Source organism: Petromyzon marinus, chromosome 10 (genome assembly GCF_048934315.1).
Source record: "Petromyzon marinus isolate PM22_M1 ecotype Great Lakes invasive population chromosome 10, UKy_Petmar_22M1.pri1.0, whole genome shotgun sequence".
In the NCBI taxonomy this organism is placed as follows: domain Eukaryota; kingdom Metazoa; phylum Chordata; class Hyperoartia; order Petromyzontiformes; family Petromyzontidae; genus Petromyzon; species Petromyzon marinus.
Window position 1 is genome coordinate 1605608 of NC_133676.1, and position 144179 is coordinate 1749786.

The 144179-nt window shown below is 45.4% G+C and overlaps 2 protein-coding genes and 1 non-coding gene across 7 annotated transcripts; 2 read left to right on the plus strand and 1 right to left on the minus strand.

The window, feature by feature from the left end:
* Positions 1-62088: 62088 nt before the first annotated feature.
* LOC116941136 (uncharacterized) lies at positions 62089-76424 on the minus strand. 4 transcript variants are annotated; one of them, XM_076066015.1, is made up of 5 exons: positions 76147-76424; positions 71817-71927; positions 69542-69617; positions 67301-67424; positions 62089-66631 (listed from the first exon to the last, which is right to left on the minus strand). In XM_076066015.1, exons 4-5 carry the CDS (start codon positions 67306-67308, stop codon positions 65785-65787), a joined length of 855 nt encoding a protein of 284 aa, XP_075922130.1. In that variant the 5' UTR covers positions 67309-67424; positions 69542-69617; positions 71817-71927; positions 76147-76424; the 3' UTR covers positions 62089-65784. The 4 variants fall into 4 exon arrangements, with proteins under 4 accessions (XP_075922130.1, XP_075922131.1, XP_075922128.1 ...); XM_076066016.1 differs by lacking the exon at positions 71817-71927; XM_076066013.1 differs by lacking the exon at positions 69542-69617.
* Positions 76425-76441: 17 nt separating this feature from the next.
* On the plus strand, positions 76442-98162 carry LOC116941135 (uncharacterized). 2 transcript variants are annotated; one of them, XR_012941372.1, is made up of 4 exons: positions 76442-76549; positions 84569-85784; positions 86992-87105; positions 87568-98162. XR_012941372.1 is itself a non-coding variant. In XM_032951860.2 (3 exons), exons 2-3 carry the CDS (start codon positions 84579-84581, stop codon positions 87610-87612), a joined length of 1251 nt encoding a protein of 416 aa, XP_032807751.2. In that variant the 5' UTR covers positions 76442-76549; positions 84569-84578; the 3' UTR covers positions 87613-98162. The 2 variants fall into 2 exon arrangements, 1 of the variants encoding a protein (XP_032807751.2); XM_032951860.2 differs by lacking the exon at positions 86992-87105.
* Positions 98163-132556: 34394 nt separating this feature from the next.
* Positions 132557-132713, plus strand: LOC116941157 (5.8S ribosomal RNA). Its single transcript, XR_004402645.1, has one exon. It is a non-coding gene; the product is annotated as a 5.8S ribosomal RNA (ribosomal RNA).
* The last annotated feature ends 11466 nt before the right edge of the window (positions 132714-144179 follow it).

Consider the following 144179-nt stretch of genomic DNA (forward strand, 5'->3'; position numbering starts at 1 on the left):
CCCCGCATAGTGGATTAAAGCGTCACGTGTAGTGGATTAAAGAGCCCCGCATGTTGGATTAAAGTGTCACGTGTAGTGGATTAAAGAGCCCGCATGGTGGATTAAAGCATCACGTGTAGTGGATTAAAGAGCCCTGCATGTTGGATTAAAGTGTCACGTGTAGTGGATTAAAGAACCCCACCTGGTGGATTAAAGCGTCACGTGTAGTGGATTAGAGAGCCCCGCATGGTAGATTTAAGCGTCACGTGTAGTAGATTAAAGAGCCCGCATGGTGGATTAAACTGTCACGTGTAGTGGATTAACGAGCCCCGCATGGTAGATTAAAGCGTCACGTGTAGTGGATTAAAGAGCCCCGCATGGTAGATTAAAGCGTCAAGTGTAGTGGATTAAAGAGCAAGCAAGTTGGATTAAAGCGTCACGTGTAGTAGATTAAAGAGCCCGCATGGTGGATTAAAGCATCTCGTGAAGTGGATTAAAGAGCCCGCATGGTGGATTAAAGCGTCACGTGTAGTAGATTAAAGAGCCCGCATGGTGGATTAAAGCATCACGTGTAGTAGATTGAAGAGCCCGCATGGTGGATTAAATCGTCACGTGCAGTGGATTAAAGAGCCCCGCATGGTAGTTTAAAGCGTCAACTGTAGTGGATTAAAGAGCCCCGCATGGTAAATTAAAGCGTCACGTGAAGTGGATTAAAGAGCCACGCATGGTAGATTAAAGCGTCACATGTAGAAGATTGAAGAGCCCGCATGGTGGATTAAATCGTCACGTGCAGTGGATTAAAGAGCCCCGCATGGTAAAATTAAAGCGTCACGTGTAGTGGATTAAAGAGCCCCGCATTGTAGATTAAAACGTCACGTGTAGTAGATTAAAGAGCCCGCATGGTGGATTAAAGCGTCACGTGTAGTGGATTAAAGAGCCCCGCGTGTTGGATTAAAGTGTCATGTGTAGTGGATTAAAGAGCCCCGCATAGTGGATTAAAGCGTTACGTGTAGTGGATTAAAGAGCCCCGCATGTTGGATTAAAGTGTCACGTGTAGTGGATTAAAGAGCCCGCATGGTGGATTAAAGCATCACGTGTAGTGGATTAAAGAGCCCCGCATGTTGGATTAAAGTGTCACGTGTAGTGGATTAAAGAACCCCACCTGGTGGATTAAAGCGTCACGTGTAGTGGATTAACGAGCCCCGCATGGTAGATTAAAGCGTCACGTGTAGTGGATTAAAGAGCCCCGCATGGTAGATTAAAGCGTCAAGTGTAGTGGATTAAAGAGCAAGCATGTTGGATTAAAGCGTCACGTGTAGTAGATTAAAGAGCCCGCATGGTGGATTAAAGCATCTCGTGAAGTGGATTAAAGAGAACGCATGGTGGATTAAAGCGTCACGTGTAGTAGATTAAAGAGCCCGCATGGTGGATTAAAGCGTCACGTGAAGTGGATTAAAGAGCCCCGCATGGTAGTTTAAAGCGTCAAGTGTAGTGGATTAAAGAGCCCCGCATGGTAAAATTAAAGTGTCACGTGTAGTGGATTAAAGAGCCCCGCATGGTAGATTAAAGCGTCACGTCTAGTAGATTAAAGAGCCCGCATGGTAGATTAACGTGTCACGTGTAGTGGATTAATGAGCCCCGCTTGGTAGATTAAAGCGTCACATCTAGTAGATTAAAGAGCCCGCATGGTGGATTAAACTGTCACGTGTAGTGGATTAATGAGCCCCGCTTGGTAGATTAAAGCGTCACGTGTAGTGGATTAAAGAGCCCCGCATGGTAGATTAAAGCGTCACGTCTAGTAGATTAAAGAGCCCGCATGGCGGATTAAACTGTCACGTGTAGTGGATTAATGAGCCCCGCTTGGTAGATTAAAGCGTCAAGTGTAGTGGATTAAAGAGCCCCGCATGGTAGATTAAAGCGTCAAGTGTAGTGGATTAAAGAGCAAGCATGTTGGATTAAAGTGTCACGTGTAGTAGATTAAAGAGCCCCACCTGTTGGATTAAAGCGTCACATCTATTGGATTAAAGAGCCCGCATGGTGGATTAAAGCGTCACGTGTAGTGGATTAAAGAGCCCCGCATGTTGGATTAAAGTGTCACGTGTAGTAGATTAAAGAGCCCCACCTGGTGGATCAAAGCGTCACGTGTAGTGGATTAAAGAGCCCCGCATGTTGGATTAAAGTGTCACATGTAGTGGATTAAAGAGCCCCGCTTAGTGGATTAAAGAGTCACGTGTAGTGGATTAAAGAGCCACGCATGGTGGATTAAAGTGTCACGTGTAGTGGATTAAAAAGCCCCGAATGGTGGATTAAAGCATCACGTGTAGTGGATTAAAGAGTCCTGCATGGTGGATTAAAGCGTCAATGTGTAGTGGATTAAAGAGCCCCGAATTGTAGATTAAAGCGTCACGTGTAGTAGATTAAAGAGCCCGCATGGTGGATTAAAGCGTCTCGTGAAGTGGATTAAAGAGCCCGCATGGTGGATTAAAGCACCACGTGTAGTAGATTAAAGAGCCCGCATGGTGGATTAAAGCGTCACGTGAAGTGGATTAAAGAGCCATGCATGGTAGATTAAAGCGTCACATGTAGTAGATTGAAGAGCCCGCATGGTGGATTAAAGCGTCACGTGTAGTGGATTAAAGAGCCCCACCTGGTGGATTAAAGTGTCACGTGTAGTAGATTAAAGAGCCCGCATGGTGGATTAAACCAGCACGTGTAGTGGATTAACGAGCCCCGCATGGTAGATTAAAGCGTCACGTGGAGTGAATTAAAGAGCCCCGCATGGTAGATAAAAGCGTCACGTGTAGTGGATTAAGGAGCCCCGCATGGTGGATTAAAGCGTCACGTGTAGTGGATTAAAGAGCCCGCATGGTGGATTAAAGCATCATGTGTAGTGGATTAAAGAGCCCCGCATGTTGGATTAAAGTGTCACGTGTAGTGGATTAAATAGCCCCAACTGGTGGATTAAAGCGTCACATGTAGTGGATAAAAGAGCCCTGCATGTTGGATTAAAGCGTCACGTGTAATGGATTAAAGAGCCCCACATGGTGGATTAAAGCGTCACGTGTAGTGGATTAAAGAGCCTGCATGGTGGATTGAAGCGTCAAGTGTAGTGGATTAAAGAGCCCCGCATGGTGGATTAAAAGCGTCACGTGTAGTGGATTAAAGAGCCCCACATGGTAGATTAAAGCATCACGTGTAGTGGATTAAAGGGCACCGCATGGTAAAATTAAAGCGTCACGTGTAGTGGATTAAAGAGCCCCGCATTGTAGATTAAAGCGTCACGTGTAGTAGATTAAAGAGCCCGCATGGTGGATTAAAGCGTCACGTGTAGTGGATTAAAGAGCCCCGCGTGTTGGATTAAAGTGTCATGTGTAGTGGATTAAAGAGCCCCGCATAGTGGATTAAAGCGTTACGTGTAGTGGATTAAAGAGCCCCGCATGTTGGATTAAAGTGTCACGTGTAGTGGATTAAAGAGCCCGCATGGTGGATCAAAGCATCCCGTGTAGTGGCTTAAAGAGCCCCGCATGTTGGATTAAAGTGTCACGTGTTGTGGATTAAAGAACCCCACCTGGTGGATTAAAGCGTCACGTGTAGTGGATTAGAGAGCCCCGCATGGTAGATTTAAGCGTCACGTGTAGTAGATTAAAGAGCCCGCATGGTGGATTAAACTGTCACGTGTAGTGGATTAACGAGCCCAGCATGGTAGATTAAAGCGTCACGTGTAGTGGATTAAAGAGCCCCGCATGGTAGATTAAAGCGTCAAGTGTAGTGGATTAAAGAGCAAGCATGTTGGATTAAAGCGTCACGTGTAGTAGATTAAAGAGCCCGCATGGTGGATTAAAGCATCTCGTGAAGTGGATTAAAGAGCCCGCATGGTGGATTAAAGCGTCACGTGTAGTAGATTAAAGAGCCCGCATGGTGGATTAAAGCATCACGTGTAGTAGATTGAAGAGCCCGCATGGTGGATTAAATCGTCACGTGCAGTGGATTAAAGAGCGCCGCATGGTAGTTTAAAGCGTCAGGTGTAGTGGATTAAAGAGCCCCGCATGGTAAAATTAAAGCGTCACGTGAAGTGGATTAAAGAGCCACGCATGGTAGATTAAAGCGTCACATGTAGAAGATTGAAGAGCCCGCATGGTGGATTAAATCGTCACGTGCAGTGGATTAAAGAGCCCCGCATGGTAGTTTAAAGCGTCAAGTGTAGTGGATTAAAGAGCCCCGCATGGTAAAATTAAAGTGTCACGTGTAGTGGATTAAAGAGCCCCGCATGGTAGATCAAAGCGTCACGTGCAGTAGATTAAAGAGTCCGCATGGTGGATTAAAGCGTCACGTGTAGTGGATTAAAGATGCCCGCATGGTAGATTAAAGCGTCACGTCTAGTGGATTAAAGAGCCTGCATGGTGGATTAAAGCGTCACGTGTAGTGGATTAAAGAGCCCCGCATGTTGGATTAAAGTGTCACGTGTAGTGGATTAAAGAGCCCCACCTGGTGGATTAAAGCGTCACGTGTAGTGGATTAAAGAGCCCCGCATGGTAGATTAAAGCGTCACGTCTAGTAGATTAAAGAGCCCGCATGGTGGATTAAACCAGCACGTGTAGTGGATTATCGAGCCCCGCATAGTAGATTAAAGCGTCACGTGGAGTGGATTAAAGAGCCCCGCATGATATATAAAAGCGTCACGTGTAGTGGATTAAAGAGCCCCGCATGGTAAAATTAAAGCGTCATGTATAGTGGATTAAAGAGCCCCGCATGGTGGATTAAAGCGTCACGTGTAGTGGATTAAAGAGCCCGCATGGTGGATTAAAGCATCATGTGTAGTGGATTAAAGAGGTCCGCATGTTGGATTAAAGTGTCACGTGTAGTGGATTAAATAGCCCCAACTGGTGGATTAAAGCGTCACATGTAGTGGATAAAAGAGCCCTGCATGTTGGATTAAAGCGACACGTGTAATGGATTAAAGAGCCCCACATGGTGGATTAAAGCGTCACGTGTAGTGGATTAAAGAGCCCGCATGTTGGATTGAAGCGTCAAGTGTAGTGGATTAAAGAGCCCCGCATGGTGGATTAAAAGCGTCACGTGTAGTGGATTAAAGGGCCCCACATGGTAGATTAAAGCATCACGTGTAGTGGATTAAAGGGCCCCGCATGGTAAAATTAAAGCGTCACGTGTAGTGGATTAAAGAGCCCCGCATTGTAGATTAAAGCGTCACGTGTAGTAGATTAAAGAGCCCGCATGGTGGATTCAAGCGGCACGTGTAGTGGATTAAAGAGCCCCGCGTGTTGGATTAAAGTGTCATGTGTAGTGGATTAAAGAGCCCCGCATAGTGGATTAAAGCGTTACGTGTAGTGGATTAAAGAGCCCCGCATGTTGGATTAAAGTGTCACATGTAGTGGATTAAAGAGCCCGCATGGTGGATTAAAGCATCACGTGTAGTGGATTAAAGAGCCCCGCATGTTGGATTAAAGTGTCACGTGTAGTGGATTAAAGAACCCCACCTGGTGGATTAAAGCGTCACGTGTAGTGGATTAAAGAGCCCCGCATGGTAGATTTAAGCGTCACGTGCAGTGGATTAAAGAGCGCCGCATGGTAGTTTAAAGCGTCAAGTGTAGTGGATTAAAGAGCCCCGCATGGTAAAATTAAAGCGTCACGTGAAGTGGATTAAAGAGCCACGCATGGTAGATTAAAGCGTCACATGTAGAAGATTGAAGAGCCCGCATGGTGGATTAAATCGTCACGTGCAGTGGATTAAAGAGCCCCGCATGGTAGTTTAAAGCGTCAAGTGTAGTGGATTAAAGAGCCCCGCATGGTAAAATTAAAGTGTCACGTGTAGTGGATTAAAGAGCCCCGCATGGTAGATCAAAGCGTCACGTGCAGTAGATTAAAGAGTCCGCATGGTGGATTAAAGCGTCACGTGTAGTGGATTAAAGATGCCCGCATGGTAGATTAAAGCGTCACGTCTAGTGGATTAAAGAGCCTGCATGGTGGATTAAAGCGTCACGTGTAGTGGATTAAAGAGCCCCGCATGTTGGATTAAAGTGTCACGTGTAGTGGATTAAAGAGCCCCACCTGGTGGATTAAAGCGTCACGTGTAGTGGATTAAAGAGCCCGCATGGTAGATTAAAGCGTCACGTCTAGTAGATTAAAGAGCCCGCATGGTGGATTAAACCAGCACGTGTAGTGGATTATCGAGCCCCGCATAGTAGATTAAAGCGTCACGTGGAGTGGATTAAAGAGCCCCGCATGATATATAAAAGCGTCACGTGTAGTGGATTAAAGAGCCCCGCATGGTAAAATTAAAGCGTCATGTATAGTGGATTAAAGAGCCCCGCATGGTGGATTAAAGCGTCACGTGTAGTGGATTAAAGAGCCCGCATGGTGGATTAAAGCATCATGTGTAGTGGATTAAAGAGGTCCGCATGTTGGATTAAAGTGTCACGTGTAGTGGATTAAATAGCCCCAACTGGTGGATTAAAGCGTCACATGTAGTGGATAAAAGAGCCCTGCATGTTGGATTAAAGCGACACGTGTAATGGATTAAAGAGCCCCACATGGTGGATTAAAGCGTCACGTGTAGTGGATTAAAGAGCCCGCATGGTGGATTGAAGCGTCAAGTGTAGTGGATTAAAGAGCCCCGCATGGTGGATTAAAAGCGTCACGTGTAGTGGATTAAAGGGCCCCACATGGTAGATTAAAGCATCACGTGTAGTGGATTAAAGGGCCCCGCATGGTAAAATTAAAGCGTCACGTGTAGTGGATTAAAGAGCCCCGCATTGTAGATTAAAGCGTCACGTGTAGTAGATTAAAGAGCCCGCATGGTGGATTCAAGCGTCACGTGTAGTGGATTAAAGAGCCCCGCGTGTTGGATTAAAGTGTCATGTGTAGTGGATTAAAGAGCCCCGCATAGTGGATTAAAGCGTTACGTGTAGTGGATTAAAGAGCCCCGCATGTTGGATTAAAGTGTCACATGTAGTGGATTAAAGAGCCCGCATGGTGGATTAAAGCATCACGTGTAGTGGATTAAAGAGCCCCGCATGTTGGATTAAAGTGTCACGTGTAGTGGATTAAAGAACCCCACCTGGTGGATTAAAGCGTCACGTGTAGTGGATTAAAGAGCCCCGCATGGTAGATTTAAGCGTCACGTGTAGTAGATTAAAGAGCCCGCATGGTGGATTAAACTGTCACGTGTAGTGGATTAACGAGCCCCGCATGGTAGATTAAAGCGTAAAGTGTAGTGGATTAAAGAGCAAGCATGTTGGATTAAAGCGTCACGTGTAGTAGATTAAAGAGCCCGCATGGTGGATTAAAGCGTTTCGTGAAGTGGATTAAAGAGCCCGCATGGTGGATTAAAGCATCACGTGTAGTAGATTAAAGAGCCCGCATGGTGGATTAAAGCGTCACGTGAAGTGGATTAAAGAGCCCGCATGGTGGATTAAAGCGTCACGTGAAGTGGATTAATGAGCACCACATGGTAGATTAAAGCATCACGTGTAGTAGATTAAAGAGCCCGCATGGTGGATCAAAGTGTCACGTGTAGTGGATTAACGAACCCCACTTGGTGGATTAAAGCGTCACGTGTAGTGGATTAAAGAGCCCAGCATGGTAGATTAAATCGTCACGTGTAGTAGATTAAAGAGCCCGCATGGTGGATTAAACTGTCACGTGTAGTGGATTAAAGAGCACCGCATGGTAGATTAAAGCGTCACGTGTAGTGCATTAAAGAGCCCCGCATGGTAGATTAAAGCGTCACGTGTAGTTGATTAAAGAGCCCGCATGGTGGATTAAACTGTCACGTGTAGTGGATTAATGAGCCCCGCTTGGTAGATTAAAGCGTCAAGTGTAGTGGATTAAAGAGCCCCGCATGGTAGATTAAAGCGTCAAGTGTAGTGGATTAAAGAGCAAGCATGTTGGATTAAAGTGTCAAGTGTAGTAGATTAAAGAGCCCCACCTGTTGGATTAAAGCGTCACGTCTAGTGGATTAAAGAGCCCGCATGGTGGATTAAAGCGTCACGTGTAGTGGATTAAAGAGCCCCGCATGTTGGATTAAAGTGTCACGTGTAGTAGATTAAAGAGCCCCACCTGGTGGATCAAAGCGTCACGTGTAGTGGATTAAAGAGCCCCGCATGTTGGATTAAAGTGTCACATGTAGTGGATTAAAGAGCCCCACATGGTGGATTAAAGCGTCACGTGTAGTGGATTAAAGAGCCCCACTTAGTGGATTAAAGAGTCACGTGTAGTGGATTAAAGAGCCACGCATGGTGGATTAAAGTGTCACGTGTAGTGGATTAAAGAGCCCCGCATGGTAGATTAAAGCGTCACGTCTAGTAGATTAAAGAGCCCGCATGGTGGATTAAACCAGCACGTGTAGTGGATTAACGAGCCCCGCATAGTAGATTAAAGCGTCACGTGGAGTGGATTAAAGAGCCCCGCATGATATATAAAAGCGTCACGTGTAGTGGATTAAAGAGCCCCGAATGGTAAAATTAAAGCGTCATGTATAGTGGATTAAAGAGCCCCGCATGGTGGATTAAAGCGTCACGTGTAGTGGATTAAAGAGCCCGCATGGTGGATTAAAGCATCATGTGTAGTGGATTAAAGAGCTCCGCATGTTGGATTAAAGTGTCACGTGTAGTGGATTAAATAGCCCCAACTGGTGGATTAAAGCGTCAAGTGTAGTGGATTAAAGAGCCCCGCATGGTGGATTAAAAGCGTCACGTGTAGTGGATTAAAGGGCCCCACATGGTAGATTAAAGCATCACGTGTAGTGGATTAAAGGGCCCCGCATGGTAAAATTAAAGCGTCACGTGTAGTGGATTAAAGAGCCCCGCATTGTAGATTAAAGCGTCACGTGTAGTAGATTAAAGAGCCCGCATGGTGGATTCAAGCGTCACGTGTAGTGGATTAAAGAGCCCCGCGTGTTGGATTAAAGTGTCATGTGTAGTGGATTAAAGAGCCCCGCATAGTGGATTAAAGCGTTACGTGTAGTGGATTAAAGAGCCCCGCATGTTGGATTAAAGTGTCACATGTAGTGGATTAAAGAGCCCGCATGGTGGATTAAAGCATCACGTGTAGTGGATTAAAGAGCCCCGCATGTTGGATTAAAGTGTCACGTGTAGTGGATTAAAGAACCCCACCTGGTGGATTAAAGCGTCACGTGTAGTGGATTAAAGAGCCCCGCATGGTAGATTTAAGCGTCACGTGTAGTAGATTAAAGAGCCCGCATGGTGGATTAAACTGTCACGTGTAGTGGATTAACGAGCCCCGCATGGTAGATTAAAGCGTAAAGTGTAGTGGATTAAAGAGCAAGCATGTTGGATTAAAGCGTCACGTGTAGTAGATTAAAGAGCCCGCATGGTGGATTAAAGCGTTTCGTGAAGTGGATTAAAGAGCCCGCATGGTGGATTAAAGCATCACGTGTAGTAGATTAAAGAGCCCGCATGGTGGATTAAAGCGTCACGTGAAGTGGATTAAAGAGCCCGCATGGTGGATTAAAGCGTCACGTGAAGTGGATTAATGAGCACCACCTGGTAGATTAAAGCATCACGTGTAGTAGATTAAAGAGCCCGCATGGTGGATCAAAGTGTCACGTGTAGTGGATTAACGAACCCCACTTGGTGGATTAAAGCGTCACGTGTAGTGGATTAAAGAGCCCAGCATGGTAGATTAAATCGTCACGTGTAGTAGATTAAAGAGCCCGCATGGTGGATTAAACTGTCACGTGTAGTGGATTAAAGAGCACCGCATGGTAGATTAAAGCGTCACGTGTAGTGCATTAAAGAGCCCCGCATGGTAGATTAAAGCGTCACGTGTAGTTGATTAAAGAGCCCGCATGGTGGATTAAACTGTCACGTGTAGTGGATTAATGAGCCCCGCTTGGTAGATTAAAGCGTCAAGTGTAGTGGATTAAAGAGCCCCGCATGGTAGATTAAAGCGTCAAGTGTAGTGGATTAAAGAGCAAGCATGTTGGATTAAAGTGTCACGTGTAGTAGATTAAAGAGCCCCACCTGTTGGATTAAAGCGTCACGTCTAGTGGATTAAAGAGCCCGCATGGTGGATTAAAGCGTCACGTGTAGTGGATTAAAGAGCCCCGCATGTTGGATTAAAGTGTCACGTGTAGTAGATTAAAGAGCCCCACCTGGTGGATCAAAGCGTCACGTGTAGTGGATTAAAGAGCCCCGCATGTTGGATTAAAGTGTCACATGTAGTGGATTAAAGAGCCCCACATGGTGGATTAAAGCGTCACGTGTAGTGGATTAAAGAGCCCCACTTAGTGGATTAAAGAGTCACGTGTAGTGGATTAAAGAGCCACGCATGGTGGATTAAAGTGTCACGTGTAGTGGATTAAAGAGCCCCGCATGGTAGATTAAAGCGTCACGTCTAGTAGATTAAAGAGCCCGCATGGTGGATTAAACCAGCACGTGTAGTGGATTAACGAGCCCCGCATAGTAGATTAAAGCGTCACGTGGAGTGGATTAAAGAGCCCCGCATGATATATAAAAGCGTCACGTGTAGTGGATTAAAGAGCCCCGAATGGTAAAATTAAAGCGTCATGTATAGTGGATTAAAGAGCCCCGCATGGTGGATTAAAGCGTCACGTCTAGTGGATTAAAGAGCCCGCATGGTGGATTAAAGCGTCACGTGTAGTGGATTAAAGAGCCCCGCATGTTGGATTAAAGTGTCACGTGTAGTAGATTAAAGAGCCCCACCTGGTGGATCAAAGCGTCACGTGTAGTGGATTAAAGAGCCCCGCATGTTGGATTAAAGTGTCACATGTAGTGGATTAAAGAGCCCCACATGGTGGATTAAAGCGTCACGTGTAGTGGATTAAAGAGCCCCACTTAGTGGATTAAAGAGTCACGTGTAGTGGATTAAAGAGCCACGCATGGTGGATTAAAGTGTCACGTGTAGTGGATTAAAGAGCCCCGCATGGTAGATTAAAGCGTCACGTCTAGTAGATTAAAGAGCCCGCATGGTGGATTAAACCAGCACGTGTAGTGGATTAACGAGCCCCGCATAGTAGATTAAAGCGTCACGTGGAGTGGATTAAAGAGCCCCGCATGATATATAAAAGCGTCACGTGTAGTGGATTAAAGAGCCCCGAATGGTAAAATTAAAGCGTCATGTATAGTGGATTAAAGAGCCCCGCATGGTGGATTAAAGCGTCACGTGTAGTGGATTAAAGAGCCCGCATGGTGGATTAAAGCATCATGTGTAGTGGATTAAAGAGCTCCGCATGTTGGATTAAAGTGTCACGTGTAGTGGATTAAATAGCCCCAACTGGTGGATTAAAGCGTCAAGTGTAGTGGATTAAAGAGCCCCGCATGGTGGATTAAAAGCGTCACGTGTAGTGGATTAAAGGGCCCCACATGGTAGATTAAAGCATCACGTGTAGTGGATTAAAGGGCCCCGCATGGTAAAATTAAAGCGTCACGTGTAGTGGATTAAAGAGCCCCGCATTGTAGATTAAAGCGTCACGTGTAGTAGATTAAAGAGCCCGCATGGTGGATTCAAGCGTCACGTGTAGTGGATTAAAGAGCCCCGCGTGTTGGATTAAAGTGTCATGTGTAGTGGATTAAAGAGCCCCGCATAGTGGATTAAAGCGTTACGTGTAGTGGATTAAAGAGCCCCGCATGTTGGATTAAAGTGTCACATGTAGTGGATTAAAGAGCCCGCATGGTGGATTAAAGCATCACGTGTAGTGGATTAAAGAGCCCCGCATGTTGGATTAAAGTGTCACGTGTAGTGGATTAAAGAACCCCACCTGGTGGATTAAAGCGTCACGTGTAGTGGATTAAAGAGCCCCGCATGGTAGATCAAAGCGTCACGTGCAGTAGATTAAAGAGTCCGCATGGTGGATTAAAGCGTCACGTGTAGTGGATTAAAGATGCCCGCATGGTAGATTAAAGCGTCACGTCTAGTGGATTAAAGAGCCTGCATGGTGGATTAAAGCGTCACGTGTAGTGGATTAAAGAGCCCCGCATGTTGGATTAAAGTGTCACGTGTAGTGGATTAAAGAGCCCCACCTGGTGGATTAAAGCGTCACGTGTAGTGGATTAAAGAGCCCGCATGGTAGATTAAAGCGTCACGTCTAGTAGATTAAAGAGCCCGCATGGTGGATTAAACCAGCACGTGTAGTGGATTATCGAGCCCCGCATAGTAGATTAAAGCGTCACGTGGAGTGGATTAAAGAGCCCCGCATGATATATAAAAGCGTCACGTGTAGTGGATTAAAGAGCCCCGCATGGTAAAATTAAAGCGTCATGTATAGTGGATTAAAGAGCCCCGCATGGTGGATTAAAGCGTCACGTGTAGTGGATTAAAGAGCCCGCATGGTGGATTAAAGCATCATGTGTAGTGGATTAAAGAGGTCCGCATGTTGGATTAAAGTGTCACGTGTAGTGGATTAAATAGCCCCAACTGGTGGATTAAAGCGTCACATGTAGTGGATAAAAGAGCCCTGCATGTTGGATTAAAGCGACACGTGTAATGGATTAAAGAGCCCCACATGGTGGATTAAAGCGTCACGTGTAGTGGATTAAAGAGCCCGCATGTTGGATTGAAGCGTCAAGTGTAGTGGATTAAAGAGCCCCGCATGGTGGATTAAAAGCGTCACGTGTAGTGGATTAAAGGGCCCCACATGGTAGATTAAAGCATCACGTGTAGTGGATTAAAGGGCCCCGCATGGTAAAATTAAAGCGTCACGTGTAGTGGATTAAAGAGCCCCGCATTGTAGATTAAAGCGTCACGTGTAGTAGATTAAAGAGCCCGCATGGTGGATTCAAGCGTCACGTGTAGTGGATTAAAGAGCCCCGCGTGTTGGATTAAAGTGTCATGTGTAGTGGATTAAAGAGCCCCGCATAGTGGATTAAAGCGTTACGTGTAGTGGATTAAAGAGCCCCGCATGTTGGATTAAAGTGTCACATGTAGTGGATTAAAGAGCCCGCATGGTGGATTAAAGCATCACGTGTAGTGGATTAAAGAGCCCCGCATGTTGGATTAAAGTGTCACGTGTAGTGGATTAAAGAACCCCACCTGGTGGATTAAAGCGTCACGTGTAGTGGATTAAAGAGCCCCGCATGGTAGATTTAAGCGTCACGTGTAGTAGATTAAAGAGCCCGCATGGTGGATTAAACTGTCACGTGTAGTGGATTAACGAGCCCCGCATGGTAGATTAAAGCGTAAAGTGTAGTGGATTAAAGAGCAAGCATGTTGGATTAAAGCGTCACGTGTAGTAGATTAAAGAGCCCGCATGGTGGATTAAAGCGTTTCGTGAAGTGGATTAAAGAGCCCGCATGGTGGATTAAAGCATCACGTGTAGTAGATTAAAGAGCCCGCATGGTGGATTAAAGCGTCACGTGAAGTGGATTAAAGAGCCCGCATGGTGGATTAAAGCGTTTCGTGAAGTGGATTAAAGAGCCCGCATGGTGGATTAAAGCATCACGTGTAGTAGATTAAAGAGCCCGCATGGTGGATTAAAGCGTCACGTGAAGTGGATTAAAGAGCACGCATGGTGGATTAAAGCGTCACGTGAAGTGGATTAATGAGCACCACATGGTAGATTAAAGCATCACGTGTAGTAGATTAAAGAGCCCGCATGGTGGATCAAAGTGTCACGTGTAGTGGATTAACGAACCCCACTTGGTGGATTAAAGCGTCACGTGTAGTGGATTAAAGAGCCCAGCATGGTAGATTAAATCGTCACGTGTAGTAGATTAAAGAGCCCGCATGGTGGATTAAACTGTCACGTGTAGTGGATTAAAGAGCACCGCATGGTAGATTAAAGCGTCACGTGTAGTGCATTAAAGAGCCCCGCATGGTAGATTAAAGCGTCACGTGTAGTTGATTAAAGAGCCCGCATGGTGGATTAAACTGTCACGTGTAGTGGATTAATGAGCCCCGCTTGGTAGATTAAAGCGTCAAGTGTAGTGGATTAAAGAGCCCCGCATGGTAGATTAAAGCGTCAAGTGTAGTGGATTAAAGAGCAAGCATGTTGGATTAAAGTGTCACGTGTAGTAGATTAAAGAGCCCCACCTGTTGGATTAAAGCGTCACGTCTAGTGGATTAAAGAGCCCGCATGGTGGATTAAAGCGTCACGTGTAGTGGATTAAAGAGCCCCGCATGTTGGATTAAAGTGTCACGTGTAGTAGATTAAAGAGCCCCACCTGGTGGATCAAAGCGTCACGTGTAGTGGATTAAAGAGCCCCGCATGTTGGATTAAAGTGTCACATGTAGTGGATTAAAGAGCCCCACATGGTGGATTAAAGCGTCACGTGTAGTGGATTAAAGAGCCCCACTTAGTGGATTAAAGAGTCACGTGTAGTGGATTAAAGAGCCACGCATGGTGGATTAAAGTGTCACGTGTAGTGGATTAAAGAGCCCCGCATGGTAGATTAAAGCGTCACGTCTAGTAGATTAAAGAGCCCGCATGGTGGATTAAACCAGCACGTGTAGTGGATTAACGAGCCCCGCATAGTAGATTAAAGCGTCACGTGGAGTGGATTAAAGAGCCCCGCATGATATATAAAAGCGTCACGTGTAGTGGATTAAAGAGCCCCGAATGGTAAAATTAAAGCGTCATGTATAGTGGATTAAAGAGCCCCGCATGGTGGATTAAAGCGTCACGTGTAGTGGATTAAAGAGCCCGCATGGTGGATTAAAGCATCATGTGTAGTGGATTAAAGAGCTCCGCATGTTGGATTAAAGTGTCACGTGTAGTGGATTAAATAGCCCCAACTGGTGGATTAAAGCGTCAAGTGTAGTGGATTAAAGAGCCCCGCATGGTGGATTAAAAGCGTCACGTGTAGTGGATTAAAGGGCCCCACATGGTAGATTAAAGCATCACGTGTAGTGGATTAAAGGGCCCCGCATGGTAAAATTAAAGCGTCACGTGTAGTGGATTAAAGAGCCCCGCATTGTAGATTAAAGCGTCACGTGTAGTAGATTAAAGAGCCCGCATGGTGGATTCAAGCGTCACGTGTAGTGGATTAAAGAGCCCCGCGTGTTGGATTAAAGTGTCATGTGTAGTGGATTAAAGAGCCCCGCATAGTGGATTAAAGCGTTACGTGTAGTGGATTAAAGAGCCCCGCATGTTGGATTAAAGTGTCACATGTAGTGGATTAAAGAGCCCGCATGGTGGATTAAAGCATCACGTGTAGTGGATTAAAGAGCCCCGCATGTTGGATTAAAGTGTCACGTGTAGTGGATTAAAGAACCCCACCTGGTGGATTAAAGCGTCACGTGTAGTGGATTAAAGAGCCCCGCATGGTAGATTTAAGCGTCACGTGTAGTAGATTAAAGAGCCCGCATGGTGGATTAAACTGTCACGTGTAGTGGATTAACGAGCCCCGCATGGTAGATTAAAGCGTAAAGTGTAGTGGATTAAAGAGCAAGCATGTTGGATTAAAGCGTCACGTGTAGTAGATTAAAGAGCCCGCATGGTGGATTAAAGCGTTTCGTGAAGTGGATTAAAGAGCCCGCATGGTGGATTAAAGCATCACGTGTAGTAGATTAAAGAGCCCGCATGGTGGATTAAAGCGTCACGTGAAGTGGATTAAAGAGCCCGCATGGTGGATTAAAGCGTCACGTGAAGTGGATTAATGAGCACCACCTGGTAGATTAAAGCATCACGTGTAGTAGATTAAAGAGCCCGCATGGTGGATCAAAGTGTCACGTGTAGTGGATTAACGAACCCCACTTGGTGGATTAAAGCGTCACGTGTAGTGGATTAAAGAGCCCAGCATGGTAGATTAAATCGTCACGTGTAGTAGATTAAAGAGCCCGCATGGTGGATTAAACTGTCACGTGTAGTGGATTAAAGAGCACCGCATGGTAGATTAAAGCGTCACGTGTAGTGCATTAAAGAGCCCCGCATGGTAGATTAAAGCGTCACGTGTAGTTGATTAAAGAGCCCGCATGGTGGATTAAACTGTCACGTGTAGTGGATTAATGAGCCCCGCTTGGTAGATTAAAGCGTCAAGTGTAGTGGATTAAAGAGCCCCGCATGGTAGATTAAAGCGTCAAGTGTAGTGGATTAAAGAGCAAGCATGTTGGATTAAAGTGTCACGTGTAGTAGATTAAAGAGCCCCACCTGTTGGATTAAAGCGTCACGTCTAGTGGATTAAAGAGCCCGCATGGTGGATTAAAGCGTCACGTGTAGTGGATTAAAGAGCCCCGCATGTTGGATTAAAGTGTCACGTGTAGTAGATTAAAGAGCCCCACCTGGTGGATCAAAGCGTCACGTGTAGTGGATTAAAGAGCCCCGCATGTTGGATTAAAGTGTCACATGTAGTGGATTAAAGAGCCCCACATGGTGGATTAAAGCGTCACGTGTAGTGGATTAAAGAGCCCCACTTAGTGGATTAAAGAGTCACGTGTAGTGGATTAAAGAGCCACGCATGGTGGATTAAAGTGTCACGTGTAGTGGATTAAAGAGCCCCGCATGGTAGATTAAAGCGTCACGTCTAGTAGATTAAAGAGCCCGCATGGTGGATTAAACCAGCACGTGTAGTGGATTAACGAGCCCCGCATAGTAGATTAAAGCGTCACGTGGAGTGGATTAAAGAGCCCCGCATGATATATAAAAGCGTCACGTGTAGTGGATTAAAGAGCCCCGAATGGTAAAATTAAAGCGTCATGTATAGTGGATTAAAGAGCCCCGCATGGTGGATTAAAGCGTCACGTGTAGTGGATTAAAGAGCCCGCATGGTGGATTAAAGCATCATGTGTAGTGATTAAAGAGCTCCGCATGTTGGATTAAAGTGTCACGTGTAGTGGATTAAATAGCCCCAACTGGTGGATTAAAGCGTCAAGTGTAGTGGATTAAAGAGCCCCGCATGGTGGATTAAAAGCGTCACGTGTAGTGGATTAAAGGGCCCCACATGGTAGATTAAAGCATCACGTGTAGTGGATTAAAGGGCCCCGCATGGTAAAATTAAAGCGTCACGTGTAGTGGATTAAAGAGCCCCGCATTGTAGATTAAAGCGTCACGTGTAGTAGATTAAAGAGCCCGCATGGTGGATTCAAGCGTCACGTGTAGTGGATTAAAGAGCCCCGCGTGTTGGATTAAAGTGTCATGTGTAGTGGATTAAAGAGCCCCGCATAGTGGATTAAAGCGTTACGTGTAGTGGATTAAAGAGCCCCGCATGTTGGATTAAAGTGTCACATGTAGTGGATTAAAGAGCCCGCATGGTGGATTAAAGCATCACGTGTAGTGGATTAAAGAGCCCCGCATGTTGGATTAAAGTGTCACGTGTAGTGGATTAAAGAACCCCACCTGGTGGATTAAAGCGTCACGTGTAGTGGATTAAAGAGCCCCGCATGGTAGATTTAAGCGTCACATGTAGTAGATTAAAGAGCCCGCATGGTGGATTAAACTGTCACGTGTAGTGGATTAACGAGCCCCGCATGGTAGATTAAAGCGTAAAGTGTAGTGGATTAAAGAGCAAGCATGTTGGATTAAAGCGTCACGTGTAGTAGATTAAAGAGCCCGCATGGTGGATTAAAGCGTTTCGTGAAGTGGATTAAAGAGCCCGCATGGTGGATTAAAGCATCACGTGTAGTAGATTAAAGAGCCCGCATGGTGGATTAAAGCGTCACGTGAAGTGGATTAAAGAGCCCGCATGGTGGATTAAAGCGTCACGTGAAGTGGATTAATGAGCACCGCATGGTAGATTAAAGCATCACGTGTAGTAGATTAAAGAGCCCGCATGGTGGATCAAAGCGTCACGTGTAGTGGATTAAAGAACCCCACTTGGTGGATTAAAGCGTCACGTGTAGTGGATTAAAGAGCCCAGCATGGTAGATTAAAGCGTCACGTGTAGTAGATTAAATAGCCCGCATGGTGGATTAAACTGTCACGTGTAGTGGATTAAAGAGCACCGCATGGTAGATTAAAGCGTCACGTGTAGTGCATTAAAGAGCCCCGCATGGTAGATTAAAGCGTCACGTGTAGTAGATTCAAGAGCCCGCATGGTGGATTAAACTGTCACGTGTAGTGGATTAATGAGCCCCGCTTGGTAGATTAAAGCGTCAAGTGTAGTGGATTAAAGAGCCCCGCATGGTAGATTAAAGCGTCAATTGTAGTGGATTAAAGAGCAAGCATGTTGGATTAAAGTGTCACGTGTAGTAGATTAAAGAGCCCCACCTGTTGGATTAAAGCGTCACGTCTAGTGGATTAAAGAGCCCGCATGGTGGATTAAAGCGTCACGTGTAGTGGATTAAAGAGCCCCGCATGTTGGATTAAAGTGTCACGTGTAGTAGATTAAAGAGCCCCACCTGGTGGATCAAAGCGTCACGTGTAGTGGATTAAAGAGCCCCGCATGTTGGATTAAAGTGTCACATGTAGTGGATTAAAGAGCCCCACATGGTGGATTAAAGCGTCACGTGTAGTGGATTAAAGAGCCCCGCTTAGTGGATTAAAGAGTCACGTGTAGTGGATTAAAGAGCCACGCATGGTGGATTAAAGTGTCACGTGTAGTGGATTAAAAAGCCCCGAATGGTGGATTAAAGCATCACGTGTAGTGGATTAAAGAGTCCTGCATGGTGGATTAAAGCGTCAATGTGTAGTGGATTAAAGAGCCCGCATGGTGGATTAAAGCTTCACGTGTAGTGGATTAAATAGCCCCGGAATAATAGATTATAGCGTCACGTGTAGTGGATTAAAGAGCCCCGCGAGTTGGATTAAAGTGTCATGTGTAGTGGATTAAAGAGCCCCGCATAGTGGATTAAAGCGTTACGTGTAGTGGATTAAAGAGCCCCGCATGTTGGATTAAAGTGTCACGTGTAGTGGATTAAAGAGCCTGCATGGTGGATTAAAGCATCACGTGTAGTGGATTAAAGAGCCCCGCATGGTGGATTAAAGTGTCACGTGTAGTGGATTAAAGAACCCCACCTGGTGGATTAAAGTGTCACGTGTAGTGGATTAAAGAGCCCCGCATGGTAGATTTAAGCGTCACGTGTAGTAGATTAAAGAGCCCCGCGTGTTGGATTAAAGTGTCATGTGTAGTGGATTAAAGAGCCCTGCATAGTGGATTAAAGCGTTACGTGTAGTGGATTAAAGAGCCCCGCATGTTGGATTAAAGTGTCACGTGTAGTGGATTAAAGAGCCTGCATGGTGGATTAAAGCATCACGTGTAGTGGATTAAAGAGCCCCGCATGGTGGATTAAAGTGTCACGTGTAGTTGATTAAAGAACCCCACCTGGTGGATTAAAGCGTCACGTGTAGTGGATTAAAGAGCCCCGCATGGTAGATTTAAGCGTCACGTGTAGTAGAATAAAGAGCCCGCATGGTGGATTAAAGCGTCTCGTGAAGTGGATTAAAGAGCCCGCATGGTGGATTAAAGCGCCACGTGTAGTAGATTAAAGAGCCCGCATGGTGGATTAAAGCGTCACGTGAAGTGGATTAAAGAGCCACGCATGGTAGATTAAAGCGTCACATGTAGTAGATTGAAGAGCCCGCATGGTGGATTAAAGCGTCACGTGTAGTGGATTAAAGAGCCCCACCTGGTGGATTAAAGCGTCACGTGTAGTGGATTAAAGAGCCCCGCATGGTAGATTAAAGCGTCACGTGTAGTAGATTAAAGAGCCCCGCATGGTCGATAAAAGCGTCACGTGTAGTGGATTAAAGAGCCCGCATGGTGGATTAAACCAGCACGTGTAGTGGATTAACGAGCCCCGCATGGTAGATTAAAGCGTCACGTGGAGTGGATTAAAGAGCCCCGCATGGTAGATAAAAGCGTCACGTGTAGTGGATTAAAGAGCCCCGCATGGTGGATTAAAGCGTCACGTGTAGTGGATTAAAGAGCCCGCATGGTGGATTAAAGCATCATGTGAAGTGGATTAAAGAGCCCCGCATGTTGGATTAAAGTGTCACGTGTAGTGGATTAAATAGCCCCAACTGGTGGATTAAAGCGTCACATGTAGTGGATAAAAGAGCCCTGCATGTTGGATTAAAGCGACACGTGTAAAGGATTAAAGAGCCCCACATGGTGGATTAAAGCGTCACGTGTAGTGGATTAAAGAGCCCGCATGGTGGATTGAAGCGTCAAGTGTAGTGGATTAAAGAGCCCCGCATGGTGGATTAAAAGCGTCACGTGTAGTGGATTAAAGGGCCCCACATGGTAGATTAAAGCATCACGTGTAGTGGATTAAAGGGCCCCGCATGGTAAAATTAAAGCGTCACGTGTAGTGGATTAAAGAGCCCCGCATTGTAGATTAAAGCGTCACGTGTAGTAGATTAAAGAGCCCGCATGGTGGATTCAAGCGTCACGTGTAGTGGATTAAAGAGCCCCGCGTGTTGGATTAAAGTGTCATGTGTAGTGGATTAAAGAGCCCCGCATAGTGGATTAAAGCGTTACGTGTAGCGGATTAAAGAGCCCCGCATGTTGGATTAAAGAGTCACGTGTAGTGGATTAAAGAGCCCGCATGGTGGATTAAAGCATCACGTGTAGTGGATTAAAGAGCCCCGCATGTTGGATTAAAGTGTCACGTGTAGTGGATTAAAGAGCCCCGCATGGTAGATTTAAGCGTCACGTGTAGTAGATTAAAGAGCCCGCATGGTGGATTAAACTGTCACGTGTAGTGGATTAACGAGCCCCGCATGGTAGATTAAAGCGTAAAGTGTAGTGGATTAAAGAGCAAGCATGTTGGATTAAAGCATCACGTGTAGTAGATTAAAGAGCCCGCATGGTGGATTAAAGCGTTTCGTGAAGTGGATTAAAGAGCCCGCATGGTGGATTAAAGCATCACGTGTAGTAGATTAAAGAGCCCGCATGGTGGATTAAAGCGTCATGTGAAGTGGATTAAAGAGCCACGCATGGTAGATTAAAGCATCACGTGTAGTAGATTAAAGAGCCCGCATGGTGGATTAAATCGTCACGTGCAGTGGATTAAAGAGCCCCGCATGGTAGTTTAAAGCGTCAAGTGTAGTGGATTAAAGAGCCCCGCATGGTAAAATTAAAGTGTCACGTGTAGTGGATTAAAGATGCCCGCATGGTAGATTAAAGCGTCACATGTAGTAGATTAAAGAGCCCGCATGGTGGATTAAACTGTCACGTGTAGTGGATTAACGAGCCCCGCTTGGTTGATTAAAGCGTCAAGTGCAGTGGATTAAAGAGCCCCGCATGGAAGATTAAAGCGTCAAGTGTAGTGGATTAAAGAGCAAGCATGTTGGATTAAAGCGTTACGTGTAGTAGATTAAAGAGCCCGCATGGTGGATTAAAGCGTCACGTGAAGTGGATTAAAGAGCCCCGCGAGTTGGATTAAAGTGTCATGTGTAGTGGATTAAAGAGCCCCGCATAGTGGATTAAAGCGTTACGTGTAGTGGATTAAAGAGCCCCGCATGTTGGATTAAAGTGTCACGTGTAGTGGATTAAAGAGCCTGCATGGTGGATTAAAGCATCACGTGTAGTGGATTAAAGAGCCCCGCATGGTGGATTAAAGTGTCACGTGTAGTGGATTAAAGAACCCCACCTGGTGGATTAAAGTGTCACGTGTAGTGGATTAAAGAGCCCCGCATGGTAGATTTAAGCGTCACGTGTAGTAGATTAAAGAGCCCCGCGTGTTGGATTAAAGTGTCATGTGTAGTGGATTAAAGAGCCCTGCATAGTGGATTAAAGCGTTACGTGTAGTGGATTAAAGAGCCCCGCATGTTGGATTAAAGTGTCACGTGTAGTGGATTAAAGAGCCTGCATGGTGGATTAAAGCATCACGTGTAGTGGATTAAAGAGCCCCGCATGGTGGATTAAAGTGTCACGTGTAGTTGATTAAAGAACCCCACCTGGTGGATTAAAGCGTCACGTGTAGTGGATTAAAGAGCCCCGCATGGTAGATTTAAGCGTCACGTGTAGTAGAATAAAGAGCCCGCATGGTGGATTAAAGCGTCTCGTGAAGTGGATTAAAGAGCCCGCATGGTGGATTAAAGCGCCACGTGTAGTAGATTAAAGAGCCCGCATGGTGGATTAAAGCGTCACGTGAAGTGGATTAAAGAGCCACGCATGGTAGATTAAAGCGTCACATGTAGTAGATTGAAGAGCCCGCATGGTGGATTAAAGCGTCACGTGTAGTGGATTAAAGAGCCCCACCTGGTGGATTAAAGCGTCACGTGTAGTGGATTAAAGAGCCCCGCATGGTAGATTAAAGCGTCACGTGTAGTAGATTAAAGAGCCCCGCATGGTCGATAAAAGCGTCACGTGTAGTGGATTAAAGAGCCCGCATGGTGGATTAAACCAGCACGTGTAGTGGATTAACGAGCCCCGCATGGTAGATTAAAGCGTCACGTGGAGTGGATTAAAGAGCCCCGCATGGTAGATAAAAGCGTCACGTGTAGTGGATTAAAGAGCCCCGCATGGTGGATTAAAGCGTCACGTGTAGTGGATTAAAGAGCCCGCATGGTGGATTAAAGCATCATGTGAAGTGGATTAAAGAGCCCCGCATGTTGGATTAAAGTGTCACGTGTAGTGGATTAAATAGCCCCAACTGGTGGATTAAAGCGTCACATGTAGTGGATAAAAGAGCCCTGCATGTTGGATTAAAGCGACACGTGTAAAGGATTAAAGAGCCCCACATGGTGGATTAAAGCGTCACGTGTAGTGGATTAAAGAGCCCGCATGGTGGATTGAAGCGTCAAGTGTAGTGGATTAAAGAGCCCCGCATGGTGGATTAAAAGCGTCACGTGTAGTGGATTAAAGGGCCCCACATGGTAGATTAAAGCATCACGTGTAGTGGATTAAAGGGCCCCGCATGGTAAAATTAAAGCGTCACGTGTAGTGGATTAAAGAGCCCCGCATTGTAGATTAAAGCGTCACGTGTAGTAGATTAAAGAGCCCGCATGGTGGATTCAAGCGTCACGTGTAGTGGATTAAAGAGCCCCGCGTGTTGGATTAAAGTGTCATGTGTAGTGGATTAAAGAGCCCCGCATAGTGGATTAAAGCGTTACGTGTAGCGGATTAAAGAGCCCCGCATGTTGGATTAAAGAGTCACGTGTAGTGGATTAAAGAGCCCGCATGGTGGATTAAAGCATCACGTGTAGTGGATTAAAGAGCCCCGCATGTTGGATTAAAGTGTCACGTGTAGTGGATTAAAGAGCCCCGCATGGTAGATTTAAGCGTCACGTGTAGTAGATTAAAGAGCCCGCATGGTGGATTAAACTGTCACGTGTAGTGGATTAACGAGCCCCGCATGGTAGATTAAAGCGTAAAGTGTAGTGGATTAAAGAGCAAGCATGTTGGATTAAAGCATCACGTGTAGTAGATTAAAGAGCCCGCATGGTGGATTAAAGCGTTTCGTGAAGTGGATTAAAGAGCCCGCATGGTGGATTAAAGCATCACGTGTAGTAGATTAAAGAGCCCGCATGGTGGATTAAAGCGTCATGTGAAGTGGATTAAAGAGCCACGCATGGTAGATTAAAGCATCACGTGTAGTAGATTAAAGAGCCCGCATGGTGGATTAAATCGTCACGTGCAGTGGATTAAAGAGCCCCGCATGGTAGTTTAAAGCGTCAAGTGTAGTGGATTAAAGAGCCCCGCATGGTAAAATTAAAGTGTCACGTGTAGTGGATTAAAGATGCCCGCATGGTAGATTAAAGCGTCACATGTAGTAGATTAAAGAGCCCGCATGGTGGATTAAACTGTCACGTGTAGTGGATTAACGAGCCCCGCTTGGTTGATTAAAGCGTCAAGTGCAGTGGATTAAAGAGCCCCGCATGGAAGATTAAAGCGTCAAGTGTAGTGGATTAAAGAGCAAGCATGTTGGATTAAAGCGTTACGTGTAGTAGATTAAAGAGCCCGCATGGTGGATTAAAGCGTCACGTGAAGTGGATTAAAGAGCCCGCATGGTGGATTAAAGCGTCACGTTAAGTGGATTAATGAGCACCGCATGGTAGATTAAAGCATCACGTGTAGTAGATTAAAGAGCCCGCATGGTGGATCAAAGTGTCACGTGTAGTGGATTAAAGAGCCCCGCATGTTGGATTAAAGTGTCACATGTAGTGGATTAAAGAGCCCCACATGGTGGATTAAAGCGTCATGTGTAGTGGATTAAAGAGCCCCGCTTAGTGGATTAAAGAGTCACGTGTAGTGGATTAAAGAGCCACGCATGGTGGATTAAAGCCTCACGTGTAGAGGATTAAATAGCCCCGGATGGTAGATTAAAGCGTCACGTGTAGTGGATTAAATAGCCCGCATGGTGGATTAAAGCGTCACGTGCAGTGGATTAAAGAGCCCGCATGGTGGATTAAAGCGTCACGTTAAGTGGATTAAAGAGCCCCGCGTGTTGGATTAAAGTGTCATGTGTAGTGTATTAAAGAGCCCCGCATAGTGTTTTAAAGCGTTACGTGTAGTGGATTAAAGAGCCCCGCATGTTGGATTAAAGTGTCACGTGTAGTGGATTAAAGAGCCCGCATGGTGGATTAAAGCATCACGTGTAGTGGATTAAAGAGCCCCGCATGTTGGATTAAAGTGTCACGTGTAGTGGATTAAAGAACCCCACTTGGTGGATTAAAGCGTCACGTGTAGTGGATTAAAGAGCCCAGCATGGTAGATTAAAGCGTCACGTGTAGTAGATTAAAGAGCCCGCATGGTGGATTAAACTGTCACGTGTAGTGGATTAAAGAGCACCGCATGGTAGATTAAAGCGTCACGTGTAGTAGATTAAAGAGCCCCGCATGGTGGATTAAACTGTCAAGTGTAGTGCATTAAAGAGCCCCGCAAGGTAGATTAAAGCGTCACGTGTAGTAGATTAAAGAGCCCGCATGGTGGATTAAACTGTCACGTGTAGTGGATTAATGAGCCCCGCTTGGTAGATTAAAGCGTCAAGTGTAGTGGATTAAAGAGCCCCGCATGGTAGATTAAAGCGTCAAGTGTAGTGGATTAAAGAGCAAGCATGTTGGATTAAAGTGTCACGTGCAGTAGATTAAAGAGCCCCACCTGTTGGATTAAAGCGTCACGTCTAGTGGATTAAAGAGCCCGCATGGTGGATTAAAGCGTCACGTGTAGTGGATTAAAGAGCCCCGCATGTTGGATTAAAGTGTCACGTATAGTAGATTAAAGAGCCCCACCTGGTGGATCAAAGCGTCACGTGTAGTGGATTAAAGAGCCCTGCATGTTGGATTAAAGTGTCACATGTAGTGGATTAAAGAGCCCCGCTTAGTGGATTAAAGAGTCACGTGTAGTGGATTAAAGAGCCACGCATGGTGGATTAAAGTGTCACGTGTAGTGGATTAAAAAGCCCCGAATGGTGGATTAAAGCATCACGTGTAGTGGATTAAAGAGTCCTGCATGGTGGATTAAACCGTCAATGTGTAGTGGATTAAAGAGCCCGCATGGTGGATTAAAGCTTCACGTGTAGTGGATTAAATAGCCCCGGAATAATAGATTATAGCGTCACGTGTAGTGGATTAAAGAGCCCCGCGTGTTGGATTAAAGTGTCATGTGTAGTGGATTAAAGAGCCCCGCATAGTGGATTAAAGCGTTACGTGTAGTGGATTAAAGAGCCCCGCATGTTGGATTAAAGTGTCACGTGTAGTGGATTAAAGAGCCTGCATGGTGGATTAAAGCATCACGTGTAGTGGATTAAAGAGCCCCGCATGGTGGATTAAAGTGTCACGTGTAGTGGATTAAAGAACCCCACCTGGTGGATTAAAGTGTCACGTGTAGTGGATTAAAGAGCCCCGCATGGTAGATTTAAGCGTCACGTGTAGTAGATTAAAGAGCCCCGCGTGTTGGATTAAAGTGTCATGTGTAGTGGATTAAAGAGCCCTGCATAGTGGATTAAAGCGTTACGTGTAGTGGATTAAAGAGCCCCGCATGTTGGATTAAAGTGTCACGTGTAGTGGATTAAAGAGCCTGCATGGTGGATTAAAGCATCACGTGTAGTGGATTAAAGAGCCCCGCATGGTGGATTAAAGTGTCACGTGTAGTTGATTAAAGAACCCCACCTGGTGGATTAAAGCGTCACGTGTAGTGGATTAAAGAGCCCCGCATGGTAGATTTAAGCGTCACGTGTAGTAGAATAAAGAGCCCGCATGGTGGATTAAAGCGTCTCGTGAAGTGGATTAAAGAGCCCGCATGGTGGATTAAAGCGCCACGTGTAGTAGATTAAAGAGCCCGCATGGTGGATTAAAGCGTCACGTGAAGTGGATTAAAGAGCCACGCATGGTAGATTAAAGCGTCACATGTAGTAGATTGAAGAGCCCGCATGGTGGATTAAAGCGTCACGTGTAGTGGATTAAAGAGCCCCACCTGGTGGATTAAAGCGTCACGTGTAGTGGATTAAAGAGCCCCGCATGGTAGATTAAAGCGTCACGTGTAGTAGATTAAAGAGCCCCGCATGGTACATAAAAGCGTCACGTGTAGTGGATTAAAGAGCCCGCATGGTGGATTAAACCAGCACGTGTAGTGGATTAACGAGCCCCGCATGGTAGATTAAAGCGTCACGTGGAGTGGATTAAAGAGCCCCGCATGGTAGATAAAAGCGTCACGTGTAGTGGATTAAAGAGCCCCGCATGGTGGATTAAAGCGTCACGTGTAGTGGATTAAAGAGCCCGCATGGTGGATTAAAGCATCATGTGAAGTGGATTAAAGAGCCCCGCATGTTGGATTAAAGTGTCACGTGTAGTGGATTAAATAGCCCCAACTGGTGGATTAAAGCGTCACATGTAGTGGATAAAAGAGCCCTGCATGTTGGATTAAAGCGACACGTGTAATGGATTAAAGAGCCCCACATGGTGGATTAAAGCGTCACGTGTAGTGGATTAAAGAGCCCGCATGGTGGATTGAAGCGTCAAGTGTAGTGGATTAAAGAGCCCCGCATGGTGGATTAAAAGCGTCACGTGTAGTGGATTAAAGGGCCCCACATGGTAGATTAAAGCATCACGTGTAGTGGATTAAAGGGCCCCGCATGGTAAAATTAAAGCGTCACGTGTAGTGGATTAAAGAGCCCCGCATTGTAGATTAAAGCGTCACGTGTAGTAGATTAAAGAGCCCGCATGGTGGATTCAAGCGTCACGTGTAGTGGATTAAAGAGCCCCGCGTGTTGGATTAAAGTGTCATGTGTAGTGGATTAAAGAGCCCCGCATAGTGGATTAAAGCGTTACCTGTAGCGGATTAAAGAGCCCCGCATGTTGGATTAAAGTGTCACGTGTAGTGGATTAAAGAGCCCGCATGGTGGATTAAAGCATCACGTGTAGTGGATTAAAGAGCCCCGCATGTTGGATTAAAGTGTCACGTGTAGTGGATTAAAGAACCCCACCTGGTGGATTAAAGCGTCACGTGTAGTGGATTAAAGAGCCCCGCATGGTAGATTTAAGCGTCACGTGTAGTAGATTAAAGAGCCCGCATGGTGGATTAAACTGTCACGTGTAGTGGATTAACGAGCCCCGCATGGTAGATTAAAGCGTAAAGTGTAGTGGATTAAAGAGCAAGCATGTTGGATTAAAGCATCACGTGTAGTAGATTAAAGAGCCCGCATGGTGGATTAAAGCGTTTCGTGAAGTGGATTAAAGAGCCCGCATGGTGGATTAAAGCATCACGTGTAGTAGATTAAAGAGCCCGCATGGTGGATTAAAGCGTCATGTGAAGTGGATTAAAGAGCCACGCATGGTAGATTAAAGCATCACGTGTAGTAGATTAAAGAGCCCGCATGGTGGATTAAATCGTCACGTGCAGTGGATTAAAGAGCCCCGCATGGTAGTTTAAAGCGTCAAGTGTAGTGGATTAAAGAGCCCCGCATGGTAAAATTAAAGTGTCACGTGTAGTGGATTAAAGATGCCCGCATGGTAGATTAAAGCGTCACATGTAGTAGATTAAAGACCCCGCATGGTGGATTAAACTGTCACGTGTAGTGGATTAACGAGCCCCGCTTGGTAGATTAAAGCGTCAAGTGCAGTGGATTAAAGAGCCCCGCATGGAAGATTAAAGCGTCAAGTGTAGTGGATTAAAGAGCAAGCATGTTGGATTAAAGCGTTACGTGTAGTAGATTAAAGAGCCCGCATGGTGGATTAAAGCGTCACGTGAAGTGGATTAAAGAGCCCGCATGGTGGATTAAAGCGTCACGTTAAGTGGATTAATGAGCACCGCATGGTAGATTAAAGCATCACGTGTAGTAGATTAAAGAGCCCGCATGGTGGATCAAAGTGTCACGTGTAGTGGATTAAAGAGCCCCGCATGTTGGATTAAAGTGTCACATGTAGTGGATTAAAGAGCCCCACATGGTGGATTAAAGCGTCACGTGTAGTGGATTAAAGAGCCCCGCTTAGTGGATTAAAGAGTCACGTGTAGTGGATTAAAGAGCCACGCATGGTGGATTAAAGCCTCACGTGTAGTGGATTAAATAGCCCCGGATGGTAGATTAAAGCGTCACGTGTAGTGGATTAAATAGCCCGCATGGTGGATTAAAGCGTCACGTGCAGTGGATTAAAGAGCCCGCATGGTGGATTAAAGCATCACGTTAAGTGGATTAAAGAGCCCCGCGTGTTGGATTAAAGTGTCATGTGTAGTGGATTAAAGAGCCCCGCATAGTGTTTTAAAGCGTTACGTGTAGTGGATTAAAGAGCCCCGCATGTTGGATTAAAGTGTCACGTGTAGTGGATTAAAGAGCCCGCATGGTGGATTAAAGCATCACGTGTAGTGGATTAAAGAGCCCCGCATGTTGGATTAAAGTGTCACGTGTAGTGGATTAAAGAACCCCACTTGGTGGATTAAAGCGTCACGTGTAGTGGATTAAAGAGCCCAGCATGGTAGATTAAAGCGTCACGTGTAGTAGATTAAAGAGCCCGCATGGTGGATTAAACTGTCACGTGTAGTGGATTAAAGAGCACCGCATGGTAGATTAAAGCGTCACGTGTAGTAGATTAAAGAGTCCCGCATGGTGGATTAAACTGTCAAGTGTAGTGCATTAAAGAGCCCCGCAAGGTAGATTAAAGCGTCACGTGTAGTAGATTAAAGAGCCCGCATGGTGGATTAAACTGTCACGTGTAGTGGATTAATGAGCCCCGCTTGGTAGATTAAAGCGTCAAGTGTAGTGGATTAAAGAGCCCCGCATGGTAGATTAAAGCGTCAAGTGTAGTGGATTAAAGAGCAAGCATGTTGGATTAAAGTGTCACGTGCAGTAGATTAAAGAGCCCCACCTGTTGGATTAAAGCGTCACGTCTAGTGGATTAAAGAGCCCGCATGGTGGATTAAAGCGTCACGTGTAGTGGATTAAAGAGCCCCGCATGTTGGATTAAAGTGTCACGTATAGTAGATTAAAGAGCCCCACCTGGTGGATCAAAGCGTCACGTGTAGTGGATTAAAGAGCCCTGCATGTTGGATTAAAGTGTCACATGTAGTGGATTAAAGAGCCCCGCTTAGTGGATTAAAGAGTCACGTGTAGTGGATTAAAGAGCCACGCATGGTGGATTAAAGTGTCACGTGTAGTGGATTAAAAAGCCCCGAATGGTGGATTAAAGCATCACGTGTAGTGGATTAAAGAGTCCTGCATGGTGGATTAAAGCGTCAATGTGTAGTGGATTAAAGAGCCCCGAATTGTAGATTAAAGCGTCACGTGTAGTAGATTAAAGAGCCCGCATGGTGGATTAAAGCGTCTCGTGAAGTGGATTAAAGAGCCCGCATGGTGGATTAAAGCGCCACGTGTAGTAGATTAAAGAGCCCGCATGGTGGATTAAAGCGTCACGTGAAGTGGATTAAAGAGCCACGCATGGTAGATTAAAGCGTCACATGTAGTAGATTGAAGAGCCCGCATGGTGGATTAAAGCGTCACGTGTAGTGGATTAAAGAGCCACACCTGGTGGATTAAAGTGTCACGTGTAGTGGATTAAAGAGCCCCGCATGGTAGATTAAAGCGTCACATGTAGTAGATTGAAGAGCCCGCATGGTAGATTAAAGCGTCACGTGTAGTGGATTAAAGAGCCCCACCTGGTGGATTAAAGTGTCACGTGTAGTGGATTAACGAGCCCCGCATGGTAGATTAAAGCGTCACGTGTAGTCGATTAAAGAGCCCCGCATGGTGGATTAAAGCGTCACGTGTAGTGGATTAAAGAGCCCGCATGGTGGATTAAAGCATCATGTGTAGTGGATTAAAGAGCCCCGCACGTTGGATTAAAGTTTCACGTGTAGTGGATTAAATAGCCCCAACTGGTGGATTAAAGCGTCAAATGTAGTGGATATAAGAGCCCTGCATGTTGGATTAAAGCGTCACGTGTAATGGATTAAAGAGCCCCACATGGTGGATTAAAGCGTCACGTGTAGTGGATTAAAGAGCCCGCATGGTGGATTGGAGCGTCAAGTGTAGTGGATTAAAGAGCCCCGCATGGTGGATTAAAATCGTCACGTGTAGTGGATTAAAGGGCCCCACATGGTAGATTAAAGCATCACGTGTAGTGGATTAAAGGGCCCCGCATGGTAACATTAAAGCGTCACGTGTAGTGGATTAAAGAGCCCCGCATTGTAGATTAAAACGTCACGTGTAGTAGATTAAAGAGCCCGCATGGTGGATTAAAGCGTCACGTGTAGTGGATTAAAGAGCCCCGCGTGTTGGATTAAAGTGTCATGTGTAGTGGATTAAAGAGCCCCGCATAGTGGATTAAAGCGTTACGTGTAGTGGATTAAAGAGCCCCGCATGTTGGATTAAAGTGTCACGTGTAGTGGATCAAAGAGCCCGCATGGTGGATTAAAGCATCACGTGTAGTGGATTAAAGAGCCCCGCATGTTGGATTAAAGTGTCACGTGTAGTGGATTAAAGAACCCCACCTGGTGGATTAAAGCGTCACGTGTAGTGGATTAACGAGCCCCGCATGGTAGATTAAAGCGTCACGTGTAGTGGATTAAAGAGCCCCGCATGGTAGATTAAAGCGTCAAGTGTAGTGGATTAAAGAGCAAGCATGTTGGATTAAAGCGTCACGTGTAGTAGATTAAAGAGCCCGCATGGTGGATTAAAGCATCTCGTGAAGTGGATTAAAGAGCCCGCATGGTGGATTAAAGCATCACGTGTAGTAGATTAAAGAGCCCGCATGGTGGATTAAAGCGTCACGTGAAGTGGATTAAAGAGCCCCGCATGGTAGTTTAAAGCGTCAAGTGTAGTGGATTAAAGAGCCCCGCATGGTAAAATTAAAGTGTCACGTGTAGTGGATTAAAGAGCCCCGCATGGTAGATTAAAGCATCACGTCTAGTAGATTAAAGAGCCCGCATGGTGGATTAAACTGTCACGTGTAGTGGATTAATGAGCCCCGCTTGGTAGATTAAAGCGTCACGTGTAGTGGATTAAAGAGCCCCGCATGGTAGATTAAAGCGTCACGTCTAGTAGATTAAAGAGCCCGCATGGTGGATTAAACTGTCACGTGTAGGGATTAATGAGCCCCGCTTGGTAGATTAAAGCATCACGTCTAGTGGATTAAAGAGCCCGCATGGTGGATTAAAGCGTCACGTGTAGTGGATTAAAGAGCCCCGCATGTTGGATTAAAGTGTCACGTGTAGTAGATTAAAGAGCCCCACCTGGTGGATCAAAGCGTCACGTGTAGTGGATTAAAGAGCCCCGCATGTTGGATTAAAGTGTCACATGTAGTGGATTAAAGAGCCCCGCTTAGTGGATTAAAGAGTCACATGTAGTGGATTAAAGAGCCACGCATGGTGGATTAAAGTGTCACGTGTAGTGGATTAAAAAGCCCCGAATGGTGGATTAAAGCATCACGTGTAGTGGATTAAAGAGTCCTGCATGGTGGATTAAAGCGTCAATGTGTAGTGGATTAAAGAGCCCCGAATTGTAGATTAAAGCGTCACGTGTAGTAGATTAAAGAGCCCGCATGGTGGATTAAAGCGTCTCGTGAAGTGGATTAAAGAGCCCGCATGGTGGATTAAAGCGCCACGTGTAGTAGATTAAAGAGCCCGCATGGTGGATTAAAGCGTCACGTGAAGTGGATTAAAGAGCCACGCATGGTAGATTAAAGCGTCACATGTAGTAGATTGAAGAGCCCGCATGGTGGATTAAAGCGTCACGTGTAGTGGATTAAAGAGCCACACCTGGTGGATTAAAGTGTCACGTGTAGTGGATTAAAGAGCCCCGCATGGTAGATTAAAGCGTCACATGTAGTAGATTGAAGAGCCCGCATGGTAGATTAAAGCGTCACGTGTAGTGGATTAAAGAGCCCCACCTGGTGGATTAAAGTGTCACGTGTAGTGGATTAACGAGCCCCGCATGGTAGATTAAAGCGTCACGTGTAGTCGATTAAAGAGCCCCGCATGGTGGATTAAAGCGTCACGTGTAGTGGATTAAAGAGCCCGCATGGTGGATTAAAGCATCATGTGTAGTGGATTAAAGAGCCCCGCATGTTGGATTAAAGTTTCACGTGTAGTGGATTAAATAGCCCCAACTGGTGGATTAAAGCGTCAAATGTAGTGGATATAAGAGCCCTGCATGTTGGATTAAAGCGTCACGTGTAATGGATTAAAGAGCCCCACATGGTGGATTAAAGCGTCACGTGTAGTGGATTAAAGAGCCCGCATGGTGGATTGAAGCGTCACGTGTAGTGGATTAAAGAGCCCCGCATGGTAGATTAAAGCGTCAAGTGTAGTGGATTAAAGAGCAAGCATGTTGGATTAAAGCGTCACGTGTAGTAGATTAAAGAGCCCGCATGGTGGATTAAAGCATCTCGTGAAGTGGATTAAAGAGCCCGCATGGTGGATTAAAGTGTCACGTGTAGTAGATTAAAGAGCCCGCATGGTGGATTAAAGCGTCACGTGAAGTGGATTAAAGAGCCCCGCATGGTAGTTTAAAGCGTCAAGTGTAGTGGATTAAAGAGCCCCGCATGGTAAAATTAAAGTGTCACGTGTAGTGGATTAAAGAGCCCCGCATGGTAGATTAAAGCATCACGTCTAGTAGATTAAAGAGCCCGCATGGTGGATTAAACTGTCACGTGTAGTGGATTAATGAGCCCCGCTTGGTAGATTAAAGCGTCACGTGTAGTGGATTAAAGAGCCCCGCATGGTAGATTAAAGCGTCACGTCTAGTAGATTAAAGAGCCCGCATGGTGGATTAAACTGTCACGTGTAGTGGATTAATGAGCCCCGCTTGGTAGATTAAAGCGTCACGTCTAGTGGATTAAAGAGCCCGCATGGTGGATTAAAGCGTCACGTGTAGTGGATTAAAGAGCCCCGCATGTTGGATTAAAGTGTCACGTGTAGTAGATTAAAGAGCCCCACCTGGTGGATCAAAGCGTCACGTGTAGTGGATTAAAGAGCCCCGCATGTTGGATTAAAGTGTCACATGTAGTGGATTAAAGAGCCCCGCTTAGTGGATTAAAGAGTCACATGTAGTGGATTAAAGAGCCACGCATGGTGGATTAAAGTGTCACGTGTAGTGGATTAAAAAGCCCCGAATGGTGGATTAAAGCATCACGTGTAGTGGATTAAAGAGTCCTGCATGGTGGATTAAAGCGTCAATGTGTAGTGGATTAAAGAGCCCCGAATTGTAGATTAAAGCGTCACGTGTAGTAGATTAAAGAGCCCGCATGGTGGATTAAAGCGTCTCGTGAAGTGGATTAAAGAGCCCGCATGGTGGATTAAAGCGCCACGTGTAGTAGATTAAAGAGCCCGCATGGTGGATTAAAGCGTCACGTGAAGTGGATTAAAGAGCCACGCATGGTAGATTAAAGCGTCACATGTAGTAGATTGAAGAGCCCGCATGGTGGATTAAAGCGTCACGTGTAGTGGATTAAAGAGCCACACCTGGTGGATTAAAGTGTCACGTGTAGTGGATTAAAGAGCCCCGCATGGTAGATTAAAGCGTCACATGTAGTAGATTGAAGAGCCCGCATGGTAGATTAAAGCGTCACGTGTAGTGGATTAAAGAGCCCCACCTGGTGGATTAAAGTGTCACGTGTAGTGGATTAACGAGCCCCGCATGGTAGATTAAAGCGTCACGTGTAGTCGATTAAAGAGCCCCGCATGGTGGATTAAAGCGTCACGTGTAGTGGATTAAAGAGCCCGCATGGTGGATTAAAGCATCATGTGTAGTGGATTAAAGAGCCCCGCATGTTGGATTAAAGTTTCACGTGTAGTGGATTAAATAGCCCCAACTGGTGGATTAAAGCGTCAAATGTAGTGGATATAAGAGCCCTGCATGTTGGATTAAAGCGTCACGTGTAATGGATTAAAGAGCCCCACATGGTGGATTAAAGCGTCACGTGTAGTGGATTAAAGAGCCCGCATGGTGGATTGAAGCGTCAAGTGTAGTGGATTAAAGAGCCCCGCATGGTGGATTAAAATCGTCACGTGTAGTGGATTAAAGGGCCCCACATGGTAGATTAAAGCATCACGTGTAGTGGATTAAAGGGCCCCGCATGGTAACATTAAAGCGTCACGTGTAGTGGATTAAAGAGCCCCGCATTGTAGATTAAAACGTCACGTGTAGTAGATTAAAGAGCCCGCATGGTGGATTAAAGCGTCACGTGTAGTGGATTAAAGAGCCCCGCGTGTTGGATTAAAGTGTCATGTGTAGTGGATTAAAGAGCCCCGCATAGTGGATTAAAGCGTTACGTGTAGTGGATTAAAGAGCCCCGCATGTTGGATTAAAGTGTCACGTGTAGTGGATCAAAGAGCCCGCATGGTGGATTAAAGCATCACGTGTAGTGGATTAAAGAGCCCCGCATGTTGGATTAAAGTGTCACGTGTAGTGGATTAAAGAACCCCACCTGGTGGATTAAAGCGTCACGTGTAGTGGATTAACGAGCCCCGCATGGTAGATTAAAGCGTCACGTGTAGTGGATTAAAGAGCCCCGCATGGTAGATTAAAGCGTCAAGTGTAGTGGATTAAAGAGCAAGCATGTTGGATTAAAGCGTCACGTGTAGTAGATTAAAGAGCCCGCATGGTGGATTAAAGCATCTCGTGAAGTGGATTAAAGAGCCCGCATGGTGGATTAAAGCGTCACGTGTAGTAGATTAAAGAGCCCGCATGGTGGATTAAAGCGTCACGTGAAGTCGATTAAAGAGCCCCGCATGGTAGTTTAAAGCGTCAAGTGTAGTGGATTAAAGAGCCCCGCATGGTAAAATTAAAGTGTCACGTGTAGTGGATTAAAGAGCCCCGCATGGTAGATTAAAGCATCACGTCTAGTAGATTAAAGAGCCCGCATGGTGGATTAAACTGTCACGTGTAGTGGATTAATGAGCCCCGCTTGGTAGATTAAAGTGTCACGTGTAGTGGATTAAAGAGCCCCGCATGGTAGATTAAAGCGTCACGTCTAGTAGATTAAAGAGCCCGCATGGTGGATTAAACTGTCACGTGTAGTGGATTAATGAGCCCCGCTTGGTAGATTAAAGCGTCACGTCTAGTGGATTAAAGAGCCCGCATGGTGGATTAAAGCGTCACGTGTAGTGGATTAAAGAGCCCCGCATGTTGGATTAAAGTGTCACGTGTAGTAGATTAAAGAGCCCCACCTGGTGGATCAAAGCGTCACGTGTAGTGGATTAAAGAGCCCCGCATGTTGGATTAAAGTGTCACATGTAGTGGATTAAAGAGCCTCGCTTAGTGGATTAAAGAGTCACGTGTAGTGGATTAAAGAGCCACGCATGGTGGATTAAAGTGTCACGTGTAGTGGATTAAAAAGCCCCGAATGGTGGATTAAAGCATCACGTGTAGTGGATTAAAGAGTCCTGCATGGTGGATTAAAGCGTCAATGTGTAGTGGATTAAAGAGCCCCGAATTGTAGATTAAAGCGTCACGTGTAGTAGATTAAAGAGCCCGCATGGTGGATTAAAGCGTCTCGTGAAGTGGATTAAAGAGCCCGCATGGTGGATTAAAGCGCCACGTGTAGTAGATTAAAGAGAACGCATGGTGGATTAAAGCGTCACGTGAAGTGGATTAAAGAGCCACGCATGGTAGATTAAAGCGTCACATGTAGTAGATTGAAGAGCCCGCATGGTGGATTAAAGCGTCACGTGTAGTGGATTAAAGAGCCCCACCTGGTGGATTAAAGTGTCACGTGTAGTGGATTAAAGAGCCCGCATGGTGGATTAAACCAGCACGTGTAGTGGATTAACGAGCCCCGCATGGTAGATTAAAGCGTCACGTGGAGTGGATTAAAGAGCCCCGCAAGGTAGATAAAAGCGTCACGTGTAGTGGATTAAAGTGCCCCGCATGGTGGATTAAAGCGTCACGTGTAGTGGATTAAAGAGCCCGCATGGTGGATTAAAGCATCATGTGTAGTGGATTAAAGAGCCCCGCATGTTGGATTAAAGTGTCACGTGTAGTGGATTAAATAGCCCCAACTGGTGGATTAAAGCGTCACATGTAGTGGATAAAAGAGCCCTGCATGTTGGATTAAAGCGTCACGTGTAATGGATTAAAGAGCCCCACATGGTGGATTAAAGCGTCACGTGTAGTGGATTAAAGAGCCTGCATGGTGGATTGAAGCGTCAAGTGTAGTGGATTAAAGAGCCCCGCATGGTGGATTAAAAGCGTCACGTGTAGTGGATTAAAGGGCCCCACATGGTAGATTAAAGCATTACGTGTAGTGGATTAAAGGGCCCCGCATGGTAAAATTAAAGCGTCACGTGTAGTGGATTAAAGAGCCCCGCATTGTAGATTAAAGCGTCACGTGTAGTAGATTAAAGAGCCCGCATGGTGGATTAAAGTGTCACGTGTAGTGGATTAAAGAGCCCGCATGGTGGATTAAAGCATCACGTGTAGTGGATTAAAGAGCCCTGCATGTTGGATTAAAGTGTCACGTGTAGTGGATTAAAGAACCCCACCTGGTGGATTAAAGCGTCATGTGTAGTGGATTAGAGAGCCCCGCATGGTAGATTTAAGCGTCACGTGTAGTAGATTAAAGAGCCCGCATGGTGGATTAAACTGTCACGTGTAGTGGATTAACGAGCCCCGCATGGTAGATTAAAGCGTCACGTGTAGTGGATTAAAGAGCCCCGCATGGTAGATTAAAGCGTCAAGTGTAGTGGATTAAAGAGCAAGCATGTTGGATTAAAGCGTCACGTGTAGTAGATTAAAGAGCCCGCATGGTGGATTAAAGCATCTCGTGAAGTGGATTAAAGAGCCCGCATGGTGGATTAAAGCGTCACGTGTAGTAGATTAAAGAGCCCGCATGGTGGATTAAAGCATCACGTGTAGTAGATTGAAGAGCCCGCATGGTGGATTAAATCGTCACGTGCAGTGGATTAAAGAGCCCCGCATGGTAGTTTAAAGCGTCAAGTGTAGTGGATTAAAGAGCCCCGCATGGTAAAATTAAAGCGTCACGTGAAGTGGATTAAAGAGCCACGCATGGTAGATTAAAGCGTCACATGTAGAAGATTGAAGAGCCCGCATGGTGGATTAAATCGTCACGTGCAGTGGATTAAAGAGCCCCGCATGGTAAAATTAAAGCGTCACGTGTAGTGGATTAAAGAGCCCCGCATTGTAGATTAAAACGTCACGTGTAGTAGATTAAAGAGCCCGCATGGTGGATTAAAGCGTCACGTGTAGTGGATTAAAGAGCCCCGCGTGTTGGATTAAAGTGTCATGTGTAGTGGATTAAAGAGCCCCGCATAGTGGATTAAAGCGTTACGTGTAGTGGATTAAAGAGCCCCGCATGTTGGATTAAAGTGTCACGTGTAGTGGATTAAAGAGCCCGCATGGTGGATTAAAGCATCACGTGTAGTGGATTAAAGAGCCCCGCATGTTGGATTAAAGTGTCACGTGTAGTGGATTAAAGAACCCCACCTGGTGGACTAAAGCGTCACGTGTAGTGGATTAACGAGCCCCGCATGGTAGATTAAAGCGTCACGTGTAGTGGATTAAAGAGCCCCGCATGGTAGATTAAAGCGTCAAGTGTAGTGGATTAAAGAGCAAGCATGTTGGATTAAAGCGTCACGTGTAGTAGATTAAAGAGCCCGCATGGTGGATTAAAGCATCTCGTGAAGTGGATTAAAGAGCCCGCATGGTGGATTAAAGCGTCACGTGTAGTAGATTAAAGAGCCCGCATGGTGGATTAAAGCGTCACGTGAAGTGGATTAAAGAGCCCCGCATGGTAGTTTAAAGCGTTAAGTGTAGTGGATTAAAGAGCCCCGCATGGTAAAATTAAAGTGTCACGTGTAGTGGATTAAAGAGCCCCGCATGGTAGATTAAAGCGTCACGTCTAGTAGATTAAAGAGCCCGCATGGTGGATTAACGTGTCACGTGTAGTGGATTAATGAGCCCCGCTTGGTAGATTAAAGCGTCACGTCTAGTAGATTAAAGAGCACGCATGGTGGATTAAACTGTCACGTGTAGTGGATTAATGAGCCCCGCTTGGTAGATTAAAGCGTCACGTGTAGTGGATTAAAGAGCCCCGCATGGTAGATTAAAGCGTCACGTCTAGTAGATTAAAGAGCCCGCATGGTGGATTAACGTGTCACGTGTAGTGGATTAATGAGCCCCGCTTGGTAGATTAAAGCGTCACGTCTAGTAGATCAAAGAGCCCGCATGGTGGATTAAACTGTCACGTGTAGTGGATTAATGAGCCCCGCTTGGTAGATTAAAGCGTCACGTGTAGTGGATTAAAGAGCCCCGCATGGTAGATTAAAGCGTCACGTCTAGTAGATTAAAGAGCCCGCATGGTGGATTAAACTGTCACGTGTAGTGGATTAATGAGCCCCGCTTGGTAGATTAAAGCGTCAAGTGTAGTGGATTAAAGAGCCCCGCATGGTAGATTAAAGCGTCAAGTGTAGTAGATTAAAGAGCAAGCATGTTGGATTAAAGTGTCACGTGTAGTAGATTAAAGAGCCCCACCTGTTGGATTAAAGCGTCACGTCTATTGGATTAAAGAGCCCGCATGGTGGATTAAAGCGTCACGTGTAGTGGATTAAAGAGCCCCGCATGTTGGATTAAAGTGTCACGTGTAGTAGATTAAAGAACCCCACCTGGTGGATCAAAGCGTCACGTGTAGTGGATTAAAGAGCCCCGCATGTTGGATTAAAGTGTCACATGTAGTGGATTAAAGAGCCCCGCTTAGTGGATTAAAGAGTCACGTGTAGTGGATTAAAGAGCCACGCATGGTGGATTAAAGTGTCACGTGTAGTGGATTAAAAAGCCCCGAATGGTGGATTAAAGCATCACGTGTAGTGGATTAAAGAGTCCTGCATGGTGGATTAAAGCGTCAATGTGTAGTGGATTAAAGAGCCCCGAATTGTAGATTAAAGTGTCACGTGTAGTAGATTAAAGAGCCCGCATGGTGGATTAAAGCGTCTCGTGAAGTGGATTAAAGAGCCCGCATGGTGGATTAAAGCGCCACGTGTAGTAGATTAAAGAGCCCGCATGGTGGATTAAAGCGTCACGTGAAGTGGATTAAAGAGCCATGCATGGTAGATTAAAGCGTCACATGTAGTAGATTGAAGAGCCCGCATGGTGGATTAAAGCGTCACGTGTAGTGGATTAAAGAGCCCCACCTGGTGGATTAAAGTGTCACGTGTAGTGGATTAAAGAGCCCGCATGGTGGATTAAACCAGCACGTGTAGTGGATTAACGAGCCCCGCATGGTAGATTAAAGCGTCACGTGGAGTGAATTAAAGAGCCCCGCATGGTAGATAAAAGCGTCACGTGTAGTGGATTAAGGAGCCCCGCATGGTGGATTAAAGCGTCACGTGTAGTGGATTAAAGAGCCCGCATGGTGGATTAAAGCATCATGTGTAGTGGATTAAAGAGCCCCGCATGTTGGATTAAAGTGTCACGTGTAGTGGATTAAATAGCCCCAACTGGTGGATTAAAGCGTCACATGTAGTGGATAAAAGAGCCCTGCATGTTGGATTAAAGCGTCACGTGTAATGGATTAAAGAGCCCCACATGGTGGATTAAAACGTCACGTGTAGTGGATTAAAGAGCCTGCATGGTGGATTGAAGCGTCAAGTGTAGTGGATTAAAGAGCCCCGCATGGTGGATTAAAAGCGTCACGTGTAGTGGATTAAAGGGCCCCACATGGTAGATTAAAGCATCACGTGTAGTGGATTAAAGGGCCCCGCATGGTAAAATTAAAGCGTCACGTGTAGTGGATTAAAGAGCCCCGCATTGTAGATTAAAGCGTCACGTGTAGTAGATTAAAGAGCCCGCATGGTGGATTAAAGCGTCACGTGTAGTGGATTAAAGAGCCCTGCGTGTTGGATTAAAGTGTCATGTGTAGTGGATTAAAGAGCCCCGCATAGTGGATTAAAGCGTTACGTGTAGTGGATTAAAGAGCCCCGCATGTTGGATTAAAGTGTCACGTGTAGTGGATTAAAGAGCCCGCATGGTGGATTAAAGCATCACGTGTAGTGGCTTAAAGAGCCCCGCATGTTGGATTAAAGTGTCACGTGTAGTGGATTAAAGAACCCCACCTGGTGGATTAAAGCGTCACGTGTAGTGGATTAGAGAGCCCCGCATGGTAGATTTAAGCGTCACGTGTAGTAGATTAAAGAGCCCGCATGGTGGATTAAACTGTCACGTGTAGTGGATTAACGAGCCCCGCATGGTAGATTAAAGCGTCACGTGTAGTGGATTAAAGAGCCCCACATGGTAGATTAAAGCGTCAAGTGTAGTGGATTAAAGAGCAAGCATGTTGGATTAAAGCGTCACGTGTAGTAGATTAAAGAGCCCGCATGGTGGATTAAAGCATCTCGTGAAGTGGATTAAAGAGCCCGCATGGTGGATTAAAGCGTCACGTGTAGTAGATTAAAGAGCCCGCATGGTGGATTAAAGCATCACGTGTAGTAGATTGAAGAGCCCGCATGGTGGATTAAATCGTCACGTGCAGTGGATTAAAGAGCCCCGCATGGTAGTTTAAAGCGTCAAGTGTAGTGGATTAAAGAGCCCCGCATGGTAAAATTAAAGCGTCACGTGAAGTGGATTAAAGAGCCACGCATGGTAGATTAAAGCGTCACATGTAGAAGATTGAAGAGCCCGCATGGTGGATTAAATCGTCACGTGCAGTGGATTAAAGAGCCCCGCATGGTAGTTTAAAGCGTCAAGTGTAGTGGATTAAAGAGCCCCGCATGGTAAAATTAAAGTGTCACGTGTAGTGGATTAAAGAGCCTCGCATGGTAGATCAAAGCGTCACGTGCAGTAGATTAAAGAGTCCGCATGGTGGATTAAAGCGTCACGTGTAGTGGATTAAAGATGCCCGCATGGTAGATTAAAGCGTCACGTCTAGTGGATTAAAGAGCCCGCATGGTGGATTAAAGCGTCACGTGTAGTGGATTAAAGAGCCCCGCATGTTGGATTAAAGTGTCACGTGTAGTGGATTAAAGAGCCCCACCTGGTGGATTAAAGCGTCACGTGTAGTGGATTAAAGAGCCCCGCATGGTAGATTAAAGCGTCACGTCTAGTAGATTAAAGAGCCCGCATGGTGGATTAAACCAGCACGTGTAGTGGATTAACGAGCCCCGCATAGTAGATTAAAGCGTCACGTGGAGTGGATTAAAGAGCCCCGCATGGTATATAAAAGCGTCACGTGTAGTGGATTAAAGAGCCCCGCATGGTAAAATTAAAGCGTCATGTATAGTGGATTAAAGAGCCCCGCATTGTGGATTAAAGCGTCACGTGTAGTGGATTAAAGAGCCCGCATGGTGGATTAAAGCATCATGTGTAGTGGATTAAAGAGCTCCGCATGTTGGATTAAAGTGTCACGTGTAGTGGATTAAATAGCCCCACCTGGTGGATTAACGTGTCACGTGTAGTGGATGAAAGAGCCCCGCATTGTAGATTAAAGCGTCACGTGTAGTAGATTAAAGAGCCCGCATGGTGGATTAAAGCGTCACGTGAAGTGGATTAAAGAGCCCGCATAGTGGATCAAAGCATCACGTGTAGTGGATTAAAGAGCCCCGCATGTTGGATTAAAGTTTCACATGTAGTGGATTAAAGAGCCCCACATGGTGGATTAAAGCGTCACGTGTAGTGGATTAAAGAGCCCTGCATGTTGGATTAAAGCGTCACGTGTAGTGGAATAAAGAGCCCCACATGGTCGATTAAAGCGTCACGTGTAGTGGATTAAAGAGCCCCGCTTAGTGGATTAAATCGTCACGTGTAGTGGATTAAAGAGCCCCGCATGGTGGATTAAAGTGTCACGTGTAGTGGATTAAAAAGCCCCGAATGGTGGATTAAAGTGTCACGTGTAGTGGTTTAAAGAGCCCTGCATGGTGGATTAAAGCGTCAATGTGTAGTGGATTAAAGGGCCCCGCATGCTAAAATTAAAGCGTCACGTGTAGTGGATTAAAGAGCCCCGCATTGTAGATTAAAGCGTCACGTGTAGTAGATTAAAGAGCCCGCATGGTGGATTAAAGCGTCACGTGAAGTGGATTAAAGAGCCCGCATAGTGGATCAAAGCATCACGTGTAGTGGATTAAAGAGCCCTGCATGTTGGATTAAAGTTTCACATGTAGTGGATTAAAGAGCCCCACATGGTGGATTAAAGCGTCACGTGTAGTGGATTAAAGAGCCCTGCGTGTTGGATTAAAGTGTCACGTGTAGTGGATTAAAGAGCCCCGCATGGTGGATTAAAGCGTCACTCAAGTATCTGCAAGGCCATGCCAGCGGGACATAGCTCATGGCGAATAGTGTTAACATTAACGCTGTATGAAATTATACGTGGTTTCTTTAACTGAAACTCCCTGTCCCACTCTCTCGCTGTTTGTCTCAGTCTCTACCACACACTCTCTGCCCCATTATCGTGCAACTGCTATCTTTAGCACAGACACCCGATGGGGTCTCTCCCGCCCTCGCTTCAGGGCTGCGCCTTGAGCTGCTTCTCGGTCTACACACGCCTTTCATCTCAAGGTCTCCTCTCCAGTCCTCATTAATTTCGTCATTTCGTCTGGCTGCGGTAGAGGAGTGTTATCTATCGGTTCTCAGCCTTGTGTGAGCAGGTGGCTGTAATAATTAGTTGACTCTGGTCTTTGGCATGCCGAGGTCAGCTTTACACGGGTACCCGCAGGCGCCTCTCCTACCCCCACTTCAAGCTGCTCTGACTTACGTGTGTTTTTTTTTCTCTAACCTTAAATTAACACTGCATTCGTATTTGCTTATGTCCAGAGGTTAGAGAATTCGTTTTGACTTAGGAAAAATTCTGTGTTTGTCATACGCTTCGGTCAGGATGGGCAGAAACCACTAAAGCTGAATTAAGATGCAGTATTGGATTAGCAAATAGGCAATAATCTTAGCTCTTTCGGTAAAGTTACGTTGAAGGGAAACAATAAAATAATAATATATATAAAACAATAAAAATTCTCACGACGTTTCGACCATAACACAAACGGTCGTCATCAGGTGTGTCGGTTGTATTAATTTATTTATTTTGGAACGGTGTATTTATTTATTTAAAAACCGTCAGCGCCACGCGCAGCAATTTGGCAGTTTATTTAGAAGGACTAGTCCATCTATGTTCTGAAAAGAGGAGGGGGGAGACGAAAAAATAATGTATGCTGTCTGAAAGCCACTGTAAGCGTGAACAATCAATTAAGACCTGAAATGGTTTATCAAATCTTTCCAATGATTGCTAAGCCAGAACCCATCTTCTCGGTTGAAATTGTCTCTGTGCTTGTATATGTGGATAGCCTCATGAACGAATCTCTCATGGTAGCCAGACGGCTTACAAAGAACCTCTGTCTTAGAAAAGTCAATGTAATGTGAGCCTACTTAATTATAACAATGATCTGCCACGGCCGAGGTGTTGGTCCTACCGTGTTTAAGGTCTGCTTTGTGTTCACGAATGCGGTCCGAGACATGGCGTTTGGTTTCTCCAATGTAACTACTACCACAGAGGCAACTTAGTTTGTAGACACCAGGGTACTGTATGTCCGGAATCGCATGTTTTGCAGACGGAACCAGATCACGGATTTTATGTAATGTGTTGAAACGGACCTGGATCTTGTGTTTATTCAAGATTTTGGAGATCTTTTTTGTGATCCCCGCAATGTAGGGTAAAGTGATGGTTTTGAAAGGCTCCTCAAGACGGTCCTTCTTCATGGTTTGAGTGATAGCTTTGCGGATTGTATAGTCGGAGTAACCATTAGCTTTAAGAGCTTGGTGTACGTGCTTGAGTTCACTGCCTATGTGTTCCTGGTCGGATATGCATTGGGCTCTATGATACAGAGTCTTGATGAGAGAATTCTTCTGTGATGGATGGTGGCGGGAATCCGGTTTCAGATAAGCATCCGTATGGGTAGCTTTCCTGTAGACAGAGTGGCTCATTGAACCATCAGGTCCCTTTTTAATTAGGACATCCAAAAAAAGGTAGCTTGCCATCTTTTTCGACTTCCATGGTAAATCTGATGGCTGGGTGTATGGAATTGATGTGGTCGAAGAATTGGTCTAGAGCAAGCCGGCCATGTGGCCAGATGACAAAAGTGTCATCCACGTACCTCTTCCATAAGGTTGGGTGCAGAGTGGCAGTCTGGATGGCGTCAGTCTCAAATTTATCCATGAAAATGTTAGCTATAACCGGAGATAGGGGGAAGCCCATTGGGGTGCCCTCAGTTTGTTAGTAGAAAGTCCCATTCCGAGTGAAGTATGTATTAGTTAAACAGTGTCTCACCAGGGGGGGGGTACCTCAGTGTTTAGTCCTTGATGAACCAAGTCTTCAATGATTGCGATGGTGTCAGGTACAGGAACCTTGGGGAATAAGGAAACTACATCAAAACTGACAAGCAGGTCGTCTGGGGACAGGGAAATACCCATGATTGTCGATACTTGGGGAGTAGAATTTTGTACCGCAGAGGTGGTTTTTCCAGTGAAAGGACGCAGGATTTCAGACAAAAAACGTGCCAGTTTGTAGGTGGGGGAGTTGATAGTAGAGACGATGGGACGAAGGGGTGTATCTACTTTATGTGTTTTTGGTAAGCCGTATAATCTTGGTGGCCTGGCAGCAAAAGGTTTAAACGAAAACTGTTTAATTGATCAATTAATGCGGTTGAATCAGAAATTATTTTGTTGGTTTGTGTGACGAGGCTGTTGGTGGGATCTCTTTTTATGTTTGTATAACTACCATCGTCGAGTAATTCCTTAATTTTGTTGTTGTATTCTATTTTATCCATGATGAGAGTAGCATTGCCCTTGTCAGCTGAGAGGACTACAATATCATCCCTCTTTTTTAATTTATATAATTCAAAACGCTCATCTTTGCTGACTTTGCTAGCTGGCATCGTAGCGTTTTTGAGGGTTGCAGCGATTTCAGATCTTGCTACGTCTGCAGCGATGTGACCCAGGCCCCTGAGAGCAACGTCTACTTGGGCAATTATATCATTAACTGGTATATGTTTAGGTGTGACTGCAAAGTTTAGACCTTTAGCTAAAACGGATTTCAGACCATCGGAAATAGAACTGTTACTGCGATTAATTACGACTTTGTTAACGTCTAACTTTTTGGTGTGTGGGTCCGGTCTTTTGTTGAAGAGGAGGTTACATTTAGAAATCAGGTTGTCCTTACATTTGGTCGACAGTAGCAGCTGAAGAGGCAGTCATATTGTCTACATGTTCCCAATCCGATGTGGACATTGTTGCCGTCAATGATAAGTGTGATTTGTAGAGTGTCTTGTCTAACTGATCTAGTTCGGTGCGTATAAGTCTGATTTTTTCTGAGATAAGAGCTAAGCTAGTTTTGAAAAAAATTCGTTTGGCATTATAAGAAGTTACAGCAGCAGAGGTCACTGTAAATGCGATTGGTATTACCCCAGAGTCGCGGCATCTCTTCAGAAAGGTGAGAGACTCGATCAGTTGAGCCTTCTTATCCCGGAGTTTGTTGAAGGATCTTAAAGTTATTTGGAAACCCTCCCCGTAGAGGCGGTTAAATTTTGATTTAAAGCTTTCATGACTGCAGTAATTCATATTCTTAGCTCTTTCGGTGAAGTCACGTTGAAGGGAAACAATAAAATAAAAATATATACAAAACAATAAAAATTCTCACGACGTTACGACCATAACACATACGGTCGTCATCAGGTGTGTCGGTTTGCATTAATTTATTTATTTTGAAACGGTGTATTTATTTATTAAAAAAACGTCAGCGCCACGCGCAGCGATTTGGCAGTTTATTTAGAAGGACTAGTCCATCTATGTTCTGAAAAGAGGAGGGGGGAGACGAAAAAATAATGTATGCTGTCTGAAAGCCACTGTAAGCGTGAACAATCAATTAAGACCTGAAATGGTTTATAAAATCTTTCCAATGATTGCTAAGCCAGAATCCATCTTCTCGGTTGAGATTATCTCTGTGCTTATATATGTGGATAGCCTCATGAACGAATCTCTCATGGTAGCCAGAAGGCTTATAATGAACCTCTGTCTTGGAAAAGTCAATGTCATGTGAGCCTACTGAATTATAACAATGATCTGCCATGGCCGAGGTGTTGGTCCTACCGTGTCTAAGGTCTGCTTTGTGTTCACGAATGCGGTCCGAGACATGGCGTTTGGTTTCTCCAATGTAACTACTACCACAGAGGCAACTTAGTTTGTAGACACCAGGGTACTGTATGTCCGGATTCACATCTTTTACAGACGGAACCAGATCACGGATTTTATGTAATGTGTTGAAACGGACCTGGATCTTGTGTTTATTCAAGATTTTGGAGATCTTTTTTGTGATCCTCGCAATGTAGGGTAAAGTGATGGTTTTGAAAGGCTCCTCAAGAGGGTCCTTCTTCATGGTTTGAGTGATAGCTTTGCGGATTGTATAGTCGGAGTAACCATTAGCCTTAAGAGCTTGGTGTACGTGCTTGAGTTCACTGCCTATGTGTTCCTTGTCAGATATGCATAGGGCTCTATGATACAGAGTCTTGATGAGAGAATTCTTCTGTGATGGATGGTGGTGGGAATCCGGTTTCAGATAAGCATCCGTATGGGTAGCTTTCCTGTAGACAGAGTGGCTCATTGAACAATCCGGTCTCTTTTTAATTAGGACATCCAAAAAAGGTAGCTTGCCATCTTTTTCGACTTCCATGGTAAATCTGATGGCAGGTGTATGGAATTGATGTGGTCGAAGAATTGGTCTAGAGCAGGCCGGCCATGTGGCCAGATGACAAAAGTGTCATCCACGCACCTCTTCCATAAGGTTGGGCGCAGAGTGGCAGTCTGGATGGCGTCAGTCTCAAATTTCTCCATGAAAATGTTAGCTATAACCGGAGATAGGGGGGAGCCCATTGGGGTTCCCTCAGTTTGTTAGTAGAAAGTTCCATTCCAAGTGAAGTATGTATTGGTTAAACAGTGTCTCACCAGGGGGGGTACCTCAGTGTTTAGTCCTTGATGAACCAAGTCTTCAATGATTGCGATGGTGTCAGGTACAGGAACCTTGGTAAATAAGGAAACTACATCAAAACTGACAAGCAGGTCATCTGGGGACAGGGAAATACCCTTGATTGTCGATACCAGGGGAGTAGAATTTTGTACCGCAGAGGTGGTTTTTCCAGTGAAAGGGCGCAGGATTTCAGACAAAAAACGAGCCAGTTTGTAGGTGGGGGAGTTGATAGTAGAGACGATGGGACGAAGGGGTGTATCTACTTTATGTGTTTTTGGTAAGCCGTATAATCTTGGTGGCCTGGCAGCAGAAGGTTTAAACGAAAACTGTTTTGATTGATCAATGAATGTGGTTGAATCAGAAATTATTTTGTTGGTTTGTGTGACGAGGCTGTTGGTGGGATCTCTTTTATTTTTGTATAACTACCATCGTCGAGTAATTCCATAATTTTGGTGTTGTATTCTATTTGATCCATGATGACAGTAGCATTGCCCTTGTCAGCTGAGAGGACTACAATATCATCCCTCTTTTTTAATTTATATAATTCAAAACGCTCATCTTTGCTGAGGTTGCTAGCTGGCATCTTAGCGTTTTTGAGGGTTGCAGCGATTTCAGATCTTGGTACGTCTGCAGCGATGTGACCCAGGCCCCTGAGAGCAACGTCTACTTGGGCAATTATATCATTAGCTGGTATATGTTTAGGTGTGACTGCAAAGTTTAGACCTTTAGCTAAAACGGATTTCAGACCATCGGAAATAGAACTGTTACTGCGATTAATTACGACTTTGTTAACGTCTAACTTTTTGGTGTGTGGGTCCGGTCTTTTGTTGAAGAGGAGGTTAAATTTGGAAATCAGGTTGTCCTTACATTTGGTTGACATAGTAGCAGCTGAAGAGGCAGTCATATTGTCTACATGTTCCCAATCCGATGTGGACATTGTTGCCGTCAATGATAAGTGTGATTTGTAGAGTGTCTTGTCTAACTGATCTAGTTCGGTGCGTATAAGTCTGATTTTTTCTGAGATAAGAGCTAAGCTAGTTTTGAAAAGAATTCGTTTCGCATTAGAAGACGTTACAGCAGCAGAGGTCAGTGTAAATGCGATTGGTATTACCCCAGAGTCGCGGCATTTCTTTAGAAAGGTGAGAGACTCGATCAGCTGAGCCTTCTTATCCCGGAGTTTGTTGAAGGATCTTAAAGTTATGTGGAAACCCTCCCCGTAGAGGCGGTTAAATTTTGATTTAAAGCTTTCGTGACTGCAGTAATTCATATTCTTAGCTCTTTCGGTGAAGTCACGTTGAAGGGAAACAATAAAATAAAAATACATATAAGAACAATAAAAATTCTCACGACATTTCGACCATAACACATACGGTCGTCATCAGGTGTGTCGGTTCGCATTAATTTATTTATTTTGAAACGGTGTATTTATTTATTAAAAAAACGTCAGCGCCACGCGCAGCGATTTGGCAGTTTATTTAGAAGGACTAGTTCTATGTTCTGAAAAGAGGAGGGGGGAGACGAAAAAATAATGTATGCTGTCTGAAAGCCACTGTAAGCGTGAACAATCAAATAAGACCTGAAATGGTTTATAAAATCTTTCCAATGATTGCTAAGCCAGAATCCATCTTCTCGGTTGAGATTGTCTCTGTGCTTGTATATGTGGATAGCCTCATGAACGAATCTTTCATGGTAGCCAGATGGCTTACAAAGAACCTCTGTCTTGGAAAAGTCAATGTCATGTGAGCCTACTGAATTATAACAATGATCTGCCATGGCCGAGGTGTTGGTCCTACCGTGTTTAAGGTCTGCTTTGTGTTCAGGAATGCGGTCCGAGACATGGCGTTTGGTTTCTCCAATGTAACTACTACCACAGAGGCAAGTTAGTTTGTAGACACCAGGGTACTGTATGTCCGGATTCACATCTTTTACAGACGGAACCAGATCACGGATTTTATGTAATGTGTTGAAACGGACCTGGATCTTGTGTTTATTCAAGATTTTGGAGATCTTTTTTGTGATCCCCACAATGTAGGGTAAAGTGATGGTTTTGAAAGGCTCCTCAAGAGGGTCCTTCTTCATGGTTTGAGTGATAGCTTTGCGGATTGTATAGTCGGAGTAACTATTAACCTTAAGAGCTTGGTGTACGTGCTTGAGTTCACTGCCTATGTGTTCATGGTCGGATATGCATTGGGCTCTATGATACAGAGTCTTGATGAGAGAATTCTTCTGTGATGGATGGTGGTGGGAATCTGGTTTCAGATAAGCATCCGTATGGGTACCTTTCCTGTAGACAGAGTGGCTCATTGAACCATCAGGTCTCTTTTTAATTAGGACATCCAAAAAATGTATCTTGCCATCTTTTTCGACTTCCATGGTAAATCTGATGGCTGGGTGTATGGAATTGATGTGGTCGAAGAATTGGTCTAGAGCAGGCCAGCCATGTGGCCAGATGACAAAAGTGTCATCCACGTACCTCTTCCATAAGGTTGGGCGCAGAGTGGCAGTCTGGATGGCGTCAGTCTCAAATTTCTCCATGAAAATGTTAGCTATAACCGGAGATAGGGGGGAGCCCATTGGGGTGCCCTCAGTTTGTTTGTAGAAAGTTCCATTCCAAGTGAAGTATGTATTGGTTAAACAGTGTCTCACCAGGGGGGGTACCTCAGTGTTTAGTCCTTGATGAACCAAGTCTTCAATGATTGCGATGGTGTCAGGTACAGGAACCTTGGTAAATAAGGAAACTACATCAAAACTGACAAGCAGGTCATCTGGGGACAGGGAAATACCCTTGATTGTCGATACCAGGGGAGTAGAATTTTGTACCGCAGAGGTGGTTTTTCCAGTGAAAGGGCGCAGGATTTCAGACAAAAAACGAGCCAGTTTGTAGGTGGGGGAGTTGATAGTAGAGACGATGGGACGAAGGGGTGTATCTACTTTATGTGTTTTTGGTAAGCCGTATAATCTTGGTGGCCTGGCAGCAGAAGGTTTAAACGAAAACTGTTTTGATTGATCAATGAATGTGGTTGAATCAGAAATTATTTTGTTGGTTTGTGTGACGAGGCTGTTGGTGGGATCTCTTTTATTTTTGTATAACTACCATCGTCGAGTAATTCCATAATTTTGGTGTTGTATTCTATTTGATCCATGATGACAGTAGCATTGCCCTTGTCAGCTGAGAGGACTACAATATCATCCCTCTTTTTTAATTTATATAATTCAAAACGCTCATCTTTGCTGAGGTTGCTAGCTGGCATCTTAGCGTTTTTGAGGGTTGCAGCGATTTCAGATCTTGGTACGTCTGCAGCGATGTGACCCAGGCCCCTGAGAGCAACGTCTACTTGGGCAATTATATCATTAGCTGGTATATGTTTAGGTGTGACTGCAAAGTTTAGACCTTTAGCTAAAACGGATTTCAGACCATCGGAAATAGAACTGTTACTGCGATTAATTACGACTTTGTTAACGTCTAACTTTTTGGTGTGTGGGTCCGGTCTTTTGTTGAAGAGGAGGTTAAATTTGGAAATCAGGTTGTCCTTACATTTGGTTGACATAGTAGCAGCTGAAGAGGCAGTCATATTGTCTACATGTTCCCAATCCGATGTGGACATTGTTGCCGTCAATGATAAGTGTGATTTGTAGAGTGTCTTGTCTAACTGATCTAGTTCGGTGCGTATAAGTCTGATTTTTTCTGAGATAAGAGCTAAGCTAGTTTTGAAAAGAATTCGTTTCGCATTAGAAGACGTTACAGCAGCAGAGGTCAGTGTAAATGCGATTGGTATTACCCCAGAGTCGCGGCATCTCTTTAGAAAGGTGAGAGACTCGATCAGCTGAGCCTTCTTATCCCGGAGTTTGTTGAAGGATCTTAAAGTTATGTGGAAACCCTCCCCGTAGAGGCGGTTAAATTTTGATTTAAAGCTTTCGTGACTGCAGTAATTCATATTCTTAGCTCTTTCGGTGAAGTCACGTTGAAGGGAAACAATAAAATAAAAATACATATAAAAACAATAAAAATTCTCACGACATTTCGACCATAACGCATACGGTCGTCATCAGGTGTGTCGGTTCGCATTAATTTATTTATTTTGAAACGGTGTATTTATTTATTAAAAAAACGTCAGCGCCACGCGCAGCGATTTGGCAGTTTATTTAGAAGGACTAGTTCTATGTTCTGAAAAGAGGAGGGGGGAGACGAAAAAATAATGTATGCTGTCTGAAAGCCACTGTAAGCGTGAACAATCAAATAAGACCTGAAATGGTTTATAAAATCTTTCCAATGATTGCTAAGCCAGAATCCATCTTCTCGGTTGAGATTGTCTCTGTGCTTGTATATGTGGATAGCCTCATGAACGAATCTTTCATGGTAGCCAGATGGCTTACAAAGAACCTCTGTCTTGGAAAAGTCAATGTCATGTGAGCCTACTGAATTATAACAATGATCTGCCATGCCCGAGGTGTTGGTCCTACCGTGTTTAAGGTCTGCTTTGTGTTCAGGAATGCGGTCCGAGACATGGCGTTTGGTTTCTCCAATGTAACTACTACCACAGAGGCAAGTTAGTTTGTAGACACCAGGGTACTGTATGTCCGGATTCACATCTTTTACAGACGGAACCAGATCACGGATTTTATGTAATGTGTTGAAACGGACCTGGATCTTGTGTTTATTCAAGATTTTGGAGATCTTTTTTGTGATCCCCACAATGTAGGGTAAAGTGATGGTTTTGAAAGGCTCCTCAAGAGGGTCCTTCTTCATGGTTTGAGTGATAGCTTTGCGGATTGTATAGTCGGAGTAACTATTAACCTTAAGAGCTTGGTGTACGTGCTTGAGTTCACTGCCTATGTGTTCATGGTCGGATATGCATTGGGCTCTATGATACAGAGTCTTGATGAGAGAATTCTTCTGTGATGGATGGTGGTGGGAATCTGGTTTCAGATAAGCATCCGTATGGGTACCTTTCCTGTAGACAGAGTGGCTCATTGAACCATCAGGTCTCTTTTTAATTAGGACATCCAAAAAAGGTAGCTTGCCATCTTTTTCGACTTCCATGGTAAATCTGATGGCTGGGTGTATGGAATTGATGTGGTCGAAGAATTGGTCTAGAGCAGGCCAGCCATGTGGCCAGATGACAAAAGTGTCATCCACGTACCTCTTCCATAAGGTTGGGCGCAGAGTGGCAGTCTGGATGGCGTCAGTCTCAAATTTCTCCATGAAAATGTTAGCTATAACCGGAGATAGGGGGGAGCCCATTGGGGTGCCCTCAGTTTGTTTGTAGAAAGTTCCATTCCAAGTGAAGTATGTATTGGTTAAACAGTGTCTCACCAGGGGGGGTACCTCAGTGTTTAGTCCTTGATGAACCAAGTCTTCAATGATTGCGATGGTGTCAGGTACAGGAACCTTGGTAAATAAGGAAACTACATCAAAACTGACAAGCAGGTCATCTGGGGACAGGGAAATACCCTTGATTGTCGATACCAGGGGAGTAGAATTTTGTACCGCAGAGGTGGTTTTTCCAGTGAAAGGGCGCAGGATTTCAGACAAAAAACGAGCCAGTTTGTAGGTGGGGGAGTTGATAGTAGAGACGATGGGACGAAGGGGTGTATCTACTTTATGTGTTTTTGGTAAGCCGTATAATCTTGGTGGCCTGGCAGCAGAAGGTTTAAACGAAAACTGTTTTGATTGATCAATGAATGTGGTTGAATCAGAAATTATTTTGTTGGTTTGTGTGACGAGGCTGTTGGTGGGATCTCTTTTATTTTTGTATAACTACCATCGTCGAGTAATTCCATAATTTTGGTGTTGTATTCTATTTGATCCATGATGACAGTAGCATTGCCCTTGTCAGCTGAGAGGACTACAATATCATCCCTCTTTTTTAATTTATATAATTCAAAACGCTCATCTTTGCTGAGGTTGCTAGCTGGCATCTTAGCGTTTTTGAGGGTTGCAGCAATTTCAGATCTTGGTACGTCTGCAGCGATGTGACCCAGGCCCCTGAGAGCAACGTCTACTTGGGCAATTATATCATTAGCTGGTATATGTTTAGGTGTGACTGCAAAGTTTAGACCTTTAGCTAAAACGGATTTCAGACCATCGGAAATAGAACTGTTACTGCGATTAATTACGACTTTGTTAACGTCTAACTTTTTGGTGTGTGGGTCCGGTCTTTTGTTGAAGAGGAGGTTAAATTTGGAAATCAGGTTGTCCTTACATTTGGTTGACATAGAAGCAGCTGAAGACGCAGTCATATTGTCTACATGTTCCCAATCCGATGTGGACATTGTTGCCGTCAATGATAAGTGTGATTTGTAGAGTGTCTTGTCTAACTGATCTAGTTCGGTGCGTATAAGTCTGATTTTTTCTGAGATAAGAGCTAAGCTAGTTTTGAAAAGAATTCGTTTCGCATTAGAAGACGTTACAGCAGCAGAGGTCAGTGTAAATGCGATTGGTATTACCCCAGAGTCGCGGCATCTCTTTAGAAAGGTGAGAGACTCGATCAGCTGAGCCTTCTTATCCCGGAGTTTGTTGAAGGATCTTAAAGTTATGTGGAAACCCTCCCCGTAGAGGCGGTTAAATTTTGATTTAAAGCTTTCGTGACTGCAGTAATTCATATTCTTAGCTCTTTCGGTGAAGTCACGTTGAAGGGAAACAATAAAATAAAAATACATATAAAAACAATAAAAATTCTCACGACATTTCGACCATAACACATACGGTCGTCATCAGGTGTGTCGGTTCGCATTAATTTATTTATTTTGAAACGGTGTATTTATTAATTAAAAAAACGTCAGCGCCACGCGCAGCGATTTGGCAGTTTATTTAGAAGGACTAGTTCTATGTTCTGAAAAGAGGAGGGGGGAGACGAAAAAATAATGTATGCTGTCTGAAAGCCACTGTAAGCGTGAACAATCAAATAAGACCTGAAATGGTTTATAAAATCTTTCCAATGATTGCTAAGCCAGAATCCATCTTCTCGGTTGAGATTGTCTCTGTGCTTGTATATGTGGATAGCCTCATGAACGAATCTTTCATGGTAGCCAGATGGCTTACAAAGAACCTCTGTCTTGGAAAAGTCAATGTCATGTGAGCCTACTGAATTATAACAATGATCTGCCATGGCCAAGGTGTTGGTCCTACCGTGTTTAAGGTCTGCTTTGTGTTCAGGAATGCGGTCCGAGACATGGCGTTTGGTTTCTCCAATGTAACTACTAGCACAGAGGCAACTTAGTTTGTAGACACCAGGGTACTGTATGTCCGGATTCACATCTTTTACAGACGGAACCAGATCACGGATTTTATGTAATGTGTTGAAACGGACCTGGATCTTGTGTTTATTCAAGATTTTGGAGATCTTTTTTGTGATCCCCACAATGTAGGGTAAAGTGATGGTTTTGAAAGGCTCCTCAAGAGGGTCCTTCTTCATGGTTTGAGTGATAGCTTTGCGGATTGTATAGTCGGAGTAACTATTAACCTTAAGAGCTTGGTGTACGTGCTTGAGTTCACTGCCTATGTGTTCATGGTCGGATATGCATTGGGCTCTATGATACAGAGTCTTGATGAGAGAATTCTTCTGTGATGGATGGTGGTGGGAATCTGGTTTCAGATAAGCATCCGTATGGGTACCTTTCCTGTAGACAGAGTGGCTCATTGAACCATCAGGTCTCTTTTTAATTAGGACATCCAAAAAATGTATCTTGCCATCTTTTTCGACTTCCATGGTAAATCTGATGGCTGGGTGTATGGAATTGATGTGGTCGAAGAATTGGTCTAGAGCAGGCCAGCCATGTGGCCAGATGACAAAAGTGTCATCCACGTACCTCTTCCATAAGGTTGGGCGCAGAGTGGCAGTCTGGATGGCGTCAGTCTCAAATTTCTCCATGAAAATGTTAGCTATAACCGGAGATAGGGGGGAGCCCATTGGGGTGCCCTCAGTTTGTTTGTAGAAAGTTCCATTCCAAGTGAAGTATGTATTGGTTAAACAGTGTCTCACCAGGGGGGGTACCTCAGTGTTTAGTCCTTGATGAACCAAGTCTTCAATGATTGCGATGGTGTCAGGTACAGGAACCTTGGGGAATAAGGCAACTACATCAAAACTGACAAGCAGGTCGTCTGGGGACAGGGAAATACCCTTGATTGTCAATACCAGGTGAGTGGAATTTTGTACCGCAGAGGTGGTTTTTCCAGTGAAAGGGCGCAGGATTTCAGACAAAAAACTAGCCAGTTTGTAGGTGGGGGAGTTGATAGTAGAGACGATGGGACGAAGGGGTGTATCTACTTTATGTGTTTTTGGTAAGCCGTATAATCTTGGTGGCCTGGCAGCAGAAGGTTTCAACGAAAACTGTTTAGATTGATCAATGAATGCGGTTGAATCAGAAATTATTTTGTTGGTTTGTGTGACGACGCTGTTGGTGGGATCTCTTTTTATTTTTGTATAACTACCATCGTCGAGTAATTCCTTAATTTTGTTGTTGTATTCTATTTGATCCATGATGACAGTAGTATTGCCCTTGTCAGCTGAGAGGACTACAATATCATCCCCCTTTTTAAATTTATATAATTCAAAACGCTCATCTTTGCTGAGGTTGCTAGGGGGCATCTTAGCGTTTTTGAGGGTTGCAGCGATTTCAGATCTTGCTACGTCTGCAGCGATGTGACCCAGGCCCCTGAGAGCAACGTCTACTTGGGCAATTATATCATTAACTGGTATATGTTTAGGTGTGACTGCAAAGTTTAGACCTTTAGCTAAAACGGATTTCAGACCATCGGAAATAGAACTGTTACTGTGATTAATTACGACTTTGTTAACGTCTAACTTTTTGGTGTGTGGGTCCGGTCTTTTGTTGAAGAGGAGGTTACATTTAGAAATCAGGTTGTCCTTACATTTGGTCGACATAGTAGCAGTTGAAGAGGCAGTCATATTGTCTACATGTTCCCAATCCGATGTGGACATTGTTGCCGTCAATGATAAGTGTGATTTGTAGAGTGTCCTGTCTAACTGATCTAGTTCGGTGCGTATAAGTCTGATTTTTTCTGAGATAAGAGCTAAGCTAGTTTTGAAAAGAATTCGTTTCGCATTAGAAGAAGTTACAGCAGCAAAGGTCAGTGTAAATGCGATTGGTATTACCCCAGAGTCGCAGCATCTCTTCAGAAAGGTGAGAGACTCGATCAGCTGAGCCTTCTTATCCCGGAGTTTGTTGAAGGATCTTAAAGTGATGTGGAAACCCTCCCCGTAGAGGCGGTTAAATTTTGATTTAAAGCTTTCGTGACTGCAGTAATTCATATTCTTAGCTCTTTCGGTGAAGTCACGTTGAAGGGAAACAATAAAATAAAAAATATATATAAGAATAAAAATTCTCACGACGTTTCGACCATAACACATACGGTCGTCATCAGGTGTGTCGGTTTGCATTAATTATTTTGAAAAGGTGTATTTATTTATAAAAAAAACGTCAGCGCCACGTGCAGCGATTTGGCAGTTTATTTAGAAGGACTAGTCCATCTATGTTCTGAAAAGAGGAGAGGGGAGACGAAAAATTAATGCATGCTGTCTGAAAGCCACCGTAAGCGTGAACAATCAATTAAGACCTGAAATGGTTGGTCAAATCCTTCCATGATTGCTAAGGCAGAATCCATCTTCTCGGTTGAAATTGTCTCTGTGCTTGTATATGTGGATAGCCTCATGAACGAATCTCTCATGGTAGCCAGATAGCTTACAAAGAACCTCTGTCTTGGAAAAGTAAATGTCATGTGAGCCTACTGAATTATAACAATGATCTGCCACGGCCGAGGTGTTGGTCCTACCGTGTTTAAGGTCTGCTTTGAGTTCACGAATGCGGTCCGAGACATGGCGTTTGGTTTCTCCAATGTAACTACTACCACAGAGGCAACTTAGTTTGTAGACACCAGACAATATGACTGCCTCTTCAGCTGCTACTATGTCGACCAAATGTAAGGACAACCTGATTTCCAAATTTAACCTCCTCTTCAACAAAAGACCGGACCCACACACCAAAAAGTTAGACGTTAACAAAGTCGTAATTACTCGCAGTAACAGTTCTATTTCCGATAGTCTGAAATCCGTTTTAGCTAAAGGTCTAAACTTTGCAGTCACACCTAAACACATACCAGTTAATGATATAATTGCCCATGTAGACGTTGCTCTCAGGGGCCTGGGTCACATCGTTGCAGACGTAGCAAGATCTGAAATCGCTGCAACCCTCAAAAACGCTAAGATGCCAGCTAGCAACCTCAGCAAAGATGAGCGTTTTGAATTATATAAATTAAAAAAGAGGGATGATATTGTAGTCCTCTCAGCTGACAAGGGCAATGCTACTGTCATCATGGATAAAACAGAATACAACAACAAAATTAAAGAATTACTCGACGATGGTAGCTATACAAAAATAAAGAGATCCCACCAACAGCCTCGTCACACAAACCAACAAAATAATTTCTGATTCAACCGCATTAATTGATCAATCTAAACAGTTTTCGTTGAAACCTTCTGCTGCCAGGCCACCAAGATTATACGGCTTACCAAAAATACATAAAGTAGATACACCCCTTCGTCCCATCGTCTCTACTATCAACTCCCCCACCTACAAACTGGCTCGTTTTTTGTCTGAAATCCTGCGTCCTTTCACTGGAAAAACCACCTCTGCGGTACAAAATTCTACACACCTGGTATCGACAATCAAGGGTATTTCCCTGTCCCCAGACGACCTGCTTGTCAGTTTTGATGTAGTTTCCTTATTCCCTAAGGTTCCTGTACCTGACACCATCGCAATCATTGAAGACTTGGTTCATCAAGGACTAAACACTGAGGTACCCCCCCTGGTGAGACACTGTTTAACCAATACATACTTCACTTGGAATGGAACTTTCTACAAACAAACTGAGGGCACCCCAATGGGCTCCCCCCTCTCTCCGGTTATAGCTAACATTTTCATGGAGAAATTTGAGACTGACGGCATCCAGACTGCCACTCTGCGCCCAACCTTATGGAAGAGGTACGTGCATGCCACTTTTGTCATCTGGCCACATGGCCGGCCTGCTCTAGACCAATTCTTCGACCATATCAATTCCATACACCCAGCCATCAGATTTACCATGGGAGTCGAAAAAGATGGCAAGCTACCTTTTTTGGATGTCCTAATTAAAAAGATACCTGATGGTTCAATGAGCCACTCTGTCTACAGAAAAGCTACCCATACGGATGCTTATCTGAAACCGGATTCCCACCACCATCCATCACAGAAGAATTCTCTCATCAAGACTCTGTATCATAGAGCCCAATGCATATCCGACCAGGAACACATAGGCAGTGAACTCAAGCACGTACACCAAGCTCTTAAGGCTAATGGTTACTCCGACTATACAATCCGCAAAGCTATCACTCAAACCATGAAGAAGGACCCTCTTGAGGAGCCTTTCAAAACCATCACTTTACCTTACATTGCGGGGATCACAAAAAAGATTTCCAAAATCTTTAATAAACACAAGATCCAGGTCCGTTTCAACACATTACATAAAAACCGTGATCTGGTTCCCTCTGTAAAAGATGTGATTCCGGACATACAGTACCCTGGTGTCTACAAACTATGTTGCCTCTGTGGTAGTAGTTACATTGGAGAAACCAAACGCCATGTCTCTGACCACATTCGTGAACACAAAGCAGACCTTAAACACGGTAGGACCAACACCTCGGCCATGGCAGATCATTGGTATAATTCAGTAGGCTCACATGACATTGACTTTTCCAAGACAGAGGTTCTTTGTAAGCCATCTGGCTACCATGAGAGATTCGTTCATGAGGCTATCCACATATACAAACAGAGAGACAATTTCAACCGAGAAGATGGATTCTGGCTTAGCAATCATTGGAAAGATTTGATCAACCATTTCAGGTCTTAATTGATTGTTCACGCTTACAGTGGCTTTCAGACAGCATACATTAATTTTTGTCTCCCCCTCCTCTTTTCAGAACATAGATGGATTAGTCCTTCTAAATAAACTGCCAAATCGCTGCACGTGGCGCATGACGGTTTTTTTTCATAAATACACCGTTTCAAAATAAATTAATGCAAACCGACACACCTGATGACGACCGTTTGTGTTATGGTCGAAACGTCGTGAGAATTTTTATTGTTTTATATATATTATTTTATTGTTTCCCTTCAACGTGACTTTACCGAAAAGCTAAGAATATGAATTACTGCAGTCACGAAAGCTTTAAATCAAAATAGGCAATAGTTCATTGATGTAGCTCATAACCTGGTCTCTAATTGGAGCGAGTGCGAGGATCGATAATTTTAGTCTACTCCTGTTGTTGAATTTCGAACTTTAACGCTAGAAGATGCAGAATAAATGGTTGAGCTTTTTGACTCAGCTATGTTTTGGCTAACGCGAACTCTCCGCGACCCTAGGCTTTGCTTAAGCCAACCTTGCAGCTTGCTCTCAGCTGTTTTTTTTTTAAAGCGGCACGTGCGGAGGTTGGGGAGGTTGTCCTTGGAGCCTATTATTTATTTAATTTGTTTATTTAATTATAAGGTGGATAGTGTTAGTATCAACGCTGTGTGATCATGCCTTGCAATTTCCCCAACCCAATTATTGCCAAGGTCTGCTTCATTATTTTAATTTCAAAACAACGGCCCTGTCATGGCCTCCACGTGCGGTTTGTTTAGGTTAGCTCTACCTTGCACACAGATTGCCTGTGATAATTGCCTTGCCTTCGGCTTATCTCAGCTCTCTCACGCTACCGGAGGACAAGGCGTCTTTTTGGCTTACGTGTTGTTTTCAGTTTACTATGCTCTTATGTGTTTTATTCACATGTATCGGTTAATTTCTTGTTAATATTTTTTTTGGGAAAAGGCGCATATCCAACATTCTCAACGAGGCGAGCAGTACGAGTACCATCTTTATGGGTCTGCGACGTTTCTTTCCAGAGTTATTGCCAACAAACCATAAACATCCCAGAATCCTTTTGGTTTGGGGTCCAAATGTCGCTTATTATATCCTATAAGAAAGGTCGCATCGCATAAATGTGATTGAATTCGACTCGCCTGGACGAGCGGAATTGAATGGTGCAACTGGTTTTGCTGTGCTGTGTTAAATTCCATATTTTCATAATACCTGCTTGAATACTGTACAATTAGATGTAAGGGCTTAGTACAGTGCATACGGCGGTTTTGCATGGAATGTGTTCGTGTCGCCAGTGGCAATTTTTCGACGAGAGCGGTAAAATTAGGCCTTTTTGAGCACTCGGATCAGATGAAGACCCCCAAATTACACGCAATAAAAATAAATTTCGTCGAGTTATGGCCAAATGTATGACGTATTTGGTCAAACCGTTGATGCCAATTTTGACCAGTAATAAACATTAAAAAAAACTTTTGGACAGTTGTTCAAGCAGTCGTTCCGGGATGTGAAATATGGCAGCATTTGATTGGTATTTTCTTTAAAAAATTTCATACATTTTTGGGGGAACCGACTGTCAGAGTTTGATGAAACTTGCTTGTCCAGGTCGGAATGAGGTCTCCAAAAAGAGGCAATAGAAAACGTTGGCATGACTGCATTTAATAATAGGGTTTTTCCCCTTTTTCTGGCAACAAAACTGAAACCTTTTTACAAGGATTCATGCCTGCATTAATCACAGGTATTGTGGTTAATGCTGTGCTGTGTTAAATTCCATATTTTCATAATTCCTGCTCGGATACTGTACATTTAGATGTAAGGGCTTAGTACAGTGCATACGACGTTTTGCATGGAATGTGTTCGTGTCGCCAGCGGCAAAAAAGGGGAAAAACCCTATTATTACATTTTGGTACTAACAAAGGTGTAATGATGACTGCATTTGTTTTATTTTGTGAAGAGCAAAAAAAACATTCATCCCCTTAATACAGTGTTAAGTGGTCGCTCGTCCATTTCACTTGGCACAGCTTAACCACTCATATATTTGGATGCCTCTCGACGAGGCGAGCAGTACGAGTACCACCTTGATGGGTCTGCGGCGTTTCCTTCCAGAATTATTGCCAAAAGTCCATAAACATCCAGGAATCCTCTCGGTTTGGGGTCCAAATGTTGTCGCTTATTATATCCCCTAAGAAACGTCGCATTGAATAAATGTGATTGAATTCTACTCGCCTGGACGAGCAGAATTGAATGGTTAAACTGGTTTTGCTCTGTTGTGTTAAATTCGATATTTTTATAATTCCTGCTCGGATACTGTACAATTAGATGTAAGGGCTTAGTATAGTGCATACGGCGGTTTTGCATGGAATGTGTTTGTGTCGCCAGTGGCAATCTTTCGACGAGAGCGGTAAAATTAGGCCTTTTTGAGCACTCGGATCAGGTGAAGACCCCCGAATTACATGCAATAAAAAATTTATTTCGTCGAGTTATGGCCAAATGTATGACGTATTTGGTCATACCGTTGGTGACAATTTTGACCAGTAATAAACATTAAAAAAAAAAACTTTTGGACAGTTGTTCAAGCAGTCGTTCCGGGATGTGAAATATGGCAGCATTTGATTGGTATTTTCTTTAAAAAATTTCATACATTTTTGGGGGAACCGACTGTCAGAGTTTGATGAAGCTTGCTTGTCCAGGTCGGAATGAGGTCTCCAAAAAGAGGCAATAGAAAAAGTTGGCATGACTGCATTTAATAATAGGGTTTTTCTCCTTTTTTCTGGCAACAAAACTGAAACCTTTTTACAAGGATTCATGCCTGCATTAATCACAGGTATTGTGGTTAATGCTGTGCTGTGTTAAATTCCATATTTTCATAATTCCTGCTCGGATACTGTACATTTAGATGTAAGGGCTTAGTACAGTGCATACGGCGTTTTGCATGGAATGTGTTCGTGTCGCCAGCGGCAAAAAAGGGGAAAAACCCTATTATTACATTTTGGTACTAACAAAGGTGTAATGATGACTGCATTTGTTTTATTTTGTGAAGAGCAAAAAACATTCATCCCCGTAATACACAGTGTTAAGTGGTCGCTCGTCCATTTCAGTTCGCACAGCTTAACCACTCATATTTGGATGCCTCTCGACGAGGTGAGCAGTACGAGTAGCATCTTTATGGGTCTACGACGTTTCTTTCCAGAGTTATTGCCAATAACCATAAACATCCAGGAATCCTCTCGGTTTGGGGTCCAAATGTCGCTTATTATATCCCATAAAAAACGTCGCATCGAATAAATGTAATTGAATTCTACTCGCCTGGACGAGCGGAATTGAATGGTGCAACTGGTTTTGCTGTGCTGTGTTAAATTCCATATTTTCATAATTCCTGCTCGGATATTGTACATTTAGATGTAAGGGCTTAGTACAGTGCATACGGCGTTTTGCATGGAATGTGTTAGTGTCGCCAGCGGCAATCTTTCGACGAGAGAAGTAAAATTAGGAGACCTTTTTGGGTACTCAGATCAGATGAAGACCCCCAATTACGGTAGCAGTCGTTAGACAGTCGTAGATATAAGCTTTGGTCCTGACTTTGGGGGGTCTCACTATGAGAAAGTTCGTAAACGCAGGGAGTTGCAAGTCTAGCCGTCGTAATTCGGGGGTTCACTGTAAGTTAAAATTGCACAAGTACACCAAATCACAGGCTGCAAGGAAGCAAAACATCAAGAACAGTTCCAGACCACACCAAGATAAGAGTCCCTCAATAAAATTGTACATTAAAATTGAACTATGGATACATGGGCAAGAATGAAAGTTACAAACCACATTTGCAAACGGTGTTATATCCAGCACTAATCTTCTGCTTCAGAATATATTTTAAAGGAAGATGTACAATGTTAATGGGTGAAACAAGGTTGTTCCAAAATGTTAGTGCTGCCAAAGCAAAGGCTGTGTCACCAATTCCAATTCTTATTTTTGGTAGAGTCAAGACAATTAGATAGACGTCTTAGGTTTGACAATAGGGATAATGTATTATACAAGTATAGCGTAAATTTGCCAATAAGAATGTTATGCATGAACAGGGCCCAATTTAGATGTCATCTTGCATAAAGTGACATGCTATTGGATTTAGTGTTTAATTAGCAGCTGATCTATAAAGCAGTGTCACAGTAGTTAAAATATGGTAGAATTATATAGCTTTAACAATTTTCAGGCGCAATCAAATAGGAAAACAATGTTTATTTCTGATTAGTATGGTTGGCTATATACAGTGTGAAAGATATTCAACAAACATACATAAAGAAACCCATTATTATTTCCTTTTCTTGGAGATCAATATAGTTTGAATAAAAAAGGAAACCAAAGTATTTGAAGCACATTCAGCATCGGGCTGTTGTTGAATAAACATTAATTTAGTAATTACATTTAAAGCGATTGAACAGACCAAACGGTTTTCCTTAAAACCTTCTGCTGCTAGACCAACCAGATTATATGGCTTACAAAAAATCCATAAAGGTGCAGCCCTTCGTCCCATCGCCTCCACCATTGGCTCACCCACCTACAAACTGATCCGATTTCTGAGACCTTGCAGCCATTCACTGGTAAGACCACCTCAACTGTACTTAACTCAGCTCACCTGTTATCGTCAATTAAATACATCTCACTGTCCCCAGATGATTTGCTCGTTAGTTTCGATGTAGTTTCTTTGTTTACCAAAGTTCCTGTGCCAGATACCATTGCAATCATTGAAGATTTGGTCCAACAAGGATTGAATGCTGATGTACTGGCCTTGGTGAGACACTGCCTCACCAATACATACTTGATCTGGAATGGAACATTCTACAAACAAACTGAAGGCACCCCAATGGGTTCCCCCTTATCTCCGGTTGAAACCAATGTTTTCATGGAAAATTTTGAGATGGATGCTATCTAGGCATCCACTCTATGCCGTCCTTGTGGAAGAGGTACGTGGATGACACGTTCGTCATCTGGCCACATGGCCGACCGGCTCTGAACCAATTCCTCAACCACATCAATTCCATACACCCAGCCATCAAATTCACCATGGAGGTAGAAAAGGATGGCATGCTACCTTTCTTGGATGTCCTAATCAAAAAGAGACCAGATGGCTCAATGAGCCATTCTGTCTACAGGAAAGTAACCCATACTGACACCTACCTAAAACCTGATTCCCACCACCATCCATCCCAGAAGAATTCCCTCATCAAAACGCTAGACCATAGAGCTCAATGTATCTCCGACCATGAACACCTAACCAGTCAACTCAAACATGTACACCAAGCTCTCAAGGCGAATGGATATTCTGACTCCACAATACGCAAAGCCATTACCCCATCCGTGAGGAAGGAGCCATCTGAGGATCCAATCAAAACCATCACCTTGCCATACATAGCAGGGGTAACCAAAAAGATTTCCAAAATAATGAACACAAGGTCCAAGTCAAATTTAACATATTACATAAAATTCGTGATCTGATCCCATCTGTGAAGGACAAGATTCCTGACATGCAATATCCCGGCATCTACAAACTAAGCTGTATCTGCGGTAGCAGTTACATTGGGGAAACTAAGCGACATGTCTCGGACCGTGTTCGTGAGCATAAGTCAGATTTGAAACACGGTAGGACCAATACTTTTGCCGTGGCTGATCATTATTTTAATGCGGCTGGCTCACACGAAATTGATTTCTCTAAGGCGATGGTACTTTGCAAGCCCACTGGCTATCAACAAAGATTCGTTCTTGAAGCCATCCATATATACAGACACAATTTCAACCGAGAGGATGGTTATAAACTCAGCAATCATTGGAACGATGTCATCAACCACTTTGGGTCATGACTTGATTTGTTTTCTTGTCAACCTCCACCATCAGCAGTGTGAGCAGCGAGGTGCAATGATTGCCTGGCGGCCCTTCGATTGGTGTAGACCCACTGTGTTGGCGTTGCTTTCTCCTACATTTAAATTATCTGCCCCGCCCATGCTGCTGACACACTTGGGCAATGCCCATCTCTAAGCCTTTATAAACAGTTTGCCTTTAGAGGCTAACCCCCCTTTTCCTAATGGCCGCTTGTGTTGCGATCGAAACTTTGTGGTTTGTTTTTATTTATATTTTTATTATATTTAAATTACTGAAAGAACCAAGAATAAGTCTACATTATAGACTGCCAGAATGCTCACTCAGGTTAAGAACCAGGCTATAGTCTACATTATAGACTGCCAGTACACTCACCCAGCTTAATAACCATTGCTACAGTCTACATTATAGACTGCCAGTACACTCACTCCGATTAAGAACCAGGCTACAGTCTACATTAGTGTTTTTTTGTTTCTTATTTTTATTATTTTCAATTCACTTTATTATTTCTTATTTTTCTATCTACGTGACATTACCGAAAGAACCAAAGAATAACAATGTCCAATAGTTAATCTATACTAAGCATTACCTCATACATAACCAACACATAATGCTAAATTATGTTTAAACGTCACCCCTATTACTTGCGGATCGACAATACATCACCAATCCACTGCTATTACATATTTACAGAAAGTGCATCTCTTAACTAGTTGTTACCTACACTCACATGCACTCTTGTAATGAGGAGTGTGTTAATAAGGTGGATACCCGAGATTATTTGTCTCAAGCTCTTGGTTGCACATATTCCAAGACCCCATTTCACATGTGCTGGACCCTCCTACTCTCCTTTGTCCAAAAAGTCCACCCACACCTCCACATCCACAAACTGCTGGGGGTAGTCTCGCTCTCCCGCAGAGTCCGAATTCTCCTCCTGCTTCACGCTGCCTCGATCAACCTGGTGGGCGTGTCTGGGAGTAGAATCTTCATATTCACATTTCACCTTCAATTCTTCACATTTAACTTCTTCACATTTCACTTTCACTCCTGACCACGTTGCAAAGTTGTTTTTCTCTGCTTCTTGTTTCATGCAAGATGGAATGATTGCAGGAGTTTGACTTTCACATGGGGATTTCACTTTCCTCTCACAGTGGCTCTTCTCATGCCTCGTTCGCACTTCTGAAAATGAAAATGCTTTCCCACACACAGTGCACTTGAATGGCTTCTCAACCGTGTGTGTTCTCTTATGTTTCTGAAGATGTGTTGACTGTAAAAATGCCTTCTCACAGACGGTGCACTTAAATGGCTTTTCACCTGTATGTGTTTTCTGATGATTCTTAAGAGTTTTTGAATGAGCAAATGCCCTCCCGCACACAGTGCACTTGAAGGGCTTCTCACCCGTGTGTGTTCGCTGATGAATATGAAGAGTTTCTGGACGAGCAAATGATTTCCCACAAACAGTGCACATGAAGGGCTTCTCTCCTGAGTGTGTTCTCTGATGATTTTGAAGGTGTATTGACTGTAAAAATGTCTTTCTGCACACAATACACTTGAACGGCTTCTCGCCTGTGTGCGTTCTCTGATGTTGCTTTAAGTGTCCACTGCTATCCGTGCTGTATGAACAATGGCCACATTGGTGCCTTTTAGCACCGGGCTGTGTCGAGGCTCTCTCCTTCATGTGCTTCATTCTGCAGATATACATAACATTACACAAACATTACCAAGACAAGAATCTCCTTTACAGCCATAAAATACAGTTGGGCCAAGTCGTATTAGTGAGCACCTTTGAAGGCCTGGACGAGGCACAAGGGGGTGGGTGACTAGCATCATGCCCGGCTGCCTTTGTCTCCCAATTGGCGATGCTTAAACATTTTAGAATATGTAGACCTAGGAGAGACCCAGGAACAGTTCAGTTCATCGTCACTGGTGTAGATCCTGAGTAGGAGTTGAACTTGGGTCTTCGGGTTCAGAGCGCAGCACACAAACCACTCCACTACCGCTCCCCACATTACACACACATACAGTACACTCACACAAATATATGTACTTATTATACATTTGAACACAAAGTATACCGACACAAAATATACTGTGTGTGCAAGTGTTGAAAGCACCAATTAATGCTGGCATGGCACACAGAGATGTGGTGTTGCCAAAACCACGCCCGGCTATCTTTGTCTCCCAATTATGATGTTTACAAACTGCACGAAGTAATGTTGCAGAGATGGGATGATTGCACCACTGACTTTCAAATGGTGATTCCATTTTCCTCTTTTTGTGGATCTCGTAATGCCTAGCTCGCACTTCTAATCTTGTAAATGCCTTCTCACACGCATTGCACCTGAAGGGCTTCTCACCTGTGCATGTTCTCTGGTGCCGCTTAAAGTGTTGTCAGTGCGATCCGTGCTGTATGAACACTGGCCACATTGGTGCCTTTTAGAACTGGACTGTGTCGAGGCTCTCTTCTCCATGTGATTTATTCTGCAGATATAAATACAAATTACACACAATATACACATTCCAAATAACTCCCATATAGCCTTACTTTTAAGCGAGCACCTAAGAAGGCCAGCACATCCTTATGTGCTGGCCTTCTTATGTGCTAGACAAAGGTGTGGTGCTGATCATTCTTCCCCTTGGATGAATGGTCAGCACCACACCTTTGTCTACCCAGTGGCATAATGCATTAGGTACTCATTTGAGACTGAGTCGACTCAGGAACGCCCAGGACTGATTCATATAATCGTCACTTGTGTTGGCCGTGAGCGGGAATCGAAATCAGGTTTTTGGGATCATAGCGCAGCGCGCTAGCCGCTGCACTACTGCTCCCCACTATACACACCTCCACACAGACAATGAGTTAATGTAGCCGAATTAACTACTACAGACACTACATATACACCAATACCCGCCATTCGCCACTAACTGATAGTAACATCATCACAGCGCCTGTGCCAGGCCAGGTGCCATGTGAAGTATCGAAGGCTCACTGACAGGAGGTCATGGGTCAGACTGAGGTGCCATTGGTTGACTGAGATGACTGGCAGATGCATTAGCTGTGCCCCCTACTGTGTCAACATATACACACAACACTACACACACACAATACTCAATCACAATGAGTTAATGTAGCCAAATTTGCTAGATACTACATACGACACTACATTCATAATACTCTTTTACACAATATTCACCCACACATAAAACACTACACACTGGGGAGACAAAGGCGGCCGGGCGTGGTGTTGCCACCTACCCTCATGTGCTTTGCTGGCCTTCATAAGTGCTCGCTAACAGCATTTGTCCGAACAGTCTGTTAAGGCTATACGGGGGATGTGTTTTTTTGTTTGTCCATGAAATGCTTACACGGCAAAGGCGCAACTGACTGCCTCGCATCCCTCGCCCGCCCCGCATCACGGTTTCAGCAACACAACACTATCACTTGAGAAGCTTCGAGTGATACTTCCGTGTATATCATCGAAAGGCCAAAACTTACCCCGTGATAACTAAATTGAAAAACAGAATGCTTGCCCGCGACAGGTCGAAACCGTGAACGATAAACCCATGAAAGCCAAGGAGTTTCTGTACTCACCCGCTATGAGTTAATTTAGCCAGATAAACTACGACAGATAGTACATACACACAACACTACACACTCACAAAACTCACAGATACTACATACAATACTCACTCATACAATACAATCAATATAAACCCCTTCTCGTTCTGAGGAGTCTGCAAGTAGCAAAGTAGGTCTCGTTCACTGCTGAATCTCGGAACGTGCAAGTGGTAAGCGTTAATTTAATTTAGAGGCGTAGCGCTGCTGTTTTTAAATACATTGTACTGTACTCACCACAGAGAACCATAGCGACTTGACTGTACTCTGATAGCCAGTGCCAAACTGTACCATGCACCCTCCTGCATGGCCATTTACTCGCGATTCGATTCCGTTTGTGATCAATTATGTTCTGATGACATACACGTACGGAATCAAAAGAAAAAACTTAAAAAGGTACACATAGTACTCGGAACGGGAAATGGTTTTAATAGGCTATATGGGGAGTCTGTCTTTGTCCGCAAGATGCTTGCACGGCAAAGGTTGAGGTGCCACTGACTGCCTCGCGTCCCTCGCCTGCCCCGCCCATGATATGAGCCAATGATACAGTACTTCTTGATACACTACTTCTTGGTACTGTATCCCCGTGAATGGCCAAAACTAACCCTCGTGATATAAAAATTGGTATACAAAGAGTTTGCCCGCAATAAGTCAAAACCACGAACAATAATCCTGTGATATTCAAGCATCTCCTGTACTGTGTGTGCATTGTACATGTATGTTGAGTGTGTGATTTGTGAGTGCGATTTGTAGTGTGCAAGTGTACTGTGAAGTAAACAAAATAAAAAAATACATTGGGGAGAACTGCAGAAAGGCAAAGCCACACATGGCAGCTACTTTAATGTCAATGTTAAAAATTTACCGTATAGAGTCAACATCACTTCATGTATAACCATCAAATTTTTCGTGTAGATTATGAATAAACTCCTTTTAAAAAGTTATTTAAAAACAACGGTTTTATTAACAACTTCGTTTAACTTACGCTCGAGAAGTACGTCAATGGCCCCTGAGACATGCGGTGCCTGCTTTGTGTGCGAGCCGATTCCACAGTTTTTGACCTACACAAATATATATAAATAATGTGTCCATACAAAATGTACATTGCTTTAAAGTAGCGAATTAATTAATTGATGCCGATTTTGATACAGGCATGCATTGTCACCGGATCTGAGTATATGTGCAAAATGTGGAATTGATTGAACAGGAAGTGGACGAAATTTTGATTACAAGATTTGACCAAGACAAACAGAGGAATCAAGTTAAGTAAAACCGTTTAAAAAAGGCACTCGTTTGCAATGACATTTTACTATGACATAGATTGCATCAGATTTACTGAAAGCTCATGTCTGTGCTTTTCACGAACATGATGCCTGTTACACGTTGACTTATGAAAAGAAAAGAGGGGAACTGTGCAGACATCTCTTGGCAACTTTTTCAAGAGAGTAAGGAGGAAACACGAGCACCAAAGGGAGTTAGCATCTACATCTGCAGAAAATAAAGAACCAGTGGCATCTACATCTACAAGAGATTATACGATTTTTAAAGTCATTCCCCATGCTTAATGTATATGCCGTACAACATGTGTAGAGGAGTATTGTGAGCAACCACGAGGTGCGAGCGAGTTGACAGCGGAGGATGACGTAATGTCACGGGTGCTGTAAGGGGGTACCTTCGGGAACAAAGGCGGGTCTGAGCTCGGGGGAGGAGCGGCCAAAGGGGAACTTAAGGGGGACCCCCCGTGATGAAGGCGGGTCGTTGTGGGGAGCCAGGACAAGGATCGGCTGGAAGAGGTCTCTCCCTCCTCGTCGCCGGGCGGTGTTGGATGAACCCCCGTCCCGTGCAGACGAGTGAGAGAGCAAAGGGATAGCCGAGAGCAGGGCTCCGAGTATTGAGTAAGAACCAGCTGAGAGAGAGTTCTCTCTCCTCATCGCCGGGCGGTGTTAGATGAACCCCCGTCCCGTGCAGATGAGCGAGAGAGCCCCAAGGGATAGCCGAGGGTAAGATAATAGAGTTCGGGGGTCCAAGGTAAAGACCAAGAATAGAGAGCACCTACCTCTGGTGTGAGTTAGTGTCGTGTGAACAGTGTTAATAAATAGCATCAGCCCTTACAGTGAATTCCGTCTCCACGTGGTTGTTCTGCACAACACATTTGGAACCGACAGGAGTAAAGTTGGACTTATGAACAAATAGACTTATGAAGAGACCTCTGGAACCTAACTTGTTCTTCAGAAGACGAGGTCCTCTACAGTAATAATCGATTATCCGGCAGCTTCGGGGAGGGAGGGGGCACCAGATTTTTAAAAAAATGTCAAATAATCACGACATTATTTAAAATAGCTTATTTTCTCACGTTCTTTTATAACATTATTTTAAGGTGTTGTGTATATGTTTTGTGTTTTAGAATGTTTTACTATCAAATTGGCATAAACATACAAAGACAAAAATAAATATCCTACTGTAAAAAGCTACCGTTTTTACTGTGCCGTACTTAGCATTCCAATCTCAAAATTATTGTTTCAACAACACGTGTTTGATGATGGCCGAAGTGATGCAGCATTTAGATCGGTGCTCCGCCGAATGCTGAATTACACGCACTTTTTGCCGGATCATTGTTTAAGTTGCTGTATGTAGGTATATTGAACTGTATATAATATTTGACACTAAAATCAAGCATAGCTACTTTTTGTCACGCACATAGTGCAGATGGCTGGACTGGTATAGCCTTTGAAGTGGTTTTGACGGTTTTGTCAGATCTATATGACCACCACAGGGAGAAAATGTAGACTCCATTCACTCACTCAATTAATCTTACTCACACAGACGAACACACTCACTCACACACTCTTACTCACACAGACTAAAACACTTACAGACTAACACACTCAATGTCCCTCATATAGACTAGCACGCTCAATCTCCCTCATATAGACTAACACACTCTCAGACAAACACTCAAACTAGCCCATTCACTCACTGCCACACTCACACACTCTCACACAGACTAAGAAACTCTCGCTCACACACACAGACTAACACATTCACTGTCACACTCACACAACTCACACAGACAAACAACAACCGTCGCCATTCTCCACAAAGTGCCAGTTATGTCACCACGGCACTTGTGCCATGCTAGGTACACTTTGAGGCCATGTGACATGCCAAAGGCCCACTAGCAGGTGGTCATGGAACAGACCCAGGTTTATTGACTGAGATGAATGGCCGATGCACTGATTGTAACCACTGTGCCAACTCACTGCGTTTTTTTAGCTGCCCGGCGTTCTGCTTGTTGTTGTGAGCGAAGCCCCTCTGCCCTCCATTGTTGCTAGTGGGCGAATGCTTTCAACTCCCCAGCAGCGTCCTCCAACCTGTCATCGGCAAGTTCAATCAGTTAGTGAGCGAGTGAGTGGGTGGATGGGTGAGTGGGTGGGCGGGTGAGTAAGTGGGCGGGTGGGTGAGTGAGCAGGTAGGTGAGTGAGTGGGTAGGTGAGTAGGTGAATGGGCTGGTGAGTGAGTGGCTTGGTGAGTGAGTGGGTTGGTGAGTGAGTGGGTTGGTGAATGGGTTGGTGAGTGGGTTGGTGAGTGGGTTGGTGAGTGGGTTTGTGAGTGGGTTGGTGAGTGGGTTGGTGAGTGGTTTGGTGAATAGGTGGGTGAGTGGGTTGGTGATTGGGTGGGTAAATGGGTGAGTGGTTGAATGGATGAGTGGGTGGATAGGTGAGTGGGTAAGTGGATGGGTGAGTAGGTGGGTGAGTGGGTTGATGAGTGGATTGGTGAGTGGGTTGGTGAGCGGGTAGGTGAGTGAGCGGGTGAGTGGGTTGGTGAGTGAGTGGGTTAGTGAGTGAGTGGGTGGGTGAGTGAAAGGGTGGAAGGGTGGGTGGAAGGGTGGGTGGTTGGTCTATGGGTTGGTGAGTGGGTGGGTAAATGGGTGGGTGAATTTGGGTGCGTGCATGGATGAGTAGGTGGGTGGGTGAGTAGTTTGGTGGGTGAGCAGGCGGGTGGGTGAGCGGGTGAGTTGGTGAGCGGGTGAGTTGGTGGGCGGGTGAGTGGGTGGGCGGGTGAGTGGGTGGGCAGGTGAGTGGGTGGGCGGGTGAGTGAGTGGGTGAGTGAGTGAGTGGGTGGGTGAGTGAGTGAGTGGGTGAGTGAATGGGTGAATGCGTGAGTGGGTGAATGGGTGGGTGGGTGAATGGGTGGGTGAATAGGTGGGTGGGTGAACGGGTTGGTGGGTGAATGGGTGGGTGGGTGAATGGGTGGGTGAATGAGTGGGTGGGTGAATGGGTGGGTGGGTGAATGGGTGGGTGAATGGGTGGGTGGGTGAATGGGTGGGCGAATGGGTGGGTGGGTGAATGGGTGGGTGAATGAGTGGGTGGGTGAATGGGTGGGTGAATGGGTGGGTGGGTGAATGGGTGGGTGGGTGAAAGGGTGGGTGGGTGGAAGGGTGGGTGAATGGGTGGGTGAATGGGTGAGTGGGTGAATGGGTGGGTGGGTGAATGGATGGGTGGGTGAATGGGTGGGTGAATGGGTGGGTGAGTGAATGGGTGGGCGAGTGAATGGGTGGACGAGCGAATGGGTGGGTGGACGAATGGGTGGGTGGTCGAATGGGTGAATGGGCGGGTGGGTGAATGGGGGGGTGGGTGAATGGGTGGGTGAATGGGTGGGGGGGTGGGAGAATGGGTGGGGGGGTGGGAGAATGGGTGGGGGGGGTGAATGGGTGGGGGGGTGAATGGGTGGGTGGGTGAATGGGTGGGTGAATGGGTGGGTGGGTGAATGGGTGGGTGATGGGTGGGTGGGTGAATGGGTGGGTGGATGAATGGGTGGGTGGGTGAATGGGTAGGTGAATGGGTTGGTGGGTGGATGGGTGGATGGGTGGGTGGATGGGTGAGTGGATGGGTGGGTGGGTACATGGGTGGGTGGGTAAATGGGTGGGTGGGTAAATGGGGAGGTGGGTAAATGGGTGGGTGGGTAAATGGGTAGGTGGGTGGGTAAAATGGGTGGGTGGGTAAAATGGGTGGGTGGGTAAATGGGTGGATGGGTAAATGGGTGAGTGAATGGGTGGGTGGGTGAATGGGTGGGTGGGTGAGTGAGTGGGTGGGTGAGTGGGTGAATGGGTGGGTGAGTGAATGGGTGGGTGAATGGGTGGGTGAATGGGTGGGTGAATGGGTGGGTGAATGGGTGGGTGGGTGAATGGGTGGGTGGGTGAATGGGTGGGTGGATGGGTGAATGGGTGGGTGGGTGGATGGGTGGGTGAATGGGTGAGTGGGTGAATGGTTGGGTGGGTGGGTGAATGGTTGGGTGGGTGAATGCGTGGGTGGGTGGGTGAGTGGGTGAAAGGGTGGAAGGGTGGGTGGGTGGTTGGTCTATGGGTTGGTGAGTGGGTTTGTGAGTGGGTTTGTGAGTGGGTTGGTGAGTGGGTTGGTGAGTGGGTGGGTGAGTGGGTGGGTGAGTAGGTTGGTGAGTGGGTGGGTAAATAGGTGGGTGAATGGGTGGGTGACTGGGTGGATGAATGTGTGATTGGGTGCGTGAATGGATGAGTAGGTGGGTGAATGGGTGAGTGGGTGAATGGGTGGGTGGGTGAATGGGTAGGTGGGTGGGTAAAATGGGTGGGTGGGTAAAATGGGTGGGTGGGTAAATGGGTGGATGGGTAAATGGGTGAGTGAATGGGTGGGTGGGTGAATGGGTGGGTGGGTGAGTGAGTGGGTGGGTGAGTGGGTGAATGGGTGGGTGAGTGAATGGGTGGGTGAATGGGTGGGTGAATGGGTGGGTGAATGGGTGGGTGAATGGGTGGGTGAATGGGTGGGTGGGTGAATGGGTGGATGGGTGGGTGGGTGAATGGGTGGGTGGATGGGTGAATGGGTGGGTGGGTGGATGGGTGGGTGAATGGGTGAGTGGGTGAATGGTTGGGTGGGTGGGTGAATGGTTGGGTGGGTGAATGCGTGGGTGGGTGGGTGAGTGGGTGAAAGGGTGGAAGGGTGGGTGGGTGGTTGGTCTATGGGTTGGTGAGTGGGTTGGTGAGTGGGTTTGTGAGTGGGTTGGTGAGTGGGTTGGTGAGTGGGTGGGTGAGTGGGTGGGTGAGTAGGTTGGTGAGTGGGTGGGTAAATAGGTGGGTGAATGGGTGGGTGACTGGGTGGATGAATGTGTGATTGGGTGCGTGAATGGATGAGTAGGTGGGTGAATGGGTGAGTGGGTGAATGGGTGGGTGGGTGAATGGATGGGTGGGTGAATGGGTGGGTGAATGGGTGGGTGGGTGAATGGGTGGGTGGGTGAATGGGTGGGTGGGTGAATGGGTGGGTGGTTGGGTGAATGGGTGGGTGGTTGGGTGAATGGGTGGGTGGTTGGGTGAATGGGTGGGTGGGTGGGTGAATGGTTGGGTGAATGGGTGGGTGGGTGGGTGAATGGGTGGGTGGGTGGGTGAATGGGTGGGTGGGTGAATGGGTGAGTGGGTGAATGGTTGGGTGGGTGGGTGAATGGTTGGGTGGGTGAATGCGTGGGTGGGTGGGTGAGTGGGTGAGTGGGTGAAAGGGTGGAAGGGTGGGTGGGTGGTTGGTCAATGGGTTTGTGAGTGGGTTGGTGAGTGGGTTTGTGAGTGGGTTGGTGAGTGGGTTGGTGAGTGGGTGGGTGAGTGAGTGGGTGGGTGAGTGGGTTGGTGAGTGGGTTGGTGAGTGGGTGGGTAAATAGGTGGGTGAATGGGTGGGTGACTGGGTGGATGAATGTGTGATTGGGTGCGTGAATGGATGAGTAGGTGGGTGAATGGGTGAGTGGGTGAATGGGTGGGTGAATGGATGGGTGGGTGAATGGGTGGGTGGGCGAATGAGTAGGTGGATGGGTGAATGGTTGGGTGGGTGAATGCGTGGGTGGGTGGGTGAGTGGATGAAAGGGTGGGTGGGTGGTTGGTCTATGGGTTGGTGAGTGGGTTTGTGAGTGGGTTGGTGAGTGGGTTTGTGAGCGGGTTGGTGAGTGGGTGGGTGAGTGAGTGGGTGAGTGGGTTGGTGAGTGGGTGGGTAAATAGGTGGGTGAATGGGTGGGTGACTGGGTGGATGAATGTGTGATTGGGTGCGTGAATGGATGAGTGGGTGGGTGAATGCGTGAGTTGGTGGGTGGGTGAATGGGTGAGTACGTGGGTGAGTGGGTGGGTGGGTGAGTACGTGGGTGAGTGGGTGGGTGGGTGGGTGAATGGGTGGGTGGAATAGTGGAATGCTTTGATGTCTGATTCGGAGTTAAACTTCTGGACTGGTCATCCAAACATTCTAATACTGAAAAAGTGCCTGCAGATTACTCAATCGGGAATACGCACAGAAGCATCCCCCCCCCCACCGACTGCAAAACCAACTGGGCAGGACGCTTCTGAATTAGAGTACTGAGACTTAGTGAGGTAAACTAGTCAGCCAGGTGAACACTAATTTAACTTTAAAAGAAAATTAAACCAGGCGAAGGCAGGAGGCAAGCCCTGCATGGCTAGGCCTCGCGTTGCAATGTTCTAACCTGGACATCGATTCCCTACTTGCTGCTACTCAATTGATATCCCTACGAGAGAGAAGAAACGAGACTTTACGCGGGTAAACAACAACAACCACCACATTGTGAATATCTCACCTCGGAACTCAACGAGTGACGAGAGATCTGCAGCTCCTCGGATCTCGTGATCTCAGGCGAAAGGTAGTGGCGGGGGAGATGACATGACGTCACCAGCGGGCGACAACCCCTCCCTCCACGGAGCGGCGGCGTAACTAAATACATTACATTTTAATTATATTATTGTATTAGACCAAACCCATATATAGAGTTAGTGTGGTTGGCTTTGCCCAATTAAGTATTTTATCGAAACAAGAATCGACAGTAACCAAACAGACATTACGTCGCGCGCAGGAGCGCGGTGGGCGGGAAATTCCTTCATAACATGACGTAATATCTGGCTACATTTCACCCTGGCGTCTCGCGTCGATGACGTAACACGGCGTGGGAACGTCAGAGACCGAGAGAGATCGGGGTCAGGCCGGTGAGTGTGGTGAGGAGTGGTTTTAGAGTTTAATTTTACGTAGATTCCTTTAACATTTCTCCCTCTATTATACAGAGATCCCTTGGGTGCCTGAGCTTAGCAATAACGTGAACATTACTGTGTGTGTACACTGCGTGTGTACAGTGCGTGTTTACACTGTGTACATTATGTGTGTAGGCTATGTGTGTGTACATTGCGTGTCTACACCGTGTACATTAAGTGTTTAGTCTATGTGTGTGTGTACAGTGCGTGTTTACACTGTGTGTGGTGGGCAGTCCCGGGTAAAGCTACATTGCCGGGAGTCAGAGCCATTCCCTGTTCACCTTGGGGTGGAAGAGGAATGTCCTCTGGCTCCTACATTATTTAACATTGTGTAGGGGACTGAACAGAGAAAGTGCTAAGAGGCACGCGTTGAGTAATTGGATACAGGTGGCCAGTAGGCAGTGTAATCATTATTCAATGAAGGACACACGTGTTCGAGTAAAGTGGAGTGGCCAGCATCCTACAGGGGCGGGACTGACCGAGTATCTAAGGGCGAGCGAGGCGCGTAATCGGGGCGCTTTGCTTTGGGACGAATTGACGACCAAGGTGGATGACATCGGGGGCTAACTGTTCGAGATCAACTAAATGGAAACCATCGGGGCCGACTGTTCGAGAAACAACTTGGTGGAAACCATTGGGGCTGAAGATAGCCGGAGTAATTATGAGTGTGGCGGTTGTTACATAAATCTCTGGGCGGGTGGGTAAGTAGGTGGGTGAAAAAGTGAGTTTGTGGGTAGAGTGAGTGGGTAGGTGAATGGGTGAGTGAATGGGTGAGTGGGTAGATAGGTAAGTGGGTGAGTGAATGGGTGAGCAGGTAGGTGAGTGGGTGGCCGGGCGAGTGGGTGGCCGGGCGAGTGGGTGATGATTATCTGAAACAGCCCTGGGCCTCCCCACGGTCGACTCAACTTAAAATGAGTATCTGGTGCAGTGTGTAAACATTGCCACTGGAGAGACAAAGGTGGTCGGGTGTGGTGCTGGCCACACACCCGCTTATGAACTTATTGTTAAGGCTATATTGGAGATCTTTGTTGCGTGTGTAGTGGGTTCTAATCAGGCGCACACCAAGACTTGGAGGCAACAGGTTTATTCACTAACACAACCAACACTTATTCATATTCTTAGCTCTTTCGGTAAAGTCACGTTGAAGGGAAACAATAAAATAATAAAAAATATATATAAAAATAATAATTCTCACGACGTTTCGACCATAACACAAACGGTCGTCATCAGGTGTGTCGGTTTGCATTAATTTATTTTTAAACGGTGTATTTATTTATTTAAAAAAACGTCAGCGCCACGCGCAGCGATTTGGCAGTTTATTTAGAAGGACTAGTCCATCTATGTTCTGAAAAGAGGAGGGGGGAGACGAAAAATTAATGTATGCTCTCTGAAAGCCACTGTAAGCGTGAACAATCAATTAAGACCTGAAATGGTTTATCAAATCTTTCCAATGATTGCTAAGCCAGAATCCATCTTCTCGGTTGAAATTGTTTCTGTGCTTGTATATGTGGATAGCCTCATGAACGAATCTCTCATGGTAGCCAGATGGCTTACAAAGAACCTCTGTCTTGGAAAAGTCAATGTCATGTGAGCCTACTGAAATATAACAATGATCTGCCATGGCCGAGGTGTTGGTCCTACCGTGTTTAAGGTCTGCTTTGTGTTCACGAATGCGGTCCGAGACATGGCGTTTGGTTTCTCCAATGTAACTACTACCACAGATTCTTAGTTTTTTCGGTAAAGTCACGTTGAAGAGAAACAACAAAATAACAATATAACATATATAAAACAATATTGTTTTATATATATTTTGTTATTTTGTTGTTTCTCTTCAACGTGACTTTACCGAAAAAACTAAGAATATGAATTACTGCAGTCACGAAAGCTTTAAATCAAAATATACTACCACAGAGGCAACTTAGTTTGTAGACATCAGGGTACTGTATGTTCGGAATCACATCTTTTACAGACGGAACCAGATCACGGATTTTATGTAATGTGTTGAAACGGACCTGGATCTTGTGTTTATTCAAGATTTTGGAGATCTTTTTTTGTGATCACCGCAATGTAGGGTAAAGTGATGGTTTTGAAAGGCTCCTCAAGAGGGTGCTTCTTCATGGTTTGAGTGATAGCTTTGCAGATTGTATAGTCGGAGTAATCATTAGCCTTAAGAGCTTGGTGTACATGCTTGAGTTCACTGCCTATGTGTTCCTGGTCGGATATGCATTGGGCTCTATGATACAGAGTCTTGATGAGAGAATTCTTCTGTGATGGATGGTGGTGGGAATCCGGTTTCAGATAAGCATCCGTATGGGTAACTTTCCTGTAGACAGAGTGGCTCATTGAACCATCAGGTCTCTTTTTAATTAGGACATCCAGAAAAGGTAGCTTGCCATCTTTTTCGACTTCCATGGTAAATCTGATGGCTGGGTGTATGGAATTGATGTGGTCGAAGAATTGGTCTAGAGCAGGCCGGCCATGTGGCCAGATGACAAAAGTGTCATCCACGTACCTCTTCCATAAGTTTGACTTTACCGAAAGAGCTAAGAATATGAATTACTGCAGTCACGAAAGCTTTAAATCAAAATACAACCAGCACTGCTCAACGTTCCAAGGTTAACTATGTACATTCCGGGTAATTATGTACATTTCGGGTTAACTACGTAAGGTGGTGGCCACTGTTCCTAACCACCTCACCACTTTAATGAAATCATTATATGGTTGAGCCAGAACAGCCGACAGGCCGTCGGGTCATCGTGTGTGCAGAGACTGAAGAGCGAGGATCGAAGAAGGCGGCTTCATTCCCGGGTCGAATAGCCACGCTCCCTCTCGGGACTCGACTTATATCCCCTTCTCGATCCTTCACTGAGGCTCTGGGTCCACATCACGTGGCCAGCTCACCCCCTTATGGGGGTCCCTGTGCCCCCTCGTCTGGCCACGTGCTCTCGCGGGTTCACCCAGACTCCCATATCCTGACCCGACCTCCGTGACATCCGGAATCTGCCCTCTAGTGAGCCCCTAGGTATAGTACACCCACTGGCGCCATAGAACGGCTCATTTATGTCGTTACACGTGTAACTGTGGGTATGTGCATGAATCAGTATGTGCTTATGTGTGTTTTTAATTGACTGCTAGTGTAAAGTAATACTTAACCTTTCTAGATTTGAAGCTTTCGTGACTGCAAGGATCCATACTCCTTGGTTCTATTCGGTAAAGTCACGTAGGTAAAAAATCAAACAAAAATCACGACGTTTCGGCCACAACACAAGCGGCCTTCATCAGGTGAAGGGACCAGACTGTCTCGAAGACTGCGCTGGAGTGAAACAGAGCCAAGCTCAGACCACGGCCTTTAAGCTGTTTGAGAGGGATTAAGGTGCCTTGACAAAGGAATTAGCATGAAAAATTTGCATTTAATTGGCAGACTTAGCATGATGAAAGGTGTAGAGGGGGTGAACATGTGGTTGCACATGCACTCGCATGTGCTGCGAAAGTTTGAGGTACCACTACTTGTAAAAATATACTGTACCATTGAAAATTTAATGTTTGGTTCGATTTAGAACATCTTTCCAATGGTTGCTTAATTTGAAACCATCTTCTCGGTTGAAATTGTGTCTGTGTTTGTAGATCTGAATTGCCTCGTGAGCAAATCTCTGATAAAAACCCGTGGGTTTGCGAAGAACCTTGGTATCAGAGAAAATGATATCGTGATCACCCACAGCGTTGTAACAGTGATCACCTACGGCAGAAGAATTCGTTCTGCCGTGTTTCAAATCTGATTTGTGCTCGCGAATTCGGTCAGAGACATGTCTCTTCGTCTCCCCGATATAGCAATCACCGCAGGTACAACTCAATTTGTAAACCCCGGGGTACTGTAAGTCAGGAATGACATCCTTCACGGATGGGATCAGATCACGAATTTTGTGTACTGCATTGAACCGGACCTGGATCTTGTGTTTGTTTAGAATTTTGGAAATCTTTTTAGTAACGCCTGCTATATATGGTAGTGTGATGGTTTTTACCGGAGTATCAAGTGGTTGTTTCTCTATGGAGGGAGAAACAGCTTGGCGGATGGTATGGTCAGAGTATCCATTCCTTTTGAGGGCCAGGTGTACATGTTTTAATTCACTGGTCAGGTGGTGCTGGTCCGAAATGCAATGAGCCCTATGGTATGAAGTTTTGATGAGAGAATTCTTTTGGGCTGGGTGATGGTGAGAATCAGGTTTCAAGTAGGAATCTGTGTGGGTGGGTTTCCTGTAGACAGAATGCCCCAATGAGCCATCAGGTCTCCTCTCAAACAGAACATCTAAGAATGGCAGCTTGCCATCTTTCTCCACTTCCATGGTGAATTTGATGGCGGGATGTCTGGAATTGATGTGGTGTAGAAAAAGGTTCAGAGCTGGGAGGCCATGTGGCCAAATGACGAGAGTGTCATCCACATATCTCTTCCACAGGGAAGGTCTGAGGGTGGAAGTCTGGATGGCGTCGGATTCAAATTTCTCCATGAAAACATTGGCTATCACTGGTGACAAGGGGGGACCCATGGGAGTACCCTCAGTTTGCTTGTAGAAGGAACCATTCCAGGTAAAGTAGGTGTTGGTGAGGCAGTGCCTGACCAGCGTAGGTACCTCGGGGTTTAGTCCATGTTCTACCAAATTTTAAATTATATCAATGGTATCAGGTACCGGGACCTTGGTGAACAAGGAGACCACATCGAAGCTGACAAGGATATCGTCAGGGGACAGTACAATGTCTTTGACCATAGAAATCAATTGGGCTGAGTTAAGTACTGCTGAGGAGGTCTTGCCAGTGAAAGGTAGCAAGGTATCTGACAGAAAACGTGCTCGCTTATAGGTAGGGGAGTTGATCGTGGATACGATGGGTCGTAGTGGAGTGCCTTCTTTATGAATCTTTGGAAGACCATAGAATCTAGGGGTCTTGCAGCAGAAGGTTTTAGGGAGGGACGTTTAGTTGGTTCGATTAGGGAGGTCGAACTTGTGATGATCTTGTTGGTTCGATTAGGGAGGTCGAACTTGTGATGATCTTGTTGGTTTTTATAGTTAGGCTATTAGTAGGGTCATTTTAAATTTTTGAGTAACTACCATCATTAAGTAGGTCCTTAAAAAATGTTCAAGTAGTGGTACCCCAAACTTTCGCAGCACATGCGGGTGCATCTGCACCCGCATGTTCACCCTCTCTACACCTTTCATCATGCTAAGTCCGCCAATTAAATGCTAATTTTTTATGCTAATTCCTTTGTCAAGGCACCTTATGCCTCTCACACAGCTTAAAGGCCGTGGTCTGAGCTTGGCTCTGTTTCACTCCAGCGCAGTCTTCGAGACAGTCTGGTCCCTTCACCTGATGAAGGCCGCTTGTGTTGTGGCCGAAACGTCGTGATTTTTGTTTGATTTTTTTACCTACGTGACTTTACCGAATAGAACCAAGGAGTATAATACTTAACCTATTTTTTTTATTTGCGTTTTTAGCCTTTGTGGTTTTGTAGAGCATGTTTTGTTAGCGTGTTAGCATGCTTGGTAACTATCGCGCATGTTCGTGTATTTGAATGTGTGTATGTATTTGTAATTGGTCTGGCACAAGCGTCGTGGTGACGTCACCGCTACTTAGTGGTGAATGGCGGTTGTTGTTGTATTTGTTATTATTGCTTTTGCTATGCCTTAAACATTCAAGGAAGTAACCACCACCACTTAGTAGTGAATGGTGGCTGTTTTTATTCTTGGTTCTTTCGGTAAAGTCACGTAGAAGGGAAACAAAATAATAAAATTATAAACCAATAAAATTCTCACGACGTTTCGACTGCAACACAAGCAATCATCATCAGGTGTGAAAACCACAACAAGAAAATTTGAAAAAAGTGGCGGTTTTTTAACGTTGTGGTTTTCACTCTTGATGATGAGTGCTTGTGTTGCAGTCGAAATGTCGTGATAATTTTATTGTTTTTATTATTTTATTGTTTGCCTTCTACGTGACTTTACCGAAAGAACCAAGAATATGAATCCCTGCAGTCACGAAAGCTTTAAATAAAAATTTGGTGGCTGTTTTATTCACTTAATGTGTTACTGCTATAAAGTATATTGACCCGATTAAACAAAGCAATATGTTTTCTTTTTTTATGGAACATTTGTAATGACATAGCGCTGAGCGTTGTACAACAGCCGCCGCTGCAGGTGGGCACTTAGCGCATACGCCACTGAGCATATACGTGGGTGTACCGGCAGGGCAGAGGAACTGGGGCAAGGGTCACGGTAAACCTCGTGGGGAAGCCCCTGGGACCCTCTGGAGGGTTCGAGAAGGGAGGCGCGGCTAGGGTCGGAGTCAAGCCACGCCGAGGGGAATATAAGCAGCAGAGAGCTGGAGCTGCCGGTTCTGGGATTGGACTCGTCTTGTCGTCGCTATCGTCGTTGCCGCCCTCATCGCTGCCGCCTTCGCCAAATCATTGCGCGGCCAGACAGTCGGCTGTCCCGGTCGACGCTGTCGAGCAATTTGGCATAGTCGGTTGCACAGGTAGTGCATCGGCCAGTCATCTCAGTCATTCAATCCATGGCACCTGTTTGAGTCAGTGTGTTCATCTGTGTGAGTAATATTGAGTGTGACTGAGTGTGAGTGGACTCTGTATGTAGATATTTCTTAGGTCCTTTGAATTACCCCTTCACATTAAAATAAAACATGCTTTTTAATTATTTGGCTGCCACTCTATATTCCCACTTGTGCCGTTGATATCGGCCACTTCACAATGAGCTTTCATCATTTGTGGCCAGATCGCATCTGAAAAATAGCTGATAGCTCAGTGGGCTTTGAGGTAAATAAAATAATTGTATCCATGGGAACATTTTTTCCAGTATCAGGAGGATGAAAAAAATATACTTAACCCTTTCTGGCAATAATAGAGGAGGTGATAATATGTTCAAACACCAAATAGGCAGATTAACTGCTATCTTCCACAGTTGATGTGGGTGTCCTTGCCCTTATACAGGCAGAACTCACTTAGTGCTCCTCAGATGCATTCCTGGAGAAGTGAGCGTTAATCGATCAGCCCTACAAGGGGTCATCATGCCACCATTGTATACTACATTGGGGGGGGGGGGGGAGAATGCATTCCCGATGTTGTTTTTTTGGTATGAGTTAGGGCTTTATTCGGATATCGGGAAGAGCGCTAATAAGAATAATACATTGTTGATCTCGGCAAATGAACCATGATATCTTGCTGATCTCGTCAAGGATCATAAACCATCGTGCGAACTTCGTCATCCTCGCAGTGGCGTTTGGCTGGCCATCGAGCAAAGACGGTAACTGCATCGCGCCCTTTCAGATGCGTTTTTGTGGCCGTTTGGAATGCTCTTCCTTCCAATATTAGGAAACCACTGGAGCTATGCACTTTTAAATATGGATTAAAACCGAAATTAGCGTATTTGGATACATAAGAAGTTCAACATACATTGTTTCATAAATAAAAATAATAATTTGATAATATCAGTAAGTTATGTACTGTATTCACGAGTGCATTTCGCTGTACTTCTACAAGACCAGATGAAGTTGGAGGAGATACTGCGCTGCCAATGTGGGTCATTCTCAGAGAAGGGCTCCAGGACCTCTGTGATATTAGTGATGCCCGCAGTCTAAATGTCTGTGTTGAGGTTACTTTTAGGTGGAGCTTGAAACTCTATCCTGGTCTCGTGAGTTCTCAAATGGCTAAAAACATTTTTTTAAAATGTAATCCATACCATGAATTGCGATCGAATCACAGGAGGGGAGGTCTGTTTGGCTCAGTGCGTACGTAGCTCTCATTGGCTGAGTGAATGATGGGGGCGTGTACGTTTCCTCAGCCAGTGCTCCTGCGTGTTCTCACTCATAAGCGCTTTGTGGATTTTTTTTGTCTATCGGATAAAAACCGCGATAAAAAACCCAGCGCTATGGGTCTGCGTGTATATTGTGTTTAATATGTATGTATATATATATCTGCAGAATCAATTGCATGGAGCAGAGAGACTTGGCACAGGCTGCAATAAAAAGGCACCAATGCATCAAGTGTACCTACAGCACGGATAAAAAATGTGACTTGAAGAGACATCAGAGAACACACACTGGAGAGAAGCCCTTCAAGTGCACTGTGTGTGAGAAGGCATTTGCATGGTCATCACATCTTGACAGACATCAGAGAACACACACGGATGAGAAGCCCTTCAAGTGCACTGTGTGTGGGAAGTCATATACACGGTTAGGAACTCTTCAGGATCATCAGACAACACACACGGGTGAGAAGCCCTTCAAGTGCACTGTGTGTGGGAAGGCATTTAGACGGTCATCTCATCTTCAAAATCACCAGAGAACACACTCAGGCGAAAAACCCTTCAAATGCACTCTATGTTGGAAGGCATTTAGGCAGTCATCTCATCTTAAAAAACACCAGAGAACACACTCAGGAGAGAAGCCCTTCCAGTGCATTGTGTGTGAGAAGACATTTGCATTTTTATCAATTCTCCAAAGACACCAGAGAACACACACGGGTGAGAAGCCCTTCAAGTGCACCATATGTGGGAAAACATTTGCATGGTCACAATGCCTTCATATTCATAAGAGAACACACACAGGCAAGAAGCCCTTAAAGTGCACTATATGTGGGAAAGCATTCACACAGTCAGGATATCTTCATGATCATTGGAGAACACACAGAGGCGAGAAGCCCTTCAAGTGCACTGTGTGTGAGAAGACATTTGCATTTTTATCAATTCTCCAAAGACACCAGAGAACACACACGGGCGAGAAGCCCTTCAAGTGCACCATATGTGGGAATACATTTGCATGGTCACAATGTCTTCATATTCACCAGAAAACACATATGGACGAAAAGCCCTTCAAGTGCACTAAAGGCCGAAAGAGGCATGAGAAGATCCACAAGGAGATGGAGGTGGAATTGAGACGTGAGAGTCAAAGTTCTACATTGACTCCATCTAAAATGAAACAAGAACCAGAAGATAACCCCAGCTTTGCAATGTGGTCAGGAGTGAAGGCGGAATGTGAAGAAGTGAAGGTGAAATGTGAAAAAGTGAAGGTGAAATACGAAGATGAAGATTTTTCTCCAGGACCCGACTTCCAAGTGGATGGAGGCAGTGTGAAGCAGGAGGAGCATCCGGTCTCTGAAGGAGAGCGAAGTGACCCCCAGGAGTTTGTGGATGTGGAGGTATGGGTGGAGTTTTTGGGGGAGCGGTAGTGCAGTGGTTAGCGCACTGCGCTACAAACGCAGCACACGAGTTCGATTCCCACTCTTGGCCAACACCAGTTATGATTTTCTAAACCAGTTGTGGGTCTCCCCTAGGTAGACTCAACCTCAAATAAATACCTGGTGCATTGTTTAAACATTGCCACTGGTGAGACAAAGGTGGTCGGGCGTGGAGCTGGCCACCTACCCCCTCATGTACCATGCTGGCCTTAATAGGTGCTCGCTCACAGCACTTGCCCCAAAAGTCTGTCTGGAGTTTTTTTGGACATTGCAGAATAGGAGAGCTATGAATGTGTAAAGTGGAGACTTGGAAATATCTGTAAGCAGGAGCGTTACACAATTTTTTCCAAAATGTTCATCTTAGTCACAGACTTCTCTCAACAAGAATACATACAGCTGCATATGTCATCCAGCCAGAGATGAGCTTTCAAAAAATATAATGCAATTGACATAATAGGGATGCCTTTTTTGATCATTTAGAATTATAATTTGTAGGTTATGTATTTAGTGATTGTTAGTCTATATTTCCCCTGTTGCACATTGAGTTTTACTGGCTGCCAGTTGCAGATCTGTTTTTTAAAATAGTTGTTTTTAACTGCAAATTTTTAATGTTTACTTTTAAGCATTTAGGTTTCATCTGCTTTCAAAAAAACATAGTTTTCTCATTTGATTGCGCCTGAAAATTCTACCATCTTTTTTACTACAGTGACAGTGCATACATATCAACTACTAATTAAACACTAAACATACTAAGCCCCCTTTATCATTCTCTTTTATTTGCACTGGATGTACCATACATGACCTACCATTGTGACCTGTTTAAAATTAAATCTCACATGACCTGATGCAAGAATAAATCTACATTGGGCCCTGTTCATCCATAAACATTTTTATTTGTAAATCTGCACTATACTTGGCTAATTTATTATCCCCATTGGCAAACCCAAGAAGCTTAAGACGTCAATCTAATTTGCTTTTTTAAGATTTGGTTGTACTGTAAAGTAAGTCCCCTTTAACGCATGGCATTCACACCCATATATGATGACCATGCTGACCTGCCCTTACTGGACATGTGTGAAAAGAGCTTCATATATCATTCGATTTCTCCAGTCTTAATATACGGTGAATATACAGCTTTTCTATTCTGGAAGGTTTTTTTTCCTAATAGGGGAAGCACACTTGGAATCCTTTCGCATGGACTGACCACCTCTGAGGGATGCTCTTAGCAGAGTCACCAACTCATCCAACTCTTCAGCCTGGGCTGGATTTAGGCAAAAGCTAAGTAAGCTTCAGTTTATGGGCTCACACTACGACGGGGGGGGGGGGGGTGCTCTAAAACACCATATAAACACCTATTGCAAGGCATCAAGTTGGCATTAAGCATACATGCTTGTGGTAAATCATGCAAACAAACATGCACTGATAATATATGCATTGTCTTTGAAACTGCCTACACCAGAGACAACCTTTTGGTGACAGACAGAAAGGGTGAAGCCTATTAGTTTCACCATTTTGATACTGGCAAAAAAATTCCTACGGTTATTTTCATTCCTGTATGGACAAACAGATTCTGGCATTTCTCTTAAGCTTCACATAGCTTAGGTCCCCAGAAATGTCACAATCTGGCCCTGGTTTAAAAGAGTATATGGAGATGGTGATGTGCGAGTGTATAATGTGTGTGTATTGTGTATGTATATCTGCTGAGTGTACTGCATGTGAGTGTAATATGTATTTATATCTACAGAAACAATCACACGGACCAGGGACGCCCGGCACAGCCCAGCATTAAAAGGCACCTACGCATCCAGTATCCATATAGCACGGACCAGATCGCAACTTAAGGAATCCCCGAGACCACACACGGGAGAGAAACACTTCAAGTACACTGTGTGTGAGAAGACATTTACGCAGTCAGACACCATAAAATACACAGGTGAGAAGCCCTTCAAGTGCACCGAGTGTCCTAGAAATCAACATATCTCAACAGGCACTATAAAATGCACATAGGCAAGAAGCTATTCAAATGTATGCTGTGTGGAAAGGCTTTTGCACGGTCAGCAACGCTGGACAAATATGGCAGAGAAGCAGTTCAAGTGCACTCTGTGTGGGAGAATGCTCAATAAATCAGAGTCTGATAGTCTTCACAAGCAAACGTGTATAACAGATGATCTCTTCAAGTGCCTTGTCTGTGGAAAACGGTCTACACGTTTGGCAACTCTCCACCTTCACCGGCGAGTGCACATGGTAGAGAAGCCCTTGGTGTGCACTGTGGCACAGCATTTGGACAGTCAGAAGTTCAATACAGGCATGAGGGCATCCATAAAGAGAGGATGGTGAAATCGGCATGTGAAAATCTAAATTCTTCAATGAGCCCGTTTTTGATCAAACAAAAAGCAGAAGAAAATTCCAGCTTTGAAACGTGGCCAGGAGAAAAGGTGATCTGTGAATAACGGAAGGTGAAATGTGAAGTGAATATTTGACTCCAGAGTCCGACCTCCAGGTGGACGGAGGCAGTGTCAAACAGGATGAGAATTCGCACTTCTTCTTTCACATCGCATTTTTGGGGATTGCAACAGATTACAAATTAATGTCGAGATTAGATATCTATTCAACTGTTTCAGGAGTAGCTGCGCGGATTAGTTTCAGATCGCTGTTGAATGATCTGATTTGGGCAGTCGGTCACTATCTTGCATGGCCTGAGATGTGACACCACAGTCACAAACTGGACTCTCATTAATTTGCTATTAATAGAGAAAGTGTCCGCGTCTTCCATGGAGTGTCCGGATCCGATTCAAGGAGGATTAGATCTTCTTTGGTAAGTCAGATCCTGGTTGGAGGATTATGGGGGGGTCCGCTGATGGATTTCTGCAGCAGGTTGATATTTGCCGAGGCGTTCCTTCATTGTGCTTCGGTAGTTTTGTCGTCGTCATGGAGGTTCTTTGTATATTTCCAGAAAGGTTTTTTGGATTTCAGCCTTGCGGTGGTGGCATAGAGATGTCCTTGTTTATTGAGAGGTTTGGATTTGTGATGGCCTTGTGGTACTCCCTCGCACAAACGGCATCGTGGCGGAGCTGCGGAGGAGCGATGTTTGTGAGGACCGGAAGGCACGGCAGCAGTGTGCTTTTGGTGTCCCTGAGATGATCCTCATGGCTGCATTTAGCTATGTATCCACCAACTTCATGTGCATGCTTTTGTTCCATGCTGGGCCTGAGAGAAGGCTAGTGCTGTGGTGGCCGTCCAGAACGTTGTTAAAGGATGAGGCAACCCCCAGGAGTTTGTGGATGTGGAGGTGTGGGTGGACTTTGTTGACAAAGCAGAGTAGGAGGACAGCAGGGCTGAAATTGAGTCCAGAACAATCTGTAACCAGCTGTGCTCAATCTCAAAGATGTTGGAGATCATGGCCCTATATTTACTTATATGATATCTATGGAATGACCCTTTGTGTTAGCCAAGATAACAATGCCACAAGTGGACAAGTACAAGGACAATGCAAATATCAAATCATTAATATATCTGGTCAAGCAGTTATATCTCTGCGACCCTTTGTTGCCGGTATCAAGATGCTGAAAAAATGAATAGGCTTGACCCTTCCTGGCAATAACAGGATGTTAAAACACTAAATAGACACTCATTATTGCGAGGCATCATCAAGGCTGCATTAGCCACACATCATGCTTGGGTAAAACATGCAAACATGCTTTTATAAGTATTTACACAGTCTTTGAAATGAATTGGCGTACGTCAGAGCTACAGTCTCCTTTAAATTATGGTCGCACCTTTTATAGACTCGAGAACAACACCAACAGGCCAACAGTGCAAGGGTAATGGTTTTGATAATGTATGCATTGCAATCGTTCTGAAGATTTGTTAAACTAAATTTAAAAAACCCTATACATTTTATTTGTTAAAATAAAAATAATGACCCTGTTATAAAAATATATACTGTATAACCTTATGAGTCCTGACTTTTGGACCACACCATATATATTCTCTTTAAGGCAGTGTTATTTACACTTTTCAGTTACCGGCAGCCCTTAATTTGCGAACTGGTTCCATTCCAGGGTTATGCAAGTCGAACGGTTCGTTTGAGGCATTGTTAAACTTGTAAATGAGATTGTACATTTGGATGGAATAAACATATAGTAAATAAAAAATGTAAAGTAGCAAATAGAAAAAAAACAGCGTTTTATTTTCACTCACTGTGAGTCCCCACAATTGCACACCCATGGGTGGGGGGGATGCGCACATAAAATACAAAGATAGTCTTAACAGCCTGTTGGGGCAAGTGCTGTTAGAAAGCACCAATGAAGGTCGGCACTGCACACGAGGGGGTGGGTGGGCAACACCATGCCCAGCCGCCTTTGTTTCCCTAGTGGCGATGTTTACATATCACACCAGGTACTCATTTGAGGCTGAGTCGACCTAGGGGAGGCCCAGTACTGGTTTAGATATCGTTATTGGTGTTGACCGTGAGCGGGAATCGAACTCGGGTCGCCAAGTTGGTAGCGCAATGCGCTAACCGCTACACTACTGGACACACGCAAAGACATATCCACTCTACAGACCGTTGGGACAAGTGCTGTTAGCGAGGGTGTGCGTGGATGGCTAGCACCATGCCTTTAACTGCCAAGTGGTGATGTTTACTCACCGCACTAGGTACTCATTTGAGGCTGAGTTGGCCTAGGGGAGGCGTGCACACAAAAACATACCCTTGCAGGTAACAACAACCGCCATTCAACCCTTTCACTCAGCCCGTGCCACGCTCGTTTAGCCCCCTTTATCCGGCCGAACAAAAGCTGTTTGGGCATGCGGTGGCTGGGCGTGTGGGCTACATGACCCAGCCAATGTAACCTTACCTTCCGGAGGTGCTCATCAATGGGACTGTCCAGATGATTCAAGGATTTGTGAGCTCGCGCAATCCAGTAGGCAGGCCAGCCTGAATGTTTCTAACCAGCAAAGATGTAGCATTAGGGAGGTCCACGTTTTGCATGACTATGGTCGACTGACCAGGAGGCTTCCACACTTATGGAGCTGATGAATTGGCCCTGCCGGGGCAAGCGTCTGCTCTGGGGGTGCGCTGAGAAGACGATCAAACTTGACTTTCTAGAGAAAGTAAAAGTCGTAACAAGGTTTCCATAGGTGAACCTGCAGAAGGATCATTACTTGCATTGCACAAGCTCTCGGTGTCTGCTGCGAGGGTGGTGGTGGCCGCGGGAGGTGGCTCCACCTGCCGCTATGAGTGCTGTCCCTCTCTACCTGGCCAGGCAGAGGGGCGAGAGAGGGTGTTCATCTGGAGAGTGAGATGGTCCAACCCCTGAAGCATGTCACCGCCTGTTGCCTGCAGTGTGGGCCTGAGGCCTCGCCGATACAGGCGGCCTGCCTGGTAGCAGTCCCTGCGTGCGGTGAGGCGGCCGGTACATGATGACAGTAATGTGAATTGCAGGACACATTGATCATCGATACTTTGAATACACATTGCGGCCCCGGGAGTTATTTCCCGGTGCCACGCCTGTCTGAGCATTGCCCGTTTATCAATCGCCCTCCCGCCTAAAAGTTGGTGGTGTGCAACTGGGGTGTCACAGCACACTTGTGCGTTTCGTTCCCCAAAGGGGAGAGATGATGGACCGACGCACGGCAGCGGGTGGCGCCACGCCTGCCGCGCTTGACAGTGGGCAGCAGGAGAGAGACGCAATGCCAGTGGAAGCGTCTGTTGCCCTTCACATGTGCTAGAGATATTGAGCATCTGTGCTGAGCCCTTTGGCGCTAGCGTGTTTGGGCTGCCCCTCGGGCGGTCTCCGTGGGTGAGCACTGTGACTTGCGCATCGCAGTGTGACCTCAGGTCAGACGTCGTGACCCATTGAATTTAAGCATATTACTAAGCGGAGGAAATTAACCTAACCAGGATTACCCCAGTAACGGCGAGCACCGAAACCCTGGCTACAGTGGTTCTCCGCACTCAATCTTGCCCTTATTCCGTCAAAGTTAGTGGCTATCATGTTAAGTACCAGGCAACGTCTCAACTCATCCGCGTTCCCAACACACACATCTTTGGTCACAGCATCAGGTTCACCGATCACTTCAGCTACCTCGGTGTCATCCTAGATTCAACTTTATTCTTCGACCGTCAAACCAATCATATCATCAGTTCATGTAACTTTCACCTGAAGTTTTTCAGAAACCTACGTCCTCCCATCTCCACTGAAACTGCCAACACATTGGCATGTTGCATATTTGGGTCTTGTCTCGACTATTGCAACTCCATCCTAGTCCGGTCCTCCAGTGGCAACCTAAAAAAACTTTAAAGACTACAAAACAACCTGGCACGCGTCGTCATTGGCCGCACTCATCCCCGTCTCAACTCGCTTGCCTGTCTCTGTGCCCTCCAATGGCTACCCATTGCCAGCAGGGTCACATACAAAATCACCTGCCTCTGCCATCATGCCTTCATATCTGCCTGCCCCCCGTACCTCTCTTCATTATTGACGACTTTCAGCACAGCACACGGCAGATGTCTTCGCAGTGCCACTCACGACCTCTTGATACCAAGATCCAGGATGGTCACGTCTATGTGCCGCTTCTCGGTGGCTGCTCCAACAGTCTGGAACGCAATCCCTATGCATATTCGCAGCATCACCTCAATCATCTCCTTCAAGAGACACTTAAAAACTCATCTCAACAACCACGCTTTCGAGTGACTGAGCTTGGCTCCATGCCTCCGAGTTGCGGCCGTAACGTCCGCAAAATTTGCGCGCGTTATAAATTGCATTATTACTGCGGTGGGCAAGGGAGTTGTGGCTTAGGGGAAAGTGCCTGCTTGGTGCTGCTCGGGGGCCCAAGTCCTTTCTGATTGAGGCCTCCTCCCGTGGACAGTGTCAGGCCAGTGGTGGCCCCTGAAAGACGACCAAGGAGTCTAACACGTGCGCGAGTCCAGGTGAGCGTCGAAACCCTGTGGCGCAATGAAGATCGGATTCGTCGCCGGCCGAGGTGGGATCCGCCCGCAACTTGGCGTGGGTAGCGCATCACCGGCCCACCTCGCCTGCTGCATTGAGGAAGTAGAGCGAGAGCGTACGTGTTGGGACCCAAAAGATGGTGAACTATGCCTGGGCAGGGTGAGGCCAGAGGAAACTCAGGTGGAGGCCCATAGTGGTTCTGACGTGCAAATGGATTGTCCGACCTGGGTATTGGGGCAAAAGAATAATCGAACCATCTAGTAGCTGGTTCCCTCCGAAGTTTCCCTCAGGATAGCTGGTGCTTGGCAGGAGCAGTTTTATCTGGTAAAGTGAATGATTAGAGGTCTTGGGGCCAAAACAATCTCAACCTATTCTCAAACTGTAAATGGGTAAGATGTCTGGCTCGCTGCCTTGGAGCTGGGCATGATATGCGAGTGCCCAGTGGTAAGCAGAACTGGTGCTGTTGGATGGACCTGAGCGCCGAGTTAAGGTACCCGACGATGTGCAGACCCCAGAAAAGGTGTTGGTCGATATAGACAGCAGCGCGGTAGCCATGGAAGTCTGAATCCGCTGAGGAGTGTAACAATTCACCTGCCGAATCAACTAGCCCTGAAAACGGATGGCGCTGGAGCGTCAGGCCCATTCCCGGTCATCGCCGGCTGTGAGAGCACGGGGAGCGCTATGCCGTGACGAGTAGGAGGGCCACTGTGGTGAGTGCAGAAGCCTAGGGCAAGGGCCCGGCTGGAGCTGCCGCAGGTGCAAATCTTGGTGGTAGTAGCAAATATTCAAATGAGAACTTTGAAGGCCGAAATGGAGAAGGGTTCTATGTGAACAGCACTTGGACATGGGTCATTCGGTCCGAAGGGGATGGCGATGGCTTCCCTTGCCCTCAGCTGATCGAAAGGGGGCAGGGTGCCCAGAGATAGGGGCCAGCGCCCTCCAGAGCGCCGCGACTCCTGCGGCATCCGGTGAGCCCTCATCGGTGCTTGAAAATCTGGGGGAGAGAGCTCTGAATCTCGCTTTGGGCTGTACCCATACCTACAGCAAGTCTCCAAGGTGAGCAGCCTCTGGCATGTTGGAGCAATGTAGGTAAGGGAAATCGGAAAGCCAGATCCATAACTTCGGGACAAGAATTGGCTCTAAGGGTTGGGTCAGTTGGGCTGGGGCACGAAGCGGGGTATGGCAGGTCCCGGTGCCCCTCTCCGGGGCACCAGGACCCCAAGTGCGGGTAAGCGGTGGGAGTAACTAGGACCCTCTTACCTTGGGGATGTGTTGCCAGTCACGATTTGAGTCTTTAATTGGCCTTTCGCAACACAAGAGGCATGCTCACCCAACAGTGTGTAATGAAGAGAGGATTAAGGCTGCAACAAAGGGTATCTCGCAGAGAGGTGCACATCGGAGCTGCTGGTCGCTGGAAGAAGAGGAACAGCTGGCCTGACGAGAATTGCAGTATCAGGGGAAAAGGACTATTAATAAACAAATTGCAGCAGCGCTTGTATCAAAGACCAACAAGCAAGTCGCCGACAAGAGACGGTGCCTAACCAAAAAGAGGGGGGCCCACAAGCCACCGATTTTAAACAATGTATCCTGTTTCCTCGATAAATTCTTAGCACCACTGTGTATAACTGGGGCAAGGACCAAGCTTGCTCAAGCGGCAGAGCTGCTTACGAATGCGACTATCGGCCACCTGGAGAAGCCTGCGGCTGAGGCGATAAGGGCCTGGTTATGGGGTGACGGACAGCAGGACGCCCTCATAGAAACGGCGACAGCGTCATTGCTTCAACCGATGAGATCGCGGAAAAACAAAATTAAATGCTCAAAAACCACGAAAGACATTATCAGACCCAGACTGATGCCTGCAGGATCATGGATGAAAAGGAGAGCTGAAAAAAGAGGCAGCTACATGAAGCACCAGAAGCAATTTTTTAAGAACCGCTCTCAATTAGCATCTTTGATCCTCGATGGCACAGAACGACATATATGCCGGATTTCAACCACTGAAATCTACGGATTTTATCGTGAGAAGTGGGAAACGGTTTTTGCATTTAACGGCCTGGGACAGTTCAAGTCTTCCAGTTCGGCGAACAATGAACACTTTGAATCCATGATATCCTTGGAAGAGGTCCAGGCAGGCATCAATGCCATTAAACCAACGTCGGCACCAGGACAAGATGGCGTGACTAAAGCTTCAATCTGTACAGCATACCCTGAAGGGCGGGTACTAGCGGCCCTGTCCAATGCATGGTTGGTCACAGGGGTTCTTCCCAGAGATATGAAGAGGAACAGGATGATTCTTATCTCTAAGGTCATGAACGAGGAACTGCTGAAAGAGCTGGGAAACTGGAGACCGATAACTATTGGCTCCATGGTCGTGAGGTTCTCAAGAATTCTGACTGCACGACTGGAACGTGCATGCCCACTAAACCCACGACAACGTTGATTCATAGCTGCGTCTGGGTGCTCAGAAAATCTTAGGGTACTACAGGACCTTATTAAGCATGCAAAGAGATCACACAAACCGTTGGCAGTGGTGTTCATTGATGTAGCAAAGGCATTCGATTCCGTGTCCCATGCCCACATTATGTGGGTATTAAGACACTGGAACGTGGATGAGCACATGGTTAACATCATCCAGAACGCCTACGAGAACTCCACAACCTAATTTAAAAGCAATGATGTCTTGACACTGGACATCAACATCCAAATTTGTGTAAAGCAGGGCGACCCCATATTACCACTCCTATTAAATTTCGCAATGGACCCACTGATATGTGCCTTGGAAACACACGGAGTTGGATACTACATCGAAGCTGACTGTGTTACCTCACTTGCATTTGCAGATGACCTGGTGTTGGTCAGTGAATCCTGGGAGAGAATGGCCACCAACATAGCTATTCTTGAATCATTTTGCAAACTGTCGGGTCTTGAGATTCAAACCAGCAAGTGCCAGGGCTTCATGCTGAGCCCCACCAAAGATTTATACACGGTGAACAACTGTGAACCATGGACAATAGCAGATGTGCATGTCCACATGGTTCACCCGGATGAGTCAGCAAAATATCTCGAATTAAAAATCTGCCCGTGGACTGGCATTCTACAGCCAGATTTGATTATGCAATTAAAGAGCTGGATTTCACAAATTGATGAGCACCACTCAAACACAAGGTGGAGCTCCTCAATGTTTACGCTCTGCCCAGGTTATTGGATCCTGGAGACTATGCAGACTGCGAATTGTCAACTCTACGACTTTTGGACCAAGCTATAAGAAACACAGTAAAGAAATGGCTTCATCTTCCAGCTTATACCTGCGATGGGCTCCTTTATTCCAGAACTCGAGACAGAGGCCGTGGCATCAAGAAACTGGAGAGTGTGATCCCGTCAGTTCAGGCGAGGAGGCTGCATCGCATTGCAAACTCCACAGATGCGATTATCCGCAATATAGTGTCCACGCAAGGTGCTGAGGAAGATTTCCGGAGCCTGTGGGTAAGGGCTGGCAGTGAAAATGATGCTATGCCAACTTTTATTCTAACAGATTTGGAATCTAAACAGCCCGTGTACCCAAGACCGTGCAACTGGAGACAGTGTGAGTTCCAAAGGTGGTGTGAGAAACCAGTCCAGGGAGTGGGTATAGAAAACTTTGCACGGGACAAAGTTAGTAATGCTTGGCTGGGGCAACGTTGTGGCATCAAACAGTGCTACTATATTGCCGCATTACAACTACGAAGCAATATATACCCAACAAGGGAGAGCATTAACAGGGGTAGATAAGGTGCCCTGCGTTCGTGCAGAAAATACTCTGCAAGACTAGAATATCTATCGCACATTCTTGGCCAGTGTCCAGCCGTCCAGAAAGCTAGGATAGCGCGTCACAATAAGATCAGTGACATCCTAGCTGCTGAAGCTGCAAGATTGGGATGGACAGTCCACAAAGAGCCATGCTTCAGAACCGAAGTTGGGGAGCTGAGGAAACCAGACCTGGTGTTTGCAAGAGGGGAGGATGCCCTTGTCATCGACATTACCATCCGGTTTGAGCGGTCGAGTAGCACCTTGACTGAGGTGGCGTCGCACAAAGTTGCATACTACACCCTCCTCCGAGACCAAATTAAGGAGCTAACGAATACAAGCAACACCAAGTTCTATGGATTTCCTGTGGGTCAAGGGGAAAGTGGCCTCTTGAAAACAATGAGGTGCTGACCTCCATGGGCCTGACAAGCCTGCGAATAACATCCCTGGCCAAGCTGATTTCATGTAAAACATTGCTGTATTCCCTTGACATTCTGAGAATGCTCAGTGGAAATTATACAGTCTATGAGCAGTCATAATAAAATAAAATAACCAAAGACCCAACCAAAGACCCAACCAAATGGTTACACCAGTATGAGGGTCCTGGTATTTACAGACTCCACTCTTTGTTGCCAACGGTGCCTGGCAGCAGGGCAACGACATCTTGGGGCACCAAGTACATGGCTTAGACCAGTGTGGGGTACTGGTATGATTGACCCCCATTCTCTGTTTGTCTTTGGTGCCGGACATCAGAGTGACGTCAAACCGGTGACCGCATGGGAATCTAGTAATGATTAAAATATCAAGCGCATTACACTATTTGACGTTGGTTATGGACGGGCCACTAAATCCGGAAAGGGTCGACTTGAAAGAGCTGAATGGAAAAAAAAGGCGTGGAATGTGGCTCAAAAGGTTCAGTTGGCTTACCTTACGGACATGCTATCCAGCCTTGTAATAATTCAGCAGGTGTGCACGTTATATGCTAATGTTTGCGTCTTGTGCACTTGTTGATCATTACAGCCTCTTCGACACAAGTAATTTTGCTACCTCCTCAGAGTAACCTCTTTTATATAGGGCTGAGAGGAAAATAGCAGCCTTCGACAGGATTTATATTGAAATTGCGAAGCGCCTTTGAATAAATGGACGTTCAAAGAAGCGTGTGAAGGATGTGCACACGTGTAGTGGTATAGCACTGGTTGCTGGCGGAAAAGGGAAACTGCGGTGTACGGCGGTACTCGCTTCAGCAGGCCACGATATATACGAGGGGGACATCTCGGGGACAGGTCATAGAAGGGGCCCATCGGGAAGCCTCGGGAACCCGCTTGTAGGTTCCAGAAGGGAGGTGTGGCCAAGGCGGAGCAAGGCCATGCTGGGAGCATAAGAGGGGGCCGTGAGCGGGAGCTCAGGGCTGTTGCTGAAAGTGGGATCCCCGTCGTGCTGTTCAAGATCATCGTCGTCACCATCCCGAGGTGCTGTTTAGTCGGCTTACCAACTGTTCTAACTAAGTAGTGGCGCCGACAATAGATGGTCTTAATTATAATAGTGTGTACTCACGTAGGGTGTGTATTCTCCCAATGGTGCTTGTTAAATAAAATAAAAAGTATTACTGTCTCGGATCTGCGTCACTACACATGCATTATAACGTTCGCAGTACCTGGCAAACCACGTTTATTTTCTTTATTTAGTATCCGTTTCCAAGTTATTTAGTTGTCTACGCATTTTGCACCCCCAGGCTTATAACTGCCAACACGCAGTGCCGAACAAGACCGTGCAGCTAAGCATGTTCATGCATCCAAGACCACTCCTAAGGAGTCCAGCGTGATAAATCATAGGCACCTGCCAGCACCAACAACATCCAGACTCGGGACAAGATTACTTGCTAATGCTCACCAGCATGAGGCCGCAGTAAAGACCTACCCCAGGGAAGGCCCTGGTGGGTAATCAACGACTGGAGGCGACTGGCGTGTTGATCACCTGCAGTGGAAGACAAACTGTATATCACCAGCTCAGATCTGCAGATTGTACATGCGCCTACATTGGAAGGTCGACGAGGAGAACTAGGACTAAGCTGAGGAGTGACAGCCTAAGTTTGTAACTGCACCGCCACATTGGGGTGCGAATGTGGAGAAGATTAATTAAATTATTAACTACCCATGACAAGACTCTACTTTTTATTTTTTCTCTTTTCCCGTCGAGTTCGTTTTGCTTATTATTTTATTATACTTCTCTTTGCACTCCATGCCTTAACTTTCCTGGCAAGTGCAGAACTCCACCACAAGCTCTCTATGGCAAAATAGCCGCTGCTGAAGGCTCAGGCTAACAAATTATTAGCTTGTGCCAGCCAGCATGCAGCTACATCATGGACCCATTCAGGAGGTGAGGAAGAACAAGATTATCCATTTATTTATTATTTTACAAATGATAAAACTTTATCAATTTAAACGCACTAATTCAGTTTAACGTCCCTGCAATTTGTATCGTAAATGTATAATGTGACTTACTCTCACAGTGCAACACTATGCCTTCCTTGCACCCGGTGTATTGCAAGAACTATGTGCAAATGGAAGGAGTAAATTTTGACTGATGATTAGCTGCCGATGTGTGGTGAATAAGTTAATGACAATAGCACACAATGGGCCGACTACCCCAGTGTGTTATAAACGTAAGTCGTGAACGATAATGATAAACTGGACTGACCTTTCGGTGACAAACTAACATCGCTCATGAAAAAGCGATTACCAGGCAAGATGACTGGATCTTATCTTTTCGGACATGTTTTTATGGGACTATCCATTTACAAATTTGAACAAATGTTACCCATGCAATCTGAATTTAATTGACCACAAAACTTGGTCATCACATATGTCAAGGGCACATCCACATGCAAATAAAACATATAAAGGCCGAATTTGCAATTTGCAATCTGACAGCAGATAGCATTTCTAAAATTACACACTACAGTAGGACTTGCCAAGCTCTCAAAAGGTGCAATTGAAATTCTGACCTGCACAATTAATGGACTATTTGCATGTATGCATTGCAATCTAGGTTTTACCACAAAAACGGGTTTATGGGTACATACCACAAGAACCCATCCAGAGCATGAAGCTATAATACACCAAAAATCACCGAGAAAGAAAGTTAGATGGGGAAAAGAAGAAGTTGAAATTATGGCCCATAAGGAAGCCCAGCAGAAGGATGAGGACAAACATAAATCCAATTATACAAAATTCCAATATACCACATAGATCACTAGACGTTATTAAATGGTAAACTAAGAAACGAGCATAAGAAATTAGTGAGAATTAAAAGAAACCACCTAAATTCTGGAGATCAATAGCCCTTGTTTACATAGTCTTAGCAACATCAACTTAAAATACATCAATATTTGGGCAATTGCCAGCTGGAAATACGCTTGAACCCAGTCACTACCACCAACCCATTAAGAACAATCACTTTTAGCAGCTGAGGATCTGCAAATCCTCATTAACGATCTAAAGAGGCAAAATATTAGCCGTAATCAAGCATTACTTCTCAATTCTCACAGAAAAGTACTTAATTCAATGTAAGCCAATAAAACGAACAGAACCTACAAACAGAAGAGTAGGCATCGAAGACAAAAAACTCAATATCGGAGATAAGTATACCATATGAACAAGCTCTCAGACGAGATTATTTCAGATAGACATATACCCAACGGAAGAGCATACAGCGAAAATTAGTTGAATTGTTGATTCAATCAGATTCCTCCAAATAACATACCAACTCAATCGAAAAACGACCAAAATTGTATTAATAGTGATCTGAAGAAACTACCCATTGAATATTTACTAGATATCTTAAATATAATCATTTTCATAACATATACCGCAAATCTGGAAGAAGCACAAAAGACTAATTCCAAAAACTAAAGACATGACAAAATCCATCGAATTGGAGACCCATTACCATTTCCTCAGTTGCAATCAGGCTGTTACATAAAATTGTAAGCAATCGTTTAGGGCAGCAATTAAAGCTCAATTACAGGCAGAAAGCATTCATCCCTGTAGAGGGATGTTTCGACAACTGCATTAATTACACTTCATCATATACAACGCCAGGCAAAAATCACTCAAACACTCAAATAGTGTCAATAGACCTCAGTAAGGCATTCGATTCCATTAGCCACACATCGATTGTTAGAGCCTTACACCGATTTAACTTATCAACGGAATCTATAACATACTTGTCCAACATCTATAACAGCAATCTGACGTTTTATTTGGATTAACAATAATAAGCAATATACAACTACAAAGAGACATCAAGCAATCGGACCTGCTTTCGCCTCTTTTAGTCAACACGATTATGGACGAATAATTATTAGATACCTACATATGTAGGAGTCAACATAGGAAATCAAAAAGTTAACCCCATGATGTTTGTCGATGACCTTATTCTGCTTGCAGAAACTGAATGTGGCATGAATATACTATTAAATATAACTACCAAACTCTTAGATGAAACACAAATAAATATAAACAAATGCAACTCTTCTTTGGTTCCTTCGGTAAAGTCACGTAGAATGAGAATAAAATAATAAATTGATAAAATCAAATAATAATATTCTCACGACGTTTCGGCCACAACACAAGCGGCCTTCATCAGGTGAAGGGACGAGACTGTCTGGAGGACAGCGCTGGAGTGAAAAAGCCACGCTCAGATCACGACCTTTAAGCTGTGTGAGAAGAAACAAAGCGCCTTGACAAAGGAATTAGCATATTATTTAGCATTGAAATGGCTGAGTGATTAGCTTGTGACTGGTCACAGAAATGGCTATGTTAAAGATAAAGCATTCACATCCGCAAAGGCACCCCTTGACAAAGGAATTAGCATAGAATTTAGCGTTGAAATAGCTAAGTTAAAGTATACACATCCGCAGAGGCACTCTTTGACAAAGGAATTAGCATAGAATTTAGCATTGAAATAACTGAGTGATTAGCTTGTAACTGGTCACAGAAATAGCTTTGTTAAAGTCTGAGCATATACATTCACCGAAGCACCTAGTACAAATCAAACAGGAGAATTTCGCATTGAAATAACTAGGCGAATTTAGCATTGAAATAATTGAGTGATTGGCTTGTGACTGGTCACAGAAATTACTATGTTGAAGTCAAGGCCTACACATCTGAGCTATTCACAGTAACTAGGTATACAATACAATATATAATGAATACTATATAGTGAACCAATAAAAAAATAAAATATTAAAATATATAAAGAACCTTCTTCATGACTGGAGTGATGGCTTTGCGGATTGTGTAGTCGGAGTAACCATGAAGAAGGATCCTCTTGTGGAGCCACTCAAAACCATCACCTTACCCTACATTGCAGGGGTCACTTAAAAGATCTCCAAAATCCTGAATAAACACAAGATCCAGGTCCGATTCAACACAGTACATAAAATCCGTGATCTAGTTCCATCTGTAAAAGATGCTGTTCCAGACATACAGTACCCGGGCGTTTACAAACTGAAGTGCCTCTGTGGTAGTAGCTACATTGGAGAAACCAAACGACATATCTCGGACCGCATCCGCGAACATAAAGCAGACTTGAAACACGGTAGAACGAACTCCTCTGCCGTGGCAGATCACTGTTATAATTCAGTGGGCTCACATGACATTGACTTCTCCAAGACGGAGGTTCTTTGCAAACCAACCGGCTACCATGAGAGATTCGTTCATGAGGCCATTCACATATACAAGCACAGAGACAATTTCAACCGAGAAGATGGATTCTGGCTTAGTAACCATTGGAAAGATGTTTTAAACCATTTCCGTTCTTAATTAATTGGTTTTTACAATGACCTTCAGACCGCAGCTCTTTCGCTGGCATTGACTCTTAATACCTCTCACACCACGGTTAATGGTATGGTTTACAACATGGAGTATAACAGCGCCTCGCAGCTGTCTCTCTCCCCCTCCTCTGTTCCGACCATGGATGAACTCGTCCATCTGAACGGGACCCGGAGCTATCCGTGTTGCTAAAGTTGAGGGTAAGAATCCACCCATTTTTTCGCCATATAGCATTGTGATATATAACGACTTATTGTTGGTAGCTTAGCTGATTGGAGAATATAGAGTTTATTGATAACATTGAGGTAATTTATATTTTAGTTTTTTATTGGTTCACTATATAGTATTCATTATATATTGTATTGTATACCCAGTTACTGTGAATAGCTCAGATGTGTAGGCCTTGACTTCAATATAGCCATTTCTGTGACCAGTCACAAGCTAATCACTCAGTTATTTCAATGCTAAATTCGCCTAGTTATTTCAATGCTAAATTCTCCTGTTTGGTTTGCACTAGGTGCCTCGGTGAATGTATATGCTCTGACTTTAACATAGCTATTTCTGTGACCAGTTACAAGCTAATCACTCAGCTATTTCAATGCTAAATTCTATGCTAATTCCTTTGTCAAGGGGTGCCTCTGCGGATGTGTATACTTTAACTTAGCTATTTCAATGCTAAATTCTATGCTAATTCCTTTGTCAAGGGGTGCCTTTGCAGATGTGTATGCTATAACTTTAACATAGCCATTTCTGTGACCAGTCACAAGCTAATCACTCAGCCATTTCAATGCTAAATTACATGCTAATTCCTTTGTCAAGGCGCTTTGTTTCTTCTCACGCAGCTTAAAGGTCGTGATCTGAGCGTGGCTTTTTCACTCCAGCGCTGTCCTCCAGACAGTCTCGTCCCTTCACCTGATGAAGGCCGTTTGTGTTGTGGCCGAAACGTCGTGAGAATATTATTGTGTTATTTTATTTTATCAATTTATTATTTTATTCTCATTCTACGTGACTTTACCGAAAGAACCAAAGAAGATGAATCCTTGCAGTCACGAAAGCTTTAAAACAAATGCAACTCATTAAGATTAATCAAATATGACAGACAAAAGACATTGTTTTGCAACGACACCATCTTACTTCGTAAATAACGAACTGATTAATCTTGTATCTCATGTCAGGCGATTCAAATGTCTAGGCATCGAATTTGACCCAAGAGTAAAACGATCTAAAAATTCTGAACTTCTTGAATCAATGTTGAACAAACTAACCAAAGCACCATGCAAACAATAAAATAAAGTATATTTAATCAATACCTATTTGATACCTCGCATTATTGATCAACTGGTCCTTGGTAAAATTACAAAAGGTTTACATCGCTGGATTTTGATATCCAGCAAAGATTAAAGCTCCTGCTCAGGTTGCCCCACGACATACCTGATATATTTTTTTAATACACCAATATCCAGAGGAAGCATCGGTATGAATAACTTACGTGACTCGGTCACATTATCCGTAATTAACAGACAAATTGGTTACCTCAAGCGATCCAATAATAAGAGCGTTACTTTTTGTTTTTTTCGGTAAAGTCACGTAGGTAAAATAAAATAAAAGCGAACAATTAAATCACGACGTTTCGGAGGCAACACATGCTTCCGTCTTCAGGTGGAACAGTCACAGCAGAATATCTGTGTCAAGTGCACAGTTCCGAGATGACTTGGATTATATATAGGTCAGGAGGGGGGGAGCCAGAAAGGGACATGGGTGGGTGGGAGGGCTGAGTTAAGCCGCCTTTTGTTAAACTGCACAAAAGCGGGTAAACAACCCTTTTGTTATGCTGCAGGGGGGTTTCGGGGGGAGGCGATGTAAGACATCAAGTAAAGACCAATTTTTTTAAACCTAAAATGAAAACTACGAAAATGGCTGTAAAATTATAAGGTAGCTAAAGTTTGACATACAACCACTGAGAAGTGGAAATGGCTGTACAATTAAAAGGCAGCTAACGTTTGACTTGATTTAGGACATATTTCCAGTGGATGCTCAATTTGAAACCATCCTCTCAGTTGAAGTTGTGTCTATGTTTGTATATCTGGATGGCTTCATGGACAAATCTTTGGTAATAACCGGGAGGTTTGCAGAGAACTTTGGTATCAGAGAACACAATGTCATGAGAACCCGCTGTGATGAAGCAATGATCAGCAACGGCCGAATAATTCGTCCTGCTCTATTTCAAATCTGATTTGTGCTCGCGGATTCGGTCAGAAATATGTCATTTCGTCTCCCCGATATAGCAGTCACCGCAGGTACAACTCAATTTGTAAACATTCTATTTACAGGAAGTCCACCCACACAGACTCCTACTTGAAGCCTGAGTCCCACCACCACCCGACTCAAAAGAACTCTCTCATCAAAAGGTTATACCATAGGTCCCATTCCAATTTGGACCAACACCACCTGGCCAGTGAATTAAAACATGTACATCTGGCCCTCAAGATGAACGGATACTCTGACCGTACCACCTGCCAAGCTGTTTCTCCCACCATACAGAAACAGCCACTTGAGACTCTGATCAAAATCATCACGTTACCATACATAGCAGGCGTTACTAAAAAGATTTCCAAAATTCTTAACAAACACAAGATCCAGGTCCGGTTCAATACAGTACACAAAATCCGTGATCTGATCCCATCCGTGAAGGATGTCATTCCTGACTTACAGTACCCCGGTGTTTACAAATTGAGTTATGCCTGCGGTGACTGCTATATCAGGGAGACGAAACGACATATTTCTGACAAAATCCACGAGCACAAATAAGATTTGAAACACGGCAGAACTAATTCTTCGGCCGTGGCTGATCATTGCTTCAACACAGCAGGTTCTCGTGACATTGTGGTCTCTGATACCAAAGTTATCTGCAAACCTCCCGGTTATTACCAGAGATTTGTCCATGCAGCCATCCAGATATACAAACATAGACACAACTTCAACCGAGAGGATGGTTTCAAATTGAGCAACCACTGGAAAGATGTTATAAATCAAGTCAAACGTTAGCTGCCTTTTAATTGTACAGCCATTTCCACTTCTCAGTGGTTGTATGTCAAACTTTAGCTACCTTGTAATTTTACAGCCATTTTCGTAGTTTTCATTTTAGGTTTCAAAAAGTTGGTCTATACTTGATGTCTTGCATCGCCCCCCCCCCCCCCCGAAACCCCCCTGCAGCATAACAAAAGGGTTACTCATTGTTTCTTTCCGGTAAAGTCACGTATGTAGAAATACAATAAAATTATATTAAAACAAAAAACAATCACGACGTTTCGATCACAACGCAAGCGATCTTCATCAGGTGTCAAGAACAAATCACGGAGGTAAATTCAACAAAAAGATGAGAGACAAGAATTCAACAAACCTGAAAAAACATTATGTGAAGCACATCCAGTCAGGCCAACAACACAGTTAGACACTTCCTGGTGGACCACGAATTTCAGAAGAGTGTTAAATTTCGTGTGCAACCTTTAGATTGCACATACCAGCATAGATAGAATGAAAAATACGAGGTACACGGTCAGTAGAAATACATATACAAGTCCACCAAGAGGTAAGGAGGGAGGAAAGACGGACACGTGGTAACAAGTCACCTGCTTACACTTTAACCTATTCTCGTGTAATAAACGACTGCCACGACACGTTGAGACGTGCGTCCTTTCTTTATTGAGACTTGCATCCTTTCTTTAGATGGTCACCATCTCTCTCTTGCCGCATGCACGTGCTCCCTGCTCCTCCGTTCCCGTGCGGCTTCCCTCGCTCCCCAGGCACCGCTGGTCGACGGCGTACCGGGAATCGAGAGAGCTTTGCTCGCGGCTGCCACGTGTTCGGTGACTGACGAGATGGCGGAGATGCAGTCCGGACCCAGGCTTCCACACTGAACCCCGAGTCATCTTCTTGCCTCTCCTTATATCCTCCTTGGTGGAGCAAAGTCCCGCCTCTATCCACTCCCCCTTCAGAACCTTCTCGATGGTTCCCGCGTGTGCCCCTGAGCTCCGCCCATGAACTTTGGCCCAGATCGAACCCGTAGCCCTGATTTACTATGACCGATGCGGTAATGCCTATGCAGCCCTCCGCATATCGGTGTGCTCTCTCATTACATCACCCCCCCCCCCCCCCCCCGGGAGAAAAAACTAGCCAACCCAGCAAGGAAGAAGGTAAAACCAGATAATGGGAGAGCAATACCGAAGATTCTGACGAGCATGAGAACAACAAATAACGATACATAAAATTGAACGCGACAAACGCAACACAAGAAAGAGCGTGAATAAGAGGAATTAACGAAATCGGCTGGACTTGGAACGGGTCCGCGACGCCGGACCGTCCCCACCACTGATGTGCGGCCTCATTGGCTCTGACGCAGTGGGAGGTGGAAGTGCCGCCGGTGCAGCGGTGAACGCGGCCGATGTAGGGCCGGCTCGAGCGGAGTCATCAGCAGCAGAAGTCCTCAGGCCCTGGGCGGCTGTGGGCGGCAAAACAGAGTCCTTCAGGAGATCAACCGGCAACTGGGTTGGCACGTCAGACACATCAGACCCCAGCATGCCAATCTTTGGAGATAACGAACCGATGCACGGGGAGAAGAATGGTTTCAACCGGGACATGTGGACGAACCAACGACAGGATCCCACCCGGATGCGCACACACTGAGGATGCCGAATTTCCACCAACTCCACAGGCCCCTGCCACGGCCTGTGCAATTTGGGAAAGGTGCCCACAGGTACTCGAAGGCAATGAAGCCAGGCCCGGTCACCCACAGACCACAGCATCTCGCGGCCAGACCGTCGCGCACAACGTTCTTTGTGAGCTTGTGTCTTGGACATGCTAATTCGCGCTGCCTCCCGCGCCTCAGTAATGCGGCATATGGAGTCGCAAACATGTTCAGGGAGGGTCTGTTTGGGCCGTTTTTTGGCCGTCCCCAATTGTGCCCCAATAGGCGGCACATTCTCCCACCTATATATAAGAAAAAAAGGCGAGTATCCGGTAGAAGCGTGTGGTGCCAATCCGGTAGGCGGAAAGCACGCCGGGCATATGCAAATCCCAATCGGCCTGTTTTTCACTGACAGTGTGGCAGAGCATGGTGGTCAAGGTACGATTTAGTCGCTCAACCATCCCATCCGTCGATGGATGGTAGGGCGATGTCCTGATCTTTTTAGTGCCCAACGCGTCGCAAACATCACGCAGTAGTTTGGACGAAAAATTACGACCTTGATCCGTGAGCAATTGTTCCAGGGCATCCTTGTCCATAACGTAGCCATTCAAAAACACGTCGGGAATGGACGACGCCGATTGATCTGGCAATGGCCACGCCATTGGCCATCGGGAAAAGTATTCGACTCCCATCAAACGGAATTTATTGCCCCGGGGGGTGGGTGGGAATGGCCCAAGAATGTCAAGGGCCACCAACTCGTTAATTTGTGTAGCAGAAATAGATCTTAAGGGGGGAATATATTTTTGCCGCGGCGGTTTCAGTCGAGTGCAATCGGGGCAGCCACGGATAATGTTAGCGATCTCGACTGTCATACCAGGCCAAAAGTAATCCCTTTGTAACGAAAAGCAAGGTTTTCTGCACGCCCAGGTGCAACAACTTCTTGGCATGCAACACTTGAACCAATTCGTGCCGGAGCGCAATGGGGACTACCACACGCCATCGGCCAACCAGATCCTTCCTCCACATCAAAAGGCCATCCTGCAACGCCATTCGTCCTGCGTCGTCCGCCGCAGAGGAATCAAGTGAGCGATCAGAACGACGCCGCAAGGAAACCAAGGAGTCGTCCAGCAGCTGCTCGCGCACCCATACAAGCGCGGAAGATGCAAGACGCCATCAGCCGGCCCCGGATTGGCATGTGTCACGGGCTCAGCCACCGCGGACATGACAGGACGAGGAGGCGGAGGGACCCGTGTGCACTGATTGGTGCCCAACAAACATGCGCACGGAGAACTGTGTGACAATCTAGAGTGCATCCGCATTACTCTGCCGAGAGCCCTTACGGTAAATGACATTGAAGGAGAACTCCTGTAAGGTCTCAAGCAAGTGAGACAGCTGGTCGGATGGTTGCTCAATTTTCAAAGAGTATTGGAGAGCTGCATGGTCAGTACGCATGACAAATTTCCTGCCATACAGGTGTAGAGGTGCTAACTACTCACTGTTCGGTAACCTGCATTGCCACTAGGTATCAAAGGGGCAGTGCAGCATTACCTCTGTGTGAATAACGGTTGGGGTCAGACGAGGTGAAGTGGATCATAGCCATAGTTTGGTAAGAACCAATCAGACAGTTCCACGTGGGAATTTGGGATTGGTTAGACCTGGCCACAAACGGGTATAAGAAGGGTGAGCGCGCAGAGCACAGGGAGTTCTCTCCCTACACGAAGACCGAAGCCCGGGCTGAAGATAGACAGGACCCTGGACCCAGCCTTCCATCTCTTCTGAGGACTAAGGCTCGGCGTATCCAGTGGTCAAGACCCACCGAGCCAGCGGTGGATCAGATAGCCTCCCCTAGGTCCAAGCCGGAGGACTCTAGGATAGCGGTAAACTCAAGAGTAAGTCCCGCCAAGACACGAGGCTGTACCTCCTTAGGTTAGCAAGAGACCTGTGTGTAGGTCCCGCTAAGTCAGGAGGCTGTACCTTCTTAGGGTATCGGGTGAGGGGACCGTATACCATTTTGTGTGTTAAGGACTGTGTAAGAGAAGAAAGAAAATAAACAGAGTGTGCCTCATTAGAAGTTTATTCGTCATTATAAACACTACACAGGTAAGGCCGATATTGACGCACAAAGTGGACTGTTCCCAACAGTTCCCTTCTCGTCACACAGTAGCGGCTCTCAGCCGGCGACCGGACACGGCTGCCATATGCAACAACTTTTTTTTACCCCATCTTTAGATTGCATCGCACTGAACGGAATGCACTGAACGGAATGCCAATTCAAACCGCCACGTAAAAGCGCTCCAGTCGCCGCCCACCGCGATGAATTCATTAATATGAGGAAGGCGGTGGCTGCGCCCCCCTCCGCTGCATTCGGCAGCAGCAGCCCCATATGGCGGCTCGCCACGTGGCTCCAAGGAAATGGCGGCCTCGGACCGTGTCTCCACAGCCCAAGATGGCGGCCTTCTGCCGCGTGGTGTCCACTGCGTGCGTAATGGCGGCGAACGATTCCCGAGGGGGACCCTCCGAGGTCCCCTGAAGAGGCCTCTGCTAGTCACCCAATGGCGACCCGTCTTGTGGCCGTCCTGTCCCCGCAGATGACGTGACCAGCGTCACCAGCTGTAGGAGTACGGTGCGGAGCGAGTCCAGCTGCTCCGCAACACGCTGCCAGCCATCGTCCGCACGCGGAGACGATGATGGCGCCCCTGCGCCGACCGTTTCTGGTGCGAAAACCGCACCAGCCGTGGTTACATTAACCAGGTCTGTGGCACCCGGGGTCGGCAAGTCCTGGATGACCGAGTCATCATTGTCAGAAGACTCCACCGGTGGGTTCTTCTTCTTGAGGTGTTTGGACATCTTCGCACTCTGTAGTGTTGTCTTGTCTCAAAAAGAACCGCTTCTGACTCCAGTTGTAATAAATAACTTCCACGACACATTGAGACTTGCGTCCTTTCTTTATTAGTTATGACTGCTCAGCTCCGGACTCTCTTTAGATGGTCACCCTGTTCCTCCGTTCCCGCGTGGCTTCCCTCGCGCACCGCTGGTAGACGGCGCGCCAGAAATCGAGAGAGCTTCACTCACAGCTGCCACGTGGTCGGTGGCTGACGAGATTGCGGAGATGCAATCCGGACCCAGGCTTCCACACTGAACTCCGAGTCCTCCTCTTGCCTCTCCTTATAGCCTCCTTGGCGGAGCAAAGCCCCGCTTCTAACCACGCACCCTTCAAAACCTTCTCGATGGTTCCCGCGTGTGCCCCTGAGCTCCGCCCATGAACTTTGGCCCAGATCGAACCCGTAGCCCTGATTGGCTATGACCGTTGCGGCAATGCCTATGCAGCCCTCCGTATGTCGGTGTGCTCTCTCATTACACTTGCACCGGTTGTTGGCACTGCGAGAACTATCTACACAGTCACTTAGATCCAACTTCAACTCGTCTCTACGTTATACCTCACCTATCCTGCCCTCAGCAGCTCTGCTCCCAGCTTAGTTGCACTCAGCATCTCCACACACAGAGGCTTTGCACACAGTTTCTTCTCCACACAGAGGCTTCACACCCAGAGCCTCAGCACAGCAGCTTCTCACACTCCACTGCTGCCCTCGCCTACGCTCCCTCAGACCCACTCACTCGTGTCTCGGGCGGGGGGATCAACCATCACCTGCCCGGCGACTGGTGAGGGTTGAGGTACGTTCACGGCTTGAGTGGCAGCGGCGAGATGTCTTCACTATTGTCCCCAGCAACAACTAACCCCGCTCCGCTCATGCACACGTCCTTATATCCTGCCAATTATCCGAGAGCTCTTGTGTGTCTCTAAGGGAGCTAGGCTGGCACCTGTCAGTCCATTAATAAACCCTCATCTCCTGTCTCCCTGGCAATACCTCCGGTGTCAGCGTGAACAACAGTTCGACCTCGTTTGCACCCACTTAGCCCCTTAATTAGGTGGCGGTTTGTTCATGCAACCCCATGTTGTACAAGCGCACCTGTTTGCCCTTGGTTGCACTCGCGTATTTTACTCCTCTACACATGGATAGCAGGGAATTACAGAACAATAAAATCAGAAAACTACATAGACATGGTAAAACTAAGGTAAATGCGCTTCCGACTAAAGCCAGACTCGAGGGACATCCGAGACCAAGAAGCATAGATTTAAACGTCATAGTATCAACAACCAAATTTCAGAGGAAAAGTTGATGTATCCTACAAAAATTTGATCGTAGTCATCCAATAATTGCAAGATATGATTCTTTAGTGCAATTTCATTGAACAATCGCACAAAAACTAAACTGGGACGTTATTAAAGAACCCACATTACCAAGCGATACTGATAAGGTAAACTCTGAATTAATTTTAATAAGAGATTCAGATATCATGATAGTGAATGTGGCAATCCCAAGATTTCCAAAATCTTGAATAAACACAAGATCCAGGTTCGATTCAACACATTACACAACATTCTTGATTTGATCCCATCTTGATTTAAAGCTTTCGTGACTGCAGTAATTCATATTCTTAGTTTTTTCGGTAAAGTCACGTTGAAGAGAAACAACAAAATAACAAAATATATATAAAACAATAAAAAATTCTCACGACCTGATGATGACCGTTTGAGTTATGGTCGAAACGTCGTGAGTATTTTTTATTGTTTTATATATATTTTGTTATTTTGTTGTTTCTCTTCAACGTGACTTTACCGAAAAAACTAAGAATTTGATCCCATCTGTGAAGGATGCGATTCCTGAGATGAAATACCCTGATGTCTACAGACTATGTTGTGTCTGGGTAGTAGTTACATCGGGGAAACAAAACGACATGCCTCGGACCGTGTTCGCGAGCACAAGGCAGATTTGAAACACGGCAGAACCAATACCTCTGCCATGGCTGATCACTGTTTTAATGTGGTCGGTTCATACGATATTCTTTTTTCAGAGACCAATGTACTCTGCAAACCTTCGGGCTACCATCAAAGATTTGTCCATAAAGCCATAAAGATATATAAACACAGACAATTTCAACCGAGATAGGTACAAACTGAGCAATCGTTGGAAGGCTGTTATTAACCAGGTAAGTCATAACTTGCTGTGATGTTTCCATCATTCCGGCCGTTGTTTAGCCGTTATTTCCGACTCTGAATTCTCACTGGCACGGCCACCGTAACGGTGGGTCTCTGGCGTTGATACACTGGCCTCTCACTGTGCAGCAGCCAACGCCGCAGCTTGTGTTGCCCACGAGGTGGCGCTATTCCCGGTCCTCTGACACAGACATTGCTATCTTCACGAACATAGCCACCACTGCCCCCTTTTGCCTTGATGTAACGGTAGCTCTCGCTGTTCAATAGGCTGTATGTCTCTCCCATTAATGCAGCTGTTATACGTGCGTGTGGCGATGGTGCTCGTGTGCGACGACGGGGCTAATTTCCCATTATATTCGTTTTCATTAGCATGCCAACCCTCCTTTTGCGCATCTCTGACCCTGCCTAGTTACCCTTGGGTGACACCCACATCAAACCTATATATAGCCTTTTGTTGCAACAGCCTTTCTTGTTCAGCAGTTATATGGCTGTATCCTTCTACCTGATTGCTTGTGTTGCGATTGAAACGTAATTTATTATTCCTTTTTTCTGCCTATGTGACTTTACCAAAATAACCAATGAGTATGGATTCCTGCAGTCACGATAACTTCAAATCAAGATTGAACCGCCTCTATGGGGATGGTTTCCACGCAACTGTTAGATCTTTTAACAGACTGCGAGACAATAATGTTCACCTGATCGAGTCTCACCTTTCTGAAGAGATGCCGTGACAACAAAGGTAATACCGATCGCCTTTACACACATCTGCTGCTGTCACTTCTCCTAACGCCAAACAAATTTTGTTCAGGGCTATCCTAGCTCTAATCTCAGAGAGAATAAGACTGCTCCCATTTGAACTTGATAATTTAGACGAGACTCTCTTACAATCTCACTTAGCATTAACAGATCAAATGTCCATATCAGATTGGGACCTTGTAGATAACATGATTGCTTCTTCATCCGCGAAAATCTCCACCAAATGTAAAGTTAACCTGATTACTAAAATCAACATCCTGTCAAAAAAGAATCCAGATCCACACGTTAAAAAGTTAGATGTTAACAAGAATGTTATCAGAGTAATAGCCCAATTTCCAGCAGCCTAAAATCGGTACTAGCTAAAGGGTTGAATTTCGCTGTCAACCGTAAACACATCCCAGTGGATGATATCATTGCCCAGGTCGACGTAGCCCTCAAAGGTTTAGGACACATCCCGGCAGACGTGGCAGGATCTGAAATTGCTGCCGTCCTCAAAAACGCCAAAAAAAACCCATCAGTAACATCAACAAGAACGAGCGGTTTGAACTGGCTCAATTAAAAAAAGAGAGATGATATTGTCATCCTCTCAGCAGACAAGGGCAATGCCATTGTCATCATGGATAAAACCACAATAACAAAATTCAGGACCTTCTTAATGATGGCAGTTATACCAAAATCAACAGATCCTACCAACCGCCTGGCCACAAAAAACAACATCATCACCAATTCGACTTCCCTAATCGAACCGACCAAACAGCTCTCTCTAAAACCTTCGGTTGCTAGACCACCCAGATTTTATGGCCTTCCAAAAATCAATAAAGGTACTCCACTCCGTCCTATTGTATCCACCATTAACTCGCCCACCTACAAACTGGCCAGATTTCTGCCTTGATAATTTGCTTGTTAGTTTCGATGTAGTCTCTTTGTTCACCAAGGTACCTGTGCCTGACACCATTGCAATCTTCTTCTTTGGTTCTTTCGGTAAAGTCACGTAGAATGTGAATAGAATAATAAATTAATAAAATAAAATAACGCAATAAAATTCTCACGACGGGGACTGAATCCGGATGTACCAAGTTGTGTAAAGCACTGCCTTACCAATATTTACTTCACCTGGAATGGTACATCCTACAAACAAAATGAAGGTAACCCCTATGGGTTCTCCCTTGTCGCCAGTGGTAGCGAATCTTTTCATGGAGAAATTTTAAACAGATGCCATCCTGACATCCACCCTACGTCCTTCCTTGTGTAAAAGATACGTAGATGACACGTTCGTCATCTGGCCACATGGCCAGACAGCACTGGACCAATTTTTCAACCACATTCCATACACCTATCCATCAAATTCACCATGGAAGTAGAAAATGATGGCACGCTACCATTCCTGGATGTTTTGATCGAGAATAGACCTGATGGCTCTTTGGGACATTGTCTAAAGATTCCTATTTAAAGCATGTTGCATCTGCGACCAGCAACACCTAGCCAGTGAGCTGGAGCACTTACACCAAGCCCTCAAGATGAATGAACATTCAAACCGCACAATCCGCAAAGCTGTTTCCCCAACCATGGGGAGAGACCCATCTGAGAACCCAATCAAAACCATCACCTTGCCATACATAGCAGGTGTTACCAAAAATATTTCCAAAATCTTGACCAAACACAAGATCCAGGTTCGATTTAACACAGTACACAAAATCCGTGATTTTACCACATCTGTGAAGGATGTGATTCCTGACATGCAATACTCTGATGTCTACAGAGTAAGTTGTGTCTGCAGTAGTAGTTGCATCGGGGAAACGAAACTACATGTCTCGGACCGTGTTCGCGAACTCAAAGCAGATTTAAAACATGGCAGAACCAATACCTCTGCCATGACCGATCACTATTTTAACGCGGTCGGTTCACAGGATATTCTTTTTTCAGAGACCAAGATACTCTGCAAACCTTCAGGCTACCATCAAAGATTTGTCCATGAAGCCATCCAGATATATAAAAAGACAATTTCAACCGAGAAGATGGGTACAAACTGAGCAATAATTGGAAGGATGTTATTAACCAGGCAAGTCATAACTTGCTGTGATGTTTCCATCCTTCCTGCCGTTGTTTAGCAGTTATTTCCGAATCTCTGAATTCTCACTGGCACGGCCACCGTTACTTAACGGTGGGTCTCTGGCGTTCATACGCTGGCCTCTCACTGTGCATCAGCCAACGCCGCAGCTTGTGTTGCCCACGAGATGGCGCTATACCCGGTCCTCTAACAGACATGCTATCTTCACGAACATAGCCACCACTGCCCCCTTTTGCCTTGATGTAACGGTAGCTCGCTGTTCAATAGGCTGTATGTCTCTCCCATTAACGCAGCTGTTGTACGTGCGTGCAGCGACGGTGCTCGTGCGCGACGACAGGGCTCATTTCCCATTATATTCGTTAGCATTAGCATGCCAATCCTCCTTTTTTGCGCTTCTCTGACCCCGCCTACTTACCCTTGGGTGACACCCACCTCAAACCTATATATAGCCTTTTGTTGCAACAGCCCTTTCTTGTTCAGCAGTTCTACGGCTGTATCTTTCTTCCTGATGAAAATGGCTTGTGTTGCGATTGAAACGTTATTTATATTTTCTACCTACGTGACTTTACCGAAAGAACCAAAACATATGAATCCCATGGGAGTCTCGAACACTGGCACATGCTTACAAATTTCAAGTAAACAAAACTCTTCAGACAAAAAAGTGCAAGCATACCTAAAAACGATATATCCAAACAAAGACATTAGAATGGAGGCATTGATCAGATCTGCACGTGGGGGCTGGTGTGCTTTAAAAAATACAGTAATAACAAAGGTAGGATTTGTCAATGGCATGGGTAAAGCTAGTGCCGATCAAGGTCATGGAGAGTTCTGTGAGGATATGGTGCTCGTGCAGCAAATGCTAATTTTCCAAGGTAAATCTTTGGCCTGTTGTGATGGCAATTTGCCTAGTCGCGGTCTACACTTTCAAATAGGCAGCAGACCCATCAGTATAACAAACCCAGATTTAAAAAATATATATATTTCTCCTGGGTACCCGACCCAATCAACTTTCGGGGAATTAAATATCTGCGTGTATGTTATGCTAAATTGAGCAGTTCAGTGTGCAAACACAGCAGCGGGAATTGATGCATTCATATTCAAACATCAATTACTCTGACTAAACGCTTTAACATTTTTACTATTTCTTCGTGCTTGAACTGTGCCCAGATATTGTCGGGGTACAAGGGAAAAAAACAACCCCAAAACAAACGTTTAGCTGCAGATAAATCTGAATGCTTGCAATGCCCAATTTAATAACATTAGATTTTTTTGGCAAAAACATTGACAACAAAGGATAACTAATTAACATCTTAGAAAGCAATTAAGAGCAGAAGCTCTTTTAGAAACGAGCCTGGGATTGAGGGCTACCCACTGCCGTTAGCACATATAAGTGGCTAACGCGGGTAACTCGGAGCTGCGGTGTATTTCTTCGTGCTTACCTGGTTTGCAGAGCCAGGTGGTGGTTAGGCGAGGCGACCGCTAATTTTATATTTCTGCTAACTGTTCCCCAAATGCAGTGCACTTCAATCATGCCATGCGTGTCAAAGCCAAGGGACAGACAAATGTCGACTCTCGCAATGAACAGTGTGGTACTGCCACGTGTGGAAGACTGGCTCTGGAAGATGCCATGGAACAGCTGTCATCACTTCAATGGATGCCTCAGTCACTCGCACAAGGTGGCACACATTTGTAGCTTTACGACCCGCGAAGATGGCTTGCCATGTGGCAATAAAACCGAAAATGCTGAAATCTTCAGCTGGAATGTCAAAATAAGTGGACGTGGCAATTATACCTATGGTTTTTGCACCAGTGTGTGTGTGGTCGCGTTCAACAGTCACATGTATGTGAACTAGTCCTGGGGCTAACAAAGATCGACTCGGCCATAAATGAGTAAGCCGGGCGTCAAACGTGATATACATGAGTGAACGAGGTGGAACATTCACTAGTTTGCGACGATTTTGAGAAGGCGATGGTAGGTAAAGGGAGGATGAGGTGAGATGAGGGGATGGGGATGATACGGAGGAATGAGGGCAAAGTCTTCACTCGTTGACAGAGATGACTCTTGAATTTCTTTGAGAATTCTCCTCCGGATTGTGGGAACGTCAGCCTGGGAGAAGGAGCGATCCACACGACAGCGCCAGTAGTGCATGCAAAGATATGTGCTGCAGCACACTACAGCAGGTAGTGTGCTGCAGACAAATTTCTGGTAGCAGAGCCGCAAAGTACCGTGCAATGTACTCAAAATGCCGTGTAGTGTGGCGAACGCGCGAGTGAGTGACATTGTCATTGCCCGAGTGGATGGGCGGTTGTTTTGAGTGTCAGGCGGTGTGGTAAACGCGCGAGTGAGCGACGTAGTAATTAACCGAGCAAGTCAGTGGGTGTTTGAGTGCAGGGCAGTGTGGTAAATGTTTGAGTGAGCAGGGGAATGCGACACTAAAACTTTTTAGTTTCCCAGGCGAGGCCCACTGGAGCTATATATAGCTCTTTTTTAGAAGCGACCTGGCCAGAAATGATAGCTCAATGAAGTAGCGGCTTATTACATGAATATTTTATGGCATCCAAATACTCTAAACGCAGCTTGGCGAGCGAGTGGGTGACAAGAGGGTGGAAGAGTGAGTCACTGCGTGAAAATGTGGGCGATTGAATTGGTAGGTGAGTGAGTTCATTGGCGAGTCTGCAAATGAGTTCGCTATCGAGCGATCAAGTAAATGGACGAGTGAGCAAGTGAAGAGTGAGCGAGCAAGTAGGGAGGTGAGTCAATTCGCAATTGTTTGGGTGGGCGAGTGACTAAATTAATGGGTGAGTGCTCGCACCTCGAGCCAACGTGAGTTGAGTGGATTAAATTAGTGACTAAGGTGAGCGAGCGATTATTCAGCATGAGAGTTAGCAGATGGGGCGAGTTCTCACTTAAGTAGGTGACCAAGTTATTAAGCAAATGGAATCAATGTGTGGATGAGTGAGCGCCTTTATGCGTGGGCTAATGACTCCGCTCACCTCCAAGCACCATCGGTCCGATTCATTCCGTTAAAAATGAATGACGATGGGCGGTGACCGGGTGGCTCAGAGGTCAGAGTGCCAAGCTGACACCATGGAGGTCCTGGCTGAAAATCCGGGACTCAAGTCTGCCAGGTTCTCAGAGTAGGGGTGGTGGGGGAGGAGACTGCACGTGTACAGAGACCCACACTCGCCTCGGAAAGCACAGAGGAAAGCATAGGTAGATGCAGAGAAACACAAGCAGATAGAAGCATAGAGATGACCGTAGCAGTATGGAGAACCACAAAGAAGCCCCTGGTAGCAGGAGGAAGCTCTCACCTTGGGGAGGTGGATGCTCCAGGGCCCCTTGAGGTCGGGGCAATCTCGCGCCTTGGCCTCCTTGGCGTGATACCGAGAGACGATCTGAGAAAGTGACATGACCAGCGTGGGTCACTAAGATGTGGGGACAGTCCTGTACCGATGAGTCCTAATAAGGACGAAGCTGGTCCACGAGTCGATCTTGCTGCATCTGCTAACATTTTTGGTGGCCCAGGCAAGACAAGATGACCACTGAAATGTAGTTCAGGAACTGTTGATGAATTTTGCACAATGCTCGAGGCAGATTGCAATCAAATAACATCTGACGTGTAAAGAAATCAATGAGGTTGTACATGCCATTCAAAAATTTCTGTAGGAAAACCATCTTTCATGGCGCAATACAATTTAATCAGGCTACACATTTCGTAAGAGCAAGCTGCATTAATGGTTGTGTTGATTGCATCAAGAAAAATACATTTTCAATCTAATAACCCCTAAAGGCAGTGCAAGCCACATGTAGGAAAACTAACCCAGAAGAGATATCACAACAATATTAAACTACTGGCTTGTTTAAATATGATTTGACAGACATTCAGCTCCATTCTGCTTAGAACGGCTGTGATACACAAATACATTGGCATCGATTGCATTTTATCATGCGGATTGTCAATAGTTATGAGTTAATGCATTCGTATGCGGTGCATTTATACGTGATTAAAGGCTGCAGGTATTATAATGTATTCAACCCTCATTTTTAATTACAAAAACATAGGTATTTTTCATGCGGTAGGAAATTGTTTGGGACGTTAACACAGTAGAAGCAATTTTTCACTAAGGCGAGCGTTAAAAAGGAGTGAAAATTATTGAATTGATATATCACCAAGATAGTTGTGATGCATGCAGACCGTGTGTGTGTGTGGTATGTACTGTCAGTGGACATTCCAGATGCCCTCCAGGAAAATCAGAACGTTTCTGCGCACTTAGTCACTTGATCTACCTCAAGTCCATCCTTGTCCAGGTCCCTGCCGCTTTCCTCCATAGGTACATCACTGTGGCGGTGACAGAAAACAAAATCCAAAGTATTGCCATGTGTTTGAATGTGACCAAAGCATGTACAGGCACAGACTTTTTGTTAGTCCACTGCTGGATAGTCTTTCCATGCCGTCCGGGGCGTGGGTGTTATTCAACCATACTTCACCATGCTGGTCAGTGCAAGTTGTTGAAGGTGGGGGGGGGGAGCATATAAATACACTGCAACAATGGATTTTGCTGCAGTGCCCTGTGCTTAAAATTTTGCCTTGCAGTAGCCTATAAACACTTGTTTTATGCGTGGTGTTCACCCATCCAAACCTTAAGCTTCGGAGATGGCCGTTAAAACGTGTATTTATATAATAGAATTGCTCACAGGCATGTATGTTGAACTTCTTGGTTAGCCAAAAGCCGCTGCTGCGAGGATGACCAGAGTTTGCGTGATGGTTTATCTTCTTGACGATACCAGCAAAGTACTGTGGTTATTTGTAGCAAGAACTTTGTGTCATGAGGGCAACATGTCGTCATGGCACGCCTACACCCACTTGGGCTGAGATGCTGCTTGGGCCGCTGCTGCCATCTGCCCCATGTTCTTCAGCCGCTCCTTGAGCCGCTTCTTCTTCAGCTTCCTCTTCCACAACTCGGCAGGCGACGGAGGCACCTGCATGCCAGACACCTTCAGAAGCTTTATGCGCAATTTCGCCTTGATCTTGTGCTTGTTCTTTATGAGCATCGGCCCGCTGGCCGCCGCCGCCGCAACCACTCCCTGTTCTGACCGCTGCTTTCGGCACCCCCGCCTAGGTTGCAGAGGTCTGGGCTGCTGCGGCTGTGCTCAAGGGCTCGCCGATTGCTGGTGCCGGTGAGGCGCCAGCAATCCTCAGTCGCAGTAGGTGCAGCAGCATCTGCAATAGCGAGGTTTAGCGTAAAGCCTAAGGAATTGTGTCCAGTTTTCTTAAATCCACCTCGTTAATATCCGGTTTTAAATCCACGTGGTGTGGAGTGGTGACAAGTGGTTCATGCACTGCACTTAGCCTGGAATCAAACTCAGGTCATTAGGTTCTAAGGATCAGTGGCAAGAGATATCTGAACTGGTCCTGCCCTGCCTCCCTAATCTTCACCAACCTACACTGATCAACATGGTGAAGTATAGTAAAACAAAACAAAAAAACAAGAGCAGAGCTACATCAGCTCAGTGGATTGAAAATGGCTGTATTTCTCCACATTACTCTAGCTTAAAAGTTCAACCTCATAACTTTAAAACTGTTGACAAAATCATGCATCTGTGTGCAAAAAGATTCACTCGTATTTTTTAAAGATAGGTTTCTGGGTTATCTTTAATCAATTTCAATGCTTTACATTGTTCAAGTAAAAAATATCTGGTTGGGTGGCACCGAGAGCACATTCTTCCAACAGAAAGTTGTGTGTTAACTCAGCCCATCATCTCTCCAGAGTGGATATTATGTGTACTGAAGTACTCACACGGACACTCCTAGCATTTCTCCTGTCACTTTATTTACCTTGTATCCAGTGTGGATGCTCCTCACTTACACCAACATAAACACACCCTTGTTCTGAACTCCCTACTCCAATATCTTTCTCACTCTACTCCGCTAACCTGTCTTGTTTCCCTCACACCTCCACCCTCGTCCCTGCCCTCAGCAGGGGGATCAGCCAACACTGCTGGGGAGGACGAGGTGAGGAGGGCGAGGTCCCAGGCGTCTTCTCCCCGACTCTTCTGTTCTTCATTCCTTGAGCGCCAACCAACAACCACCCTGTGTTGCTCCGCACACGCCCTTATATATCTCTTCTTATTATGGGTCCTCAATTACTACTCTTTGGATATTTCGGTAAAGGCACGTAGGTATAAAAATAAAAAAATTAAAACAAAATACATCACGACTTTTCGGGCGCAACACAAGCGTCCGTCATCAGGTGGGAAAGCATGGCCTGCTGCTGATGCACTGCCTGCCTGCCTAAGCAGGCAGGCAGTGACAATCAATGAACCTCGATGGGCGATTGGCGAATCCTAATCCCTGTTAAATCTCGTCATGCCGCACTAATATGTGCCTGGCCATGACCTCAAAAAAACATGGCTGCCTGAGCTTTGTGTGGGTCGTCGGCCCCGGGGATCTCTCCTGCCTGCGACCCTGCCCGCGAAGTACCGACGCCCCCAGACTCTCCACTAGTGTGGGAGCTGCCGCCGCTGCACTCCTCACAGGGCGGGGAAGGGTCGCCACGCTCCTGTCCCCCTCCCTGGGCTGTCCCCCCCCCCCCCCCCCCGAGTCCGGGTTTCCTGCCGGTAAGGCATCACTCTCGACCGCCCTGAGACCCGCTAGCTCTTCGCCGGCACTCGAACGCGACGCTCCCCACCCGCGCAGTCCCACGCACCAATCACACGCGGGTAACAGGGGGTTAGAGGTCGGAGGGCAAGCGACGTCACTCGTACCCACGCCGCCAATTGGGGGGATTGGATTAAATTGATTTAAAGGGGCTACGCGATGGGCACGCATGCGGGATGGGTATCCGCTCACAACGTGGGAGTCCGCAGCCGAGGGTTTTTAGCGCACACACCCCATGCGGCGCCGCTCCACACACGCGGCGACCACCGCTAACAGCAAGCACACCCACGCTTCCACTCTCTTTCCACACACTCGTGAGACCCACACTAGGCTGATATTCACTCGCGGGCCCCAACCATACGCGACACTGCAAGCGGACACACGCTCCCACACTCTTCCCACACACCCGCAAAAACCACACCAGTCCGTTATTGGATCGCCGACGATTTATTCCACCGGGTCAGCGAGCCCTTATTTAACCGAGTCAGTCGGGATCAGCGGGGCAGGACCAATCTATCTCTCGATAGTCGGCACTATACTCTACCTATCCTTCTCCACTTAACCCTCTCAGGTTTTTTAAGCTAAGATCCAACTCCCTCTTTCTCTCTCACTCTTACTCACGGTTCGTCGCTACTGTCGGCTGGTCCTCGCGGCACGTCGATACGTCTCACGGACGTTCGAGTGGCTGGACTGGGGAGTTGACGGGCCGGGAGTTGACTCGAGCAGCCAGAGAGCTCTTGCCCTCGCCCTGACCCGCTTTATTCTTTCTACATCAAAGGGGCTACCTGGTGCCGACTCGCTGGCCAATCAGCTCGCTGGGATCCCTCGCCAATCGGTACGCCCACCTGTATTCCAGCATCCCCGGGCCGTTGCTTTCAGCGACGTCCGCATCTAAATTTACCTGCTCAGCGGCCATCCAACCAGAGGGCGACCCTGCTTTCCCGCCGCTCGTGGCTCCGCCCTCCCCCTACCTGCCCTGCTGACCCGTGTGCGTGAGGTGCGTACTAACCGCGGTGGCAGGGCAGCCCCGCCGTGAACATGTCATTTCCACTCAAGTCACGGCGCCACGGTGTGTGTTAGCGTCGGAAGAGACCGTCTAATTCCCTGGCCGCAGGAAACCGTGAAGATTATTCCTTTACGAGGGCTTCTGGGTGAAAACCTGTCAGCCAGGGTGTCTCCCCACGCGCTCTAATTGTGGGGGGAATGCGTGCATGTGTGTTTCGGTGGGGGGGGTGGTGAGGTGGAAGCAGTGTCGGCCTCGCTGCTCGGGGGCGGCGAGATCGCAGGTGAGGCCACCCGCCGATCGGCTCCTTGGCGGCGGCATCACAGCTTCCCTTCCCAGCCCACAATGTGCAGCTGGTATAGTGCTGACGTCGTTCATATTCTGATTTCCGTTGTCTTCAGGTTGGTCTGAGACGAACAGGACATAGTCGGAAGGGAGCAGATCGGCACTGCATGTTTTTTTCCCACTGGGGCGAACGAACTGTGCAGTCTTTTTTGGTTCTTTCGGTAAAGTCACGTAGAATGAGAATAAAATAATAAATTGATAAAATAAAATAACACAATAATATTCTCACGACGTTTCGGCCACAACACAAGCGGCCTTCATCAGGTGAAGGGGACGAGACTGTCTGGAGGACAGCGCTGATTCTCATTCTACGTGACTTTACCGAAAGAACCAAAGAAGATTAATCCTTGCAGTCACGAAAGCTTTAAATCGAAATTGAACTGTGCAGTGCCACTCACTTTATTATCTGCTCAAAGGGGAACACAAATCAGAACACGTTGAGTGAGCACAGATAATATCTCTGCCAATACTCGTCCCGAAATTACTTACAATGTTACAAAGGGCATATTTAATTTATTCTGTGCAATACCACAAGCATTGGCAGTTGGGAGGGTTTTTTTTTTCAAGTTCTGTTTATCATGCAGAGGATGCAGAAAAAGCTTCATCATAATGAATTATGCTCACCGCTTTTATCGTTCATCTTAAATTCTCTTTTACTTTACCTCTTCGCTGTTGTCTACACTAAGCATTTGTATTCTACAATCAGAAACTCAAGAAATTATCTTCAAATATTTACTCTCCTCTGACTGGATTACATTCCAAAAACCTTGTCATGAACCATAAATATTATCCCCCCACTTCTCATAGACTCATCTGCAAATACTACTTTTTCTAACTTCACTGTTATGCAGAGAAGTACATTCTCAGCTGTTTTCACCATGCACTATTTTCCGATGCAGATTAGACAAGCATTGCATTCATATTCTTTGTTTTTTTTTCGGTAAAGTCACGTAGGTAAAAATAATAGAAAAGGATAAGTGAAATTCCTCCCTGTAGAGGGCATTATTTCTAGATTTGAAGCTTTCATGACTGCAAGGATTCACACTGTTTTTTTCGGTAAAGTCACATAGGTAAAAAAATTAAAAAGAATAAGTGAAATTCCTCCCCGTAGAGGGCATTAATTCTAGATTTTAAGCTTTCACTTATCCTTTTTTATTTTTTCAACTACGTGACTTTACCGAAAAAAACAAAGAGTATGAATCCTTGCAGTGACGAAAGCTTCAAATCTAGAATTAATGCCCTCTACCGGGAGGAATTTCACTTATCCTTTTTTTAAAAAATTACCTACGTGACTTTACCGAAAAAACCAAAGAGTATGAATCCTTGCAGTGACGAAAGCTTCAAATCTAGAAACATTGCATTGTTTTATAAACCTCTATTTAATTAGATCGCTACCTATTTTCTTCTGTAGTTTATAGGCAGTACTACTGATTCTGTATGTCACAACTAAACTGTTACTCAGATCATTTACTACATTTAATACTCTTTGGTTCAATCTTGATTTGAAGCTTTCGTGACAGCAGACATCGTGGCTGTCGCGATTTTCACCTGAAGACGATGGCTTGTGTTGCTATCGAAACATTGTAATTTATGTTGTTTCATTTCTACCTACGTAAAGTCACGTAGGTAGAAAAATAATAGATCATGACGTTTCGATCGCAACACAAGCAATCGTCATCAGGTGGGACAACCACAGCAAGAAAAAACTGCTGAAGTAGGCGAGAGATCTGCCATGGCACGAGGTTATATAGGCCTTGGCAGTAGGAGGGGGGGAGAGAAGGGGGGCGGGGGGAGGAAGGTGGGACAACCACAGCAAGAAAAAACTGCTGAAGTAGGCGAGAGATCTGCCGTGGCACGAGGTTATATAGGCCTCGACAGTAGGGGGGTGGGGGAGAGAGAGAAGGGGGGCTGGGGGAGGAAGTGGGGCAGAAAGTGGACCCCGCGGCAGAACCCGGGTCACTGGAGTAGAGATCGGAGAGAGATGCACAGAGAGAAAGAGAGAAAGACACAGAGTCAGAAAAAACAGCTGACATAGGCAGGTAGGATGGAAACATCAGTCAGTTAATACTTTACCTTGTTGATAACGTCCCGTCCAATGGTTGCTGAGTTTGTACCCATCTTCTCAGTTGAAGTTGTGTCTGTGTTTATATATCTGAATGGCTTCATGAACACATCTCTGATAATAACCGGTGGGTTTGCAGAGTAACTTCGTCTTGGAAAAGTAAATTTCGTGTGAGTCACTGCGTTAAAACAATGATCAGCAACGGCAGAGGTATTGGTCCTACCGTGTGTCAGATCTGCCTTGTGTTCGCGAACGTAGTACGAGATGTGTTGTTTCGGTTCCCCAATGTTACTGCTGCCGCAGCCACAACTCAGTTTGTAGACACCCGGGTATTGCATATCAGGAATCACATCTTAACACGTAGGCTTTCCCGACCAATATTATTCATAATAAACGTTTTTGGGTTATATTGCGTTATTTATAAATGTCTCGTAAACCCTCTACCACCCGACTTGGTCAATCAGTAAAAATAGTTTCACGTTGACAAAAGACAAATAGTTCACTACTTTAGCCCACAGGTGTGTTGAAGAGTGAATCCACAACATTTACAATGATGAGTACGAAGTTTTGCTGGTAAATACATCCAGCATCAGTCGATTTGCCAGAAAAGTGAAGACCCTCCACATGCTCCCGGTCTTAAATAGAGCAGCAGGGTGACGTCATCATTTGTCTCAATCAGGTACGGAGGGGGGTATTGTAATTATATAATAGATTAGTAATCAGTTAATTCATATGATTCCTTTATAAGGAGTTGTAATGTGTATTATTTAATAACTTAACTTTATCACTATACCCAATCCGGTGCAGAAATCAGAGGTGGAGGAGGGGGGGGGGGGTTATTGTAATTATATACTACGTTAGTAATCAGTTAATTAGTATGTGTTTCCCCCTATAAGGAATTGCAATTGTAATATGTATTAATTTATAATACGCTTCCAGGCCGCACTAAGCCTGTAGCTGTCAGAGCGATTAAAATGATTTGTATTTCAATAAATTTCAATTGATTCTCTAATTAGTCTTGGCCAGTAATAATTAGTTTTACATAACACTTCAACGTAATCTAAATCAATTGAGTGGCCTTGTTGGCAAGCATGTTCTGCCACTGCCGGCAGTTGAGTTTGAGATAATTTAATATTTCTTTGGTGTTCTTTTAGTCTTACGCTGATGTTACGTCCCGTCTGTCCAATATAGCATCTGCCACATAAGAAATTAATCCGATATACACCTTCGGTTGATAATTTAGGTAATTCGCCTTTAGTACAAGATACTAGTTTTCACATTGTTTACTATACCAAATCTTACTTCAATATATTGCTTTTGAAAAATACGGGCTAATTTGTCAGTTACTCTTGAGATAAATGGAATTTTAATTGTTTTAATAAACTGATCACTTTCAGCAGCGTTGCTTTGCGATCGTGATTTGGCATTCAGTGCTCTGTTAATTTGATCATTATTGTAGCCATTCTGTCGCGCATTATTGTAGCCATTCTGTCGTAGTGCTTCTCCCTAGACTTTCACCATCTGACACTGTTAAGCCCGATGTACGAGCACCTTGACAAAATGTTTTTTTCTGAGCCGGGTGATGATACGAATCTGCATTCAGATAGGCATCCTTGTACGTTCCCTTTCGGTAAACGCTGTGTGTTATTTTGCCATTTAGGCCATTTCCAAGCAAAATATCTAGGAAAGAGAGTGTTATTCACCTCCATTTCCATGGAGATGATTTATAAATTCATTAAGTGTATCTTTACCATGTGGCCAGACAACCAAAGTGTCAAATATCTAAACCAAAAAGATGGTTTTAATGTACTTGAAGCAAGTGCTCGTTTCAAAGTTTTCCATGTACAGATTTGCTATAGCAGGTGATAAAGGAGAGCCCATTGCTGCTCCTTTGTGTTTAAAGAAATCACCTCTCCATAAGAAGTGTTAGTTAAACAATGGTCAGCTAGTTTTGTAATATCATTTGGTAAACCTGTATTCTTTACTAGTGTATCAATTAATTTGAGCGACTCGTTAACTGGAACCTTAGTAAATAGAGAAATTACATCAAAATTCACCAGAATATCATTAGGGTTAAGTTTAATATTTTTAATCACATTCACAAGATGTTCGGAATTTCTTATGAAGATGTCCTACAGATGTAGGGCTCTATTTGTTTAGTTATATATTTAGCTAATTTATATGTGGCAGAGCCAATTGTACTATGGGTCGTAATGGGATGCAGATTTTATGAATATTTGGTAGCCCATACAGTCTAGATGGTTTTGAGGCCCTTGGCTTAATTTGGTATTGCTCAGTCTTGGGGATTAATGAATTTGCAATGATTGAAGTGGTCTTACGTTCTACAGTATTAGTTGGATCTCGTTTAATTTTAATGTAGGTACTTTCCTCTAGTCAATCTTTAATTTTATTATCATAATCTGCTCGTGACATCACTACAGTAGTGTGGCCTTTATCAGCTGCCAGAATTTGAATATATTGATTTAATCGAAACTCTCTTAAGGCTTTTGCTTCGTTAGGGATAAAAAAATTTTTAGCACTTTTCTCTTCTCAATTATTTTGTCAACCTCTTGTCTGGTCATCTCTGCCTCATTATGTGGAAGGCGTCTTACCGCTGATTTTACCTCAGCAATTATCTCATCTACTGGAATTGTGCGTGGGGTAATGGCAAAGTTAAGGCCTTTATAAAGGACGGAAATCATGTCGCTGATTAAAACAGTGTTAGTTAAGTTCATTACGGTTTTGTTTTTCAATTATTCGTTTTTAGTTGGGAATTGTTTGTTATGAAGTCGAGATAATTTATTAATTTGGTTCATTTTTGTTAGATTAAATACATTATCAGCCAATTGTTGTGTTATAGTGTCGATTATATTCCAATAATACACTATTGCTGATATTTACCGTAAGTGCAAGTGCTTTAGGGATTCGGAAATGTGAGTTAATTCACTCCTGTTGTGCTGTATTCTCTCTATTAATAATAACTCACTGGCTTTGTGTAGTATTTGGTTAGCTTTAACAGACTTTATGTGATGTGTTATTTTAACTGCGTTTGGTATTACCTTTGAATCTCTGCACCTTTTGAGAAACGCCAGTGAAGACATCAATTTAACCTGCTTAATGCAGAGTTTCTCCAATTTTCTGGTTTTAAGAAAAGTATCCTCCCCATAGAGGTTAGTCAGTTTAACACATAGGCTTTTCGCGACCAATAAAGGTTTTTGGGTAAGATCGCGATATTTATAAATGTCAGCCACTCAAACCTTTACTGATTGGCCATGTCGGGTGGTAGAGGGTTGCGACACATTTATAAATAACGCGATCTAACCCAAAAACCATTATAATGAATAAAATTGGTCGCGAAAGCCTACGTGTTAAACTCTCTTGTGCCACTTGGTGTGGTTCCTCCACATTTCAGCAGTACAGCAGGCGATCTTGCAGGTGGCTACTGGCAGCGGCGGCTGCTGCTGCTGCCGCCGCCGCCGCCGCCGCTGGTGGTGGTCGTAATGATGATAATAATTATTATTCCTGTTGGCCGATGACTGGTGCCAGTTACTGGTGGCTTCAACGCTTGGTTTCCTTCCCTATTTTTATAGCCGTTAAATTAGCATAATTGGGCTTCTCCACACCCATTCTCATAAAACCGGTCCCACCAGCTATTACTGACACCAGAGGGAAGCCAGGGGTGTGATCTTCCTCTTTCACCTCGTCACATTGCCTCCCTCCTTAGCTTGACTTCATCTCCTGCGAGTGTGAAAGAGAAGCCACACCTCGGCTTGTCGTGGGCAGCTACTGCTGACATCTACTCAGGTAGTCGGCACCAATAATGTCAGCATCTTGCAGAATTTCCATGTGGACTGCTCCACACATGACTACCATTAGCACCGTTTGGTTTTTAACACCAACAGTTTCCCGTTAGACATGTTTTCAGAAAAAAGTGCATGGTACACGCGTTTTGTCCCATTTACACTCACGGTGTAGTCAGCCACTCAGATTTTATTTGTTCTTACAAATAGACCCTTCCATTGCAACAGTAATTTTCTGTATTCAGTTGACAACAGCAACAACACTCTGTTCCTGACGTACATCCTCCTGCCTTAGTCTTTCGGTTGTCCAGTCACTTCTGTTTAGCTGCTGTTTGTTGATGGCTTTGCTAAGCTAACTGACGTGTCTCCTTCCAACCGATTCTGCAAGTCAGAAACATACTTATATGAGGTATTTACCTCCTCATCCGTATCCTCTTTAGTGAGCCGCTCTTTCAATATTATCATAGACCCTCTCACTGTCTTTCCATAGAGCAACTTAAAGGGTGAGAAGCCGATGCTCTCCTGTGGTGCTTCTCTGAAGGCAAATAAAAAAAGGGCTAGGTATCGGTCCCAGTCCTTGTTGTTCTGGTGACATCCTCCTCAGAATTTTTTTTTTATGTGTCACTCATTCGTTCTACTAAGCCATTACATTTGGGATTGCAGGGGGTTGTCATCAAATGTTTAATCGACAGTAACCTTGCCATTTCCCTCGAGATCTGAAGTGAACCGAGTCTCACGATCGCTCAGCAACTCTGTTGGCACCCCCACTCTGGCAAAGTGGAATGGCTTTCGGGTATCGGGTAGCATTAGCCAGAGTCAAGATATACCTTTAACCCCTTGATGACAGAGGGAGTAGTCCGATTATGTTAATCGCCACTCTATTGAATAGTGCATCCATTATAGGTATCTGCCCCATGGTCCTTTCGATACCATCCGTTTAGCGAGTCTTTTGGCATATGTCACATGAAGAACAATATCGCTATACATCTTAATTGACTCCAGGCCAAAACAAATCTTGAATAAACACAAGATCCAGGTCCGTTTCAACACATTACATAAAATCCGTGATCTGGTTCCGTCTGTAAAAGATGTGATTCCGGACATACAGTACCCTGGTGTCTACAAACTAAGTTGCCTCTGTGGTAGTAGTTACATTGGAGAAACCAAACGCCATGTCTCGGACCGCATTCGTGAACACAAAGCAGACCTTAAACACAGTAGGACCAACACCTCGGCCGTGGCAGATCATTGTTATAATTCAGTAGGCTCACATGACATTGACTTGTCCAAGACAGAGGTTCTTTGTAAGCCATCTGGCTACCATGAGAGATTCGTTCATGAGGCTATCCACATATACAAGCACAGAGACAATTTCAACCGAGAAGATGGATTCTGGCTTAGCAATCATTGGAAGGATTTGATCAACCATTTCAGGTCTTAATTGATTGTTCACGCTTACAGTGGCTTTCTTACAGCATACATTAATTTTTCGTCTCCCCCCTCCTCTTTTCAGAACATAGATGGACTCGTCCTTCTAAATAAACTGCCAAATTGCTGCGCGTGGCGCTGACGTTTTTTTTATAAATAAATACACTGTTTAAAAATAAATAAATTAATGCAAACCGACACTTCTTTCAAATGTTTCTTGCCGTTGTTTTTTCACACCTGATGACGACCGTTTGTGTTATGGTCGAAACGTCGTGAGAATTTTTATTGTCTTATATATATTTAATATTTTATTGTTTCCCTTCAACGTGACTTTACCCAAAGAGCTAAGAATATGAATGAGAGTATCCTGTCAAGAGTTCTTCTCACACCCATATGTCCTGCAAGTAATGAATAATGTGCCAATCCCAACACTTGTTTTCTCAACTCACTCGGTATCACTAGTTGTGAAAACATTTTCCCATGTTCTACGTGAGCAGATATAAACTCTCGGTACATCAATAATTGTGTCACCACTATTCTGATAGTATTACTTTTACCAGTATGCCTAGAGGTGAGAGCACTCACCCATGCATTTGGTCACTCACCTACCCATACAATTGCTAATTCACTAACATACCCACTCACTCACGAACCTACTTGCTCGCTCACTCGATTAACTCGCTCACTCATCCATTCACTTGATCGCTCACTAGCCAACTCATTTGCACACTTGCCAATTAACTCACTCACCTACCAATTCAATCACCCACATTCTCACGCAGTGAATCACTTACTCATCCACCCTCTTGTCACCCACTCGCCAAGGGGCGTTTAGAGTATTTGGATGCCATAAAATATCCACGTAATACGCCGCTACTTCATTGGGCTATCATTCTTGGCCAGGTCGCTTCTAAAACAGAGCTATATAAGCTCCAGTGGGCCTCACCTGGGAAAACAAAAAGTTTTAGTTTCGCATTCCTCTGCTCACTCAAGCATTTTCCACACTGCCCCGGTACTCAAACACCCACCCACTCACTCAGTTAATTACTACATCGCTCACTCGTGTGTTCACCACACTGCCTGACACTCAAAACACCCGCCCACCTACTCACTCAGGCAAATACAATGTCACTCATCCGTGCGTTCACCACACTACACGGAATTTTTGGTACTTTGCACGGTACTTTGCGGCTCTGCCAGCAACACTTTCGTTGCAGCACACTACGGTGGGTTAATGTGCAGAGCATTGATCACGCGTGTGTCCATGCGTGTGTCCGTGCAGGAAACCAATGTGTTTGGGTTCCGGAGAAGTATGGTTGCAAAGCTGACACTTAAAGGAATTGATAGAAGGGCACCACCAGGAGTGGAGCCTGTGGCTTAATTTGACTCACCCAGCCCGGTCAGGGAGAGGATTGACAGATTGAGAGCTCTTTCTCAATTCCGTGGGTGGTGGTGCATGGCCATTTGTAGTTGGTGAAGCGATTTGTCTGATTCATTCTGATAACGAATGAGACTCCGACGAGCTAGCTAGCTATGCGGCCCCTGTGCGGTTGTCGTTGAGCTTCTTTGAGGGACGAGTGGCTCTCAGCCATACGAGATTGAGCAATACCAGGTCTGAAATGCCTTTAGATGTCCGGGACCGCATGTGCGCTACACTGAATGGATCAGCATGTATCCGCCCTTCGCTGGCAGGCGTGGGTAACCCATTGAAACCCATTTGTGATGGGATTGGGGATTGCAACTATTCCCCATGAACGAGGAATTCCCAGTAAGTGCTAATCATAAGCCTGCCTTAAGTCCCTGTCCTTTCTACACACCGCCTGTCACTACTACCAAAATTGGGTGGTTTAGTGAAGTCCTCGGATTGGCCAAGTCAGGGCAGGCGAATGCCTTGGGGGTGCGCTCAGAAGACGAATGAATTTGACTTTCTATAGGAAGTAAAAGTCGTAACAAGGTTTCCGTAGGTGAACCTGCAGAAGGATCATTACTGGCAGTGCGTGAGCTCTCGGTATCTGCTGCGGCGGCAATGGTGACTACGGGAGGTGGCCCTCGCCGCCGCTACGAATGAAGTCCCTCTCCACCCGGCCAGGCAGAGGCAGGCAGAGGGGCATCTGGAGAGTGAGATGGTCCAACCCCTGAAGAGAGTTCCGCCGGTTACCTGCAGTGTCGGCCCGAGGCCTTGCCGGCGCAGGCGTCCTGCCTGGTACCAATCCCTGTGAGTGGCAAGACAGCCGGGGCATGATAAAAGCGGCCGGCCCTGTGAGTGTGCGGGAGGAGAAAGGGGGAGAACGAGCGAGCCAACAACAACTCTTGGTGGTGGATTACTCGGCTTGTGTGTCGATGAAGAACGCAGCCAGCTTCGAGAAGTAATGTGAATTGCAGGACACATTGACCATTGATACTTCGAACGCACATTGCAGCCCCAGGAGTTCCTTCCCGGGGCCATGCCTGTTTGAGGGTTACCCGTTTATCAATCGACCTCCCGCCCAAAAGTGGGTGGTGTGCGACTGGGGTGTCACAGCGCACTTGTGCGCTTCATTCCCCGAAGGGGAGAAATGGCAGGTCGCCGCACAGCAGCGGGTGGCCAGGATCACTGCGGGGTCTGCGGGCCGGAGGATTTGCACCTCTGGCTGGCCCCCAGCGGCATGGCGTTCATCCGCCCCACGACTGAGGGAGAAAGACTGCCACTGCGCCCACTCTGCTCTGTGGTGGGGTATGTGGAAATGCACCTCCTATTGCAGTGGCGGGGCCGAAGTGGAGAAGGGTTCCATGTGAACGGCACTTGGACTTGGGTCAGTCGGTCCTAAGGGATGGGTGAACGCCATTCCGAAGGGACGGGCGATTGCCTCCATTGCCCTCAGCCAATCAAAAGGGGATTGAGTTCAGATCCCTGAACCCTCAGAACGGAGATGGACCCAACCCCTCGCAGGGAGGCATCCGGTGCAGTAATTCAAACGAGCCAGAGATGCCAGCGGGGACCCCTGGGAGAGTTCTGTTTTCTTGGTGAAGGACAGCGTGCCCTGGAATGGGTTCACCCCGAGATAGGGGCCTGCGCCCTGCAGAGTGCCGCGGCTCCTGCGCCGTCCGGTGAGCCCTCATCGGCCCTTGAAAATCCGGGGGAGAGAACTCTGAATCTCGCTTTGGGCTGTACCCATATCTGCAGCAGGTTTCCAAGGTGAACAACCTCTGGCATGTTAAAGAAATGTAGGTAAGGGAAGTTGGCAAGCCGAATCCATAGCTTCGGGAGAAAGATTGGCTCTAAGGGCTGGGTCGGTCGGGCTGGTGCGCGAAGTGGGGTCTGGGCGCACGTCACGGCTGGGCGAGGCTTCCACCGCCATCTCGGGCGGCTGGGGGACGAGTTCAAATATGCGCCGTGCCCTTCCTGCAGAGCGCCTCAGCTGCAGCGGTTCGTTGGCTACCGCCACAGCTAGCCAATATGGGAAACAACACACCAGAAGCATCACCTAATCGTCCATCGACCTCTAGTCTGTCCACTATACGACCTTCACATGGCAGACGACCATCATAAAACCCAGTGGTATCGCACACTAGAACAGAAGATATAGAAACATAACATCAGACTTCAACAACAACAGCATCTCCACATTTCAGGCACTACAGCTTCTCAACGCACACATTTTACATTTTCTCGTACCTAGAACAACGCCACCAGCTACTCAACCTCCCGTACATCACCTGATAGACCAGCGACAATAACAGAGGAGGCAAAAACAAGCTACATACACCAGATACAAATATTTATTCAGAACAAACAAGAAGCGATTAGTGGATGAAATCATTAACAACAAACCGATAACCAGCACCTACCCAACCAATGACAGCATACAACTTACATATGTGAACCTGTTGCAAATTTAACCCCCAACAGATGACTTTCCCAGCTTACCCAAATTTAATCAGGCACCTATTAGCATAGTGGATACAATTACACTCAAGCAATTAGAACAGGCATTAAGGAGCACCAAAGTAACCTCCCCCGGTCCAGATAACATTACCATCACTAATTTACAGAATCTCCCCATCACATATCTCGCTAGCATTAGAAATTTATGTTTTAAGTTGCAAGATCTACCGGAAATCTGGAAATTAAATCGAACCAGCCTCATACCAAAAAGTTTTGAAGATTTAAAAAAACCACCAAATTGAAGACCAATCACCATAGGCTCAACTGTAGTTAGATTGATTCACAGGATATTACCAACTAGACTTAATCAACAATTGGAATTAAATTGCAGACAGAAGGCTTTCATTCCTATTGATAGTTGTTTTGAAAACAGTGCGCTACTACACTACAACATTCACAATGCTTGGCAAACAAATTCAAACAAAAATAGTTTCCACAGACCTAGCTAAAGCTTTCGATTCAATCAGCCATCACTCAATCACTGGAGCACTAAGACGATGCAACATGACACCGGACTCCATAACCTACTTATCCAACATCTATCGCAACAACAATACAAGCATCACAGTTGGCCCTACAAAAATCAACCACGTACAACTAAACAGCGGAGTGAGGCAGGGCGGCCCACTGTCGCCAACCCTCTTCAACATGATATTAGACGAACTACTGGACACACTACCATCCTACACAGGCATCACAATAGGGAATACGAAAATTAACTCAGTGGCATTTGCTGATGACCTGGTCCTATTAGCAGAAACAGAATCAGGTATGAACCAACTACTCAAAATTACCTCAGATTTTTTTCACTCACAAGACACCTTAAAATTAATCCAGACAAATGCAGATCACTACAATTTATTAAACATGGACAACAAAAAAACATTCAGTATTGCTACACTTCATCATATTCCATGAATGGCAAAACAATCCCATCAGTATCCTATCTAACAGGAATTAAATATTTAGGATTTATCTTCGACATCAATAAACCTTGATATTAAACAAACCTGGTTAGATAGATTAGTAAAATCACCACTTAAACCGGAGAATACAGTTTATTTCATAAAGATTTACATTATTCCACGAACCTTTCATCAATTAATACTCGGTAAAACTACAAAGGGACTATTATTCACCATGGACTAAAAATTTAGGCAAACAATCAAACAGTTAAACTTTGACTTAAAACTTTCGTGACTGCAGGAATTCATATTCTTGGTTATTTCGGTAAAGTCACGTAGATAGAAAATAAAAATAAACCACGACGTTTCGATCGCAACACAAGCGGTCTTTATCAGGCGGAGAGAAAAGAGGGATTGTTTCGCCATTCGTGGAGTATGATGAAGTTGTAGCAATACTGAATGTTTTTTTCCATGTTTAATAAATTGTAGAAAAGAGGGGGAAAGCCTCCAAATGCAACTGCTTATTCTAAACAAACACAAGATCCAGATCCGGTTCAATACAGTACACAAAATTAGTGATCTGATCCCATCCGTGAAGGATGTCATTCCTGACTTACAGTACCCCGGTGTTTACAAATTGAGTTGTACCTGCGGTGATTGCTATATCGGGGAGATGAAGCGACATGTCTCTGACCGAATTCGTGAGCACAAATCATATTTGAAACACGGCAGAACGAATTATTATGCCGTAGCTGATCACTGTTACAACGCTGTGGGTGATTACGATATAATTTTATCCGATACCAACGTTCTTTGCAAACCCACGGGTTTTTATCACAGATTTGTTCACGAGGCAATTCAGATCTACAAACACAGACACAATTTCAACCGAGAAGATGGTTTCAAATTAAGCAACCATTGGAAAGATGTTCTAAATCTAACCAAACATTTACCTAATTTTCAATGGTACAGTATATTTTTCAAGTAGTGGTACCACAAACTTTCGCAGCTCTAAAAATTCCCTTTTCACACCATCAATAGGTAAACTCCCCCTCCCCCCCGCGCCAACCGGCATGTTCACCCGCATGTACACCACCTCTAGACCGTTCATCATGCTAAGTCGGCCAATCAAACGCTAATTTTTATGCTAATTCCTTTGTCAAGGCACCTTGTTTCCTCGCACACAGCTTGGCTGTGTTTCACTCCAGCGCTGTCCTCGAGACAGCCTGGTCCCTTCACCTGATGAAGGCCGCTTGTGTTGTGGCCGAAACGTCGTGATTTTTGTTGTTTTATTTTTTACCTACGTGACTTTACCGAATAGAACCAAAGAGTATGAATCCTTGCAGTCACGAAAGCTTTAAATCTAGAATTGATAACCTCTACGGGGAGGGCTTTCACCTATCTGTTAGAGCTTTTAACAGACAACGGGACAAGAAGTCACAGCTCATCGAGACGCTGACCTTCCTCAAAAGATGCCGCGATCACAAGGTAATACTCATCGCTTTCACACTCACTTCTGCTGCTGTATCTTCTCCGAATTCTAAACAGATTCTGTTTAAGGCCAGCCTATCTTTAATCTCAGAGAGGATAAGGCTACTCCGATTTGAACTCGATACTTTAGACTGGACTCTCCTACAGGCTCATTTAATGTTACACAAAAAATGTCACCTTCTGATTGGAATCACGTAGATAACATGACTGCTTCTTCTGCTGATTCACTGTCAGCCAAATGTAAAGCTAACCTGACTTCTAAATTCAACCACCAATCAAAGAAGAACCCAGTTCCACGTATAACAAAAAAAGACGTCAACAAAACCGTCATTAATCAGAGTAGCACCCCGATTTCGGACAATCTGAAAACAGTACTGGCTAGGGGACTGAATTTTGCTGTCACCCCAAAACACATACCAGTAGATGATATCATCTCTCAGGTCGATGTAGCCCTCAAAGGCGTAGGACACATCCAAGCAGACGTTGCGAGAGCTGAAATAGCCACTATTCTTGATAATGCTAAGAAACCCATTAGTAACATCAGCAAAAATGAACGCTCTCAACTCGCGAATTTAAAAAAACAGAAGTGATATAGTCATCCTCTCAGCCGATAAAGGCAACGCTACTGTAATTATGGATAAAGATTCATACAACAACAAAATCCAGAATCTGCTCAACGATGGAAGTTACTCAAAAATTAAAAATGACCCTACCAATAGCCTAGCGATAAAAACCAACAAGATCATCACAAGTTCGTTCCTCCCTAATCGACCCAACTAAACGTCCCTCCCTAAAACCTTCTGCTGCAAGATCCCTTAGATTCTATGGTCTTTCCAAAATTCATAAAGAAGGCACCCCACTACGACCCATCGCATCCACGAACAACTCCCCTACCTATAGACTAGCCCGTTTTATGTCAGATACCTTGCTGCCTTTCACTGGCAAGACCGCCTCAGCAGTACTTAACTCAGCCCAATTGGTCTCTATGGTCAAAGACGTTGTACTGTCCCCTGACGATATCCTTGTCAGCTTCGATGTAGTCTCTTTGTTCACTGTGGTGCCGCCGCAGCGGAGCCGCTCCAGCGGAACCGCGCCCACTACCGCGGCGTCATCACCTATGCCGCGGATTTCCCGCCACTCTCCCGGGGCCGGTGCCTTCTCAGACGTCCGCGTTTTGGCCCCTGCACAGTCGTGAGGCCGCTGCAGCAGGGCCACTCTGCCGAGGTCGTGCCCACCACCGCAAAGCCGCCACCGGGGGATGTCGACGCCGACGCTGCGCACCCTCACCACCCCCCCCCCCCCCCCCCCACACACGAATGTACACACGCCCCACGTAGAGCCAGGAGGGGAGGTCACCCGGCTGATAGGTTTTTGTCCAGAAGTCCCTAGTGGGATCGAACTTCATGGTTTCCTGCGGCCGGGAAATTGGGCAATCTTCCCCCCTGTAGCTGACATGCACTGCGGCGCCGCGACCTGATATTAAAGTTGCATGGTCGCGGCAAGGATCATCGAACCACCGCGAGTGGAGCCTCACACACACACGCATGGGTAAGTGGACTGGTAGCGGGAGAACAGAGAGCGGACGTCGGTGAGATCACTGCGGCGACGTCATCTGAGCTGGGATCCGGGCATCGAAAGGGCGGGAGAATCCGAGCCCCTGATTGGACGGGAGGCCAAGGGTCGGAAAGAGCAGAAATTCCTTTGTTGTATGTAGGATAAAAAGGAGGGGGATTGGGGTAGCAAGGGGGTTCTTCTGATTCAAGATCATCGCGGTCCCGGGAGCAGGAGAGTCAGCCATCCGAGACGTCCGTGAGACGTACTCCAGCATCGGCAGGCTCGTCGCCTCATTCCCTCACAGCGGTCAGTACATCGGGGAGAAGTAAGTACGAGTGAGAGAGGCGTAAGTTCAGCCGTTTTAAATCCAGGATAGAGAGCGGGGCGAGCGGTAGGGGAAATCGACTCGTGGACCTCCGAGGGATAGATTAGCGTCCACTGACCATACCATCACAGTTAAATAAAATTCGCTAGTGGGGGGAAAAAACTGTGTTGCGTGGTCTTTTGGGAGTGTGAAGTGGAGGGCAGTGTGCGCTGGGTGTCTACGTGTATGCGCGGCTGTGCACCTCGAGACGAAGCGTGGGGTGTTTACGTGCCCGCACGATTGCCCACCATAGTGCTTAGCGATCGCGTACCTGGGTGGCGGTGCCGCGGTCACGCACCCGCACACGTGTCTGGTCGCGAGATAGCGAGTTAGAGCGCCGAGCGCGCGCGTATTCGCGCGACTGTTTGAGCGGGACCTTTAACTCAGAGCCAAGCGAGCGTCCCCAATCAGTGGCGCGCGCACGGCAGAAACCCCGCCCGCCCGTCCCCCGGCTCCAACGCCTTCGTGTGTGATTGGTCTGTTTACGGGCAGAGGGTAGGGGCGTGTTTGTTATTGTCGGCACACGTGGAGCGCGGGTGGGAGGGAAACACGCGCCGCGCCTGTTTGTTTACGGGCGGGACGGAGATTTACTGGCGAGCGCGCTTACAGCCCCACCCCGCCTTTGCACAGTGTAACGCATCGCAAGCGCGGAGCGTACGAGCCGCTAATTAAACTATGCAAACGCGGTCGACATCCCAGGCAGAGGTACAGGGGGGCGAGACGTTAGGGGTCGTTAGTCTGGACCTGACAGAGCAGCCGGGGGGTAGCGGTGTGAGTGGAACGGGGGAGTCGGTGGGCAGCGGCCCCGACAATTCAGTGATGGCGGAGGACGGTAGCCCCCACATTCACCAAGCTCCCAGTACCTGATACCATTGAAATAATTGAAAATTTGGTCCAACATGGACTAGACCCCGATACACCTGCACTGGTGAGGCACTGCCTCAACAATACCTACTTTACTTGGAATGGCTCCTTCTACACACAAAATGAGGGTACCCCCATGGGATCCCCCTTGTCACCAGTGATAGCCAATATTTTCATGGAGAAATTTGAATCAGACGCCATCCAGACTTCCACCCTCAGACCTTCCCTGTGGAAGAGATATGTGGATGAAACTTTCGTCATTTGGCCACATGGCCTCCCAGCTCTGAACCTTTTCCTACACCACATCAATTCCAGACATCCCGCCATCAAATTCACCATGGGAGTGGAGAAAGATGGCAAACTACCATTCTTAGATGTTCTGTTTGAGAGGAGACCTGATGGCTCATTGGAGCATTCTGTCTACAGGAAACCCACCCACATAGATTCCTACTTGAAACCTGATTACCACCACCACCCAGCCCAAAATAATTCTCTCATCAAAACTTTATACCATAGGGCTCATTGCATTTCGGACCAACACCACCTGACCAGTGAATTAAAACATGTACACCTGGCCCTCAAAAGGAATGGATACTCTGACCGTACCATCCGCCAAGCTGTTTCTCCCTCCATACAGAAACAACCACTTGATACTCCAGTCAAAAACATCACACTACTATATATAGCAGGCGTTAGTAAAAAGATTTCCAAAATTCTAAACAAACACAAGATCCAGATCCGGTTCAATACAGTACACAAAATTCGTGATCTGATCCCATCCGTGAAGGATGTCATTCCTGACTTACAGTACCCCGGTGTTTACAAATTGAGTTGTACCTGCGGTGATTGCTATATCGGGGAGACAAAACGACATGTCTCTGACCGAATTCGCGAGCACAAATCAGATTTGAAACACGGCAGAACGAATTCTTCTGCCGTAGCTGATCACTGTTACAACGCTGTGGGTGATCACGATATAATTTTATCCGATACCAACGTTCTTTGCAAACCCACGGGTTTTTATCACAGATTTGTTCACGAGGCAATTCAGATCTACAAACACAGACACAATTTCAACCGAGAAAATGGTTTCAAATTAAGCAACCATTGGAAAGATGTTCTAAATCTAACCAAACATTTTACTAATTTTCAATGGTACAGTATATTTTTCAAGTAGTGGTACCCCAAACTTTCGCAGCTCTTAAACATTCCCTTTTCACACCATCAATAGGTAAACTCCCCCTCCCCCCCGCGCCAACCGGCATGTTCACACGCATGTACACCACCTCTACACCGTTCATCATGCTAAGTCGGCCAATCAAATGCTATTTTTTATGCTAATTCCTTTGTCAAGGCACCTTGTTTCCTCGCACACAGCTTAAAGGTCGCGGTCTGAGCGTGGCTGTGTTTCACTCCAGCGCTGTCCTCGAGACAGCCTGGTCCCTTCACCTGATGAAGGCCGCTTGTGTTGTGGCCGAAACGTCGTGAGTTTTGTTGTTTTATTTTCTACCTACGTGACTTTACCGAATAGAACCAAAGAGTATGCTTATAAGGCCTTTCAAAGTTAGCAAAGTTGTGCGGCGTAAATAGCCTGGGCGGGGCAGCCAGTGCTAATGTAGGAGTAAAGCACTAGAAGTAAGAGTAAAGCGAGTGTGTTAGACAATGGGGGAAGGGAGGGGATAGAGATAGGGGCAGAAAGAGGGGGGGTAGAGATAGAGGTGGAGCTGAAGGCGAGGGCACAGTCCAAGTGTGTTAGACAATGGGGGGAGGAAGAGGGTAAAGATAGGGGGGAAAGAGAGGGGGGTAGAGATAGGGGGAGAAAGGGGGGTAGAGATGGGGGGGGGGGCATTGCACCTCGCTACACCCATTCACACTACTGACGGTAGAGCTTGACAAGAAAACACAAATCAAGTCATGACCCAAAGTTGCTGATGACTTCTTTCCAATGATTTCTGAGTTTAAAACCGTCGTCTCAGTTGAAATTGTGTCTGTGTGTAAATATATGTGTAATGTAGCTCTCAGAGACACTGTCTTATCTTCTGTATATTTATTATGAATAAAGTCCACTGACAACTCAACAAGTAACCACAAGTGACTGTACACTTGGGTAGTCAGACAACTTTATTCAGAGACAACATAGCTTCTTGTCTCAAAACAACTCGCAGACGATGGAGGTGTTGTATATGTTGGTTATGAAAATTTTGATGAAAACAATAAAAATGAAATGAAATTTGTAAAAATGCGTAATTATCCGAAATTATGTTAATATATTATGCTAATTCGAGAGATGATTGTATTAATTTATGCGAGTGTGTGTGATTATGCTAATGCAAGCCTTTATGATAATTAGGCCCCGCCTCACTGACGAGGATAGGATTATCCATTGGGATCATACAATTAGTCGTATGAAGTTATGTAGGTGTGATGTAAGTATGCCAGAGTAAGTTCGGCATCGTTGTCAAGGTTCGTATTATCAATCGGTATAATACAATTATTCTCGCTTTAACATTTACTGAGTATGTATTGGTGTGTTTATGTCAGGTCTCCAAATTCAAATCTCAACGCAGAATACAGTTCTTATAAATAAAATTATTATGCATGAACTCAGGAAAGAAACACGCAACTACTTCTGTGTTAAGCAATTTCATTCTAAACGAAACCTTAACTATAATATGCGAACTCTCAGGCTTGGAATTATCAACACAGTACATTTAACCATCAAGGATTTCGTTGTTTCACTTTGGCAATGGCACATATGATTACTTCCACCACGTAACGCAAGCTCAGTTGGTGATAGGGAGAGTCGTTAAAACATGCATGCACGCTATTCTAAACAAAAACCTTAACACTATAATATGAATTATTATTCTTGAAATTGTCAACACAGCACTCCAGGCGATGTTAATTTCATTGATCCATCTCTTTAACCTGTTGTATATATGCCCCCTTTTCCATCTTAATATTAACAATTAATTTTCCGATGCATGTAGATACATATTTGTATTGTTTTTAAATATATAATGATTAAAAACGACACAAACCCAGGCCTCAGCATGGCATGTGGAGGCCATATTTACCATGACCTACTAACACGATTTTGACAGTTCACAAACTCCCAGGGTCAGAGGAAGCAGACAGAGAGCAGAGCACAGCAAATTGCAGGGGACTGACGGAAACGTAAGCGGAGCCTAGGGTCACCAAAAGTTCGTGTTAGCCTTGACATAGTTAAGTCGGAAAGCTCATTTATTCTGTATTGCTATTAAAGTAACGTTAAAGTTCGAAAGCTAACAACAGGGTAGGCTAAAGTTTGATCTTCACACCCACTCCAATTAAACCAGGCCACAAGCTACATCATGTAATCATCACCCGTCTATTAATTCAATATGAAATGTTATTTCCATATTTTAATAATTTTTATACAACTTTACCCGAAGCATATGACAATCAGAATTTTCCTAAGTCAAAAGGAATGCTCTAACCTCCAGACATAAGCGAATAATAAGCAGAGTTAAAATAAGGTTAGAGAGGAAAAAAAACAAGTGCAAAGCAAAAGTGCAAATGTAAGCTAAACTGGGAAACCCATGAGCGTAGAAAGGGAGGCAAATGAATGCCAGCTTGTGAAGCTGACCTCGGGACGCTAGAGATAAGAATAAGAGTGGCATGAATCAAACAACTCATTATCGCTGCCCTGCACTCAACAAGGCTGAAAACGACGATCACTAACCCACCCTCACCTACACGGAGTGACAGAAATTAATGAGGCCTTGAATTGGCGGCGTCAGCAAGACAGCGGCCACAACGCGCTAGAGAGAGTGGGGGCAGAGAGTGTGGGGCAGAGACTGAGAGAAACAGCAAGCAGGAATAAGGGCGCGGGGAAGAGATGCTCTGGCATGTCAGCGAAAACACCAGGCTAAGTTAATAAAAATTCACAATACATAATTTCCTACATAACATTCATGTTGGCGCTATTCACCATGAACACAAACATAAACTGCATGACTTGGGCGATGTTAAACCCAGGGTTGAGAGGAAGGGAGATCCCGGCCGTCTTTGTCTCCCCGCATCGCGGGATAGGAGTGTGTATACGCTCTGGAAAAGAAAAAAACCTTCCCTTGACATGAGTCAAACGCCACAACGGAAGCTAACACAGACCTTGGGTTTCATACAGAATCATAACTGTGGAACTGTGATGAAATGAAATGTTAACTTAAAACATTTTAACCATTCCCTTGTGTGTCGGGGACATGACATGCAGGGAGGGAAGCTTGCCCTCCCTCTCGCACCGGCAGACAGAGAGACGCCTTTGACGATTTGTAACGTCTGGTTGTTTTACTTTTTGATGGTTTATGGAAGGAGGACAGCGGAGCTGTGCCGTAAATGGCACACACAAGGACACACACTGACACACGTACGGACACACACATATGGACAGATCATGACACAGCAAAATCAAAAGAAGCCCCGCCTTATGGGAAGATCCAAGTGAAGGGATTTTTAGCATAAAAGAGAATGCTACAGCATTGAAACCTCAGTTCGACCGGTGGGTCGGCTCATCAAAGAGTTCGACCGGTGGGTCGGCTCATCAGAGAGTTCGACCGGTGGGTCGGCTCATCAGAGAGTTCGACCGGTGGGTCGGCTCATCAGAGAGTTCGACCGGTGGGTCGGCTCATCAGAGAGTTCGACCGGTGGGTCGGCTCATCAGAGAGTTCGACCGGTGGGTCGGCTCATCAGAGAGTTCGACCGGTGGGTCGGCTCATCAGAGAGTTCGACCGGTGGGTCGGCTCATCAGAGAGTTCGACCGGTGGGTCGGCTCATCAGAGAGTTT

Coding starts and splice junctions, on each gene's coding strand:
- LOC116941135 (XM_032951860.2), top strand. CDS start 84,579: ATGGAGCAGAGAGACTTGGCACAGGCTGCAATAAAAAGGCACCAATGC. Junction 85,785..87,567: donor AGGAGTTTGTGGATGTGGAG/GTATGGGTGGAG, acceptor TTATATCTACAG/AAACAATCACACGGACCAGG.